Raw genomic sequence first — 144,179 nt, forward strand, 5'->3', positions numbered from 1 at the left:
CGGATCAACTTTATTTTCATCATAACTCGCTTAGGTTTGATACTAGGGAATTTTATAGAAAATTAAAATAAAGGTTTTTTCAAACTCAAAAAAGGTTCTATCAGTATTCCTTGAAAAATATGTTGGTTTTTGGTTATTTCACGTTCAAACTTTCAATTTTGGCGTTTGACGAATAAGAACCAATCTTCAACAAGCTATCACTCCGCTTGTATTGGGTCTACATACACCATAAATACACCATTCTTTTTGTTTTTTTATAAGCTACATTTTTTATAAGAATGATTTTTTTGATAAAATACTTACTTTTTGAATTATTCGCGAAAAACCGCCTGAAAAGTGTTTTTTTTTTTTTTGGTTAAAAAATTTACACTCACTCGCGAATAAATCGAAATGTATTGACTTTCAGAAAAAACTTTATGGAACAAAAGTTGCTTGAATGAAACATTTTTCATCCTCGAGAAGGGGTAGCATCCACCCCAGGTTAAAAACAACCCCCGGTACAAGGCCAACTTTTTAGTAGTGGGTAAATAGAACCTAAATCCAAATTATTATGAAAATCGGTGTTGTTTGGCAAAATTATACGGGAAAATGGTCATTGAGTGGACTATCTCTATAATCTGAATCACAAAATGTATCTATGTTGAATCAAATTAGCAGAAGTCAAAATAAATTAATTTAGTGTCCCAGATTTCAAAAAATGTATCGTGCAAAAAAGTACTAAGTACTGTAAATTTTGCAACCAAATTGTAAAATCCTTTGGGATTTAGGTTGGGATTTACTTTTTGCAAAATATACAGTACAGTAAATCCACCGTTATAAACTTTTTTCTTTGCTCACCGGAGTCGTACATTTCCTGGTACAATCCTTGAGTGATAATGATGTAAAAATATAGCAGAATAATATCTCAAATCCTCAAATATGGATCTAAATATTATTGCGTTTATTCATTACATTACTTTAAACAAGATGCCGCCGTTTGTTTAATAAACACCATTCCCATTTTATCTGTAACATACCGACAATAGCGATTGCAAGTATATCAATTATAACATATGCGATAGTACGATATACGCAAGAATACAAATAGTTACAGTAATTACGGTTTCATAACGTAGACTAAATCTTAAATGTCTAATGGATTGATCTCATTTACGGTAAATCGTGGGGCTGGTTATGTTGCAATTGGAGCCCGTAGCAAAAATTATGTAACAGCCATCACACTTCAATCGTGGTTCTCATTTGTTTAGCTGCACTCGTATAATTCCCCCTTCACTTTTCAGCTTGCAGCGTATCGATTTTCTCGTGGAATAGCAACAATTTCTGTCTCTCTTGCATGCTGGTCATGAAAGAGGGTGTCTAGCAAAATGCATTTGAGGGAGAATCTGCTGCATCGGCCTGTTACAGTGGTTATTTATATTATGGTTCACTTCAAAGGGATTTTAGTTTAGGTATTATACTTAATATTTTGCGTCCATATTTACTTACTCTTTTATCCTTTACATTAATGACAGTTGTGTATTTATTTGTGATCACATTTTATGGTTTTGAAGCTGTAGGAAATGCAGGGGGACTTGTGAGATTTTGAGGAATAATTTCAAAAGCGCTGTAGCCTTTCAATAAATTTTACAGATTACTTATATTGTACTTGGTAGTGAAATTTATAAATTTCTCATCATCTGCCAATTGCCACGTATTTGTCCATCTATCGCAATCTTATTTTTATTGATAGTTACAGGAATTACAAAACATGAATAGCTCGATTAATAGCAATAATAAAATAGAGAGGGGTATTATGGAATATCGTTGTTTCAGTGTTTGCTAATACCTATTTTAGAAACAAAGTAAAATTAATTTGTAAATAAATAATTCAAGTTTCACTCCTAAATCATTGAGAGACTAAAAACGAAATATACAAGTAATACAGAAGAATAGTTTAATAGTAGGAATATGAGGAAAAAGAGTAAAGCTGGGAATATTTTTTACAAGCAATAGGTATATAAGGTAAGGAGAAGTGTGCATGTTTTTTGTAAGTAGCGAATGATCTTCGAAAAAATAAGGCTTTTTTAATTAATGAATAATAAAATAATATAGGTACCTAATCTCGAAGCGAATGCATTTTTATCTATTTATTAAACGATAGGGTAATATAAGACAAAGAAACACCTACAGTCTTTTTTATTAAAATCAAGCAGGCAAGACCAAAAATTAAACTGCTTACCTAAATAGTTATTTACACCAAAAAGGAGGTAAGTATTATTTACCAGTCGAGGGCGATTTTGCGCCCGAGCGGAGCGAGGGCTGGCAATGGAGTCCGAGACTGGTAAATTATACTTAACTGCTGCGTGGTGTATAACATTTTATCTGCTCCCACAGATATTTATGGTTCATGAAATAAATATTAGGTTTTATTTTGTGACATTTCTTAATCAATTAATTTTGACATTATTCGAAATCTTGCAAAGTCGCCTTGGTTGTTTGGATGTTGTCGTTTTTAAGGTGTTTATCAACAAAGCTATGTTCTTACAAGAGAGCAAGTCAATGATTTTCTCGTTCAGGCACCCGCATATTTGCTAATGAAGGTAGTGAGGTAGTGACGTTCTTAGGCATTGCAGGACCATGCCGTTCTGATGAGTTATGCAAACTTACGTTGGACAACGTCAATTTCAAAAATTTCGATGACATTATTGTAGTTACAATTCCAGATTCTCACCTTGAAATTCTCAAAAAATATATCAAGATTAGATTGGAAATTCAATCGGCAAGAATACTCTTTCTATGATTCCTAATAAGATTGCACAGTTTTTGAAACTAGAACATCCTGAAACATACAGGCCATTCATTCCGAAGAACATCGGCAACGTTACTGGCTAATACCGGAATTGATGTATTGCCAATCAAGAGATATGGTGGGTGAAAATCAGCCACAAATCAGCCTCCAGGTTCTAGTAGTACGACGCATCATGCCGTTTTAATGAATCAGTCATATAATATTGAGCCTCCGGTGACTGAAATGGAGCGGTCAAATCATTTTGAGAAAAATGTGACAATTAGTAAACTCGAGGGGAATAATTATCCAGATTTTATAAATGTTACTAAAGATAGTAACTGTACAATTACTATAAATATTCATTTATAATAATTAATAAAATCTTCATTAAATATTTATATTTATTTGTTCATAAAATATGCATTTATCGCTTTTTTTCCTAGGGAGGTAAGTGATGTAACTTACCTCCCGTTGTCCGTAGCAGCTTCCACTTCTACGGTAAAATCCACTTACCTCCTTACTTACAATGTATTAATAGCCTATTTACTATAGTGGGAGCAGATAAAATTATTTATATTCCTTCTCAATTGGACGATTTTGAGAAAGTAGTAAGTAAGTAAGTAAGTAAGTAAGTAAGTAAGTAAGTAAGTAAGTAAGTAGTAGTTTTACTAACATTACAACCGATATAAAATATAATATTTTCCAACGATAGTCTCACTAGTTTTTTCTCGAAGGTCATATTCCACAAAACTCTACCGGTTCCATAATACCCTTCTCTGCCTAATCTGTTTACCTGGAGATCTTGTTTCTTGGTTTGCATATAATTTCGTCTTTTTTTCAAAACTTTGAAACTAGTATATCTACTTAGGAATTCCCTTTAGATTTGGAATATTCTTTTCACTATGTCATTTTATTATGTTGTATACCATAATTCAGTTTTTAAAATAATTTTACTTTGGTGAAGGTAAAATATGTATACAGGGTGAGTCATTAATAATGGTATATTGTTAACGTCAAAATATAGCGATTGAACCAAACATGCCTTAATCAATTATTACTCCTTTTCGTTCTACAGGGTGTTGAAGTTGAAAAAATATTTTCCTTTTTTATCTATATTTTAAGTATGTATGGACCGATTGTTCTGAAAATTTGTAGTTTTACATTTTTTGAGAAGGCAAATATGAATATGCAAACAGTGTTGGGGTCACGTCTAGAGGGCGCTAGTTATACTGTGCTATCAATGTAAAAATCTGTCTAACTTTTTGTATTTTACAATTTTGAATTTTTTAACTACAAATTATTAAACTACGTTCAATTCTAAATAAAAAAGGTGTACTAGTTACAAATCGATAAACTAAACCGTTTTCGAGATACAGACGTTTTAAGTTTTTGAGAATCGGCAGGAATTAAATTAGAAAATTAGCAGGTCTTAAGATATCAAGCCTGAATTAAGAATTAAGACAAACATTACAGCAATAAATATTTCATTATGCATATTTTAACAAATTATTAACTACCAGCAACTTCAATGCACTTTCTTAGCCTTTTATTAAGATATTATCTTCTCTAAAAAATAACGACAAGGAAAAAACTACTTCTTAATCAAATTGAGTAGAAAACAATATGGTATTGTAGTGACAGCCTACTACTACTTTGGAAAAAATAATTTTCTAATTTAATTCCAGTCGAATCTCAAAAACTTAAAATGTCTGTATCTCGAAAACAGTTGAGTTTATCGATTTGTAACAAGTTTACCTATTTTATTTAGAATTTAACGTAATTCAACAATTTCTAGTTAAAAAATTCAAAATTGTAAAATATAAAAAGTTAAGACATATTTTTACATTGACAGGACAGTACAACTAGCGCCCCCTAAACGTGACCCCAACACTAGTTGGATATTCGTATTTGCCACCTCAAAAAACGTAAAACTAGAAATTTTCAAAACAATCGGTCCATACATACATAAAATATAGATAAAAAAAGAAAATATTTTTTGAACTTTAACACCCTGTAGAACGAAAATGAGCAACATTTGATTAAGGCATGTTTGGCTCAATCGCTATATTTTGACGTTAACAATCTGTCATTAATAATGACTCACCCTGTATAGAATCTTTCTAAAATAGGACATAAAACTGAAACAGGTAATAGAAAATGAGATTTCATAAAAAAAGTGTTCAAAAACGGCCTAGTAAAAAAGTTCTTGCAGAAATATGTACATTTTTAGTTACAGCACAATGTTGATCAGATTCAAAACTCGCTACAATAAAAAATCCAAAGTTCCACGGAGTACTATCAAATTTTAGTGATACATAACACCAAATCAAATAAGAAATAACAAAAAATGTAAGAAAATATGTGGTGGTATCCTTTAATTTGCCTACTGCAACTTGAGTCCAAATTAAAAAAAAATGTAAGTTTAAAAATGGAAGTTCTTTCTTATTTTAATTGATATAATATATTAGTAAAATCTGGCACTATTAGAAGATTCATGCATTATAAAAACGAGCAGAGAAATGTTGAAGGAAAAATGAAATTTTGCAGATTTTCGAGATTGAATAATTTAATATTTTACTGAAAATGCCACGGAGAATTTTTCTATTAGACAAAAGGAAATGTCAGTTACCCCCTGCATCTCCAACTGTGATTGAGTAAAATATTAGTCTACGAAATTATTGCAATCGATAAATCTAGAGCTTGCCGATCATTTTGATCTGGTCAGCCATTTTAGAGTTATTTAAAATAGCACTTTTCTGGTGGTGCATCTTTATCGCCCTGTAATTTTTTTACTAAGCGTTTTCGGTCCCATTTTAACGAAAGGCCTTTTATTTAAAACGATCATTCCTATATCTGATTTCTGAATTGGCGTTATGTTTTGGAAACATTCTTTATACAGGGTGATTCATAAATGGGGACCAAAAATGAAAACTTGTATTCTTTGGTGAATTTTAAAGGGAGTCTTTCCCATAAAGTTTTTGTCTAGGACGCTTCGTTAAAATGGTACAGGGTGTTAAATAATTTGAAATTGGGCACCTCCATTTGCACGAACACAGGTACGACATCTGTTTAGTAACGAAAATGTAATTTGTTCGAAATTTAAAGTTTAATACCCTGTATATTTTTAACGAAGCGTCCTAGATAAAAACTTTATAGGAAAGACTTCCCTTAAAATTCACCAAAGAATATGAGGTTCCATTTTTGGTCACCATTTATGAATCACCCTGTATAGTAGATCTTGTAAAAAGCTTGTATCACAGGACATATATAAATTTCTACACATGTCATATAGAAAAATAAGAAACTGGGTTATACACCTAGGTACGTATATCTGAAGTGTTGAAACTAGACCAGTCTTACACAATGTAGTATTATTCGAGATACGACCACTTCGACATTACTGATAAAAAAATGTTTGTAGACACAGAGAAAGTCATGCTTTCATGATTTTAACTCCAAACGGTTGAAAATACAAAAATCAATAGTAAAGTTAATTTCCAACTAAATTATATTAAAATATGGTATAAATATTAGTTCGAGTAAATTCTGTTTGAGGAAATAACAGTTAGACGAATTGGACATAGATGTGTGGTCAGATATCCAATGTACTCAATGACATAGTAGTAGTATTACCTTTCAGCATATCCGCCACTGGCAGTAATATTTATGTATCCATTTGGGATTAGTTAACCTAATTAGTCAATCAAATTTCATTAATCCACATTAGATATGTTCGGAAATACTTACGGAAATCTTGTGGTGTGCAGGATACTGATATTGCCGGGAAATTATGATATTGAACAATAGTAGATATTTCCAGGTATTGCACATGTACTGTAATGTATTGTGACGGAATTGCTAGGCCTTACGAGTATTATAAGACATTTACATGTACAGTGCGCAGTATTAAAGTATTAAAAACAGTTTTGAGGAAAGTCATTAGATGTAATGCGGAAATTAGAGAATTGGACAAGTACATGTACTTCTCATATTTTCCTACTGTGACCTCATGTGTCATAAAAAATGTACGGTATAATGACTTGAAGTATAATTTTATATAGCGCTTTTTAAATTTTGTAATTTTAGGGTGCCTCTAATAATTTTCCTTATTCTACGTAAAAGATTGAGCAAGGGTTAAAAGCCCTTAGTGCATTCGTACGGCATGGTGAAATATCAAATAAAAATCTTACTTAAGATCAGGCACGCCGTACAGTTTTCTATAATTTTTACATTAGTGAAAATATTTGGAAAATGAAAATTTCTTATTCTTTCCAGAACTGTTATGTTTGTATGGCATAAGGTTTTTATGTCTTATTTTTCTAATATCTGTCTTGGGTCGAAATGCCGTCAATTTCTATTTAATTAATTTACCCGGCCCAAAATGGGAAAGTTTGATTTTCCGCTGAAAACCCATGTGCCACGGAAAATTGACTGCATAGTGCTCAAATGATTTCTTTTAGGTTGCAGTATTTAATTCACAGACTCTTGCACCCGTTGCACACATGCCGGAATCGGCTAGCCGGATCCGGTACCCGGTAGCAAGGTGTACAGAGTCTTATGGCAGCTTTCACACGTGACGGAAGGAGCCGGGTTGTAGCCGGTCACCACCACTGCCAGCCCGGCTGCCGTGTACCGGCTATCCGGCGACCGAAGTGGTAGTAGTGCATAGTTTTTCCGTCCGGTTTCATTGAAAAGAACAGGACGTGTCATTTATTTTTTTAAATATTTGTACGCAACTATGTCGAATGTTTGTTCGCTAGAAGCAGATATAGCATTCTTTATATCACTGCTTGAATCCAGACCTGTCCAGTGGGGCATTTTCTTAAATATTTGTACGCAACTATGTCGAATGTTTGTTCGCTAGAAGTAGATATAGCATTCTTTATATCACTGCTTGAATCCAGATCTATCCAGTGGGGCAAAACTTTCATATTTTTTGGAAATTTTTCATATTTTTTATTTTTTTTATTGCGACGACGTCGGCAGTAGCCAAGCCACATAATTGTAATGCGTCTACGATCCATCTCTTGTCGTGATAAAAATGCAACTGAGACTAATATCGACCAAACCGGTTTGAAAATTAATTTACGTGTGAAAGAGCCAGCCGGATCCGGTTAGCCGGTCCGGCCAGTGTGCAACGAGGCTTACGGTGCCTAAAATGATTAGGAAAATTTTCCTATCCGACTCTTAGACCTCTTTTATGCACGCGTTTTTCTCCTCTCAACGCGGAGTTGACAAAAACGCCGCGTTTCAAGATACCCTGAATAGAGTTACTACGTTTATGCATTTTACGCTCGTTTATTTGCTCTCGCATTTTCAATTCTGTCGCGATGGCTTTACAGAACGCTTGGCGACACGCGTTCCGAAAAAGCACGACAGTATATCGGCGTTTTTATGCAAAGCGCTCTTTGTCGCAAGTCCAGTGGCTCTGTCTGTCAAGAATAGTTTTAACACAGTTTATTTTAGTTTTAGTTTAGCTATTGATCAAGCGGGACATGGATGCAATGGACGCAATTGAATTCTATTTCTATTAATTGGATGTACTGCCCATCGCCTCTTACGTTTTCTATTACATATTTTTTTATAGCACAAATACAATATACACGGATCCATTTTCATGTACTTCACTGACTACTGTGTGGCATGAAACTGGCGACAACTGATAGAATACGCGTGCATAAAATGGAGCAGAAATATACCGCGTTTTTCTCAATTTCGCGTTGAGAGGAGAAAAACGCGTGCATAAAAGAAGTCTTAGTCTATAACATATGCGGTTACACCTCTGTTTGCTTGACAGAACTGACATGAATAACTAGTTAAATTGTATATTTAATATTAATATAATTAATTGAAATATAATTACATAAGTCAGTTACTACTGCATTTATAAGTGATAATAAAATACACTGAATAAATGAAATTATTAAAATGATAGATGGATAGAATTTTCAGTTGCACATCGTGAAGTTCCTAAATGGACTTATTTAGCAACTACTGACATTTTAATAAAATTATGTTGACTTAGCAAAAATGTTGAAATATTTAAAAGAATAAGTGTAATTTCGTTTAGGATGATATTAGCAATCCAAAACAGACTCATGCGCATTGAGACTAGAAAATATAATGCCTAGAAAATCCAATGCTTGGAATTAAATCATATTTCGCATAAGTACGCATCAAGATGTACACTCTCTAGGTATACAGGGTGTTTTTAAATGAAGTAGCAAAAATGGTACCAGTGAATGTAGAACCACAAATAAGAGGATTGAAGTAAAAATACCTTACATGAAAGTTGCACACCTGAGGCGATATACCATCTTAAAGAAGGGGATTGAAATTCACATTTTAATTTTTTTCTTTAACATGAGGAATGCTAGAGACACGAAACTTGGTATGAGCATCCTACTAATAAAGAGACAAGCTATACTGGAACATCTAGAACAAGACTATGGTACAAGCACAAGACAGGTGTCCAGGCAACTGCAAGTTTCTCAGTCTTGTGTGGAATGTAGTTCATGAAAATCTTTTATATCCTTTTCACCATCAACCCGTGCAAGAACTGAATGGCCCTGATTTACCTAACCGCGTGGATTTTTGTCAATGATACTTTAATATTTCCAGGCATGACTTAAATTTCCTAATGAATATACTTTTTACCACTGAAGCAAATTTTCCTAGAGTAGGTGCAGTAAACCTAATAATGTTCATTCATGGTCGGAAGAAAATACTCTTGAAATATTTGTTTCAAGATGACAACATAATTTCAGTTTATACGTTTGTATGGGAATTGTAGGAAATATTCTAGTAGGTCATTTTATTCTTCCACACAGGCTTGGAGTGGCCCAGTATCTTAGATTTTTGAACGAAAATCTTCCAACATTACTTGAGGATGTACCCCTCGCTACACGTTAGGTGATGTGGTATATGCACGATGGGGCGCCTGCACATAGTATACTTGCCGTTAGAGAATTGTTAAATTTAAATTACCCGAATCGCTGGATTGGTCGTTGTCGTGATGCCCCTGTTTGTTGGCCTGCACGTTCTCCTGACCTAACACCTACGGATTTCTTTTTGTGGGGACACAAAAAGTATTGTTTATGCAACTCCTGTTGCCTCCTTAGAAGAATTACGCTTAAGAATATTTCAGGCAGCAGATGACCTTCGCAATAACCAAGAACTGTTTGTGCGAGTGCGTTATAACTTCAACAGACGTATTAGGTGATGCTTGCAGCAAAATGGAAATTATTTCGAGAATATTCTTTAAATTTAATTTTGCATTTTTTGTTTTTCGTTTGTATTAAATTTTATTTCAGATAAATAACTTTACCTGATACATGTCCCATAGTCATAAGTTAACAAACATTTTTCATTAATTAATAGCAAATTATTCTTAACGTTATTATTAAATTACCGGCTTATTGACAGAAAGTGTCAATTTATTAATATAATAAATAACAATTTATTTGTTATGACATCCGCTTATTTTATTTTATACAGATATAACGAATGTATTAAGACGAGTAGGTAACTATTTTCGAGGACAATAGTTGTTAACCATAATTCAAACACCATTTAAGCATCAGTTCTTTCCCCGTTACCTTGATTTACAATACTACATTACCATTCATTTAAATATAATCATTAAGTAGTCGAGAATGAATTTAGTAACGTAATAAAAAATTAAACCTCGGTTAAAATCGAGTACCTCGCTGGCTCTTATTGTATGTAGGTCAAACTAGCCGACATTTCATGCGATTTTCATGATATAAATTGTTTTTTATTGTCACCCTCGCATTGATGATGTTTATCTTTGGATTGGAATTTTATTGCGAAGTAACAAATAACATTGTATTGGTTGTATTGGATCATTGTAAATTTGGTTCAATATTTAAATAAAATTTAATGTCGGTAGAAATATAGCAAATTGTTATTTATCGTTAATGCATATGTTTCTATTATTTAATAATATTTAAAATAACATAATTTTAACGATATTGCACAAAAGTTACAAGTGCTGGAGAAACTCGGTATTATAGTTACTACACTGTATTCAAGGCAAGAAATTATATCGGATTTTTTATGCGGTGACCTAGAGTCAACCCTGGGTTTGAAATAATGGTTATAACCCGTTCTAGATCCTGTTGCAGAAAATGTAGATGAGCATAAAAATTGTGTTACAGGTAGAAGACAATGCACACACCTGAAGGAACCCTAGAGAGGGGTCAGGCACCTCCACCTTATACCGCCCCTGTGCATACGAAGCCGCCCTGCGAGGAGGGTGATATTATTCTGCCACATTTGATGTCCCTGCCAAACAAGGACGAATGCGACAATTTTGCCAATAGGTATGGTTAATTTTATTAATACAAAGTTTATTGTCAAAACTAACGTAACAAACTTTTCGCGCTGAAATTTATTTTTTATTCTTCTTCAAATATGCTTAATTTTATTATCCTGGTGCGATAATTTGATATATCTATATAGGAATTTTTTAAATCGAGTGAGAACCCATGAGCCTCAACACTAAAGATATCAATTCGGTATTTAAAAATTAAAAAAAACAAAAATTTCTTATCTGAGGTTGATTAAACAACGGAAATAATCATGTAGCTTCACAATACTTTTCAACCTTAAACCTTAGGGTTCCTAAAGCAAAACCTCAAATTCATCAAATCTAACCTCAAAGTAATACATATTGACTCTTTTCTAAATCCATGGGTATAATTACTTGAAAACTATATTTTTGAGCTTATATTTCCTAACTCTAAAGCCATAAACCTACACCCATAAATACCTAACCTCAAACTCTTCAAAACCGAACTTCAAACCCTCAAAACCCAACTGGAAATTCTAAAAACTTGAGCTCGAAATTCATAGAATGTATATGATCCACACCAAAGAATAAAAGTCCTTGAAAACTATTTTCTGGAACTTACTATTTTTATTTTTGAACCCCCTAACTTCTGTTCTTAAATGTCTAACCTCAAATCCAAGAAATCTGAGCTAGAAAGTCAACGAAGGAACCAAAGAATGCGACTCCTTGAAAACTCTCTCAAACCCTTGAAACTTATTCTCAAATCCACAGAAAATAAGTGGATATTTAGATAAATAAAATTTCATTCGATAAATTATAAAAATTTTAACAATTTCAGCCAAAAACTCAAACTCAAAATCTATAATATTTATCGAAATTATTCGATGGATTGTATTTCGTTATCTTTATTTATAAATGACTTAAGCCTTTTTATCGCGTCAAGGTAACTGACGCGATAAAACTATAGACTATACTGACTATACTAGACTATACTGTCTTTAAAACAGTTGTTCTCCTGTTGTTTTATTTTTATTAATTTTTTTGTTTTTACTTTCTGTTTTTTTTTTGTTTTTGCTTGTTATTCTTCTTTGTGCTTCTATTTTTTTATTCAATGTTATAAAAATTTTCATTTTATTTTTAAATACCGAATCATTATCTTTGGCGTTGAGACTGATGAATTCTCACTCAATTTAAAAAATTCGTATATAGATATATCAAATTATGGCACAAAGATCATAAAATTAAGCATATTTGAAGAAGAATAAAAAATAAATTACCACTGTACGGTTAAAATAGCCGAGTGTATAGATTTTTTTACCATATTTCCCACTGTGCGCTAGTTACAATGACAATAACAACCATGCACTTTAAAGAGCATTATTGTAAGAGCAAATTTGAAGCTTTTTAAATAAAAAATTTAAAAGGCTGCTTTACTATACTAGGACTACTAGAAAATGAATTATTATCTGTCAAAGATAAAAAATCAAAATCGACTTTTCGTTGTAATTGAATGAAAATGGAGTATTATTCTATTATTTCATTCTTATTGTTAGAAGGTTTGAAAATAAAAACGTGAATCACCCTGTATAAATGTTGCACACATTTGGAGTCGATTGGGACAAAAAGAAACTAGTTAATATTATCGCTTTTTAACTAATTATTGATGAAAAACAAAAATATGTTCCATATTACCTCCTCTAATATAAAATGGATGCTGTAAAATTTCATAAAAATCTTAGCGTCCTTAAAATATATTTTAAGAACCGATATCCCAAAACCTTTTTTTATAGGTACATTGATTATTTTAAAGACGCATGTGTTACATTTTTTAAATAACAATATTAACAAAATGGAAAAGATAAACTAAAAATATTTCTTCTACCTTAATTCATAAAAAATAGCAAGCATCTGAGGGATGAGGTAAGTTCCATTTTCAATCGAAAGTATTATCTTTCGGATTAGAAACGATTAATGACGTCATCAATTATATTTTTTCCAGTGAGAAAGATCTCTTTTTTCTGATAAACTTTTATTAGAGAAATTTTTCTGTATTACTTCCCGTTTAAAAGTTATAAGCAATATCGTCCTAAAGAGTATCAAAAGAAATACCACCTAAAAGTCACATTAGGTGTGGAAGGATCAAGTAGTCGTTGGAAAATAATCTTCGCTGTTTAAAGTGCATAAATGTCATTAACAATAAGTAAAAAGATTAAACTCGATAATTCTTTAATACAGTTAAAACAAAAGGTGATGATAACAATAACCAAACTTAAAAAAATGAGGCAAACGCTTTCATACTACACACAAATTACAATCTATTCTCTATACGACCTCCTCTCATTTCAAGACACATTTCCAATCTTCGCCTGACTTTTTTGTGGGCTGCGTTTATTAACATTTCGCCGTTTAACTCATTACAAGCGTTTGTGATTTTTTCTTTCAAATGATTAATATCTCGCGAGGATGTTTTATAAAACTAATTTTTTAAAGCACCCCATAAAAAAAATCGTGGGGTGTTAGATTTGGTGACTTTCCGGGCCACTGAATAAATTTAGGTAACTCAAGCTGTTCAAGACTCAATTAAAACCTTACTGATGATGCCGCACCATACATTTACTCCAAAATGGCTTTTCTTTTGGACTGGATTTACAATCTGGATTTACAATGGACCAGTAGTGTTGTGCCTGTTTGGCAAACCATTACTGACTTTCTTCACTTTCGTCCGTCCAAAGAACGTGCCGAAAAGGTTCTGATCAACAGTTTCCACATTTACTACAATTTGAGCTATAAAATTAAGCCTGTTTTCAATGTGACGCTCAGGCAAATACTGCAAATTGTGAATTTTGTAATTATGATACCCATTGGTTTATAAAATTCGTTGAACGGCTGATTTATCCAAATTCAATTCCCGGCTAGTCTGCCGTATAGAATTTTGTGAATATTGTTCGAGATACCGTAACTCTAGCTGTATTAACATTGTTTCTTACCCTTCGGTCAATTATTTGATTTTTCCGAACAGAAAATGCATCTTCATTTCGTCGCAAGGGCGCCTCCAATCTTGTAAAGATTCTATACTCAGGAATGAGGCGCTCTGGATACCTTTCTCGATATAACTCTACAGCTCTTCTTGAATTTTTTTGTGAATCGCCGTAAATTAGCAACATATATCAAGTTTTTTGAATGAGAAAACATTTTGTAAGCACAAAAGTTATTTACGTTTGACGTTCGTATCTAGTAATCACAAGTATTTTGTGACATTTATGCACTTTAAACAACGAACATTCAATTATTTTCCAACCACTACTTGATCATTCCACCACGAATGTGATTTTTAGGTGGTATTTAGGTGGAGACTATTTAGAATGTTATTGCTTATAACGTTTAAACGGGAAGTAATAATGAAAAATATCGCTAACAAAAGTTTATTAGAAAAAATAGAGCTTTTTAACAGCAAAAAAATTTGGGAATGTTTCTGGAAAAAATATAATTGATGACGTCATTAGTCGTTTCTGTCTAATCCCAATGATAATACTTTCGATTGAAAATGGAGCTTACCTCACCCCATTTAACACCACGTGTCCCAAATTTTATTAAAATTTTTTGTATCGTCACAGTAGGCCCATACTATTGAGTTTGAGACACCGTTTTTTCTAAAAATTTAAATGCTTACTATTTTTTATGAATTAGGGTAGGTTGAAGAAATATTTTTAGTTTATCTTTTCCATTTTGTTAATAGGTATTGTTATTAAAAAAATTTAACACATGCGTCTTTAAAATAATAATAATTAATGTACCTATAAAAAAAGTCACCCTGTACATTCCACACATAAATTTTCCTAATTATTGGTGTATTATCAAAACAACAGTTTGCGTAGTTAAAAATTATTTAATTTAATACACTATGATGTACTAATTTTTGAACGACTTGAAAATCTTTATCCCAGTATTTGATTTTTAATTTGAAGCAAATCTCTCAAATGTTACAATTGCATGCATGCAGCTCCTCTTAGTCGTACTATGTTTTAGTAAAAGCATCTGAGAGTTATTAAATAATATATAATTATTAGCATCTGGTGGTTTGAGAAAGCACTCATTTTATGGAGTACTACCGCATTAAGTGGTGCACTAGTAGACACATTACATTGTGGACATCTCGGTATTTCCATCAGGCCATTTGTAATTTAATAATATTTAATTAATCACGAGAACGGGCTTTCCTTGTTAAAAATAGATACATAATTGGTAGTTTAAAAAATAAGCAGTCTGATGATAATGACGCAGGAAGTCAATACATGTTATTATCCTAGTTCAAAAACTTACTCACGATATGTTTTTTATGTCATATCGAGTTTCTCACAGGTTTTTCGAACAAAAACCACAATTACTGGGTAACAAATGTCAACACGGATATTGAATCAGATTTTGAGATTAATTTATTACCTGCATAGGTACTACTCAATCTGTAGTACTATTCGTAATGGACTTTTTACAATTAACAAAACGAGTGGTGGATATAGTCAACATTCAATACGTTTTGCAAGTTCTTCTACCTATCGACAACAGCTCATACTGTACGAGGTTTTTTTAAAAAAATAACCGCACTTTATTTTTTTCAACTTCATTATTAATTTTATACATTTATTGATCCTTCAAAGTACTCCCCTCTTCTATTCACACAATTTTCCCAGCGGTATTTCCATTTCGCGAATCAGTACTACATAGCTTCATTTTAAATGGCCTCTAAAGTCCGTGTTATCAATAGTCTGAAACGGCGTCCTTTCCGCACCGATTTTAATTTCGGAAATAAGAAAAAAACCGTAATGAGCCAGGTCTGGCGACTGAGGAAGGTGAGAGAGGACAGTAATCTGATTTTTGGCACAAAATTGACGAACTGACAAAGCTGAGAGTGCGAGCGCATTATCAAGGTGCAAGAACCATAAGTTGTCTCGTCATAACATCTGGTCTGGTAACCTTTGTAAAACGCCTTGATAGTACACACACACACATCCTTTGAATAAATGTTTCATTGCCATTGGATTGTTGAAGGAGTTGCCGACAAATGTCCACTTATTTCAAAAGTTAAAACGTTTCCGCGAAATTTTTTTCCATTTTCACGCAAAATTTACGTTGCATAGTTGTTCCAGAAAATTGCACATTTCAAAAATTGTCACTAACACTTAAACACGTTCCACTCAAATAACGATATCACGAGATATTAAACTAAATGAGATATTAACAATCCAAGAACATGCGGTTACAGATGAGGTTATGCGCAACGAAATCCTGCCAACCGCATACCACTAAATATCTCCAATAGCGCGTAATTCAAAAAGTTCGATAATTTTTTGAACAGACCTCGTAAAGGGCTTTCCTAAGTTGCCACCCAATTTTTTAGGAGATAGTTCAACAAAAAATAAAAATATCTCTTTATACAGGGTGTCCCTTTCCTCATGGAAAAATATTAGGGGTAGTATATGTAAAGTTTTTTCTTAAACGCCTGTTTTCGAGATACAGTGTGTTGAAGTTGTTACTTTCCAAATGGTTTTCCTTAATTATCTTTAAATCGGCTAAAGATAAAAATGTCAAAATTTGTACACGAGTAAACATCAACTGTGCGTTAAGAATAATTTGCAAACGGTTTCTTTCTGAAAAGCAGTGTCGTCGATACAGGTAATTGAAGAGGTACAATCGAAGAAAAAATATGTTAAAAGTCAAAATTTATTACATTTCTAAACGGTTCCGTAAACTCTGAAGCATACTACAAAAAAAAGTATACTTGTTGAAATTCGGAAGCATGTACTATTTTCGAGAAAAATGAAGTTGCACAGAAGAAAATAGGGGACAATTTCAGCATCTACTATAGTATTTTGAGTTTTGCTCATTTATTTAATTGTGCAGCTGATTTGTTCCGTATGTCTCCGAGTCTGTTTCCTAATATTTTTCTGTTCTTATCATTTTTTTAAGCATTCATGTCCATTAACAGTTCAGTTCATTCAACATTTGTTTATTTTAGTAATGGTAGTGTAGTATAGTTTACAAAATCTAAAATTAGTTATTAATAGATAATTAATTACCATAATCCGTTTATTTTTATTTACTTTTTTAAATGTTAGTTTTCAACAAGCTGAAACTTAAAATAAATTTTAATTATTTTTTTTAGTTAATAAAATGTTTTACAATTTAACTATTTCATGTGATACGTAAGAAATTAAAATTATAGTCTTAAATGCAAATACTGTTGGTAGCTAAATGTCTTCAGCTCATTCAATGGTAAAGTCCTCTTTCAATTTAATATTTTGTTAATGTACTTGTGCCGCTTTATGTAAGCAAAAACAATGTAACTTCATTTTTCTCGAAAATGGTACATGCTGTCGAATTTCGGCAATATATAATTTTTTTTGTAATATGTTTTAGAGTTTACAGAACCGTTTAGAAATGTAAAAAATTTTGACTTTTAACATTTTTTTTTCGATTGTACCCCTCCAATTACCTGTATGTAGCGACACTGCTTTTCAGAAAGAAACCATTTGCACATTATTCTTAACGCACAGTTGATGTTCATTCGTGTACAAATTTTGACATTTTTATCTTTAGCCGCTTAAGGAAAACCATTTGGAAAGTAACAACTTCAACACACTGTATCTCGAAAATAGGGCGTCTAAGAAACGTTACATGAACTACCCCTATTATTTTTCCATGAGGAACTTGCACACAACTTTTTTTTAAACATGAACGGGACACCCTGTATAAACTTTTTTCCGAAATAATTAATAAAGGAATGTGTGCTGACAATGGTACATGGTCGATCTGCCTGTACATGAGAGCGACAACGCAAAGTAAAGAAATCCGTGCGATAGACAAGGATGGCTATAGTGAAGACGTTTCATAATCTGAATAGTCACTTCCGCTTCTAAACGTCTTCAATACAGCCATCCTTGTCTATCGTACGGATTTCCATGACTTGCTTTGTCACTTTCACGTAAAGGCAGATGGACTATGTGGATTTTCCAGCCGTGTATGTCTTTAAGGGGGATGATGGACGTCATAATTTTTGGGATATCTTGAAAATCTTTCGAGATATTATCGAAAAAATATTTATGTAAATATATATTTCTATTTTTTATGCAGTACCGTTGCTGGAATTATTGGGAGACAACTGAGACTAGACTAGACTATAATTGAATGTATTCTAACAGAAAAAGTCGTAAGGTAATGTAAATGTGTATATTTAATGAACCCTACCCTTCCCAAAGTCAAATTGCACAGTGCTTAGTATCGATTCTTTTCTTTGTCTGTGTATCGTGTACCATTCGTTAACACAATCTAATTTTATATTCAAAGAGTACTTTGGAGACCACTTAGCTCTGCTTTCCCACACTATACCAATTATCCACCGGACGTACTGTGTAACCCGGTCTGTTTTTATAATCGCTTCAGTCAGGTTCGTTTCTTCAGGTGGAATATCTTTCGCACTTGGCTTGTTTCTATAGAAACTTGATTATTATTATTTATATTTATATCAATAAGTTTCTAAATTTATTATAATATGTACCTGGACAGGATATAATTAAATGTTAGATATAGATACAGATAAAAAAAACTCATGGAAGAAAAAATAATTGATGCAATAGGTATACCGAGCGAAACAGTTAAATATTTTTTATCTCAAATGTTTCTCCCAATTTCTTTCTCTTTTAATTCTCTTCATTCTGACTTACCAAATACCTACCCTTTAATTTACTTCAAATTGAAGTCCTTATTCTTGTTTGTATTCTTGTCAAGTGTGATTGTTTATTTGTATTGGTAAATGGTCTCATAAAATATATATGTCGTAAGACTGACTTGTTTTGTAGTAAAATTTCACATATGGTTTTTAAGTACAAAAAACAGCATTCACTAGTAACCGTATGACCTAGATCAGTTAACATTAATAAAAATCATAATAAACGACGGTACGTGCGATGTTTACGTGTTACAACACAAAATATATGGTAAATAAACTGCATCGACAAAATATCAATTCAATCACTACTTACCCTAACAAAAATTTAGTGCACGAACAACTGGTAATACTAATTTTATGGCAACTGTAATAGACACAAAGTTATCAGATCATGCCGGTATTCAATTTTTCTCGCTTCAGTGTCAGTAACAATCATAATAAACTACAGACCTATTACAGATCAGGGCTTAAGATTGTTATACAGGGTAGCCCATCGAAAACGTACCGCAAGGCATTACAGGGTAGTAATGAACTTTTAGGCAAAATCGAAAAACAGGTAAAGTTTGCTTCTGAGGGGGACAACTTTTGGCGCAAAAAGCATAGCAAAATCTTCAACCCCCTAAGTGGGGGTGCCATCCCCCAAATTTTTTTAAATGGGAATGGGGGTCAAGTGGGGGGTCATTAGAAAGGGCTTTTAATTCTCTATACATCGATTCTTACTTTTTGAAAATCGATCCATTATTTTAGAAAATATGCAGCTTTGAAAATACGAACAATATTTTTGACGAGAAATGCGAAAATCGATTTAATTTTACTTCAAAACTTACGGTATTAGCTTGGTAAATTCCTTCAAAAGAATTCGCTGTTTTTTTTTTTGATTTGCGAATTCTTTAGCCTGATTTTGGTGAGCAAAAAATTGTCCGCTTTTTGTTTCGTATTTAGATAGGCCACAAGAAGTTGCTAGATAACTGTCTTGTGACTTGTAGTTGAAGAGTACCAATACTGCCGAGTCTTTTAAATTGATTAATTATGGTGTACTCAATTCCAGAAAGAGTAGAAATTATTGAGCTTTTTTTCAAAAACAATGAATGCGGAAATCGGGTCGCCGAACTGTTCAACCAACGGCATCCTGAGAAACATGCGTCTGGAAAAATTGTTCGCGAATTGGTGGCCAAATTTCGCGAAACTGGCTCCGTTCATAACAAAAAGAGGCAGGTTGAAAATCCGGTACTAAATGAACCTACGGAAATAGCGGTATTGGGGCAAGTGGCAATGGATAGTACGCTGAGTACAATGCAATTGGCTACTGCGACAGGAGTGAGTCGTACAAGTGTCCAACGAATATTAAAAAAATACAAATTCCATCCTTATAAGATTCGGCTAGTGCAAGAGCTAAATGAAGACGATTTTGATCGTCGTTTGCAATTTTGCGAAATAATGACTGAACGAGCGATAAACGATAATTTCCTCTTTAATGTGTGTTTTTCGGACGAGTGTACGTTCTTCTTGAATGGTTTAGTGAATCGCCATAATTGTCGTTACTGGGCTGATACCAATCCAAGGATTTTCCATGAGACACACTCCCAACACCCCCAGAAGTTGAATGTATGGGCAGGTATTTTTGGAAATTCCATTGTAGGTCCTTTTTTCCTTCCTGGAAATTTGACAGGCGATATGTACTTGGATTTACTACAAAATGTCATCGACCCAGCTCTAACAAATATCATAGAGGACGACCCTGCTTACAATGAACACGAACTGATTTTCCAGCAAGACGGAGCTCCTCCACATTACTCGCTCAATGTGCGCAATTACCTAAATGAGACGTTTCCAGGACGCTGGATAGGACGAAGAGGTGCAATTGAGTGGCCCCCTCGGTCACCCGACTTAAATCCTTTAGATTTCTTTCTCTGGGGGCACATTAAAAGCAAAGTTTACAGCACTCCACCTGATACCTTGGAAGATCTGCGAGGACGAATCATTAATGTATGTCGCGAAGTAACACCGCAAGTGCTCCAGAATGTTCGACAACGGTTTGAAGACAACCTGTATCATTGTATGCAAGTTGGCGGACAACATTTTCAGCATTTACTTGACTAATACCGTAAGTTTTGAAGTAAAATTAAATCGATTTTCGCATTTCTCGTCAAAAATATTGTTCGTATTTTCAAAGCTGCATATTTTCTAAAATAATGAATCGATTTTCAAAAAGTAAGAATCGATGTATAGAGAATTAAAAGCCCTTTCTAATGACCCCCCACTTGACCCCCATTCCCATTTGAAAAAATTTAGGGGATAGCACCCCCACTTAGGGGGTTGAAGATTTTGGTATGCTTTTTGAGCCAAAAGTTGTCCCCCTCAGAAACAAATTTGACCTGTTTTTGGATTTTGCCGAGAAGTTCTTTACTACCCTGTAATGCCTTGCGGTACGTTTTCGATGGGCTACCCTGTATAATAAAGTTGAGGAAACCAATTGGAGTTTTGTTAGTGATACATGTATTGATATAGACATAAAGGTTGAACTTTTTCTTAAGGTGTTACTCGATGCAGTTGAGGTCTGTTTACCAATGAAAACTAAAACGCAACATAATTTCAAATCTAGTAATACTGCCTGGTTTACTCAAGAGTTTGTCACTATGAGAGAAAAATTAAATTTCTTAAGAGACGTTAATTGTCAGCATCCAACCCTCATGTCCAGGGAAACCTTCAATTCATATCGCAATAAGTATCGTCTTGAATGATCTAAAACCAAAAAAGCGCCAATGACAACTATATAAATACATCTACCAATAAACAAGCAGCAATGTGGAACCTCATAAAAAATAAAAATGACCGCAGTTCACTTGTAAGCGATTCATTAGACGCTAATGACTTTAATACTTATTTTTCCAATATTGCATAGCATCTTTTGAGTGAGCTCCCGCTTCCCAACAAGTTACCTTTCGAGTTTTTGACTGCCCCGAGATTATGATGACAAACAACTTTTACATTCAGAGAGTTGTCTTTTAATGAAGGAAGAACTATTTTAATTAACTTAAAAGTAAAAAAAGCAAAAATGCTTTGGATGTTCCATTCTTGGAAACTCTTAAAAACATTACAATTTTTCCACTATTTAAAATAATTATTATTCCTGTTTTTAAGAAAGGTGAAAAAGATGCCGTATCTAACTATCGACCAATATCTCTTGTTGTTCCCGTTCTGGCAAAGCTTTTCGAAACTGCAGAGTATTTTGAAAACAATCATTTATTGCATTCTAGTCAATACGGTTTTAGGAACAAAAGGTCAACAACTTTAGCTATTGACCAGTTGACTACGATTATTTTAAACAATTTCGAATCAAACAATGTTGTCAGTGGAAATTTTTACGATTTGACTAAGGCATTTGACTGTGTCTCACAGACTCCTCTTAAATAGACTAAAATTTTACAATTTTGGTGACAATAGCGTGTCCCTTATTGAGTCTTATCTGTCGAACAGAACTCAGTATGTTTTTTATAATTCTTGTTCTTCACACCTAACAAAAATAGTTCATGGAGTTCCCCAAGGCTCAGTATTGGGCCCTATTCTATTTCTTATTTATGTCAATGATTTCCCAAATTGTGATATAACTACTGACTTTATTTTATTTGTCGATGATACTACCGCTTTAAAGTCAAATAATACTTAATTAAACTCACAGAGGATTCAGTGGATATCTACGCTGCCGCTGATAAAGGACTGGTTTATTGCTAATAGATTGAACCTAAATGTTGACAAAACTCAATCTTTGCTTTTTACACTTCACCATATCAATACTTGTGATAACTCAAATAGCATTAAATTTCTTGGAGTTCACCTTGACACTAAATTGAGTTGGGAAAAACATGTCAATGATTTATCCGCATGTTTATCTAAGAATATTTTCCTACTGCGTAATTTGGATCGTGTAGTATCTAAGCCTGTACTCATATCTGCATATTATGGCACTTTTCATGCCACCATGGCTTATGCAATTTTGAACTGGGGTCATTCGTCTCACAGTGATAAAATATTTGGTTTACTACGTAAATGTATTAGAATTAAGGCTGGAATAAAATACAGAAATTATTGTCGGGAGCACTTCAAACTGCTAAATATTCTTATAATGCCGTCAGTTTACATACTTGAATGTCTCATTTATATAAAAAATAATCAGAATAGATTTGTTCGACATGAAAATTTTCATTTTCATCATACAAGAGAGCGACACAATATTAGACCAAAATTTCATAGTTTAGCGAAATCCAGAGATTGCACAAATTATTTTTTCATTAAATTCTTTAATAGACTTCCGTCTGATATTCGATCACTAAATTCAGTCTATTTTAAGGCCAGAACTAGAAAGTATCTTAAGAGAAAAGCTTTTTACAATTTTAATGAGTTCCTTGCTGACCAGTTTTTAGATATATAATGTATGTTCGTAATATTCACTTTTTTATGCTGTTTACGTTATATTTATCTGAATGTGTTTTTTAGCTTTAGTGTAGCATTGCTTATATGTTGTATCTTTCGTGTTTTTCTTTCTTTGACTTGTGTAAACATTTTAATGTATAGACACCAATAAATGATTTGATTTGATTTGGTATGTAAGCTGTTGACAACTTTTCGCTGATCGGCCTGTATTTGTACATTTTCATCTCAAAAGCTTAAAACTTAGAACCTGGTGTTTATGTAGAATAGAACACGTTCTGTTGTGGTTCCCAATTTACTTGATAACCCCTCGATAGCACTTTTAAGCTTTCGACTGTTTTGATTTTTTGCACTCTTTTTGTTTGATGCTTTTTTTTGTGTTCCTCGACTTTCCTAGATTTTGAGCTATTGAGCACTTGCGCGTCGACTTAGAATTGTAGTGAAGTCTTGGCGATTCTGACTACAGAAAAGTTTATTTGTGTATAATACTGGTTTGATTATGCACAATAGACTGTATACTACTAGATACATCGGCAGGCCAGGGCCAGGCATTTGGCCCTGATTAATGGTCTGCGGAAGAAGAGTCGACGTTCAGTCACCCATATTAATGGCTACGTCAGATTCTTGTTGTAGAATATCTGGCGCTCTCGGAAAGAAGATGTTACTGTCTTTTCAGTTGTATAGTGCCTTTGGTGGCCCTTAAACGGTTTCTGTGAGATCGGGCAGATTTCTTAAAAAATTCGAAACATCGGTGATTTTATTGGCGATTCCTGGAAGTTTTTGACTATAATTCTGCCCAAAACCATCATTGACTGCGGGTGTATTCTCCTTTGGTACCGTGTGGTTGGAGCGGTTTTGGGCCTGATGGCGCACTTGCCAGTAGTATTGGTTTGTATTTACTGACAAAGAGCGACCTTCTAATCTGCAGGTGATATAAAAACAAGGTGAACATTATACTTGGCGAAATAAATGTGGGAAACAACGACTCTGCGAGCTAAAATCCCAATTAACATTGGTAGAAATATCTGGTAAAGTAATGCTAAGATTGTTAGTCAGAAGTATCACCAAACATAAACCGGTTTCGAATTATTAGTTCTCATCAGTATGCCGTAGTTATGTATTGAACGTGGGTTGTCGACTTTGGTTGTGAAATAATAATAAGTTTTTCTTTTGAATACTAATTACATGAAAACAGCTTGGTACCGTGTCTAAATAAAGTTACAAAATATTAAAAAATATCTAAGTATGATGACACTCGGCTCTAGATGGGTAAAGAGTAGTGCCGCTGCCATAAGAATGCAATTATGTCGAAATAATTCCAAGAAAAGTCATGACAGGTTTCTATTAGAAAACGTAGAAATTCAAAGTAAATTCCTGCATGAAATACCACTAAGCCTAAAGTCTTTTTATTTATAGGTACAGGTTCATAGATGTACAGAGCATTAATACAATAAGTAAATAATAAATGAAGATACAATATTTTTATTAAATAGTCTCCGAGGACACTCATATTTGGAGACTATAAACATCATCAAAGTTACAATTTTTTTAACTGTACAAGCGAACAATTTCTCATTACAAATTCGGCATTATTGTTGGACACCTATAAATTAGGACACTCTGTAGTATAATTTTTTTATTGTTTTTTTATAAGGTGAATTTAATAATCTATTTATTTAATTCCTTTTTTTTGATATTAGTATACATACAAAAAAAAAACAAAATACTGTTTCAGCTATAGTCTGTTTAAAAATGAAATAGAGTAATAAAAGCTTATTATGTATGCAAATCGTAAATAAATGTAGTACTGGTGCTTATATTCAATATTTTTATATTATGTATTATCGGTATAGATGAGGTGTACTTTTAAAAAAACTTTGTGTGGCCGGGTTGTACTAAATTGTAGCAGGTAGTTAAAATTTAATCCCCGACAATCCGTCTTTGTCTATGCCGCTTCAATTTCTCGGTCCATTTCTCTTATAAGTAAACAATATAAAAACAGCATTTCAAAACATGAGGCTACTTTAACCATCATAACCGGGTTAAGAGGGTTTTTAGTAATTCAAATAAAATTATTCAATATTATTATCAAAATATTTATTTAAATTTAATGAATAGACTTTTATTCCACACAAAAATATATGTACAGTAAAGAAAATAAAAAAGTAGGTATATTAAAATTCATCCTCTGAATATTTTGATGAATTATCTTCGTCTCCTAGATTGATAACGATAGGTTCCACAGTAACGTCGTAAATTATCGAGTTCCCACTTTTCCACGATGTCGTCAACACTGTTGGTAGGATTTTGGTGTTTCAATGCATTAAATACATACATTTAATATAATAATCTTCTCATTCTGAGACAGCGCATATCTTTTCACGCGTTTAGCAGGTACGTAATCTGATAAGCTCGACATTTTACCAAAACAATATTATATCCACTGGCATAATAGTCACTAAACACAAGTCGAACTACTAGTCTACTGCACTAGCACGTCTTCGTATATTCAGCTCTAAGACTGGATTGATCTGTCACAATACACTGGCTCCTGCCATATGATGTATCCAGTAAAATATACTAATGTACACCCATTACCTGTTAGCATTAGTGTTACCCGATAATTACCTGAAACGAAATATTATCACGCCCATGGCCGGTTCTTATCTCGGGGTTTTATTACTCTCCTTCATTTCCAAACAGACTAATAGGTATTCTTATCGACCTCTGTACTTTAGGTGAGAAATAGGCTACTAGGTATATTTCATCTTAGGCTATTCCAAAACCATACTTCTACAGTTTCATTAAATTATATAAAAATTAGCAAAATATGTACTTATCTTTTTAAAATATTTTTGAATGTCTGTATTTAAAAAAACAAAATTGATCTGATTAGGTTTATTTCCATCCAAAGAAACTATGGCCATTCCGTATCAATTATATAGGGTGTTTCATAATGATGTGCAAATATTTTAAGGTGTTTATTAATTTTAGGGGGGTTGCTTCCAATAAATTTTTTCGATTTGAGCCTTTCCTGAGAAAATATTCAAATCTCAAAATGGCCGAAAAAATTAGCTATTTTTTAAATTAAATTTTTAGGTCATATTTGCTTAACTTTTCCTATTAATACAAAACAATTTTTGCAAAAAGCATGTCAAAAATGACAATCGTTTTTGGTAACTGTTATGCTAACTATGTATACCTAATCGGCATAGATAAATAATTAATTTTTTTGCTCGTAAACCATTAGGTAAGTATACGAAAAAATAGGAAGAGCAAAAAAGTAAAAAAGGTTTCTAAATGAAATGTAGTATTATAAGCGATTTTTCTTGTTGGAATTGACTAAAAGAGAGAGAGAGAAATAAAACCAAGGGGTGCTAGACTACCAAAAAAATACCATTCAACTAGTTATTAACGTGTACCAAAATTCAAATTTCTAAGTTTAACCGTTCTCCTGAAAAAAAAATAATGGCTAATTTTTTCGCCCATTTTGAGATTGGAATATTTTCTCAGGGAGGGCTGGAATCAAAAAAATATATTGTAAATATTATATACAACTAATGAACATTTAAATTGGATGAATAAATCCTAATTCCAGGCACCTTCGCCATTTTATTTTAAGATGTTCTGGAATCTGGAGTTGCTCTATAGTTGAAGATTTTAAACTTTGAGCTAAATCTCTTCCATTTTTTTTTTCAAAAAAGGAATTATTGAATGTCTCGTGAATAAATATTCACATATAGAATCATTTAAGCGATCGAACAGAACTATCTATGTTCTACAATATAGTAAATGCAAATTAATTTATAAATTTGTGGTGTAATTAATTTTCACATTTAAATTATTTTTAGTTTAATTAAGGAAGATAACATTACGAATGAACGTTTTCTTTTCAAAACTGAACCTGTGCAGTCGCAATCAGATACAGGATCAGTACAAAAATTCAGTAATAAATGTATAATTAATGTTTTATTCATGACTTGAATTACGTAAATAGTTACTACGTTCAACTGTGCTTCAATTAGATATTATAAAATGAGTTATACTCAATATACAGTTCCATTCTATTCCTAGAAAATAGTAAACGTAAGAAGCAGTATGTAGGCATCACTGTAAGTGCATACAAACATTGACATTGTTGGTTGTTGACTGGTGGGAACTTTTTCATGGCCCACCTAATATAATTTGAATTTGATGAAAACACTTTATTATTACCTTATCGTTATACCTAAGTTATGTAATTAAAGTGAGAGACGTAAAAACAACTGGCTATAATTTTTGTATTAAAAATTTGATGAATTCAATGATTTGCGTATTTCACGCATCATAACAGTTTTCTCACTATTATCCGAAAATTAGATGACGGTTCCAAGTATATACTGTGTTGTACCTAAGTGGTTGTATTAAGCAGTTTATGAATTGTAGTGTTGGTTCAACTTCAGCAATTGGTTTGTTAATGGAAAGAGTGTAATTTTTTATTAAACACTGGTGGTAGTTATATAAAAATATATAAAGGGTGTCTCAAAAAGTCTGGATAAAATTCCACCACAAATCTACAATTTTTTTAGTGTTTCTTCAATAATTTCATTATTAATTGTAGTAAATACATAAAAAAATGGCATGGAGAAATTTTGTGGCATGGCAAATTGAAATCTGGTCCCGATTTTGATGTACACCTTTGCAGTACCTTACTTACATTTAACTTTTATTCTCTCGCGTTTTTTTATAAAAAAAGGTATGCACCTACCTCGTAAATGTCGTTTTGAATGAGCATTTTTGGATATTTGGTTTTAAAGGCTTCGTTCCATAAATTCGTCATTACTTTCTAACTCTAATTAAGACTGGTCCAGACTAGTTCTAAAATTTTGAAGCGAGTTTAGAGGCCAATGAACCAACAAAATTAAAAAAAATAAAGATCAATGGACCAAAAACGACAGGTATGCAGAAGCCAATGGGCCAACAATAATAAAATTTAGAAAAATGTGAAGATAATAATCCGTCCTTAAAATATGGACAACATTTTGTATTTGTCCTCACAATTCTTCGTCTGTGTTTACAGATGTAGAGTATACCATGGATTTTAAAGTTCCCGTGGAAAATAATCTAACAGTGTTAGAAAAAATTGTTGTTCAAAACGACATTTATCAAGTATGCCTTTTTTAAATAATATTTGATAAAAAAATCAATACACCAGGGCATATAAAAGTTATAACCATTTAAATGGGTACAAAATACCTACTGTAGATGACGCCCTTTAACAATGTGCAGCAAATTCGAGACTAGATTTAATTTTTTAAGCCAGAAAACTTCCATTTTCTAAGTTTTATGTATTTATTACAATTCATAATCCTGTTATTGAAGGAAAACTAAAATAAAATTGTAGCTTCAACACCTTGTATCTCGGAAACATTAAATTTTTGACTAAGGTAACTTGGATTAGATCGTCATAGTTTGACCCCAAGAATATGTGGTAGAATTTTGTCCAGACCTTTTAGGACCAGTATATTATTCAGTATCGAAGGGTTCTTACATTATTTCGTTTTTTTTTAATATTTTTAGAACTGAAAAAATCAAGTAACAATTTTGTAATTTAATGCAATTAATGTTACTAAGCTAATACATATTTCCAATTTCGCGTACTGAATAAATTGTGACAAAATTGCGGACAAATTATTAATACATTTCTTTAAATTTAAATTATAAAAAAATAATCAATTGTAAATCGAAAATAAATATTACAATATAAATAGTTACACACCTATTGCGAGGAAAACATTCTCATTCATTTAAACCGGTAACCTTGGACATTTTCTACTAGGATCTTTCCAGACTCCCATGTAAATCAATTAATTTTTTGTGTGTATTGGTTCATGACTTTTAGAGATAGCTTCATTGGCTTAACCAGGGAATAAATCGATTTGGGTATACCTATGAATATAACAATATGCGTGGAAATATTTTAGTTAAGAAGACAAATGTTAGTAAAAATCATTGAAAAGTTAAAATATTACTTTAATTTTTGTATATGTAGGATGCAACTAAAATGCTTGGCAAACTTTAAAGGCGGATTTTATGTCAAAATTAACGAGAAAAGTGTTCACAAGATGTTAAAGTCTAAAAGAAATATGTTTTTAAATTATAGGAAAATGGCTAAAGGAATTTTATTCGTTACATATTTTTTCATGTATAAAAGCGTAGTTATGAGGTAGAAGTAATTTTCGTTTAGAATTTTTCTTTCCACCAATATACAGGGTGTCTCATAATTAGCGTCCAATAATTTGCCACTTGATTTTAATGCCTAAAATAAGAATATTTTTTCATATAAAATGGGGCCTCAAAAAATTAATTTTTTTTAAATTTTTCCGAAATGGGTTGAAGGGAAATTATGAATGTTGACATCGTGAACGCTCATTAAAAGTCGAAATAGATCATGTTAAAATTTTTCAAAAATTTAATTAAGAGGCTCGGTTAAAATTTTTTACATGTTACTATTTTCAAATTTAAACAGTAAAATTTGATAGATCTGATACTTCTATTAAAAATGGTAATGTAATCGAAAAAGTAATCCGTTTTCGAGAAAAATCAGTTTAAATATGTTGTAACACTTCCCAAAGTGTGCTTTTCTAAGCACTTAAATCCGTTTTTCTTGGAAATGGAGCATTTTATCGAAATAAAGAGTACCTTTTTTGTAGAGGAACTGAAGGTCTATCATATGTTGGCCTCTGAATTTGAAAATATCGACAAGCAAAAAAATTGGGGCAAATTTTAGCTGACGACCCCTCCAATTGAGATGCCCCTGATCAAAATTTTATGATGGTCTATTTCGACTTTTAATGAGCGTTCATGGTATCAAAATTCATAATTTTCCTTCAACCGATTTCAGAAATATTAAAAAAAAATGAATTTTTTGAGGCCGCATTTAGGGGAGCGTAGTTCCCTTAGGAAGTATTTCTCGATCTATGAAAAAATATTCTTATTTTTGGCAATAGAATCAACTGGTAAATTACTGGACACTAATTATGAGACACTCTGTATTTTAAAGTAGATATAGTATTGTGAAAGAGAATAACAGACTTTACAAAAATATAATATAATATTTGCTGGAAGTCGTTAGGATATATTATTTTTAAGATACATGGTAAAAATTAATTCTATGTGTACATAATTATTGGTAGAATTGTCATGACATTGTTATTTTTGATATTACATTACCTAATAATAGTTCAAATAATCTGTTTACAAATAAATTAGATAGGTACATGGTTTTCGAGATTTAATAACACTTTTCCATTAATTTTTAACAAAGCTGCATTATAAAAAGAAAGGATTACCGGGCACATATTTTTTATCAGAATTGTTCTTTTGATTTGTGGAGTAGATTCCGTCATTAAAATTTTACTATATCTTTATACCCTGGAGGTTTGTATAACTGTAACAGTGAAGAGATATTGTTTCTAACTTGGTTATATTTTCTAAAACGCTGGACAAAAAATTGCACATATAAACGCCCTTAACGAAAGAGGATCTATTAATTACAGATTTATATAAAAAACATAAGTAAATGTACTCTTTGCAAGAAGGTATTTTACTTTCTTTTGTGTGCCAGTTTGGATATTATTACTTAAGGTTAAAAAAAATTAAACTATAGTACTTCGACTTTTTATTTTTTCAAAAAGTTAAAAGAGCCAAAGAGGTATTAATAAATATCATATTACCTGAACTATCAGTTTATTTTAATTTTAACTTTTAAGATAAATTACGGGAATAATTTAAAATTCCACAAAGTGCATTACCTTCAGTAATCTTTTGTATACAGTGCCTTCAAACATGTCCTGATATGTTGATTTTACTTAAACAGTAATAAATTGTACATAAAAATACCTACTATAGACGATAATACAAGCAGATATTAAAACATCGTTACCGCAAGTGAATTTAAAATTAATTTTGTGACCTTTACACCAGCCTTCAAATTTGTATTACATTAATGTTTTTAAGGTTCGAATAGTATTTTAAACTATAAGGATTATTTATTGTTCTTTTGTGTATTTATCTCCTAACGACACAGTACGTTAAGACAATAAACTGATGTGGGAATTTTATTTTCAGCATGCAAATATCATCCGATGGTCTAGACTTAAAAATAAATTATGACTACTGTTTTGTGACGGAATAGTGCTTTGGTTATATGGAAGTGAATATATTATCTCTTATCTCTATTATAATTTCAGATTATAGCTAGACTAAAGTGAGAATTAGGCGGAGCTAGGGGGGTTGAGGATTTACATTTTTAATTATTATAAACAGTCGTGGGCAGTTTACGCCCGTCGAATACGTACATTAAATTTTAATTTTAGATTTGCATAATAGGAGGATTAGAAGGACTGATCAGATATGCCAATAATATAAGAATAATTAAAATATATTTTACCCCTGTATTTCTTTAAAGCTCGTCGCACAAAACTATAATAAAAATCGGAAGAAAAATGATAAGTTTAAAGATAAAGGATTATTTTTTTCATTATACAGGGTGATTCACAACTTATCCAAAAAAATTTGGGAATAGATGCAGCATGAGAAATGGAGTCAATATTGTAAAAAAAATTTTTGTAAAATCCTTATAGTTTCTGAGAAAAAAAATTATTTAAGTTATAGCACATTAAACCACTACATAGCTGGACAACTGTAGTCTCTAGCGTCATTCGCAATACGCGTGGAGAGCCATGTGACTTCTAATACTGAAATCTTTACCTGTTATCTGTGGTATTTACATCAGTTTTTTAGTAGTTAGTGTCCAAAATGGCTTGCGTGTATAGCAACTCAGAGTTGATGGATATAGTTTTAATTTATAGACAACATTTGTATTATGGTGAAGTATTTGTGTTATGGTGAAGCACGACATCATTTGTGTTAGTTCGTAGAATGTGAGTAAGATTGACCCAAATGTGTTTACACGTGAGTGGATAAAATTTTGAACAATTGCTGTTGCAGCATGGGTATGTCAAATGATTTTATTATTTAAAAACACAAATTAATTTTATTAATAATTAATAAAGGCAAAAGCATTTGAATTTGCCGATATAAAATAGGTGCGATAAAATTCTATTTACATATTTCTTTCCTTGCGAAAGTTTTTGTCCGTTTCTATCACGCCGCTATACCAGTCGCATTTTGCGATGTCAGGTTTTACAGTGGACCAGTTTCCAGTGCCGTGCAGAAGTGTATTTTTAAATCAATTTCGAACTGACCTTTTTGATTTTTTCTTTACAAAATTGTATTTATAAGGGTCCCCTGTACATCCAGAATTTTTTTTTTTTGATAAGTTCTGAATCAGTCTATAACAAATTTAAAGTTCAACTCTACCTGGGAATATTAATACTGTTTGTAAAAAATAGTATCCTACAGTTCGAATATTGAATAGTTTATTTTTTTTGTTTCAATTTTATGATTATAATTGATCTCACATAGCCTTTTGAGGCCTCTGTCTATCTGAGTTCAATGGATTATCATAACAAATTCCTGTTCAAACTTGCATATTTTTGTGGGCACATCAAATACTCGACTTGGTGATCATGCTTATATTAAGGTGAAGTTAATTTATAATATAAAGCGGATAAAAGAAGCTACAAAAGGTATGGGCTGTGGGAGGAAATCTTTTGAGCGTGTATAGCCATTGCAACACTTTAATATACGAATGTGTGCGCTCATTTTATAGATATTAAATTTATCGACAAAACAGGCATGTGGTGTTATATCAGTTTTTAACGTAAGAAAAAAAAATGGATTGTTAATTCCTCTGAAGGATAATCTTTGATATTTTATATATATTTCATAAATAAGGATTATATAGTCTAGTCGTACTGCCGTTTCCTCGTCACTACTGTTCCTCTCTCTGTCCTCCAAGAATATCTCCATCGCTGATTTAGTTACAGGCACCCCCGACCTACCCTTGTTGAACGACCTAGAGGATTCAATTTCTACGCCATATTTACTAGGAAGTTCACATAGTATACAGAGCTCTATACCCGCTTTTTATTTTCACTTAACTTGTCTGTCATCTTTTTGGATAGATTTCACCTCTGTTTTGAATCTAAGATTTTTTCGGGTTCGACTGCAGTAGTAAAATATTTCTTTAGTTTTATTGACCGATAATCTGTCAAGTGCACCCTCCTGACCTTTGGGGTGGTTTTGGGGAGTTGGTGGGGGTTGTAGGGTTCGGTGCCCATTGACAAGCCAAGTTATGGTATAGGTGTCTGTAGGTTCGACTACAGTAGTGAAATATTACGGTAAGCCAATTGACCTGTAATCTGTCAAGTTCATTGCTCTGATCTTTGGGGGTGGTTTTGGGGGGTTGTAAGGGGTTGGGCTTCGTGCCCATTGAGACTTTTGATCAGCACGACGAGGACTATCAAAATACGAAGTTTTTTTCGAAAAGTATAAGAGAGTAGTAATTTGTAGGAAAATGAAAGACGTATCCGAAAATGGTTGTTACCGTAAAGCAGTGGCGTACTATTTTATTTAGAACAATATGTCACCGACACCCTGTATCTCCACCACCAGAGAACCACCAAATTTTAGAAAAAGGCTTCAGATTTTGGACAATGTTTACATAAATACATGTGCCCAATTTCAAATTAAAAAATTAAAAATATCTTTTGAAATTTAACACCCTATACACCCTGTATAATAAGTATAAGAACTTTCACGCACGAACAGCGGCGCAGTGTGGAGGCGGGGGAAGCGATCATAATTAAACTGTACGATCCGCCAGTTCGCGAGGACATCCTGTACGTTTAAACAAATTTGTTATTGACTATCGTTATCGCTGTCTCTACGCTGTGACACTAGATAACGGAACTTATTCGGTGGAGTGCTGTCGCGGAGCTCGGACCGTTTGCGGATATCGTCGAGCAGTTTTATGTAAACTTTTGTGATGAAGTGGTGTTAAAAACAACGTGAATATGGTGAAAGTGAATCTTTTAACCAGTGTTAAGAACATGGTGCCTATATTTACCGTGGAAAACTATTTCAAAGAACACAGGTTAGAGAGGCGATTTAATATACCGTTTACTTGATCACCGTTCTTTATTAATTGATAATTTTCGAACAAACGGTGTTTTTTTAAGCTCCATCCGCATGTGCGATATAAATAGAGTTATGTTATATTCTTAGAACAGATAAGATAAAATAATTTTATTGTTATTACGTATGAAGTTCAAAATTTTCACGTTGGTTAATGATGTTGAAAATATTGACCGAATCAAGGGCGTCCGGATCCAAACAAATTGTTATTATTTGCCAAGGAAACTTTCCACGGCTTGGTACGAAGATTGTGCCTCAAATCTGAGAATCTAAGATCGTTAGCATTTATTTTTCGATACAAACATCGACTAAAATGAGACTTTGGAACTATACGGTATGATATATTTAATTTACGTGTATATATCGATAACGAACATGTGTACCTACAGCAGTTTTAGTACAAAGATTGGTCAAGGTGATCAAAAGAGTGGGGGTAATTTAGCAAGGTTGCAACCTTACTTCAGATCGTTCGTTCTACAGTGTGAAAAATACGCTGCGCTACTTATAATTTTCACAATTATTTATTTCTCGTATAAGTACGTTGGATGTTTGTAAACATGTTAAAAACTATTTGGATTTTATATTTTTCACTGTTGCTATAGGTACTAAATCATCATCTGTTGACAAACATTATACCGGATGTTGCAATATTCTACCGACAAAATTGTACAACTGCTCTGACCAAAAATAAAAAGAAATCATATAGTCCAGTCACTGAAGGCGAAAATAAGGTAAAAGCTGCCAATTTTTTCGGATAGCATGGATTTTCCTGAAAATTTGCATACAAGCTCATCGGACCCTCCACTTCAAAAGTTATATTGTCTAGATGTGTGCTTTTTTCTATTTGGGGGTGAAAACTGCCCTTGTACGAAAAAATGCGAAAATCGCAGATTTACGTATTTTAAAGATTCAATTCATGTTCAAATATGTTGGATAAAGTTCCTAAACTACCCTTCCACAGCCAAAAAAATAGAAAAAAAAGATTTTAACAGTTTAAAATATTATTTTGGTGCATTCACAATGTCATTTGCAATTGCATATCTTTTATTTATTCATTAGGAAGCTTACGACTCATTGCAAAGTTGCAACCCTTAAAAACCATCCCGTATAATAAAATAAACAAAAAAATATTATTGAAAGCTTGAGATGTTTTAATCGTATGTTTATGTTGAATTATAAACTTTTTATTGGTTTTCAAATGATCTATGATATATTGCAACTTTTCAGCCAAACAAAAAACCCTTATGGAAAACCTACCCCTCATAAAAAACTCTACCCCTTATAGAAAAATTTCCTAAAAATTATATGTGAGTATGATATAATTAATTTTTTTAAATTTTATTGAATTAATTTTTAATATCTTTTTATTAAATTAATATCAAATATTATTAAAATACTTATTCAAATCAGTTTACAAGAGCTCCAAAATACACAAATATGAAGGTAATTTACCCGCTCCGAAAATTTTACCGAAAAAATGGGATTAATTTTTTTACCATAACTTTTGTATTTTAAAGTTATAAATTTACCCAAAAATGCATTTTGTAGGGAATTTAAAGCACTTTAAGTTCTGTGATTTACAGTTTTTTCGAGACCACCGTTTTTTAGATTTGTAAGCTAAAAGGGCTCAGAAAAGGCAGTCTTGGAGCTTAGTTTGAGCTTCTAACTGTCAAATTTTATCCTACAAAAATTAAAAAAAAAAAAATCAAATTGTTCAGTAAGAAAAAACCTACAATTTCTTATTCTATCATTTTTTTATAACTGTTAGTTTTTGAAATATTTTGAAAAAAAGATTTTTTAAAAATTAAAAAATTTTATTCAAACGTGACGATTTTTTTTTAAATTTAGACTTCTAAAATTGTTCAAATTCCCAGAATCTAGTGTTAATACATAAATAAAGTAAATTGCAGAAGGAATACGTTTAATTCTTTTTTTTCCGTCATTAATTTTAATACCGATTTTTTTTCTCAAAAATCAAGACAATCATATTATTTTGATTGTAACTTCATTAAGCTTCGAAATTGACCAACTTCTGGGAGTCATAACTCGGGTTCTATACCATCTACAAAAATAAAAAAAATAAGCAATCTCTTTGCTATTTAATTACCTTCATTTTTACTAATGATAATTTTTTTTGATAAAACTTGTAGTTTTTGAGATATTCGCGAAAAATGGCTCAAAAACATACATTTTTGAGCTAAAAACGAACATGTTTAGAAGTGAATAACTCAAAAAGTATTTTCAATACAAAAAATTCTCGCTCTGTCGAATCGTTTTTTAATAAAAAAATTCCCACCCTCCAGATGAGGTGGCATCCACCCCTAGGGTAAAAGCATACATCGGCACTATATAACTTTTATTTCTTGGACTATTCCCTAGCTACAGTCCAAATTTCACGTCAATCCATTCCATCCGAAAAAATTGGGAGCCAAAATACTTCAATGACTGGACTAATAGAAATATAGGATTAATATCTATACCTTTCAGATATGTAATAGGTCATTGAAGTTTTATATTGAAAGTATGTTGTTATCTTTACTTAAATTTACCCAACATACCACAAAAAAAAGAAAGTGACCAAGTCACATTTTGTTTAAAATCACTCAAACACAGTTAAAGTGGTAAAGGAATAAAGGATAGGCTTTTTGTTTCAAAAGAGACAATTCATAGAGACAAGAGGACCATTGATCTAAAAAAGTATCATCCCGTCAGGGACGGATCCAGAGATGGATTTCAGGGGGGGTTGCATAGTTAATGTCTAAAAAAGAAGGTTGTGCAGAATATTGAGAACTGACTACTTTTTTAAGTTGTAGTTGGTTCTTTGTTGTTTTATTTGTACGGGCCGTTTGGTGGGGGGATTATCCATAGTATATTTTGTAATTTTGTATAGCAATACATTCCAAGAAAATTCTCTCAAAAAGCGTACAAATAAAGGAAAATGACTGGTGTTGATCATATTTAGTGATAAAAGTTAAACTTAAAAATTTTGTTAACGTTCGTAATTTTCCATTAAAATTTTCTATAAACAAACTACCACTGAAAATGTAATTAATTTTGATGAAAATGATGTTGAATGTGGTGACCAGGTGTATTATTATTGTCAGTTTTTAGCCTGAAATGTTACACTAAAAAGAAAAGTTACAATGAAACATTACAAAAATTTGCTATAGTAATCTTTTTACAGATTTGTTATTTTGAAATAATTTAAAAAGGCAGATCGAAAACTCAAGTAGATTGATATAAATCTTTTCCACTTAACCTTTTTAATATCTCTTATACTTTCGTAGATACCAATACGTATCCAAAATGGCTTACACGATATTCACAATAAAGAAAAGGGAAAAAGGACAAGAAGAGAATATTTTGAAAACTACAGCATTGTCCAGTTGCGGAATTGTATCACAATATTCAGTATTATGATGACAAATTAACGTGTGTTTGAACAAAATGTATGCATTCGGCAAACATTCGATATATTTACTATAGACAAACACCACGTTCCATATCGAAGCGGTAAATCAGCACATATCAAATTTAATGATCCAAAGTATCTAGCTATGTTCGCAAATAACTGATGTTTTATCCAATGGACATCAAAGGGCCCAAATAATCGTTTTAGATTTAGAAGAAAATAATTATTTTTCTAAAGAAAGACCACTTTAAAAGTATTTACAATTTCGACAAATTTTTTGTTTAAATAAAATTGCTGTCGTTTTCTGTAGGAACATTATCAACTTCTATTTGGCAAATAAAGTAAATATTAATAAAACTAACATTGTAGAAAGTAAACATAAAGATTACGCAGGTGAAAACAAAGGTCAATAGAAACAGCATTATTTATATATACACCAAAATTACAAAATAGGAATTGCTATGCAAGAAGTAAGAACGAAATACGTAACTAGTAATTCAGATACTGGAATTTGAAATGATCATCTTTGGAAAACGAGTTAGCTGAAAACAGTTTGACGTATGTTTATACGCTTTCGATTTACTTTGTGTTATTATGTAGTTGTTTTTAAAAGGAAATTCTTGTTTTGTTAACAATATTAATGTGTAGTCACTCAGTGAACACGAATCAAAACAACTGTACATTATCTGAATAGTTGAAGTAGATATGATGCGAGCATACTTAAGTCTCATATAAATACTTAAGTACTTGATGAAAGCTCTAAAGCCTATTTTTTGTGATAACCTAGATTTTCTTTTTAAAATCAGTTGATACGTATCTCAAAGTTAAATTGAATTAAACATTATTTACGAAAGATGTTAAATTATGTTAATATTAATATGTCTGATTTTTCCGTCTATCTGGTGGAAGTGTCGAACTTTTTGTTTTTAATTGAAATGGGGAAAATTATATTGATCAGTTCAATTTAAGGAAGCGTTACTAACCAACAGTATCTTAAATTGAACGACCTATTTTTTTAAATTCAACTGAATAACAATTGTACGATATCTGAAAATATTCCATCAGAACAAAATCTCATCGAGCCGATCACAATCTCCTCAGTTAAAAAACTTTTGATGCATGCTAAACGGCTGTTAAATATTCTTTTTGCTCAAGAAATTTGAAAATGGCAAACTAAACAGATTTTTTAATCTGGATCATATTTTCTGAAGTTTTGAAACTATAGCGTAGGAGGTGGCCAGATATGTATATCTACGTGATTTTGGAACGTTTTTTTAAACTGTCCATTAATCTACTGAAAATTTCGGTGAATCAGAATTTCAAAAATGATCTTGTTAAACAAACAAAAATCATTTTCAATGGCCATCTTTGAGCGGATATAGACCCTTTATAACATATTTTAGGAACGTACATTCTTTATAGGAAGAGAACACACTGTATCTTTATTACAAAATTGACTTAATAATTACTTCTTCCACTTGTAATTTCTTGCTTAGAAGGAAAACAACTTTTTATATGCAAATTACATTAGATAATTACAGTTTGCCTCTTCATTAAGTAGTTATACAGATTTCAAAGTTCGCACGCAGTCGCCTGTTTCTATTCTAATTAAACTTGATAAGTAAGTACAAATACAATATTTTCAATCTCCATTGTGTAATTATACATAAAGCTTCTACTTATTTCATCACTAATGTTGCTTATCGACAAACCCAATCCGGATATATTAAAATACGAATTAAACCCCGACTGTCTAAATTGTGTATTCTTTGACAAAAATGAATATAGCAAGTTTTGTCACGTTAGGTTAATATCCTTCAGATATTATTCGTAGACGCCGTAGAACAAGTCGATAAATAAAATGTGTTTTTGTTGTCGAATTAAAATGTATATAAATATTCAAGGGCAAACAAGGTTGTCAATAATACCATTTGTCTGTCACATTATAAGGAACGATTTACATAGTAATGAGAAGAGGTAAATTAAATATTAGGCATAGCCAATTCAATATCTTTGTGGATGGACAATATCAATCGTACTACATATCAAGTTGCTTTTTAATGCCAATATAAAGTGTTAAATCTGAGGCAAATCGAGGTAACAAAAGTGTTGATGTTTATCAAAGAAAATTAATATTTTTGTCACGTATTTGTAGAGGTATGGTGGCATTCCTTGTTTTATTGTCGCAGGATTTCAGCAATGGAATACAAAGTAAACAATAAAAATTCATATTAATACTTTCGAAACATTGTATTGAAGTTGTATGGTCGTTGAATTAAGAACAGTTTACTTACGCTTGGAATCTGTGCCATTATTTTAACTTATCTAACCAGCAATAAATACGTGTACATAATATGTCTAAAATATCTTACGTTATAGTAGCAAACAGTGATAAAACGTTATTATTCTCTCTATATAGGGTGGCCAAATGAAAACGGAACAGAGCCATTTTCAGAAACTACGTCAATATTGTAGAAAAACGCTCAGACCTGTCGATTTTAGATTAAAGGGGGACATTCTTTGCTGGTATTTTTGACTTCGCCACTTTCACCCCCAAGCAAGGGTAAGCATCACCCCAAAATATTTAAATGGCATTGGGGGTTGAGTAATATTTTTTCTGAAAGCTCTTACAATTCTCTTTACAACAGACTTTAAATTTTATAATTCCGTCTAATACTTATTAAGAATTTTGATTTTAAAGTTGAAACTTATGTACAAACAATTAGTAACGGTAAAAATGTCAGTCATTCAGATTTGTTATCTTGAAAAAGCCCTTTGTTTTATCTTTTTCCACCCTTGGCCGGGGGTTGAACAAAAAATTACTCTCACTTATTGTTATAATATACCTTAAACTAACTCATATCAAAAATTCAGCCAAGTTGACAAAATTTCGATTTAAAGGCTTAGTTAATTGGACTATTTAATCTAAAATCGACGGGTCTGAGCGTTTTTCTACAATCTTGACGCAGTTCCTGAAAATGGCTCTGTTTCGTATTCATTTGGCCACCCTGTATATTTGCCCGTCAAAAGTATGTCAAATTTATTAGAATTGCGTTAAGCTATGCAAAATACCAAATTTACTGTTAGTTCTACCTCTCGAAAAATACCTTATTTAAGGCAAAATATAAGTAGATATGAGTCAGAAAAAATAAATATAAATATACTCTTATCAATACTTTTGTCTTTACAATTAATATTTACCCGTACAGAAAATATACAGAGATGTATTTTTGTACCTTTCACAAAAATGTAATGATAAATCGAGTGATAAACGTAGTTACCCTGGATTTATTAGAGTAGGAAATAATTAAAGAAAGTTATTCTTTAAATATTTAAACTCGAGAATTTGCTTAAAATTAATCGAGTGCATTTTGTGTCGTGTTATCTGATGTTTATGTGTACAGCACGTATTTGTATCAACTGTTGCAATTTAATACAAAACAGTGTGGTATAATACATACAATACTTTAGGTGTTATATTAAGATAATCACATTCCGATTTTTTTCCTTAAAAACGTACGATTGCGGAAAATATTATTTTCTATAGTTACAGTGCTTGTATCTTAGAAACAATTGTAGGGTGAGAACATCTGGATGAAATTTAAAAAAGAATATCAGTAGTTCATATAATTTATGTCATATTTTCAGTATCTAAAACTTTAGAGTTACTACTGGTCAAAATCTAGAAATTAAGTAAAATGTTTGGATGGTTTTAAGGGAGATTCTGTCATAAATTCGCAAATATTAATATGCACGCATCAGATCTTTGACTTTGTAAACGTGGAAGTCGTAAGTTGCAGTCGAAGGCTTTCTTGGTCGAGGATCAACTCCAATTGACTGACGACTACTTTTACCAGAGCACCATCTCCGTAAGTTTGTTTAAATAACAGTTTAAATGTTTTCGTGAAAGTTTTCCTCAGTTCAAAATTAAGTTAAAACAAGAGAACAAATCGCATCCACAGGAAATATGCCATCATAGCGAAACACGAGGAATTAATTTTTTTTTGCATAGAGTTTATCAAATTGTTATGAATATTGTACATAGTAACCCAAAGAGGAGATATTCTAGCTTAGAGCGGATATACATATGCATAAAATAATGATAGCGAAACAATATTATCGCAAATTTCACGACCTTTTCTGATTATAAAGCCCAATTTTTGAAGTGTCGAAGGAACCTAATATTTAATGTGATCTGAAAAAGCCAAATTGCTATCAAAATAAAATATTAAATTATTTGAAGATGTCCGAGGACACAACTTTGCATTTGGAAATATTTTTAGTTTTGTTAACAAGGATAGAAAATAGAACAGGACCCACGTTGGTGCCCTTAGGTACTCCAGAAGTAATAGGAATACTAGAGTAAAATATAAGTGATATAATGTAAACGGCTCAATAAAACGTCAAATTTTTGCAAAAGTATATTGTGATCTATAAGGTTAAAGGCTTTCGAGGTACATATATCATCTTCCTGTTCGTGCTGATCAGGAAAAACATATTATATTGATCAGTTCAATTTAAGGAAGCGTTACTAACCAACAGTATCTTAAATTGAANTCCTTGTAATTAGAAAAATGCGATTATACAAGATCTCAATAATTGACGCAGAAACAAAAACCAGTATAAAATGAACTAGAACAGTAAATATTTAATAAGTAATTACATTTATCTTATTAAAACCAATATAAATTTATCAATTACGCTTAGTGACTACAGGCAAATACGGGGTATCAAATTCCTCGTGCTAATTATCTATTTTTATTATATCTCCAATATATAGACCAACCCAATGTACCGCTCTTCTATCTGAAACACGCGTAAATAATCTGCTTTTTACCATTAGCGTCGGTTATCTAATCAGTAATCACAATCGCTGTAACTGCTTCACCGTTTTAGGTCACGATCAAGAACAATTTTTATTCGTTACCTTGAGATACAACTTTCATCTGTCGCAGATTTGCCCAGTACTCTTTTTTGCGACTTTGCGTTAGCTGATAATATCAATATTAATCTAACTAAATAATTGTTTAGGAAATCTGTTTGCCGTAACGGTTTGTTTCCAAAGAGGCGAAATATGAGAATACCATAAATAAACAAACTCGTTGCGATTGTTTCATTATATAAGTAAAAAAAATAAATGCAAATAGTAATAAAACAAATTAACCAGTCGTACTTTGTGTATTTTTAAAGGAAGTTCCATACTTATCCAAGACTAACACAAAAGTTTCAAATGTACTAGGTGTTTTTTGGCTGTGTTCTGTTTTATAACAGTTAACTTGATGCATTTGCTAATATCTATTTTCGTAGACCAATATAGATTCGAGCAATGAATACTGCGCCCCCATTATCGAAAACTTGTATTTTCTTGATTTCGTGACTAAATAAAGTACCACAGATTCCAATTTATTAACGTATTGACAATAATTCGATAACCAATTTTTATAAAAAATTCACGAGGAAAATTCCTACCGATTTCGTTGTTACTGTGTTTTCTGTCTTCCAGCTTTGAATAAATCGTAAATTTCTTTAAATTTTGGCTGAAGTAATCAAAAAGTCGAATATTTTTTGATAAAGACTATCGCGTTCTACAGGCGCGTCAAATTTAAAATTAGAAAATTTGTTATTCCTCAACTATCCATGACGACAGAGGATACCTGACTGCTTGAGTCTTTAAAATATATTTTCAAGATTATTCGTTAAAGAAACTATAACTGTTAGACATAATGTTGCACATCACATATATTATTAGATTACACTACGCATTATTTTTATCAGATCAAATAAATTGGTACTGATTGAGTGTACGTAGAACCACAAATTAACTTGAATCCCCTAAAAAAATAATAAATACCTATAACGCGACATATTATCTTAATGATAATAGGATCTAATCTAAGAAATATTTGTGGAAAAATTATAAATCAGTGGATTATAATCTATCGCAATATAAGTTTTAAGTTGCATAAGCCACTACGTTTGTCCATATAAATTTTCTTTTATAGCTACTTATGTATACAGAGTGTCTCATGGTGATGGCCCATTAATATTATTTCAGAGGCTACTTCGATTTGAATTTTGAAAATTTGGGATACCGGGTTTTCGGGCATGCCCTTCTCAACTAAAATAATGGTGTCCACATACCACTTCGTGTTTATAAGAAATGGAAAACAATACATATTCAAATGCTAATATTTTAAATTTATTATTCATTCACGGATGTTGCAATAGGATTATAAGCAGAACATGTACAATATTTTACAGTTTTTAATGAGACATATCCAAAATTGACACAATGTGCAGAAAAAAGTTAAGAAAAATTTTAGCAAATCAACTAGAGTATGGTCGAATTTGTGAAGAAAGAATTTTATCGAAACCAATAACTTCAAATGAAGATAATGTAATAAATGTGCTAGCCTATTTTATGTTCATGCCTAAATCATACCGCAGAGTATGATTTAGGCATTTCACGAGCGTCCATTCACAGGATACTAAGAACTAATGATATGCATCCATACAAATTTAAGTTACTTTCTGCTCTTCATCCGGGTGACGCCGTGCAACTTGTACAATTTTGTGAAACGATGTTAGTGCGATACCAAGAAGATACACAATTTTTGCAACATATTATTTGGACAGACGAGTCAAAATTTACGGGAGAAGGTATTTTTAATAGACATAATACTCATTTGTGGTCATCTGAAAATCTTCATGTTATCCGGGAAAGAAACTTTCAAAATAAATTTAGCGTAAATGTTTTTTGTCTAATTAGAGATAACCAAATTTTTTACCATATCTGCATATCTATTTAAATGCCGACAGATATCTCAATATTTTGCAAACCGTTGTGGCAGATTTTCTAGATGATATAGGTACCTTTAGACCAACTAAGGAAGTGTTGGTATCAATTAGACGAGGCTCCACCTCACTGTCACAATCAAATCGATCAACAGCTGACTGAAATGTATAAAGATAGATAGATGAGACGCCTAGGATCGTGGAATTGGCCAGTGAGGTCTCCCGACCTCACTCCATTAGATTTTTATGTTTGGGGAGTAATACAGCAAAAAGTTTATTCTACACCCATTGCTTCAAAAGAGTATTTGATTGCTCGAATACGAAGAGCGTTCCATGAATTGCCTGCAGCTGAAATAATAAAAGCGGTGACTGGTGGTGTTATCTCTAGAATCCACAAGTGCTTAGCTGTTGATGGGGGTCATATTGAACACTTATGACTTGTTTAAATAATTTTATCTTAGTGCATTATTATTATCAATATACATAATTAAAATTGTGTATTACTATGTATGAAGTTGATTTTTTACAATTCTTCTTAACATTATTCTGCTCATTGGTGGAAAATTGGGATATGTCTCATTAAAATGTAAATGTTCTGCTTAGAATCCCATTGCAATGTCTGTGAATAAATAATAATAAATAACTGGTGACAGTTTAGCTGTTTGTTTTGAAGTGTTGCTAAAAATTCCACAGCTATCCTCGCAAGAAATACATGATTTTAGGTGATTACACAAAAAATAATATATAACTTAAAAACTAGTAGAGAAAGGTATAGGAACCGTGATACCGTTCGAAAGAGAATAAAATTGTGTATCAGAGTATAGAAAAACATATAGGGTGTTCCATTTAAAAAAACCGACTTATGAAGCTTTGAAGTTAACTAAACTCGGCGTTAAATTTCTAGCACCCTGTATGCAATTAAGCTACTTTGAAAGTATGGATGAGAAGCTTAGGGGTCTAGCTATCCCCCCTATAAATATTGTTGCTATATATTTCTTATTATAAAATACACATGGCTTGAAGGTAGTCACTGTTTCTCTCCATTTTTTTTTTAATTAAATATATCGAAAACGGTTAATTTTAGGAATAGGGAAACTTCATAAAAGTCCAACTAAAATAACACGTAGAATCCACAATTGCAATAATATATAGGGTGTTCCACTTAAAATAAGCAAGTTGATGGCGACTTCCGGTATAACCGGAAGTGGTACGTGGACGTCATTAGTTTAGTTAAAAATTAAAATCGAGTAGTCTCTGAAATAATTCTAATGAGACACCCTGTATTACATATATCTCGAAATTTTCTAAAAGCTAAAACTTAAATGTCACTCGTTTGTCCCGTCCCGTTGAGGATCATAATTTTGAGAAATTAACTCAACTCGCAACCTTTGCTATCTTTTTTTTTCGAAATAAATATTTATCTATTTCGAGAATTGATCTGTGGTGCTCCAACATGATGAAATAAATTTAACAATTTGATTAGATTAAATTACATTAGATATAATCAAAATTAGATAGAACAATATATTTTAAATTTATTTTTAAGACGGTTAAAAATTACTGTTGATAGTAGTTACCTAATTCAAAAATACAAGGAGCCATGCGCAAAGTAAAAAAACGCAATTAAGATCAATTGTTTTTCAATTCAATAAAAAAGTTGTACGCCCTGGGAAAAATATCTATTATTTTATAGCCTTGAAAAGATACAGCGCGTAAAATTCCCATTACAATTGTTGCATCCTTATCGGTGTTTATACTTATTTTAAATTAAAAATGCTGTATCCTTTGTTTAAGATTAGTTAAGAATGAAAATAAATTTTGCAAATGACTTTCTAATTGATCGCTCGTGTTTCATCTTCTACGTAGTAATGAAAAACCATTTCCAAAATAAATGAATGAAATCGAGGCCAAAATTTGTACTAAAACACTCATTTTCATAATTAATTATTAAAATATTGCTCAAATAATAGAGAGAAACTGGTGAGAAGGGATGATATCGCATACGCACACACATGTGACGTAAATAATTGTTTTAACTTTTCCCTTTTATAGACATCCTTTAGGTGTAAGTACTCTATAGTAATATCTATGTGTAATAAATTAATGTTTGTTTTACTGTTATTGTTACTAGATATAATTTAATACTTTGTCTATTCACTATCATCTACAGGTGTCCCAGTACTTGATACGAAAAGGTCGAGACAAATAGATGAGGTTAAAATAATATCAGTTGTTCATATACATTTTTTTCATACGAGCCCTCAAAGATGAACATTAAAAAGTTATTTTTATTTATAGTGTCTAAACTATTAACTTCAGCATGATGCAAATTTGGTGATCGATAACACATGCGTACAGCTTGTTTTTGATGTTGTAAGTGAAATTTCCTTATGACCAAAACGCCAGGAACGGACTATGCCCAATGGTTAACAAACCAGAATTTTTGCATAGATGACGATCGCAATCTGCCTGTATCAAAAATAAGTTCCCTGAACAATTTGCCAGTGATAATACCCTCTTGATTCAACTCGGTAAAATTAATAGTTTAGGAAATATTAGTGATTTTATGTCACAGAGCACATCGAGCGGCGCCTTCACCATTTTTTATTTTTTATTATCAATTGGACATAATTACTATGTTAGAACCGTACATATTTTTAAAATAAGAGCCTAGAAAATGTTACTGTCTGGTAATGTAATTTTCACTATTAAAATTTAACAAACACTTTATACTTAACACAAAATAGAAAAACAAAACAAGAATAAGTTAAAGTATGTTAAACAATAATTTAATAGAAAGAAAACTATCGAAATACATTTTCAATATCTTCCACCCCTACTCACTACCTGAGTCTACAAATGTTATTCGTTTGTACATGAAAAAGCATTTCTGGGGTAATAATTTAATAGGTCCATACGTTTTTGAGGAACGTCTGAATAGACATCGATATTTGGAGTTTTTGCAAAATAATTTGCAGTCACTATTAGACGATCTTCCATTAAACATCCAAAGAAACGATTCATGATCGATGGAGCTCCTCCCCATTTCAATATTGATGTACGAAATTATTTATCCATTATGTCTAATAATAAATGGATTGGGAGAGGAGGCCCAATAGTGTACGTAACCCCAGTACAGACAAGGGATGCATTGCTACAAAGAATTAATTTCCATTGTGATATTATTAGTCCAATCAATCTGTCAAGGCCTAATGTTAAATTTACAAAAAATACCACCTGGAAACAAAAAATATGGTGATATAGGAAAAAAATTGTAAGAAGGATAGTGTTTTCTTTCCTGTGGCGCATAAACGCATAAAAGTTAACCTAAAAAATTCATAAAAGTCAAAAAAACAGTTTTTCGCTAATAAAAAAAAACTTAAACCAATCGAAAAAAGTTAAATGAGAAAGTTGTAGCTACTAAAAACACCTATCGATTCGTATTTTTAAATAGGTATATGGATTGTTATATTACTTTCGAGATATATCGAAAATACCGTCAAAAAACGACTTTTCTTGTTTTTGTTGTATCTCTTGCAAATTAAGGTTTTGGAACTTGTTACTTGCTGCTTGGTGTAAATGTAAACCCTCGGCAAGCAAAAAAAGTGGCTTTTTTTTCAATAAAAAAAATATTAAAAATTTTTTGAATCATATTGATTTTTCGAAAAAAAGATCATCTCAAAAATCGGCTCTTCTTACTCGACGAATAGTCGTAGAGAAGCCAATCAGGGCTTATTTTTTGCCTTAAGAGTTGTTCTTTTATTATAAAAAAGAGTAATAACGATCTTATTCATTTCAAGTGTTCAAAAATGACTGAAAAAAAAGTAAAAATTTTTTAGTCGCGTTTTTCTTGAATATCTTTTTCGATTTTCATTTCTCGATAATGTCTATTAGATGAATCGATTGCTGGCATTTTTACGCGAATTAAAAAAAATGTTATTCTACGACCTTTTGGAGCAGAAATAATTTTTTTTTTTAATTCTACAGGCTACAGCTACAGGCTACAGCGTCCATTCTTAGAGAGATAGAAGTTGAAGACCTATATTTTCATTAAAAAAATACTGTGGTTCATTTTAGCCAATCCTACATTTTTAATTGTGGGTCAAATCGAAGCATTCGAGCGCGGCGCGAACTAACTAGCGGGCCACCCCCCGAGTGGGAGTAACGCTACTCTGCCGCTCAGAAAACTGAATTCGCGCGTTCAAAAGCGCTCTTTCAAAATCTTCATTATATCAACTTCTGGACTACGTACAAAAATCCTTTTGTACTTAATCTGGGATAGCTCGACGGGATAAACCAAAATATGACGTTTACGACGGCCTCAAAAGCATAATTATCTTTGAAAAATGTAATTTTCCTTTAGTCTAAAATTCTCTCACCTCTTAACATTGTGGAATTTTTGTAAAAAAAAAATATCGGCTCCAGAAGATCGCAGAGCAACGTTTTTTTTTTATATTCGCGTAAAAATGCCAGCAATCGATTCCTGTAATAGAAAATCGGAAAAGATATTCAAGAAAAATACGACCAAAACATTTTTACTTACTCATTCTTGGACACTTGAAATGAATAAAATCGTTATTACTCTTTTTTATCATGAATGTACAACTCTTAAGGGAAAAAATGAGCCCTGATTCGTTTCTCTATTCTCTCTGACTATTCGTCGAGCAGATTTTTGAGATGACCTTTTTTTTCGATAACTCGAAAATTTTTTAATATTTTTTAATTTGAAAAAAGGCACTTTTTTGCTTGCCGAGGACTACATTTACAGCAAGTAACAAGTTTCAAAACCTTAATTTGCAAGAGATACAGCAAAAAGAAAAAAGTCGATTTTTGACGGATTTTTCGATAAATCTCGAAAAGTAATCTGGCAATCGATATATGTATATAAAGATATGAATCGATAGGTTATTTTAATAGCTACAACTTTCTCATTAACGTTTTTCGATTGGAGTTTAAATTTTTTTCTTATTAGCAAAAAACCGTTTTTTTTTACTTTTTTGAATTTTTTAGGTTAACTTCGCCGTTTATGCGCCACAGGAAAAAAACACTATTTTTCTTAGATTTTTATTCCTATATCACCATATTTTTTGTTTCCAGGTGGTATTGGTTGGACTATATTAGACAGAAATGTTTTTTCGAGTACAAACAAATAACATTCGTAGACATAGGAAGTATGTGGATGTGGAAATGCATTTTAGTAGTTTTTTTCTTTTAAATTATTTTTTTAAATTACTTAATTTATTCCTGTTTTGTTTTTCTATTTTGTGTTACGTTTCGTCACTTTTTGACTGATCCTGAATACTTAATTTTCTTATTTTCTTTACTGTAATATATTTTAAAGAACCCTAAAACGTTTGTGTCTTATGATTTTTCGATAGCTATTTTACATTAGGGGACAATCGACTGTTTCGATACATATCAGCGACCCTGTTCCGTAAAACTTGAACTATATAGAACCAAATATGTATTTTGTTGCTTGGTTCACGTTTGCAAATAGCACTTTTATAACGCCTGGTAGCGCCCTAAGAAATGTGCAATATTGGGTATCGATTGGTTCTCCCACCGATAACCCCTCGTTTGAAAAAGGCAATCTAACGATTATGTAGGGTTGGCGCGTGCGAAGGGTGGCCTGTGGCCCCGCGTGCTTCCTTCTAGTCTGGGGTGCATATAATAATGTAATTAATGTGGAATTTACAACTCGACGGTAGGGTGACGCTTGCTATCGTGGATGTCATCAAGAAGGAGTCAGTCGCGTGTCGGTCTAGGTTTTTCGACGAACTAGGAAACTTATATCACCGGCTGACTAAGCTGAGCGCGAACAGTACATGCAATAAAAATATACGCACTGTAAAGATAAGATTGTTTAGGTATTGGTAACTAATATTTTTTTTAAGAAAAATAACTAACTCATGAACTGTTTGATGAAACACTTTCGAGAGTATGCAAACAAAAAATACGAATAATAGTACATTATACACCAAGGTAGAGAAGTATGATTTTTAGGTGCCGAAGCTATAAGGGCACTCTTCACTACCGTGGTTTATATAGTATTCTTTCCACTACTAGCACCTTAAATCGAGTTTCAATAATTGACATGCAGTTTCACGAAATTTGAATAAATACTCTAAAAACGCTCATGTACAAGAATCCAGTGGGTACTCTTTTGTTTGAAATCAAACTTTGTGACATTTCACACAAATAAATTTGCAATTAAATTGACATTTCGCACAAAGAATTTGCAATTAATTTAATTTAAAGCTATAAATCGTGGAAACTGAAAGTGAAAGTGAAATGGGCTGCTCACCCCCAGAAGTGAGGAAAATGGCAGAGAATGTTGATAACCAACTCCCGCTAGAAAAGTCCAAACATCTTTACGTAAAAGCATACACAGTTTTTAAAGATTGATGTCTTACAAGAAACGTCGTCAATACCTTAGAAAATGCCCTACTAGCATGCTTTAAAGAGCACGAGGATAATAAAAAGGCATCCAGTCTATAGTGTACTTTTTCAATGTTAAAGGCAACCCTAAAATTAAAAGAAAATATTGACGTCAGAAGATAATATAAATTAATTGCATACATGAAGCGAAAGAACACCTCTTACAGACTCAAGAAATCACCTGTGTTTTCAGAAGAGGATATTACTAGATTTCTCACTGAAGCACCTGATGCCGTTTTTCTGACAGCATAGGTAATTTTTTTAGTAAACTTCTAAAAACTCACTAATTCAGGTAATTATTGTCATTGGGATTGCAGGTGTCTGTAGAACTGATGAACTCTGCAAAATGTTGACGAGTGATGTGGATGTTCGAAGCGAGATAATTAGAATAAAAATACCTACCAGTAAGAATGGTTCAGCCAGAAAATTTGTCGTGATGATTGAGGTGGTAAAAAAGTACTTGGGGAAAAGGCCTACACTAGATTTACAAAGATTATTTATTGGCTTCCGAAATGGGGTGCCAACACGGCAAAATATGGGGCACAACACAATTAGCAATATGTCCAAGTTCTTGAAACTCCAAAATTATGAGAATTTCACCTGTCATACCCTTCGCAGAACTTCAGCTACCATATTGGCTGAAAATGGGGGCGATATATTGTCCTTAAAGCGTCACGGTGGGTGGCGATCTTCGGGGGTAGCAGAAGGATACATTGAAGAATCAATAGCCGATAAGAGACGAATTGCCGAAATGGTGAAAGGTGTTCAAACGTAGTCGTCATTCCTTGTCGCTCCTTCTGCCTCTGCAACTATACTAATGCCACTGTTGAGTGTGATGTTTCACCCAATTCGCCCACTCCGAATACAATTCCAAGCACTTCGTTTTCTCCCAGACACTCCGTGTCCGGAAGTCAAGCTGATAATGCTGCTGGTGCCACTACTACGTCGCTCAACATTGAAACATCAATATGACATGCCACAATTGCACAGTTAACTATTATTTCCGATAAGTTCGTGGTACTGATAATTATCTGTTGACATGTTCTGGATATTTTCTATCTGTTAAAACGTGTTTCATAACCTCCACGTTTTGCGTGCTGTGGTTCTGTACTTCTATAACTGTCAAGTGTCATTTTCATTATTTACCTTGGTTAATAAATCAAGGTCATCATTATTCACCCAGGTCAAAAAGATAGAAGTTTACGCGTCAAAGATAGGTCAATAATGGTGGGCTTTATAGGCTAGTAGTGGAAAAACGAATATTATATACCACTTGATATCCTTTACCAATATTTTGTAATTGACCACCTTTTATTATAAATTCTTAGTTATAAAGCTACCTTGCCATTTCGTAGTTATTGAAAGATAGATAATAGTAAATATTTACAGAGGGTGTTTCTTTAATATTTCGAAAAACTTTAAGGAGCAATTCCTTGCAAAGAGAAAGAAAGGGGCGTATTCTATATCAACTTATTTTCAAAAATTTAGTTGTATTTTATATCTATATCTGTTGGAGAAACATTGAAGAATTTGCAATTTGTGTTGTTACTTTAGCTTATTAATGGCTTCCCTACACCGACATTTAATCATCTGTGACCCTCGAAAGGGGTTGAAAACTGCTACCCTTAATGGGTATTTCTTTGTATCCTTTCACGGAATTGAAAATTTGCAATTCAAAATGTGTGTCTTAAAAAATCGGCTCACTTTAATAGAGGTGTAACTATCTCTTGCATTTTTCACTAAAACGTTCCGTTATAGGAAATAAAATAATTTCCTTTTTTTTATAATTTATTGAAAAAACATTTAGAAAAACTGTTGAACGCATTGACAGGCAAATACGTTTAAAAATGCCTCATATAAACCAATTGTTTGAAATGTCCCCAGAGAAAGAAACCTAAAAGGTATAAGTCTGGGGACCGTGTAGACCGAAGTTGTGCTCCTCTATTTATCCAACGGTTTGTATATGCAATATCTGAACACTGTCGGACAACCAAACTGAAACAACATAGGAACCTCTTCAAACATTGTTGGCAAATCCATTTCAATATATCTTGTATAAATTTCTCTTGTCAACCTACCCGAAAGAAAGCATGCGTCAATCAGAAATCCTCCGATAATTCCCATTCACACACAAGAAAAACGGAAACTTAATAATTTTTAATTCATTTCCGAATTTTTTTTATCTATAATGTTACTAAAAATTTTCGCTTTCAGCTACCATGGAATAGTACCTTTGTAAAGCTTATAATCTCTAAAATAAATAACAAGCCTTTATTTTCTTCAAAAGTTGTTACTATTTTTTACCAAATCGAAGTGCTTGACAGTTTATTTTAAAAGAAACTTCAACGAATTTCCATATTTCAAATGGGTTACGATCAGCGATGCCAGATTTTTTTTCGGGCAAAGCGGGATTTTGAAACTTTTTGAACAAAAAAGCAGGATTCTTTCGTCCAAAAACGGGACATGCTACGGGTTTGTATAATTGATGGCTAAAAAAATGGTCTCAGGATATATTGTCCTTAAAAAATGATCTTCTGTAGCTCTGTCATAATAGGGATACATAATATAACATAACTACACAAAAAAAATTGAAAGTCCAAACTCAAGAGAGAAAATTCGATGCATTGGACACAATCCTGTAGTCAAAACTCATGACTTCACGACAAATTTTGGAGAAAAGTGAAATTTTTTGGTTAAATTTGTCCAAATATGGATCTAAACTGATTTTTTTCCTAATTTTTGCACAAATATATCATTTTTGTAGTATTTTGAGGCACCGAACTCCATGCTATTAGTAAAATTTACCCATAACCTCAATATTTCTCAGAAAATCCACTATTTGGTTAAAAATTGGCCCAAATATGAGTCAAAACTGATTATTTCCTAATTTTTGTACAAATATATCATTTTCGTAGAATTTTGAGATGCTGAATATAATAAAATTGGTGACATTTACCTGTGACCTCGATATTTCTCAGAACATCCACTATTTAAGTGAAAACTGGCCCAAATATGGGTCAAAACTGATTTTTTCCTAATATCTAAACAACGTTCCTCATAAAGGTACCTGACTGCTGATGCGTTGCCATTAGCAAGACCACAAACAAGTGCATATCGCACTTTTCACTATTCGTGTAGTTTAAGTCATGAGATGTACACGAAAACCTGTTGCAGTAAATGACTGGAGATACGTTCAATGAACACTGTTAACAGCAATTTATTATTTTCGCAAATCCACGATAAACGATGAAAGAAAGAAAAGGGTGAGGTAAAAAAATATAACATTTGAAGTAAAAATATCGATGTATCCCTTTTAAGATTATGAAAACTTGGAAACAGCGCAGTTTCATGACTATCATCACCACAATATCTGCTCCCCAAACCAAATATCTATCTACTTGTAGTGTAGATACTTGGCTCTCTCCAAAACTGATTAAAATATCTTTTAACTTTCGTCTTTTCCTTTTTTTTTGTATGAAAGTGAAGATAAAGTAGTTCAAATTGTTATGTGAATAATTCCGCTCATACATGAAACTAATAGGCACGCACACAGCAAGAGATATTTTTGGGGGATCTGGTATACCACCGATCACGTTTTATGTTTTAATGTCGTCTGTGTATGAAGGAACAACACCTCGAGAGCAGTGTTTTTTTCATTTGAATTTCACTCATATAGGTGAAGTATATTAGGTCGTATAACCCAATTTTGGTCAGTAATTAAAGACCCGCTATAAAAATGAAAAACCGGGTGTATTTATGTAGACTCCCAAAATCTAGTCGTTTACAGACCAAATCGGCGGCCTGATATCTCAGACTTGTTTGGTCGACACCTTTAAAGTCAAGAACACGGTAATCTGCGTATAAAGCAGCGAGATAACTAATAATCAATTATGCGATAAATTTTTAATCTGTAAATAAAGAACAGACACGTAGGTAGGATATCCTTGAAAATAATTTTTCAAACGCGTAAATAGATTTTCGTTCTTTTGTCGTTTGGATAGTAAATATTTACTTTATATTTAAATGGCTCAAGTTATCTAAATTTTGTAAATATCTCGAAGCGTCACGCGATTTGGCAAAAGTACTTGCTGTAGAGATCATGACCGCCGTTTCATTGCCACTTTGAAGTTTTGTCGGTAATATTATCTAATGCATTCACGATAAATTTGTTGGAAATTTATCCCGAACAGGCGGAATATATAGATAAAGTAACATGAGATGAAATATTGCACAAATTTGATGTAAAGTTACACGAAAATATATAACTTTGTAATTATAATAATGTTGATTTGTTTCTATTCTCATGGCAAATTGAATCAGGAAATATAAACAATCTAGACAGAATATTTTAATTGCGAATAAAACTGATAGTGATAACTAAATAATATTCCCGCATATATTGTTTAGATAACCTCTGATGACATTCCCCACATATTTTAATTGCGCGAAATATCAGGACTGTTGATAAAAATGGGATTTTTTTAACGAGCATATACGCATTTAGCGGAAATTCTCTGCTGTCGCGAATAACTCTAAGTAAATTTTTCTTTATTATAAACATAAACATTTCTAAAATTGATAGATATATAATTTACCATCGTCCTTCTCTTTTACATCTTTATTAATAATTATTAAAAATACTTAGATTGAGACGTAGTATATACCCACAGAAAATTTTTGTAAATTTAACCACCCGATCATTGAATTTTTTTTAACTGACATACGCAGGTAGGTACTGTATATTTTTATATAGTAGTAACTTTAATCGTTAATGTCTTAGCTATGGATTAAGTACCATAAGGATTTAGTTTTAGAAATATATTTATATTTTTTATTTATGTTCATTTATAACTGCATTATATTGTGACTCTTCCTAGGTATAAGATGTGGATTTTCAACTTATAAAAATGTGATTAATACTGCGTCGGTGTTAATAACTGGTCTATATATTTCTCTTAAAATGTAACTCAGTTATAAATACCTACAGGATCAGTTTTTATAGTAAAATTTTACTTGATGAAAGACCCCTTTCTAGGGAAAAACACGTCTGTTTTCGTGACACAGTGTTGGAATTTAAAAAAAATACGTTTCACTTTTTAAAACAATGGTATTTGCAGCATCCTCATTGCCCTATTACCATCCGTATTACTTCCTTAATAGATTTCGATTAGACGAGCGTAAGAGATTTCAAGCTTTTGATCCTGAATAAATTAATTTTTTTATTGAAATTAGACACGGCAATCTTAGGATTTCTTTTTTCGATTTTGTTACTGTATGTGGGAACTATTTTACGAAATATTCGCAGTGTTCCATATTTTTTTACTATTTCCGCGTTAAAAAATTGATGTCACAAAATGAATTTTCAATGCCAAATCGGGTTGTGAAAATGATGTTTAAGCATCGACTGATGTTAAGTAAGTAATGTAGATACTAGAAAAATACTAGAATATGCAAATAAACTTTGTTTTTTAACATCCATAGTTATTTTGCAACGGTATAAAAATATGTACCAATAATAAAATAATAGCACGAAAGTACACAAAATAATTAAGAAAAAAAATGTATACCATTTTGCTAAACATATGGTTTACGAATACATTTCTCAAAAATAATGTGTCTGAAGTATGAAATATTGCTCTTTTCGACTTAACAATATTTTGTATTGCGGTAGGAGCAAAGAATAAATTTTACTTTTTATAAATCTCTGTATGAAAAAGTCAGATTTTGTTAGGTCGGGAAATCTACCTAGCATCATTTATGTGAAAAAGAAAACAGTACTATTATGTGGCTTCTATTCCAAACATATCGCAAAGTATACTAAGTACAACATTATTTAATAAAATTTAAAGGAATTAAATTTTGCATCTGCAGTGTCAAATTTAACACAGACAGTTACACAGAAATTTAACAAGAACAAAATATTTCGAATTTCCGAAGTTCGTAATTACTATTATTCTATTTGAAATTTATTCAACTAATGTAGAAGATAAGTGTTTCCATGCTCGAACAAATGGCAAAAATCACATCTTGTAATCATGTTTAGTTTAAAAAGCATTTAATATTTACAGAGATGTTGCATTTCTTTAACACAAATTAACTCTAAAACTGTATGATTTAGCTTCAATATATGTTTATGAAAGCAAGATTTAAATTCAACAAGAAATTTAAAAATGCAATAATATAGAGGGTGTTCCATTTGAGAAAGTTAAGTCAGATAACCCCCAGAAGAGTTAGCACACCTTCTAGAATAAAAAAATTGTTTTAATAGAAACTTTTGTTTCTGGAAAGAATCTATCTTAGGTGGGACATCCTATATGATTTCATAAAATTATAATTGTGCTTTTAACAAAATTTTGGGACAAATGTCGTTATCCATTCTTAATAAATTTAGTATAAGTATTCTTTTAGCCATAGCATTCCTCATTATTAGGACACTACATTCGTGAAAGAATGTTCTAAGTTTATAAATACGTGCGGGTTGTCTCATTTAAAATTCGTCCCTGAAATATTCGCGGTGCAAATTAAAAAATAAATTTCACAGTGGAAAAGTGCATATAAATTCATAGGATATTTCTTTTCCTTCATATAATTTTTTAGATATAAACATGAAAGCCCCAAAAATAATCTAAAATAGTGGGAGATATGCCTATATTAGATTTACATAATGTTTTGTAAAAAATGTTTTTTATTTTAAATATAAAAAATAAACTGAATGTCAGTCTAGCTTCTCCGGAATAACCTTGCAGTGACGTAGAAATTCCTGGTACTTATTTAAACAATATTATTTATACTGCGGGACTAATTATTGTATTTTGTATAATTACACCAAAACACCTTAAAAAAATAGGTGTCTATAATACAATAATTTTGTAACGCATATGGTGAATTTATTGATAGAATGTAGAGGATCAATTTGATGGTTAAGAATGGAAAGAACTACCGAATCTTCATTTTGAAATATATAATAGCTGTAGATAATCGATTTGTGAACAGATTTTTCATGGTATTTCTCCAGCAAAATCTTCGATTTTTCGTGGGAAATATTGTATGTAGCTGCTATTGTACATCAAATTTATTTTAACATTGTTTTTTAAATAGTGACGATGAATTTCACTGTGTTTGTCAAATAATTATGTTACATGAAACGAGAAGTTGTCATTCCTCCAATTTTAATTATGTGAATATTCTAATACTTATAAGAGGTGCCTCTTTAATGTGAATGACGCAAGAATTTTTATTTTTACAGTATCGAATTAAAATTGTAATTATTCTGTGAAGAGATAGATACAATCGATTTCAAATTTTCCATTCTAAAAGTCTTCAGCCACTTTTTATCAATAACTTCGACATTTTCGATTTGTGATAAAATGATATGCTCTAAAAATACTGTCAGTGTCATGTAGGTAACTTTTGTTAAAAATATAAGTACTTACATAGAAACATTTGCAGTTTTTTGTACAATTAACAGTGCATATTGGATAAATAAATAACTACTTTCAAACTAAATTAGTTTAAGAGTCTGTTCTCTGTACACTGCTAAGGTATCGCTGCGGGGTCGGGTGCACGGGCGTTACAGCTGGAGGCGGAGACTATCGCTCTCCCACTACGATGATTTTACAGTGGACGTATTTAGGTTGATTTAAACGTAAAACTAACGTTACAATTTTTACTTCAATAATTGTGTCAATTTAGAATTAATACAATTATTGTACCGCAATTGTACAAACAAATTTCATCGCAATACAAAATTGAATAACCGACATCCCGTGGACGTCAATTTAACGCTCCTTCTCTTTTTTGGTTTTATGAGAAAAAGTTATTCTTGATGAAGAGTTCTGCATGGCCTAAAATCCAAAATGAAATAATCAGATTTCAATTTTTTGCAGTCGTATACGAGGTTTGTCGAAAAATGTAAATTTTGCTCAAGAGTAAAGTACCTTTATTTTTTAAAATATCGACAATCGTTATTTAAAGTTGATCCAAATAGAAAACTACGGTCAGGTATCCAATATTATCCATTTACCATTAAAAAACAGATTTTGTTATTTTTACAAACTCTTCTCCGTATTAGCATTGATAATTTACGTCTAGAGATAGACATTAAATCTAACAGGTAAGGTAGTCGGATTTTTGTAATTTTTGATATTTATGGTATGTGTAGTTTGGACCTTGAATAACAATTTTTCGAAGTAGTTCTACGCTACGTTCATAATTTACCGAGATAATCGATTTTGAAGTTTTACCTGACAGCTAAATCCACTAGATGTGACACACTCCTCAACTGGGAGCGTGGCCTAATAGGTAGCGTTAGGAACTGACAGTCAGTATATCGCTAGTTCGAGTCCGTCGCGTGAAATTTTTTTTTTTTTCATAACGCACCATATGGTATTTTATTATTTTTTTTCATCTCGAAAATTATGAACAAACGAAATATTATAATAAATACTTATGTATATGTAGGAATATTCAAATATTTCATTAAAAAGCACAATTGGTTGATAAACAATATTTATTATGAACTAACAATAAGATTTCATTAAAAAAAACAAACGAGGTCAGGTAGGATGTTCTTTTATTTTATATTTATGTTACTATTTGACACGCAGTGTGGCACGAGCCAGAATAGTAGTTATCATAAAAAAAATGGGAAGCAGAAATTTTTTAAGCATCTAGCTTCCTTTCTTTTTTTTCTTATCTCGAAAATTATGAACAAACGAAATATTATGATAACTGTATGTAGGAATATTTTTCAAGTGTTTAATTAACATTTTGAGCTAGGTTGTGTGGGTCGTGATTAAAAAAACACACCTGCTCGGGCATAGAAAGTTTCTGCTTCCCATGTTTCTATGATAACTATCATTCTGGCTTATGCCACACTGCGTAAAATTTCAAATACTAAAATTAAAATAAAAAACCTACCTGACCTTGTTTGTTTTTTTTTAAAGAAACTTTATTGTTAATTCATAATAAATATTGTTTATCAACCAATTGTGCATTTTAATGAAATATTTGAAGAATATTTCTACATATACGTAAGTGTTTACTATAATATTTCGTTTGTTCATAATTTTCGAGATGAAAAAAATAATAAAAAACTATATGGTGCGTTTTGAAAAAAAAAATGTCACGCGACGGACTCGAACCAGCCATCTCGTGACTGTCAGTCCCGAACGCTACCAATTACGCCACGCTCCCAGTTGAGAAATGGGTCACATAATGCTAGTGGATTTAGCTGTCAGGTAAAACTTCAAAATTGATTATCTCGGTAATTTATGAACGTTGCGTCGAACTACTTCGAAAAATTCTTATTCAAGGTCCAAACTACACATACCATAAATATCAAAAATTACAAAAATCCGACTACCTTACCTTCTCCTGTAAGATGCACTGACAAACCAATGGAATTTTTGATAGCAAACGTCAAAACGCTAGTTACAATTTATAAAATACAAGAAATGGCAGCTCTGTTAACTTCTTAGGAGAAAATTTAAATAGTTTTGATTGTGGGAGATGATTATAAAACTCATCAAGAAGCGGCAGTCATTTTTAATAACAGGCATCCGAATAGAAATCTCGGAGAATAAGTTCAATATGACCAAAAATAATTAAAAATCGTCAATATTCATCAACGAGCACTCGATCATAATTGAGTTATTTCACTAGTATGACCAGGTGCATTTGGAAACAAAAAACGTATACTTTCTCAAGAAAAACGGCAAAAAACGAAAACGGGATTATTGTCGGCATTTCCTTTAATAAACATGGGCTGGGATGGAAACGCCGAAATGTTGTGCTGTACAAATTAAATATACTATTACTATTAAAAATTTAATTATTACCGCTGATAGTGCAGTAAAAACATTTATTAAAAAATACATTTTTTAGTTTTCCGCTAGAAATAACGTTGCCTGGCTGTGCCGTACAACTTTTAACTCAAGATAGTTTTTATATCAATCTCTGATATAATATCTAATTGGATGCAAAAACTTCTTCCAATGAAAATAAAAGAATCGAACCCCGCAAGATCGATTAATTCAATACTCTCAATTGAAAACGTATAGATTATCACTGACTAGATATTTCTTTGAACTCCGGTCCTGTCCGCAATTACCAATCTCTAAGCCCATCCCACTGAGTAAAACACACGTGGTTGCAGCATTTAAAATATATTCGTTTCTGAAGTTGTAGACGTTCGGGATTTAGCATAGAATTTTGAGTAATTTTTATCAAATCAATATAATTTTGGTATCATTGCAAAGCTAAAAGATAGACCCACTTCCCTCTTGTAAGCAATTTTTGATTTAAGCCTTTATTTTTACGTAAATAAATTGTAAATATGACGATTTCTTGCATAGTTTACTCTTTAAATTTAAACAATTAGAAACCAATTTTGAAAAAACTGTTACAAGACAGCAGTAGGAAAACACTTTGTCTTTCGATTGTTTTTTTATTTGGGCCGCTATGTTTATTCGTTTTCCAAATATGTGTTATGGGCCGAACCCTTAAAATGGGTTTATTTCAAGCGCGTGACGGACTCTTAAGTTTAAGTATTTACTTAAACATTTTACACTTGTTTTGTCTTTCTGTTTCAAGCAGTTGTGTTGTTTCAAATTGTAACATACAAATAAACATTATGATACTTATGAAAATTGTTTAAAGTTTCATTTACAGTTTTGCAACAAAGTAAATTTTATATAAGAACTGAATTTCGGTTATTCTACGTGCCAACTTTCACAAACATGTTTCTATCTTCAATAATAGTTAAAAGTATTCTTTGTTCTAAATAAACATGAGCGTCGTTGTTCAGTTTGGTTTATCCAATAATGCAATGTAACTTCAATTTATTTTGTTTTAGATCGGGTACGTAGGTAATATTGTTTTATAATAAATTAGGTTTATTTATTCCAGTAAGCTAAGCAGTTATTATTTAATAGGGTTATTAAAATTTGAAGCATTAATTTAGCTCTATACTACTTACATCATACCTGTAATTATTACATGTTTTAAACTTTTATTAAGTATAGGTGTTAATTTTCCATTGGAAATAATGCTACTACACAATTCTGTAAAAATAAATTTAGTTTCTCACAATTTTCCATTCCTTTTAGGTGAAGGTAATAAATGCAGTTGTTAATTGCTCCCGGATTTTTTCAATACAATTTTTTATGCCGAAAAATTATATTTTACGGTGTGGTGCACAGTTAATCTTTTATTTCATTGAATTTTTGAGTGGAGTGGCCTCAGAATTAGTTGTAAACACGTAAATATTACTTCCTTCATTCATAACTGTTGTTTAACATCACGTAAGCAACTATAAGACCTATGCTTCTACTTTTATTATGGTTCTATTCTATTATGAAAATATAACTTCCTTTCCGTTAATAATAACAATAACTCTTGTAGCATTGTTGTCAGCATTTTCGGAACGCATAACATCTGCCGAAGTTTGTGAATAATTTGCACAAGTTACGGATGTCTCTTTTTGTAAGGAACAGCTATATTTTCCTTGGATTTTCCTTGCAATATCAAGTATGTTAGATCTCCTCAACATAACTTTCTGCTACAAATGAGCTCTTCCATCCACCATGCCGTTTGATGGTTGTAAGATTAGCACCTTTATTGGCCAATAAAATTGTTGCAGTGCGCCTCATACAGTGGCCAGTATATGCTCCTTAGACAAGGCGAAATCGGCGGCTTCGTATGAAAAAATTAGTGGATTCGATTTTTTTGCATAATCACCTCCGTGAGATGTCCCTGAATGAGGGTCAAAATGTTACCGGCCGGTAACCTGGTCACAATTTTTTTAAACTAATTTTTTTTAAAACAAATTGCAAAAATAACTTGTCTAACTATAATCCCCTTTTTGTGTTCTATCAAATTAAAAAACTCTGACCATGTGAAAATAATTTCTAAGATTTCAGTAGCATTTCGTTAGTAAATGCAGGTTGTTCTAAAAAATTCGGCAATATCTAAGAAAGTCCTTATGATTTTTAATTTAAGATTGACAAAAAGAAACTATTATTAATGTACATGAAATATCACATTCACCAGACTAAAAATGTTATTATGTATATTGTTTGTTTTATATTTTATGATCTAAAATCACTGGATAATTGATTATGCTAATTTCAATTATTGGGCTATTGTGATATAAAATTGTTATTCGTAGAGTCCTGAAGACGTTGTAATGGAAGACTGACCTAAATCCAGATAAACTAACAATTCTGTAAGACTAATCACCAATCTACTGTCACATTTTTGTGTTTGGAAGGCAGGTGGCCTGTTTTGTCGCCCTAGGGATTGCTGGTTAATTACTCCCCACAAATTAAATAAATTGAGACAATTAAGCCTTACTTTTAATGTTGAATAACTTAAAGGATACGCCTGTAAAAAGATACTGACAAAGTAAAGTTGTTTTAGTGCTTTCAACTGGAAGCCATTAATGTTTTATGGGGGCAATACACAAATTTCCTTTCTTAACGCAATCCAGATATATCTCTTTAAACATTTTATTTCTGATTGTCAGTTACAGAATTAGAGAAGTTGTGAAAACGTAGATTCAAACGCATTTAAGATAATAAAGCAATCAATTTTATTATGGATATAAAGTGTTTAAAATTTAATTCAGTTTTACTTAATGTGGTATATCTTATTTATTATTTATTAGGAAATCCTATATCTTTAACAAAATAATTTAATATCTTATGTTTTATATGTATGTCGGGTACTTGGCGCAAGGTATGATTTTTTAGATGTACGTCTGACGTAAATGGTGCTCTTACGTCGTTTTATTATACGTAATTTGTTTTTTACGCTATTATATCATAATCTTTATTTTATATCAAAATAAGACGAGAATTAGTAAATTAATATGAAATTATACCTTATAGTCCTTCCAAGATTTCTTCTTGTTAATCACGGCATACTAAATAAGAAGTTATATACATATGGATTTAGAGGTAAACTTGGTGACTAGCTCAAATCCTATTTATCTGAGAGGAAGCAACTTACAGAGGTTAATAACTCAAAACCTGAGTCTATTACTTGCGGAGTTCCCCAGGGGACAGTTTTGGGGCCCTTATTATTTATAATATATGTCAATGATTTGGTGTGTAGTGTTAGCAATGGAAGTCTTGTACTTTTTGCTGATGATACTTCATATCTGGTGTCTGAATATGATTACATTATATTAACAGCTCAATCAAATGACCTTTGTAATTGGTGCAGAAAGAAACATCTTATTATGAACAAAGTTAAAACTGTTATTATGAATTTTACTCCTAGAGTCAACAGTACGAATTTTAGTCATCTGCTTAGAATCGATCAAAGATCCATAAAACAGGTACAAGAAACCAAATTTTTGGGTTTGTATTTAAACAACACTTTGAGTTGAGAATCTCATATAGATACTCTCTGTAAAAAGCTTGCAACTGTTTGTTTTGCATTGTATAGACTTAAATATATTGTTAATAAGTCGGTGCTGTTATCCCTCGTGTTATCCTATTATTCTGTGCATTGCTCTTCAAGGCTTAAATACGGGATAATTTTTTGGGGTTCATCTAGTTTTATTAACAGGGCTTTTATAATGCAAAAGAGAGCAATTAGAAATATTTTATTGCTAAACCCAAGGGAGTCTTGTAGATCTAAATTTAAAGATTTAAAGCTACTGCCGCTTCCATGTATTTATATTAAAGTAGTAAAATTTATGAAAATGGTTTTAATAAAAGTTGTCTGGAATCATGTGGGCCATGTAAAGAAAATATTTTTAGTTTTACAGGGTGTTCCCATTTCGCGTGGGCGCTACATAACTTTGTTATTTTAAATGGAATACCCTGTATATTATGGCATTTTTGGATTCCTTAGTTAATATTAGGTAGAGTTTATTAAATGTATATAGTGTTTAAAACTTACCGTTTTCGAGAAAATCAGTTGTTTTTGAAAAAAATAACGAATTGAGCCCTCTAAATGAGGCTAGATAGCATCTAAACCGTAAGAGCTAGAAACCTGCAGTTTCCGCAGTTCGTTTTGGCATAAATTACTCTATCTTGTCATCTGTGAGCAAAACGTGTACGTTATTCAGACTCGGAATACTAAATAAATACTAAATAAATACTAAATAATATTAAATACCGAGACCTTCATTTAATTGAAGAAAAAGTTGAGAAAAGTAGCTATGTAACAGCTTGCAATTGTATTAGTACAACGTCGATACATAGGATTTTACAAAAGCACAGCACACCACAGCACATCCTTATTGCATCCAATTACATCAAGAGTTACTAAAAGTAGACTTTCAGCGGAAACTGGAGTTTTGTCAGTGGGCACTTGATATGTTAAATCAAGATGTGGTTTTTTTAAACGAGTCATGTTCTCCGACGAGGTTACTTTTTATAAAAACGGTTTTGTTAATAGTCATAATTGCCATTATTACGACACAGCAAATCCTCACCAATTCCGGACAACTCATAGCCAACGATCGTCTTTGAACGTGTGGGGAGCAATTTTGGGAACCCAACCCATGTCATTGGCCCATTCTTTTTTGACCAGCATCTAACTGGAGTAGTGTATTTAAACTGTTTAACAAACACTCTAGAAGATTTGTTAGGCGACATACCTTTAGCTACCCTTCGAAGAATGTGGATGCAACATGATGGTGCTCCACCTCACAATACCGCTGTGGTTCGTCAGTTTTTACACGAAACTTTTCCCAAAAGATGGATGGGGGAACCAGTGAGTTGGCTTTCAAAGTGTCCAGATATGACAAGTTGCGACTTTTTTTATGGGGATTTATAAAAAGCAAAGTTTACGTTATACCACCACCAACTACCACGGAAGATATGTGGCAGCGCATAGATATTTTATTCTGTGAGACATATACAAAATATATAAGAAACGTCAGATCAAGATGTAAAAAACAGAAATTACATTTTAACAAATATTTAAACACACGTCATATATAAAAAAAACATAAAATATATAAAACATAATATAAAAAAGAGTAAATAAACGTTACAAGTAATGCTTGATTAGGTATAAAAGTCTGCGGTACTATACGATGGTGGTCTAAAGAGTTTCCGACCTCAACATGAAGATGACCGCACTCGTAAATAAAAGCTAGTGAATTTCGTTGTTCCTCTGTTGACAGTTACTCACCAAAGTTTCAGCCATTTTGGACGCGCAGTTGTTATGTAACAGTCGTTTGAGTGAGTTGTGTTTTTATGAAAATGGACAAAATCGAGTATCGAGCTGTCATTAAATATTTGTTTTTGAAAAGAAATACGCCTACGTAAATCAAAGATGAGTTGGATTCTGTGTATGGGGACTCTGAACCATCATTTACCACAGTGAAATTTTGGGCAGCTGAATTTAAACGTAGCCGTAAGAGCTTGGGAGACGATGAACGTTCGGGACGTCCAAAAACTGCAACTACCGAATCGCCAAAGTTCACCAAATGGTGCTAGACGACCGCCGAATTTAAGTGAGAGAGATAGCAGAGGTTATGAACATATCAAAAGAACGTGTTTGTCACAATCAACATTTAAACATGAGAAAGCTGTCCGCGCGTTGGGTGCCGCGTTTGCTCACGTTAGACCAAAAACGTGTTCGAATGAACATTTCCAACGCTCTGTTGGCGCAGTTTAGGCGCAATAAATCCGAGTTTTGGCGCCGATTAATTACTGCAGATGAAACTTGGATACACCACTATACGCCCGAAACAAAAATACAGTCCAAACAGTGGACTGCAAAGGGGGAACCGGCTCCAAAAAAAAAAAAACGAAAACTGTTTCTTCGGCTGGGAAAGTGATGGCGACTGTTTTTTAGGATAGTCATGGAGTTATTTTAATCGATTATCTTCAAAAAGGAAAAACCATTACAGGAGCATACTATGCATCATTACTTGACAAGCTGAAGGCAGAACTTGCGGAAAAACGGCCACATTTGCAGAAAAAGAAAATCCTGTTTCACCAAGACAACGCACCGTGTCACACCTCAGCGGTTGCCATGGCGAAAATCCACGAAATACGGTTTGAACTGCTTGACCATCCGCCTTACTCACCAGATCTAGCCCCAAGTGACTTCTTTTTGTTCCCTCATCTAAAAATTGCGCTCGGAGGACAGAGATTTTCATCAAATGAAGAGGCGATCACCTTCATGAACAATTATTTTGCAGAGAAAAACGCCGAGTACTATTTGGACGGGGGTTACAGAGATGGGAGCATCGCTGGGAGAAGTGTGTAGAGTTACAAGGAGATTATGTTGAAAAATAAAAAAAATCTGAAAAAATGTCTTGTATCTTTGTTAGGTCGGAAACTTTTCAGACCACCCTCGTATAAGCAATTTTCAACAAGATACAATTTTAGATTGAATTTAAAAGCATTTACACTTTAAATATTTTTTATATTTTCCGGAAGATTGTTGAATACTTTGGCTTGGAGCTTTAAAAGTAATATTTCTCTAGAATGAGGTATGCGCAAATCATTTTTTATTCTAGTGTTTATGTGTGTGAAAAAAAAGTTTTTCAGCTCGTAAGATTAAATGTAGGTCCTAGTATTTCCGGGCCTGAATAACGTACACGTTTTGCTCACAGATAATAAGATAGAGTAATTTATGCCAAAACGAACTGTGAAAACTGCAGGTTTCTAACTCTTACGATTTAGATCCTATCTAGCCTCGTTTAGAGAGCTGAAATTGTGATTTTTTTCAAAAACAACTGATTATCTCCAAAACGGTAAGTTTTAAACACCATGTACATTTAATAAACTCTACCTAATATTAACCAAGGAATTCAAAAATGCAATAATATACAGGGTGATTCATTTAAAATAACAAAGTTATGAAACGCTCACGCGAAATGGAACACCCTGAAAAGTTGAAAATATTTTCTTTACGTAGCCCACATGACTCCAGGAAACTTTTATTAAGTCCTTTTTTTATAAATCTTACAGTTACAGAGTTACAGAAGAATCCCTCTTAGGTGGAACACCTTGTATAAATTGAAAAATAAAACACATCACATTTTAATCAAATTCTGTTAACTATAACAAAGATATTATAGCACTGTCCATCATTTCAAAATTGGCTAATTAAGTAATTACTACACTTAGATCAACAAAATGGCAAACAGACGTTGTATCTAATATAATAGTTTATATATTCGCATTTATGTTTAAAAGGGAAAGGATGAAAAGTGCAATGCATAGTATTATTGAGAAATAATCAACTGTGTTTAATTTAAACATTATTTTAAAATAACCGTAATATCCACAAAAAAAATTATAAAAATTCCAATAAAATGAGATTTATATTAACGATTTTTTAAAACTAACAAGATTCGTGAAATTGATCACTGCTGTTATTAAAAAGTTCAGTAATTTCACCGTATTTTAAAAATAAACACCAAACTTTTGTTTTAAAAACGGTATATTATAAAGTTCCAAGAAATGCGTTTGATTCGAGCTAGCATCGTGAAATTACTTGTTTTATGTTATATAAGCGGTGTATCTTAATATCTGGAATTTGGGTTTTATAGATCTTTTGCAAAATAAAGCATTTTCAGGTCATACATTTTGAGCTAATAATCAGTCTTTACATTCTATACCTTTCAAATGATTTAATCATCGTCAGATTTTCCTTTAGGTTTGGTAGTAAATTGAGATAATATTAAAAACACAATTACGAGACAAACGTATATTTACGTACATAATATTTGTTTCCATGGTAGAACATTTTTCCAGGATGACTTAATGTTTACAGGAATGAGATTTGCGGTTTAAAATAGCGCTCGTAGTCGACATTTCATTCATATTTTATGCAATAACTAACTACCCACGAATATTTAACAATCCGAATTGAAATATTTTAATGGGGTCTTAGGATTCGGTGAACTTCGGTGACGCTTATAAAGAACGTGCCAGCCTGTGTTTACCTTTATTGATCACCCAGGAAATTCCACAGTGAGAAAGTCGCTTATTGATTGTTTTATAGCCCGGTCAAATGCGGAAATACTCTAGTTCTACGTACAACCCCACCCGGGTATTTTTGATTATTTACGTTTCATAATTATCGAACCTCTGAATAGTCGAGACTAGACAGCTATTCAGAGCAATGAAAATAAAAATAAAAATTTTATACTATCCATTAAGTTTTAAGATGTAACTCTGTCAACTGAACCAGTAACCTTGAAAAAGATAATAAATAATTATCGAAAGCTTGGTTTAAGTTAAATAAGAGTTTTCTTTCAACCACCAATTGACGACATCCCCAATATATAATTTTTTGGTCTCTATATATATATATATAAGAAAGAAAGAAAGAAAGAAAGAAACTTTAAACTTGATTATTTTGCCTTTTTTCATCAATTATTGCTATTTTGCAACATCGGTAATAAATTTAAAAATTTTTAACTTATGATATATTGTGCAAAATTCAATTCTAAAAATTTTTTTCCTCTAATATTTTTCCAAAATGCTTAGGTTCCAAGATATAAATAAAAAACTCAGATAAAATAGGTACTTTTTCCAATTTTTTAAACATTTCTCAATTTTGAAAATGTTTCGGACCTCGCCCTGATCTAGGAATCCACACTTTAATTATGTGAATTGTACTGAAGATAATCCAGAAAAAATTTGCTTGCTTCCTCTCACATCCACCTCAAAACAGATCCGCCCTGGTCTATAAACATTTTACGAGTATTCTACATTTAATATATTGTTTTTCTGATATCAATTTTTTTTAAATATAAATTTCAATATGTATTTTGAATTACTTAATTATTTTCAATCTATGATTATAATTCTTATAATTTCCACTTCAAACGGTAATACAATATGTGGGAATTCAAATACCTAATGAATCATACAATACAAGTATGTATTGTATTTAAAGTGTTTCTCAGAAAATAGAATTTATGCGTAGTAGTGTATACTTTATACTTGAGTTACATCAATTCATTAAAATCGTTTTTTAATTACTCTTCATACGAATTGTATGATGAACTCTTTTAGTTCTGAAAATTACAAAATTAGAAAAATACAGAAAGAAGGATAAGATGTTTGAATAAAAATAAAATGTAGAATTCATGATTTTTTTATTAGTATTTTATGTATTAAAAATACGTAATTATTTCCATTTTTTTGTCTAACAGCGATTATTTGTGACATCTTATTTTGGATATTTTGCGACCTAAAAATGTTGACATCAGTGAATTGGTCTTAATACGTTTGTTTAAATATTTTTTAAATTCTTTAAAATTTTTAGTAAACTTCTATATTCTATTTATCTCAATATATGCACAACTATTGTTTAAACACTATGTGTCTTGCATAGACTTAGAAAAAGACGAGGCACAATTTTTTTTTTCGGTAGTGACCATTATGAAAGTACCTTAATATTAGGCGAAAATAACAAAAATGTAAAGTTGATTTTTATTTTTGCAGTCTGGTTCGGATTCAGGACGAGATCGCCTTGCACAAAATAACAAATGAGACTGCAGTCAACATACCGGTGGCTTGCCAAGACAGCTCGCCAGACACACCTCAACCCGCTTACGACATCAAACAAGGGTGGATGAACGGCATCTTCGGTTGTCTTAGGCCGGTGCTATCCATTATTGGGAAAGGGGTCGTCGAAAATAGGAATACGCAAGGTAAGGATAACCGAGAGATTGAAACTGTTTAGAGTACGGTATTGATTGATCATTTTAACCATAAAAAATTGAGTGATTTGAAATGCGCTACGAGTAAATGCACATACGTATGTTTAGGAACAACAAGGGTTGAAGTTTTATGGTGTGAGTGTCAGTCATAAGTGCTTTGTTATCTCCAGTCGTTCACTTTATGAATTATGTATGAATTGTGGTACTAATATTTTTTTCAATTCCTCCAAAGGTATACTTTTATATTTACATACAGTTGTTTGAAAAAATCTCCATAAAATTTGAGATGAAGGGCAAATTGAGCAATAGTTGGATTTAATTTTGTTCGGCTTTACAAGTAAAAAGTAAAATGATCAATACATTTGCCGGATTCTATAACCTTAACGTCGACGCCAGATAATAGATTATTCGTTTTCGAGGTAATTAGTTATATTTTTTTGTTATTTAACGATAAGATATGATAGAAATACAATCAGTAGCGAAATGAAATAATGTGGCACGGACTGATAGATATAAGCACGTAGGATGATCGGTTATAAATCCCTCTTATTGCAATTAGAAATATTTCAAAAATATATATCACAAACATTTCAGTATATAAATTTCACAGCAATATTATTAGTACAGTCATTGAAGCTTTTCACCTCGGAATTCTTTGAAACTGAACCGATTGACTTGAAATTTGGCAGATAGTTTAGAGGTCAATGAACATTAGTGACATAGCGCCGATTGACTCTTCCATCCTGTTGAGGGTTTCAAAAATAACGATAGGGAATCAAATTTTAAGCAAAAAATAATCGAAAATTTTTTTCGAGAAATCAATAGTTTTTTAATTATGCACGATTGAAAACTTGGAATTTTGAGTGAAAAAAAAAAACACTTTCAAAGTATTTTTCGCGAATAACTATAATATCAGTGTCAAGATCTGGTAGTCTTAGCGGCCATTTCCTGTTTATAATCTGAAGATGTTCGTTATTCAAGTAATGAATTTAAAAGTTATTTAAATTGAAATGACGTTTTCTGAAATTAAATTGACCCATTAACTGGATTTGTAATTAATATTTGCTCTCTCTAGTAGTTAACTCCAAAACTTTAAAATGTATTAAGAATTTAAAAAAATGTCCAGAAAGTCCTATTTTTAATTAGTTTGCTTTATTAGATTCATATCACCGTTGCCATAATAATAGTATTGACAAATATGTATAATTTCAGATGACTGGGAAATACCGTTTGATCAAATAACAGACTTGACGTTTCTCGGCTGCGGGGGACAGGGCGCCGTCTTCTCCGGCATGCTAAACAGTACGCCTGTGGCAGTGAAAAAGGTTTCTGAACTGAAAGACACTGATATTAGAAATTTACGTAAATTAAATCACCCTAATATAGTTAAGTTTAAGGGAGTGTGTACGCAGGAACCGTCATGCTATTGTATTATTATGGAATTCTGTCCGTATGGACCTCTTTTTAATTTGCTCAAGAACCAGAAGAACGTAGTCACGATAAACAGGGTGGTGTCGTGGGCCAAACAAATTGCCAATGGGATGCATTATCTACACACGCATAAAATTATTCATCGAGATCTAAAAAGTCCAAAGTAAGTACACCTACATAACATATGTAAAATAATTTATTTACACACCTATTTAGTTTCTTGGAATTTTTTGAAATTTGGTGCTTTATCAATAACAATCCACGATTTTCTTATCTTGTTTACAGAATATATTCTATAAATACAGAAAATTTGACGCATTTTAATAGAAAAAAGTTGCCACAAATGTATGCCCACAACCTCAGAAATGGAGTAGTGAATAGTGTAATATTCTCTTCTTTTTTTATATATGGATTGTTGACGATGTCAATTACTACTATTAATTTGTTCTAAAGTTATTTGAATACAAAGAGAAAAAGAATTGCTACTCTCAAATTCGACAAGCTAAGGATATAGGGTTTATATTTATTTAAGAATTTCTTTGTTCTTTCAATCAAACCAGTTTTCCAACCAAATTTTAGAAACCAATTTTGAAAGGTATTAAAATAATTTTCCAAGGTAAACTATCCGATTTTACAATCAATTTGGTACTTTACCCAAGTAACAAATATCAGTATCAAAATACTTTGTTGATTTTATATTTTAATCAGTAGCGACTCGTGATATTGTGAATAGGTGAACTCCGTGGCTTTTTTACGTGAGCAAGAAAGCAAAAAAAGCGCCGCAGGAAAAATTTTTTAAATTTTCAGGGTCAAACGACTAAATGCATCTGGAAATTTTTAGTTGCATTTGCAATATTATAGAAAAACTGATGTTCAAGAGCAGAATTTTCGTTCAGATTTTGTAAAAAATAATTAATACGCAACTATTTGGATATTTTATTAATCCGCTCTCAAGTAATAAATAGGAATAAATTTCCACGTCATTTTTTATTATGGAGATCTTCGCCAATAGCCCTACTGTAACCATAAATTAAAAAATATATTAATAATAATATCGGAACATTTTATTTACAATAAAATTAAGTAAAAGAAAAAAAAACAAAGTGATATATTTACCTAATAATTAACAAAATTGTTCCTACTTGGTTTATGAATATTAAAAAAATATGAAAAATATAAAAACATATTTTCATGAGCTAGCCAGCCTTATCTATTTACATATAAAACAACGCTACCAGTTTTTCGGTTGTCTGCAAAACAATTTGTATGTTTCCGAAAATACCATTTTAAATTCCTTGTATAATATTTCTATAGTTTTTTGAACTTCTAAATTACGAAATTTTTCGTCTCTGTACAAAATATTAAGTTCGTTTTTCAACCTATCTATTTCAAAAACGTTTGGATACATTTTATAATAAACATTTAAATGATTTTTCTGGAAATTTGTTTGCATGTTCGGGAAATTCTTTGGAATAAAGCAAAAAAATTTAAATCATGTAAATTCCCAAAACGAGTAGGTACTTAATTAAAGGGAAATATATTTCGAAAATATTTCTAATTCGTCGCAACTTTTGCTCCGTTTACTTGGTAGTCCAGTAATATTTTTCGTATAATTAAAAATATTTTTAAATTTTTCTTTGTTTCTTAATAAATCAGAAATTCTTTGACTACTGATTTTAATTTGTTTAGAGCAGTAGTTTACGTCTTGAAAAAGGTGTTTCAAGAGATAAAACAATTTTGTGAGATAGATTCATTATTAGTTACCTATGTAAGTTTTTGATAATATAATAAGTATCTATTAAATTACGTTAAATTTAGTCTTCCTTTGTTTTGTTGTAAGGAAGTTGTTTTTTATTTACTTTAAATTAATACCTGCCTTGTCCTTAAAGCCTTTGTACTATCCTTCACACTGACATCAGACACTACCCACGTACTATGCGATGCGTACATTAACCGCGAATTAAAACTGTAAGTAGCTTTGAGCCGGCTTCAGTTCCCTCGTAAATCATGTTATTTTAACCGCCTCGGGTGGAGGGGGAACTGCAGTCAAGTGTGACGCGCTTACAAGCAAAGAAATTCTGGTCTCACTGTGGTGGGGACTAGTAGGAAGTAACAGTATCCAATGCCGCTCCGATGAAAACGGCGAGCGGCGGATATTCAATATTCAGACAATTATTTTATACTCATTTTCATTTTTGATAAATGTAATAGGTATTTGGAAATTAGTTTACCTAACTGTTTATTTATGTCAGTAGTAGAATAGTAGGTATTAAAATATGCGGTGTGAGAGCCAAATTTTACAGTGTTTCATATGACGAGTCGCCACTGATTTCAATCATGAGAGCATCAAATAAGTCACTTTAAATTTATCATATAGAGAAAGTAGCAACATAGCAAATACAACTTGCTTTTTTAACTCATTTAGAGTCATTTTTATCGGTATAATAAATATAGTGCTTTTGGACCATTTTAACGTTACCCATGCAGATGGCATTAAATTGGTATTGTAAAAAGAACGATATAAACTGTTGTTCTTGTCTTGACAACTTCTTAGATATCGCCAACCCTTTAATTTCAAGCACTGGCGAGATCCAAAAATGCTGCTGGACTTGCTACCAGAACACCTTTCCAATTTATTCTTTCATCTCCATTACAGTTTCAGGTTCGAACTGTTTCTCCTGCAATGTGTCTATATCTTTTATAGCATAGTTTATGAAATCAATACTGCAGGCACACTATCATACACTATATTGCACCTAGTGCAACCTGGTGTGGGTTCAAGAGAAATACTTCCTATAATATAGTTTGTCTTTAATAGTCACCCTGTATATGGTGATTTACAAATGATGACCAAAAATTAAATCTCGTATTCTTTGATGAATTTTGAGGGGTCCTTTGCATAAAATTTTTCTAGGACACTTCGTTAAAAAGATACAGGGCGTTAAACTTCAAAAAATATTTTTAATTGTTTTAAATAAGTTAAAAACTAGTGAGTGAAATAATTTGAACTTGAGCACGTATTTATGTAAACATTGTAGAAAATCTGAGACCTTTTTGTAAAATTTAGATGCTTCAGTGGCAGAGATATAGGGAATCGGGGGCATATTTATCTAAATAAAATAGTATGCCACTGCGTTATGGTAATAATCATGATATTTTCGGATTCATCCTTCAATTTTCTACAAATTACTACTCTCTTATGTTTTTCGAAAAAAGCCAGTAAAACTTAAAAAACGAATTGAAATCACCGAATCTCAACCCACTGGATTTCTTTTTGTGGAGTTCTATTAAATGGGTGATAAACAGTGATAAAATTATACACCTGAGCAGTTAGAAGAAAGAATAAATAATGCTTTTCATCAGATTCAAGCAACAATAAATTTCGAACAAATTACATTTTGGTTACTAAAAAGATATCGTGCCTGTGTTTGTGGAAATGAGATATTTTTGAGCATTTACTCAAATAAAATTATTAAAATAATGACTAATTTTATTAATTTCTTTATTCGATTAAATAATCGAGTGATTAGTGTTTATCATATCATTTAAGTAAAAGTGTTTTCAGTTCGATTTTTAAGTTTTACTCGAAAATCAAGCTTTTTTCGAAAAACATAAAGGGAATAGTAATTTGTAGAAAATTGAAAGAGGCATTCGAAAATATCATGATTGTTACCGAGAAGCAGTGGTGTACTATTTTATTTAGAAAAATATGCCACTGATACCCTGTATCTAAATTTTAGAAAAAGGCCCCAGATTTTGGACAATGTTTACATAAATATACAATGTACCCAATCATTTCACTTACTAGTTCTTAAATCATTTAAGAAAAATATTTTATTAAGTATCTTTTTAATGAAGCGTCCCATATAAAAACTTTATAGGAATGACCCCTCAAAATTCATCAAAGAATACGAGGTTACATTTTTGGTCACTATTTGTGAATCACCCTTTATATTAAATGTAACAAAAATATTATCTTAAGTAATTTGCGACGTCTAAGTAACATTTTCTTTTTAGTGTTTTAATTGGAGATGAAGAAGTGATTAAAATCAGCGATTTTGGTACATCTCGAACTTGGAACGGAGTCAGCAGCGAGAAGATGACGTTTGCAGGCACCGTGGCTTGGATGGCACCGGAGGCCATCCAAGAACAGGCCTGTAGCGAAAAGGTTGACATTTGGTCTTTCGGTGTTGTTTTGTGGGAGCTTCTCACCTGCGAAGTCCCATATGATGGCATGGAGCAAAGTGCAATAATGTATTCGGTAGGCTCTGGAAAGCTGAAGCCACCGATACCGACTACTTGCCCGGACGGTTTTAAACTGATAATGCAGATGTGCTGGAAGCTGAATCCTAGAGAGAGGCCGTCGTTCAAATTAATTTGTAACCATCTGGAAATAGCTTCGGTGGAGATACTGGCGAAATACGAGGATAAAGCATTCTTCAAGACGCAAGAGAGTTGGAAGCAGGAAATCAAATCGCAAATTACGCAGTTTTGTGAACAATTGCAAAAACACAAAATTGAGTATCAACTAAAGGAGGAGCAGCTGATAAAAAGGAGGGAAATGGAAATCAAACACATTAAGGACATAAGGGAACTATACGACAGAAGATTGGAAAAAGTAAATCAGTTATATATAGAATTGGCGGGTTTTCTGCAGCAAGTGGAGAGAGCCAGGCAGGGAGGGAGAAAAAGGAGATTATTGCCCCCTTTTATGAAGAAAATGGAGAGGCGACGGTCTAGTAATCAGAGCACCACCCCAACTAGTCCGGAATGCAGTCTCACAAGTCCAGACAGTCCTCACATTGTAAGTATTGCTCGTATTTTTATGTAGAATAGCTCTGATAAAGAACGGATTTTGTTATTTTTTTCTTTAAGATAAAAAATCTATCATACAGGGATGGCCAGAAGTACGGAATAAAATTCGTATCTTTTGAATGAGTTAATTTTTTTAAAACGCCGAAACACGTTAACGGATTTTGATTTTTTCCCAACTTTCGGTAATATAATAATTAATTTTTCTTCAACCCCCTAACCCCCAGCTACCCCTACTTTTATAGAAAACCGAATCCAGCCATACCAAATAAACAAGTTTTATTTTTTCAATAACAAGTTTTTTTTCATATAGAAATTGAAACAACTAGATAATTTACAAAAATAAACTCAATGTCGCAAATGCTGAAAATGTCCTCCATTCACTATTTGGCATCCTCCAAGACAATAGTAAAAGCTGTCCACAGCATTCTGAATGACTTCAGCTGGTAAATTATGCATCTCCGCCCTAATCTTGTTCTTTAAATTCTCAATATTATCCGGTCTGTCCTGGTACACTCTTTCTTTCAAATATCCCCAAAGAAAATAATCCAGGGGTGTTAAGTCGGAGGATCTTGGCGGCCATTCAACTGTACCCCGTCTACCAATCCAGCGATTTGGAAACATGTCATCTAAGTATCTTCAAACGTCAATACCAAAATGTAGGGGAGCGCCGTCTTGTTGGAACCAAATTCTTTCATTCGGTATATCTGGATCAATTTCATGAGGGAAAATCACAGCCAGAGCAGGAATCAGGTCAAATGTTAGGAAATCCAGGTAGCGTGCGGCAGTAAGATTTTCTTAAAAAAAAATGGGCCCAAGATTCTGTTGTTGATGATACCTGCCCATACATTAACTTTTTGTGGATGCTGCGTATGCGATTCGCATGTCCAGTGTGGATTTTCCTGGGACCAAAAGCGATAGTTGTGCCTGTTAACCACTCCATTTAAATAAAACGTAGCTTCATCCGAAAAAAGTACGTCTCGTTGAAAACCATTATTGTCATCACACCGTCTCATCATTTCTTCACAAAATTGTAATCGCCTATCATAATCGTCTTCCAAAAGCTCTTGGACAAGACATACCTTATAGGGGTGGTATTTCTCTTGTTTCAGAAACATTCGAATTGCAGTTCGAGAAGCATTGTGATTGCGGGCCAATGAAACAGTTGAAGTATGAGGATTTTTAACAAGTTCTAATGTAATGACTAATTTCTTTTCTTCATTCAAAGCACGTGCCCGTCCAGTTTTGGGCAAAGTCTGTACTGTACCGTGTTCCTCAAATTTGTGAAATATTTTGCTAACTGTCCCTGTTTTCGGGATATTTCACATTAAATAAATCGCGCACTTCAGCCTGACTTCTTATTTTGTCTCCACATCCAAGCAATATCAAGATTTCGATGCGTTGCCTTTCCGACAATACCATTGCAATTCAGTAAATAACTTGATTTTGACACAATAGTAACGTTTCGAATTCCAATTTGCAACTAAAACGAAAAATTAACCAGAAAGCCTGGCAAGTAAGTGGTGCCAAAAAAACGCAACATAAAAAATATATCTTTTTTGCGTTAGCAGTGATAGGTACAGTTTCAAATTTTTTATTTTATTGTGTGCAAATTCATGGAGGATAACACTGATGATAATTAATTAAATTGTTTTATACAACCCTAAAAACCTTGCTATTGAAAAAATAAAACTTGTTTATTTGATATGGCTGGATTCGGTTTTCTATAAGCTTTTCAACGAGCCCCCTCATGCCTTATGTTTCCATTTGAAAAAAAAGTAGGGGTAGCTGGTGGTTAGGGGGTTGAAGAAAAATTAATTACTATATAACCGAAAGATGGGAAAAGATCAAAATCAGTTAACGTGTTTCAGCGTTTTAAAAAAAATTAACTCATTCAAAAGATATGAATTTTATTCCGTACTTCTAGCCATCCCTGTATATTGATATCTAAAACAATAGCCTTTAACTTTACATAGATATTTTATTTTTAAATGATTTCATACATTGCATAGTTTTAGGATGATTCAGTTGTTGAGTTTTTAAACGGTTTGTTTATACTCTTTTTTTGGTATCAAATAAAATGATTTTAAACATTTTCACTCATAAAAATAAGTCATGTTAATTAGCTTTTTTGTCTTACTAGGTATCAATGATAAAAGGTACTTAACATTGTAAAAATGTAGAACTAACTGATTGTATGGTAAGTTTTATGTATGAAGAATAATTATGGCATCTAACAAACTAGTAGAGCATCTTTATAACTTCATTAGGTAAAAGAAATTTAAAATGTATTAGGTGTTTTACTAACTTGGGAATTGATTGTAATGTAAAGAGAATGGACAACACTAGGTACTTAAAAATTAAGCATCTGCAGATCTTTTTTTCTACTTCCATGCTCCCATTTTCAAACATTTGAAATAATTACATGCAATCATAGTTAGAATATTAGTGTAGGAATAATACTTGAATGCAGCCTCTTGCTAAAATCTTGACATATTCTCAATCCCACTTTATTAGAATCAAAGGCTGATTTAAAAAGCTGATGATCCAAATTTGCCGTTGATAAACAGAAATTATAGCTATTTTTCATTGTTGTTCTTTTTATTCACTCTTTCTATCTAGTTAATGGTCAGATTATTGATAAATGGATATGTTAGATATATTTTTTTTTTAAGCAAGGAGAACATCAATGTTTAAAAACCAGCTTTAATAACTTTAAGATGTTGTAAAGTTTTTTTTATGGTGGATTGTACAGTATTCATGAATAGGTACCTCAAACTCTCCATTATTTTTGCATTGGCACGATCACGTGGGAGCTGGTCCGCGTGGTGCTTTCGCAAGAGACGCTATGCCAGGGGGTTAACGCCAGGCAACCCTTGCCATAGAACCGCGTGGTCCTATGGCTTCCCCTATCCACCACCCAGGGACGTGCCTGGTATAGGTAGCTTAACCCAGCAGGAAAAATCTGTAGATATTTTATATAGATTGAGAAACTTTGGGCTAATGGCTTATCTAATTAAAGATAAAAAATTATTGAATTGGTATACAAATATGTTAACCCGTGGCGGACATAGCATGTGGCACAGTCAATGAAAACTCCCACATTTCTACATCATACAGCATTTTTTGAAATTTCTAAGGGAGCATCTGATTCTTAATGGTATGTCAAGAATGAAGATATCTGCCATTTTATTTGTAGAACGAGTTATTTTTTTTATTAAAAATAAGCTTATCAGAGACTTAAATTTAAGGTATTTCTAAAACTATTTGATTCACAAATCACAACCTTTAAACATTTAAAATTTTTAAGAAGTTGTTGAGGAATTAACTATTGTTTTGACGATTTTTCATTCTCATTGATTCCCAAGAAGTGTGAGACATCTGGGTACATATTGTTTTTATCACTGTTTTATAACTGCTTGGATTTTAACAGTTTTCAAATATGTGTGTGCCAAAAAGTAATAATTTCAAACGGTGTATAAATAATGTTAATTTTTGAAAAAAAGAATTGACTTTCCTTAAAATTTGTTCCTCTTATGAATGTATTTTTATTGAAAAAAGTAAAAACAAAAAATTGTCCATTATTTTCTTATTAACTTGCAGCATATCTTTTTTCATAGTAAACAATGTTAGAAAGAAAAATCCACATGTTCAACTATTTGGCAGACACTATAATCGTAGTCTATAGATTTATTGTAGACTTCCCTTGAAATTACAGGCCTCCAATAGAGCTCCCCTTTACGCCACACTTAATCCAGCGACTGATTCTGTAACCCAAACTACCACAACCCTCACTGCGACGGTTACATCCAGGAAAAGGCCTCATCGAACAAATTCCGGATCACCTCGTGGCTCAAGGTGCTCCCGTTCGTCAAGTTCAAGAACGTCGGTGGTGGATGCAGAAACTCAGACAGACTGTATGGATTTAAGCGAGAACGACTTGAGTCCTACTAGTTGTCCTACCACCAGTTGTTCGACTTCTACAAATTTCCCTCAGAGAGTTATTCTACAACAATTCGGAACTGGATCTGATGATGAGAGTGTCAACGGTAATTGTGTTCAGGTGCATTATATGGTTCAACACCCCCAACCACGTAAGTAGATGTACAGGGTGTTTTAAAAAGATGCCATAAATTCCAGAGCATAATATGATTTATGGATAGGTTTATTGTCTTTTGTTTTTGAGTTATATGTCAAGTGGGTGAATGGTGCAAATTGTAATTATTGTGAAACGGTGGTAGATTTACATTTTTATTATACAATGTTTTGTGCAGAATTATTTAAATTTACTGTTTTTATACAGAGTGTCTCAGTTTTATAATCAATGAGACTTCTAGAGCTCCCATTACCCTTTCCGTCTGGGAACAGTGTGTCAACTTTCACGCCCGTTTCTATAGCTCCTGTTATCCCTTCCGTCTGGATGTGTTGAGGATCCTAAAAACTAAAATTTTTATAATATACTTACTACTACTATATATTTTTATGTGAATATTTCTTTATATAATATTCCTTATAATATATTTTAGCTGTCCAAATATTCACCAGGGTGGATTCCAGAAGTACAAGCCCCATTATATTCGATTCCGAGGACAGCGTTAATAGAAACATTGGCCCTCCCAGAGCATCCAGTGAAGAAGACCACTTAGAAACAATCGGGAGAAAAGTCTCTGCGATCAAAATAGGGACAATATTTTCTCCAGAAAATGGAAATATATCTGATAATCTAGGTGAAATTATTCGACAGAGGACATGTTCTGAGACTAGAGATGAATTGGACAGTACTGAAGATGCCGCGAATGAAGACAGCTTCACGGATGAGGAGGGTGAAATCTATAATAACCACTTAAGGAGAAAGAGGTAAGCATACGATTTGAAATAATTTTTTTTTAAGAATCTCGTTCTTATGTTGCTCTATTTGAAATTTTAAGGAGTGGGAAGGAAAAAGTAATTAAAAAAATGTTGGTTACTCCAGAAACGTAAACATGTTTTATTAAAATATTATTGTTATTTTTACTATCTTTTGTGTACAGAGTTCCTTCAATTTTGACACTTTTGGGGATTCATTCTATTTCTCAAGGAGATAGACAGCAAGTAGCTAACATTTACATTTTAATAGCCTGATTAGTTTACGATACACATGGCATCTTTTTATAGTTTTTTGTGATTGAACAATTATTTATGATAATTTTTATTTCTTGTGATGAGGTTTTCAATTAAGATTTTTTGTAGAAAGTATGTGATTTTTCTATTTAGTAGTTTTTTCTATTTCTAAACTTACATTACCTATTTTAAATGGGATGCTCTATATCAGGAGTTGGCAAGTAATTTTAGGTGGGGTCCAGATACTTTTGAAAATTTTTAAGGAGGTCCAGAAAAAAAAATCATATTTCTTACTAATTTTTTTATTTTAATTTGCACTCAAATTTAATCTGCGTACTAACCATTAAGAACTCAAATCAGTCAATCAATCAAAATTTTTGGTAGTCCAGTATTTTACCTTCTACGGTCCGGACCTAGACCGCGGTCCGCCAGTTGCTGACCGCTGCTCTATATGTTTCAAAATCTATATCACACATAAATTATTTATATTTTGAATAATTCAGTATACTGTACAATTTTCTCTTCGATATGTCGTATACATTTAAAATTCAATTAATTGTATCATAAATCAGAATTAAAAAATGTAATTTTTTTGTTTATACCCTAAAATATTTTTTTTGTGTGGTTGTTTCTTACTCTTCTTTATTTTTCTAACATTAAAAATCTAAACATCAGTTAAATTTTTATAAACAATAAAATTAAGAAATAAGCCATAAATGAATATTTAATATCAGCTCTTCCAATGTGAACAGTTCCTATAACTCAAATAAGTCTGGTTCTATTTTGTTTTCAGCGTACTATCTATTTAAAAAAATGTTTATTTGGATTATAACTGAAAACTACAGAAAATTATAGAAAAATAAAGTGTCTGCCACATGCAAGAAATTGAATAATAAATCTGTTAAGGAATATATAAATTTTTTGTTAATAAAACGTTTATTTAACATCACTACTACATAAGTACCAAAATGAAAAACACCCTGTACCTTTTAAACGAATCAAAGATAATGTTTCTCCATTTAATTTTCCTGGAAATTCAGATCAAGATTTTTTATTTATCTTGTGATATTTAAGGAATCCCCTAAAATTGTCAAAATTGGTTTTTCTGTTTTATCAAATGATTAATACAAATATGCGATCTTACAAATTCCATAGAAGGTTTATCGACAAAACTTCAAACATTCCTAATAAATTTTTCACATTTCTGTTTTTTTTTTTAATAGATTTTGTAAAACAAGTACACAGTATGTTGTCTGACAAATAACGGAACTTTTTAAATTAAAAAAAAAATACAATTATGAAATTATTTTGCCAAAATTATTTCTTTTTATTCAAAATACATCCCTCCCACATCAATACCCCGCTGGGAACGTTCAACCAATGCTAGCATAGATTTTTTATGTCGCTTTTCGGCATCTCCTCAATGACCCTCATCACGGTTTCTTGGACTTGTGTAACATTGTCATAAAACATTCTTTTCATGGCCAGTTTGAGTTTCGGGAACAGGAAATAGTCACACGGAGATAAATCAGGAGAATACGTAATACGTTGAGGTATACAGACTTGTCTTTTCATCAAAAATTCACAAACGGCCACGGTCCTGTGTGATAGTGCATTATTGTGCAACAAAAACCAATTTCCTGGTGCTTGATATTCGGGCCTCACTTGAACGGTTTTCTTTCACAAACACTACGTAATTCTCAGATAATATTCGTTAGCGACATTTTGACCCTGTGGGATGAATTCCTGAAGTATAATACCTTTAAGGTCGTAAAAACAAATCCAACATTGTCTTCTCTCGTGATTTTTGGAATATTTTTTTGCCTTTGGAGAGCCTGGGGACTTTTATGTAGCACATTGGCGTTTTTTCATCATAGGGGATCATACTTGAAGCACCAAGTTTCATCACCAGTTACAATCGATTCCAAGAATATGCAGTTTCACCTGGCTTTTATTTTAATAAGGTCCTTGCAGTGTTCAACATGAGCAATTTCTTGTTTCTCCTTTAAGGCATGAAGAACAAATTCAGCACAGATTTTTCGTTTGTTTGCCAAAATTTCATGAATCATGCCTTTGGGCGTATTTAATTCCTCCACTATCCATCTCACAGTCGAATTCACATCATAGGTGATCATTTCATGCACTGTTTTTCACCAACTCATCCGCAAATTTTGTTTTTTGGCTGGCCTGGCATTGGGTGGTTTTCTAAAGCATCACATCTACCCTGGAATTGCTTATACCACTCAAACAGATCTGTATGGGACAAGCAATAATCACCATAAACTTTTTTCATCAATTCAAATGTTTCTGTAAAAGTTTTAATGAGTTTGAAACAAAATTTAATATTAGCTCTTTGCTCCATCGTGTTTTTGTGACGAGGTGACAAAAGAAGCTGTCACTTTAAGCGTTATAACTTGACAATCTGTTGATGGATCTAATGATAGTAGTCTCCTTTTGTAGAGGAGGTATACAGCTTTCCGATTATATATTGTTTCAATAGATGGTGTTAGTAGTTATACTTAAATTTAAAAAGTTCTGTTATTTTTCTGACATACTGTATACATTTCATAACGCTTCACCAATTCATTCATCAATTAAAGAAAGTAATTCCATTTTATTGACACAGATAATCACATACATATTTCTTAGCAAACCTGGAAAAGAAACGCCTAAACCAAGGTAACTCACTTGCTGTTTTCTTATAGCGCCGTCATTATTTGAGCTAAATTAGTATTTCTGTCGCTTACTATGATTGACAAATATGTAGGGGGTAATGTTAAATGTTGCAGTTTTGCCAGAAGGCCAATTTATCCAGGCAGAAGGTCCAATAGGTATAAAATAAGCTTGAGTCATTATCAGAGGGAACCCAACAATGCTTCAGATGAAGGCAACACGTCAGAATACTCAGTTTCCCCGTCCAGTAAATCGTCGACCCTAGAGTCTAACCCCGATCGGGTCAGGACTCTGTCCAATTTGGCGGTAAAAAGGCCAAACGAGAGCATAGATGGTTCTTCAGATAGTGAATCGGAGGAAAATTTAACAATTGTTACGCAGCTATCATTTAATATGAACAAAACAGAGAATGTAGTCTGATTTATGTAAAGCATGAATGTGATTTTTTTTTATAGTTTGTAGGTTTATTTTTGTATTCGATTTGGTGCAGAGAACGACGAATTAAATAAACACTAAAAATTTGATCGGGTGGAAAATTAAGTATTTTACGGGGGCAAACCATACTTAAAATGCTGTGAAAGAAAGCAATTTTTTTCATAAAAAGGAACTATGTGATTTGGGGACGGACAGACGGAACACGAGCAGGGGATACTTTTCTTTTTAATGCTAAAACTTTTTGTTTTCGCCAGTGTTTATTATATTTGTGCATTCTTGGTACAGTGGAGTGCAATTTAACTGTTAAAAATATTTCTCATTGCGAATTGTACTTAAAACAATTGGATATACGTTTTTGTGGTGTAATATGTAGCTCAAAAATGAAAATAATTTATGTTTTTACTCAAACGGATATATTAATTCTTAATGACGAAGAATAAATAATTTTTTTAAGAAAATTTGTTGATAATAAAAAGGCTTTACTTCCAAATAATTTGATAAAATATATGCCTATATTTTTATCACTATTATTTGAAATAATAATTAAGCTTACTGTGAAAAAAATTTAAAAGCGTAATTCCTTGGCACGAAAAATATAATATTAAGCTCAGAGATAAAGCTAAAGAGATAAATAAGAAATAATATTTGACTTGCCATAATTAGTTTATGTTCAAAATTGTCTTGTAATTAATTTTAACATAAAAATGCCGTCATATTCCACCATTTAAACTTCAGATCTATTAAATATTCTTGGGTAGTAGATACTTACTTATTTTACTGTTAACTATTTTTAACACCTAATCGTCTACCATAGTGATTAAAAATATTTCACATTTTACACATCACAAAATTTATTTGTTCTTGCTACTTTTGAAAGCGCTTGATTTAATATAGTTGACATCTACTTACATGAATTTAAACAACGAAAAAAAAACTAATCTGAAATAGTAGTGGCTGGTGAAAATTAGTAAAAGTCATCATATTTTGATAATGAAGTGTGGGACCCATACCATTTTCTATAAGATGATTTCTGAGTCCACATCGTCAAACATTCATGATGAAAAAATTTTGAACTCAAAATTTGCGAAATAAAGAGATTCTCAAATCTCGGAAAAGGTTGCACATATGCTGATACAAACAGGTGTTTTCTTATTTTTAATGAAATTTTCATTCTTCCTAAAGTTACAGCATTATGGAGTTTAAAAAAAGGAATATTAAGTATCAAATTAAACTTTAAAAGGTAAACTAAGGAAATTTAATTTTGTCAAAAACATAAAACAATTCCTGTTTGTATCCGTCAGTTGATCAGTTGAAAAAATGTTTTGTACATATCTGAAACCCTCTTCAAAACCTTAAAGGGTAACTCCACTCTAGAGGTTAGAAGAAAAGGTGATTTTCGGAAAATTTTCAAGGAAAAATCGATACAAGATATACTGTCAAGAGCAAAAAGGCTTTATTGTACATGTTTTCAGGTAGAATTGTCAATTTTTTCAAATAATTTGGATTCAAAATGTGACAGCACCTTTTTTTCAAAGGGCTTTATGGCTGGAACGGTTTCTTATTTAACAGGTGGTCTCGGAATAAAAAAAAAACAAACATGTTTTGATATTATAAACTAAAAGCTAGGGAACATCGTAGGGAAATTAAAAAATATTAATAATTGTCGATTTAGTGAAAATTCAAAAAAATATCAAAAAATGAAGAAAAATTTTCCATTGTATTGTTAATAACAATGAAAATTGTTAATCGATTGAAAAATCCCTACGATATTCCGTAAGTTATGTTATTGTGAAGCTCTGTACAAAATTTCAAGTCGATCCGTTGAAATCCGTTTTGAGTTATGTTTCTGGCTGGTTAAAAAAAATGGTTTCTCGAAAAACGCTCTTAAAATTTTTGTTGCCATTCAGCATAAGAAATTTGTTATATGTATACCTTCACCATATACGATTGTTGTCCCAGAAATAAAGCACAGTTGGGTCTAACTCGAAAAATATTTATTGAAGAAGATACAAGTGATTATAGAATCCCCTCCGTTATCAATGCATGCTTGCCAACGTCACGGAAATATTTGGATTCTGTTCAGCGTCCTGTTCTTATTGAGCATCCGAATCTGTCAGATCACTTCTCTTCGGAGCTCTTCCAGTGTACGAAAGGCACCCCCCGAAGGGGCTCCTTCAGCTTGGGAAAGAGATCGAAGTCATCAGGTGGGCTCAGATCGGGACTATAAGACGGGTGGCGGAGCTGTCCGCAGCCATATTTTTCGAGAAGTCCGATGATCAGTGCACTTATGTGCGGGCGCGCATTTTTTGTGCACTACTTTGCAACATTCCTGGATGCAGTTTATGGATATTTAGGCTCAAGACATTCTGAAGAAAGATTCACAGTAAACCTTATACATGCTTTTTTAACGCATCATGAATTTCGGGCACTTTTTTACCGCATACTGTTTCAATGTGAACATACGCACGTTTCTTTATAGCTGAATTCCGACCCGATGGACTGTTTTCGTTGTCTTTTCGAGTTTTTGACATTTTCCCTTTAAACGAATCCCACTACCATATGATACCAATGTGTTCTTACTTTTGGGACAACTTTCGTAATTGACCTTCTATGTTCATATCTTCTTCATTCTCTTCTTTTCGGCTTGATCTGACACTTACAATTAGTCTGGCCTCTATAATAGCTAACTATCTTGCACATTCGCACAAGTTAACAATAAACACTCCTGCAGCAAGCTAGTGGTTTTTCTCCCAACTAAAACTTTTTTCCTTTCTTCTTCACATAATAAAGCATTGTTTGAACAATTTATCCAGAAATCGATTTCTTCAAAATTCTAGTGGGTTTACCCCTTCAATAAAACTACTCCGATTTTCATTTTTTATTACCCATAAATTTTAGAAATTTTTTACTTTATGACAGTTGTGTGTTGTGATATGTGTCTCACCCTTCATTATTATCAAAATATGACCATTATAATTTTCATCAGCCGCAACAGATTCGAACAGTTTCAATCTTGATTTTTCTCCAAATCTAAGTATATCTTAACTGTTATAAAAAATGATGATATATCAAATCAAGTCACTATGTTACTTACGTGTTATTTGTTTTAATATATTGATTTAATTTGGTACTATACACTAAATTACTTGAAAAGCCGCCATATAAGGATTATTGTGTAAATCCACTTAATTAAAAGTCTCTGTTAGAGGCAAAAGTTTGCGAATCTCGAATGTAAATAAGCTCACGATCTTTGTGATTCTCAAACTTGTAGCTTTCTTGCAAGAACTGAAGTTTATCGCAACTGTAATAATTCACGAACTAACGAGTGTCAGGGCCTTTTGCCAGCTTTTCAATGGCGATCTTTTGTAATGAAGTATTTTTATAGAAAAATGGAACTAATATTTGTAGAGCTTTATATAAATTGGTGTAGAAGAGAACGTTTTGCAACCAGTTGCAGCTGTATATAATTATACTATTATTATTATATAATTTTATGTACATAATTATGTTTACGTAATTTGTGAACAAATTGAACTAAACGTGATGCACGATGATATTTTATATAATTTTTTATTTTCTCTTTTTGTTTACATGTTATTTATTGTGATTTTTTAATTCCATGGTAGCTAGTTTACAATACTTATTTTACTGTTGATGTTTTTTTTTTAGTTTTTTGTTGTAGAGGTACAATAAGTATTTATTAATGAACTACGAACAAATACATTCCGTCATAAATTTATAAATATCGATGTTAATAGTTAAGAAAAAGTATTTAGATTGTACAAAACATTAACTGACTATGTACAAATTGTTTATATTTGTTAGAATAGAAAATTGTAAGCTGATCTGTCAGTTTTATTTGGGGTCGGTCCGATGGGAACGTAAAGCCAATCGCTGAGCCAGTTTGCAGAATTCTGGGTAGCGCCAAATTTAGAGAACGTAAAAGAATACCATATTATTTGTTCTGTAAAATCGTCTGGTAATTTCTATTAAGAAATGGCCAGCGATTCCTTCCTCTCAAATACTATAACAGTAAGCTAATGTAAATAATAAAGTTACCTAGAGCACTTTAAATATCTGTTAGTGGTCATTGAGTGCCTTCTCGTCACTTTGTTTTCCATAAAACGCTATTCATATAAATTACAATTGCGAGGCATATCCACAAAGTAAGAGTACTCAATTTTTTAAAAGTCGAAACGGCAAATTTACGTATTCAGAATGGTACATCAAACACTATATTTTGACCTCACAGCTGGCAGGATTCGGAATAGTGGCGCTTATTTCAACACGCCGCTACAACAACAGTTCTCAACTGACTGAGGCAAATGAGCACACCTTTTGCTCCCAGCACCTTGGACTTGAAAACAATGTTGCCAACTTTGTCGAAAACAAAAACCACAGACCATCAGAGTCTAAGAACTCTTACTTTGTGGATACGCGCCATACTTACCTACGTGGGTACCTAAAAATCATTTCGTGCCTATAAAAATATATAGAGACACCCAAAACCGACCCTAATTTCATTGTAGAATCAGTCTTTCGTTATGTACATTCCATTTTATGAACTCGTACCTCTTACTATGTTTATATAAGATATTAAATTATATTTGGCTTTGGAATTGTCAAATAACTCAGAAATAAATATTGTACACATCACGTCTTCTCTTAACTAACGACTATAATCACCAGTAAAATGATTGGTTCCACAATTTAATTACACTTTTAAGTATGTTGATATTTTCAGGTAAATCGGTGATCGGGGCTGCTACAGCCGTCGTTTTTGAAGATTGTACCTCCTCGGGGTACTCCAGGTAACTCTTGTCAACCTCATGCCTCAATATGTCATGATAGGCCTGAAAAAGAAAACACAATTACAATTAAAAAATAGAACACGTATGCGTTGTGAACAGTTACTCTGATTTTCATAGTTCGAGTTTGCAAATCGCGTTGTGTCATTGTTTTCCATACCTATGAGTGTAGTCGAGAATGCTAGACGGTATTATGTGACGAAGAAATATAGTGTGTTATGTTTTAAACTCATCAGCCGGTATTTCAAAAATGAAAAAATATGTTCTTTAAAAAAAAATTAGTGGTGCTGTGTAAATAACTTAAGTCTTGAGTACAAGTAACAATTCTTTACTAGGTGGAACCAGTAGATGGCGCTGTAGAATAAAAGGTATTCGATGATTGTCACGGTCATGTAGTCGGTCGAGTGTGTGGTGGCAGCATTTCTCTGGCCAGACTTCTTATTCTGGTCCTGGTTCGATCCTTAGCGTTGGCACTGGCATTGTTGATGGATAATGGGTGTTTGTCCGTGTTTTTTCATGTGTAGCCCCCTTCCGCACAGCCTTTGGCTTTGGATTTGGGGGTTGTCTCAATTCTGTGGTGTGTTTTTATGTTTTTACAAGAACTTTGTCCACGAAAAAACAAAAATTAAACACTAACAAAAGTAAAGAATCATAGTAAATATTCAAAATTAAATCTCATTATTCTTCACAATTCTTGCTTAAAATAATTTATTGCTACTGAAATGTAGCTTGCTGAACGTGGGGTCTTGAAACAACATTTTTTAATTTTTAAGCAGATGAGTGGGAAACAAGTACTCTGCGGACTACAAGCCCTGTCCAGCATTAAATTATGCCTGCAATGACTAGTAAACAGCTAGAAGATCATTTAAGCTATAGACTTCCTATACATACATCTTTGTTTATTTGAATGCAATATGTGAGAAAATCTTGTTTTTTAAGGATTTAAGTCTCTTTGATCGAGTGGTGCCCCAACCATTCAGGGCGCCCAGTATTCCAGGTTCAAATATCTTTAGAACAGTGATTTTTCAAAAATTATTTACAAAAGTTGCTTTGAATTTAATAGTTTTTCAAATGCACTATTTTCTAATATCCCCGTCATTGAAAAATTTCTTTGGATCGTAGCAGCATCTATATTGCTACGAAGAGTAACGCTATATACACTCAAACAACTTTTTTTAAATTAGATATCTCTTTAAATTTTTTATATATCGAACTGAGGAGTTTTCATCAACGGAACGTTCTGAATACTGCAGCATTGTATTAAACTTTTATAGAACATTTATGGAGAATAAAATCAATTTTGCACAAAGGTAAGACTGTGAATAATTTTATCTAATAGCTATCTAGACTAGATACCTACACACTTCGGTAAGAATAAATAAATTATGCATAAAATAGTCTGTGTATGTCCACGATAGTCAAAATTTAGTTTAGGTAGGTACTTTTATCTATGGTAGGTAAGTAGTTATATAACATTACTGCAGAAGTAATTTTATTTTTTGTGGGTATACTTAGGTATATCTACATCTGCACATGTGACTATTAGGCAAATAAAGATTTTATATTCCAATTTCCAAAAACAGTCATAACCAAAAATGTATTCTATATTTTTGTTCATTTGTGTTCATCACCTGTTTAGCGTCTACTTTTTTCATGTACCTACTATTAGGTCAATAGGATTAATAATAAGTGATATATTTAATTCTGAATTTGTAAGACCCTTAAAAAGGTCAACACTGCGAGAGAACAGCTAATGACGTCACGATACCGGCCACTCGGCGATCAAGTCGCGAGCAGACGTAGAGATGTGTAGATATTTGCTATACTTTTACCTATATTATATACCTATATTTTTAAGTGCATAAATAGAGTGTATATGAGATATACATCAAGTCTTGTTGAAATGCATTTTTCACACAACATATTTATTATAAACATATAATGTCTTGGAATATCTAAATACATTTTCGGATTTTTCTCGATGACGTAAATGGTTCGCTTTTCTACATTTTCTGTTGCTTTCCATTTTTGTACAAATGTACCCAACGTACTAGACTCGGTACTTGTGGATGTATACGACGACGTGTATGTGCGAGCAACTCAGAACCACCCTGGTTTTTCTTTGGTTGCCCGTCTAGGGGGTTGTAAAATATTATTATTTAAATAAATTGCTTATAGGTGCCTCTCGCAACGTATTTCGAAATTTTTGTGGACGGGAACGTTTTGATGCGGTAGAATTTTTTTTTCGACATAAATTTGAAAATTCTGCCCTAAATGTTTAAATAATAATATTTATAACCCTTTAGACGGGCAACCAAAGAAAAACGAGGGTGGTTCTGAGTTGCTTATAGGTCCCTCTCGCCGACGTATTTCGAATATTTTGTGAACACGAACATTTAGATAGGGTAGAATTTTTTTTCCGGCATAAAATTGAAAATTGTGCTCTAAATGTTCAAATAATAATATTTTACATTAGACGTGCAACCAAAGAAAAACGAAGGTGGTATTGAGTTGCATACCGTGGCTGGGGAAACCGTGGATAACATCACACAAACTTTTCATTTTTCGGTAATGAAATAAATATTTTATTCGGAGTCGATCCTGAGGTACTTTTGCAGTCTGGAACTATTCAATATTTGTACAATCTTCGGTTTCGACCCATTTAGACATAAAAACAATGATTAACGAAACTGCCAAGCGAACCACACACCGTATGTATTAACACAGAATGGGATGAGAGCGAGCGGAGTGCACTGCCAGTCGCCCGTACCGGTATTATGACGTCAGCAATGGTTGCTCAACGTTTTTCCGCGCTCTGTTTTCATTAATTTATTTCACACATTTCTCGTTGAAACAAAAAATTGATTTTTGGCATACTAACTAATTAAAGGGTAAGCTTTTGAAATATGCAATAAAAAATTTTTTACTGAATGGGCCTATTGCCGTAGATATTAGATCTATAACAATTGAACACCATTTATATTTCCCATTTTGTTTATATTTTAAGGTGTATAAAACGTACAGAGCAAATATAATAAGATTTTATTACCTATATAAAAGTTCATGTCAGAACTTCAAGAAGTAGTTCTTAAATAATTTTTAATTGAAAAGTCTTAATGACGAAAGGGTCTGAGGAGACACAGGGTATTGAAATTTAAAAATATATCCCATTTAATCAAATTTTTGAAGACATTTGTGAAGATTGTTGAAACTTGGCCTAACGATTAATGAGGTAAAGGCAAACAATTCGCTGAATTAGTATACAAACCAAACGATACAAATTTGATAATCAATCATTGGCAGAGATATTGAGAGACACTAGTACACTAGTTGCTTTCCAATTGACAAGAAATGTACTTCGGAAGCACTTCAGGGACATTTCAGGTTAGCTTTTGCGTTCCAGTAAGCTGGAACGTTCAACGTTGTACTTTTATCGTGTTTCTCTTTGTTTTCTTCTACACGCACCACCTTTTGCTGATGAGTTTTGTACTCTCGAATTGTTTGGAGTTAGAATTTTTTAATGGTTAGTATTTGAAAATTATTTAAATACGTGTTCCTCTCGGGGGTGTTCCAGTGCTTTAAATTTGTAATATTTAAAGGGTAGAACAGTAGAAGAACACTTCAGAAGCAATTCCTGGCAATTGGAAAGCAGCTACTCTGTTACCCACACAGCACAATGACATTCGTAGGATGTACTGAGGATAACTTCTCAGGATGTATAGGATATCCTCGGATAGGTACACCATCACCTCAGGATGTACCAGGGATATCCAAATGGAACGTCCCGGGATTTGCTCGTAACGTCCTGAGGACATCCGCCTGACTATCTGCAGGAGATTATCAGGTTATCAGTGATCAAATGAGGACGTCCTAGGATTTACTGTGTATGTCCTCAAGACATCAGCCGGGCTATTATCAGGTTATCAGTGGATCAAATGAGGACAACGTAGGCTTTACTGTTGATGTCCTCAGGACATTAGCTGGGCTATATACAGCACATTTTTAGTACTTATTGGGCTAATAAAAAAAATTACAGGGTGGTATTAAATATTTCTATAGATCAAATACGTACCTAATTTCCAAAACATTTGCTTGCCATTTCCACTCCATCTATTTTTTATTAAAAAAAATATTGACAAAAAAATGAAAAGGGAAATCTGATTATTTATCTATTCGGTTATAATACGAGATTTGATTTCTTTGAATACCACTGGAATAAAAATTAACAATACAATATTTTGGATCTGTCGATTAGATTCGTCATAAATACGTAAAGGGTAGTTTTAAAATTCTCTTTTCATGAGATTTAAAGACATTTTACATTTTTCTGCAAGAAGTATTCCGTCGTTGATACACGTATGTATTTTTTAAACATTTTACTCACCCACTTACTAAAATCTGACGAGAAAATTCTGTAACAGCCACCGGCAGATATTTTTCTGTTTAAGACAACAACTACTACAGACAAGACTACATACAAGTTTTCAGAAACATCTCCAAATTATTTAGATATACACATCAATGGTTCATATTATTCATAAAACTGGTTTGAGGCATTTTTTTAAACTGGAACAAATAAGACCTAAAGTACTTCATGAGAATAAAATATAAACTTTAATAGCACTTATTTTTAAACTGAGTTCTTGAATAAAAAAATAAAATTGAACTGAATTTTTTTATTCATTGCACATTATAAATATAAACTTAAAAAGCAAATTTCACATGTACTTATATATATAATCAACTCTTTCTATGATACATATAACCAACTTTTTTATTACAGAATATAAACAAAGTTATATACACAACTAAGTTATTATTTGTATTATATGTATAACTATTCCTTATGTGCTGTTGATCTGGTCTCTTTTTATAGTCTCTCATTTGCATGCCGCGACATGTTTTAATGCCCTCCCCATTATCTTTTTCTGGGCAATTTTTTGTGCAATGTGCTTGTGAAATTCCAGCTGTAAATTTGTAGAAAAAGTATGTTAATAATACATTTACATTGTAGACGAGTGACAAAACAAAAATTTTCATTAAATACATTTAACGAGACTATTCTAATTTCATGAACTATGGATTATAATCTGTTGATATTAAATTTAATTCTAATATTCTAATAGATAATACGTAATTCTGCCTACGATTTATAATGTAATCCTTATAACTCATAATGTTGGTACAAATATTACAGACAGAGAACTATAATAAATTAATTAAATTTATGGGATACAATCCTTTGTCAGAACACCTATATACAACACATTCAAAACTAAAAATTATAGATTTGAACATATTATGTAGATTTGGTGATACCACTTATACACATCTATTACAAATAGTGATAAAAACTATTCTAATTTTTGAATGGTATTAGGCTCTATATAAAAAAATATTTGAAAACATGTTTTTTTAATGCGTTCTTTAGGCATTACATAATTATTGCATGATACAAACAGTAAGAACAAAATTAGTTAATACTATATACGATTCTAACCTATATGTTTATTCTATGATATTAATACCTTAATACCAAGGGTAATTTAAATACTTACTTCTGCCAGCAGGTGGTTGATGCACGTCACTTAACTATTTTAACTAGCTTTAAATTTCATTTTCCACTTTTCAAATTAATAAAAACGTCATTGAGTCACGCACTTATAAAACAAAGAAACACAGTAAATGGCGAGATACAGGTCATGTCGTCAATATGTCATACTGCGCATGCACCATGCACTGTGCAAAGCCAAGAACCATCCCAGGATGGGATCACTCTAGAAATTGGAGATTATTCGGCTTTTAATATCTTCATAGGATATTTCCAGGACATCCTGTTTGGATTTACCTGGGATATCCCCAATTAGGATATTGATAGGATCTACTTGTCTTATTTAAATATCATCAGGATATCCTGAAAAGTGAGATCCCCGATTAGGATATATAGGACTAAATGAGGATATCCCAGGGACGTCATGTGCTGTGTGGGTATATACTAAGAATTTCGATGTTTACAAGTATTTTGAAAATTAGAAATGAAAAAAGACGAATTTAATTCGAAAAACAAGCCACTTTCAAGTACCTAATTACATATATTTAAGTAGTTATAAGAATTCGTTCTGATTTAGTCGTATCTGGAATACTTATATGAGGCTTTTTTCGCGACTGAATATTGATGAATATATGATGATGATTATCTGACTTGTAGTTACTATTTCTATCTCTAGATCTTAGTTGTCATATGGTTGTTTATTAAATCTCTTCACTCACTCATACTGCTCATCACAAAATATCGGGGGATATTTTGTGCTACACATACTACAAAATACGACTTCACTCGCGAATAAAAACCCTATGGTATATCCTATTCCAGTGCAGTACTTACGTTTTCAAAAGTCGCGTGCTTTTACGTCTCGATAATCCAATTTTGTTGCAAATGGCCCAAATATTGTAAACAAGAGTAGGTATTATTTATTACATTAAATTTAAAACATTCAGCAGCTGCATTTCTTGTTAGATGCAATAAAAGCAAAGAAAAATGTTTGCCTTTTGTTAAGTATTTTCTATGGTTTGCGCCATCTGTTAGTGACGTTTATGCGTCACTCTCTACAAACAAAAGAAATAAAGTAGTAGAGGCCTTGTTTATATACGCAGGGAGTCCCCGAAAGGTCTGTAAAAAATTCTACCACAAATTCTGGAGGTGAAAATAGATCGATTTGCCTTAGTACAAAAGTTGATAATTAAGTATGGGCGTCAGTTAATAATAATTATTCAATTTTCTTCACTATTTATTGACAGAAACTTGACGTTATAAAACTTGGTACACAGGGTTTTTTTTTTAGGGTGAAAAATTCAAATATGTTAACAAATTGTATGTGTGATGTAGAGGGCGCCACATACAGCGTACAGAACATTTGCAAACCAACCTAACTTCTTTGCCGTTCACTATACATGATTTTGTGTGGCAATATTTGTTCGTCTACGTGTTACGTTTAAAAAAGGTATATCTCGTTTCGTTAATGTCGCTAGGAGCAACTGTTTGCCAGAAAAATGCAGTTGAAGGCCGATTTAACTCGATTTTCCTTAGTTCAAAATTGCTTTGTTAGGGCGCAATCAGACAAACTGCAATACAACTGAAAAACAAGCAATAAAACACGACTAAAAGTTTGTGAATTTTGCAAAAAATACTAAGTAAATGTTCAAAACCATTGTTTTTGAGTTTATATAAGATCTCCATCTAGTAGTTTTCTAAGTTTGAATAGTTATCAACTAGGTATGTTATTAGTATACATAAAGTAGAGGGTTTTTGCCCACGGATCAGGTTGTTCGGATTTAGATGGCGCCACTATCGAAGACCGTCGTAAGTATTAATTTAGTCTCCCTGCGCTAGAGGCCGACGTCTGAAGTTGGACAAAGAATACTTTTGTCGAATGAATTTCGATTTCTACTTACCATTACCTGCATGTAACTCAAGTTAGATATAACTACCAACTAGTAGATGGCTGTAGGACAACTTATTCTTAAGTAAAATATAATTTGAACTCTTAATAATTTAGTAAATTTAGGCAGTTTTTTTAATTTTAAAGTAAATCTTTATGGTTACATTAATAAAATATTGTAGATATTGTTTTAAAATATTTTATTTAATAGCATTCATGTAATACTAAAAACTACTACCTGGATATTTATTGACTTCTCAAATTTCCTAAAAAAACTTTTTTTGAGTAGTACAGTATTTAACTATTTTAGTAAGTTACAAGAGTTACTTAGGACTGGGAATTGTTTTGGAATATCAAATACAATATAATTCCCGGCAAGTTAAAAATTTTAAAAGAAAATTTGGTGTAAAATTCAAATTATTTCAGTGACATAAAAATTGAGATTTGAAACAGTCGAATAATAGAGTAATTCTTTAGTTGTAAATCTCATTACTAAATAGTGTGGTTTAATAATTTATTATTATACAGTCTCTATTACACAAAAAATATTTGTTCATTTTTGAGCAGCGAAAAATACTTATTTTTTTCTTTGCTCATAGATGTTAAAATGAGGATTTTCTCAGGGCTTAGTAGATATTTTTCTCTTATTAACATGAATATGTTGGTGGAAAATCTACGATTTTTTTATTTAAAAAATTAAGTCGCAGTACCACCTTGGAAATATTTTTTTTCATTTTTTCTATTGGTCTAAAAGGTCCCTAAAGTAGCCTAGAATGATATCTTCAAGATTATTTACGCAAGACAAAAAATTAATTAAACCAAAAGTAGAATTGGTAGGTAGTTGTTGCGTCGTTTTGTAGTAGATTTGGGTGCGGTGGGATGGTGCGATGTGGTGTTGACAATGTTAATATTCATGTTTAAACTTATTAATTTTCTAAATAAGGCCAGCTGATACTAGAAAAATCGTTAGTAGTCGCAATACACATTGTTTTGATTTAATAAAATGCCTTTTTCTCTCAAAACCATGTTTTCTGAACTTACAATTTTTCCCTATTGATGTGACCAAATTTCTCGGTATAGATACATTTAATCTAGAATTACCTCTGATCCTTCCTTTTTTGTGATAATAACTGCATCTAATCCGCATTTTGTAGATATTTTTTTGATAACTTCTTTGATGTTCGTCCTTGGACAAATTCTAAGAGTACACCTTTTCATTTCTGCGTCTATTAAAATCGATATAACACCCTTAATTTTTATTAACGAACGTTCCAAATTTTCTCGATTTTTCTGAAAGTAAATTTATAAATTGGGAAGAATATCAACGAGAATATCAATTTCAGATGTATTAACCTTATTGAAACTGTTATTACATTCATAACCAAAGTTAAGATGAAAAAAACAATATAATTGTTTCATATTTTATTCATGTTTGAATTTAATTGGCCCATATTTACTTTTTAATAAAGATCTCATAGTTTTCTTAACGGGTGGTTCAGAAATTCCGGGAAGTGTGGTTACAATAACATTCAGAATCATGTTTCTGCAATTTTGTCTATTTGGAATGACGCTATATTTTTAGGATAGTAAAAATCTGACAGCTTTAATAACAATTCTTGCTTAGTCATTGCAAAATTTAATGTGCAATTGTGCGAAGAAAAAATACAGACGTGTGTGATTGACAAATTAGCTTGGCTTGACATTTATACGTTTTTGAATCTGATTGTTTTTCGTTACCTCAGCCCAATTGTTAAATAATTAAATTATAATTAGATACCTCGTTTAGTTCTTCAATGAATAATAAAAATAACTGATGTCTTTTAAGAGGTTTATTTGCTCTCCCCCTGTTTCTTGTATTATAAGCGGGGGGAGCAGAATTTCTTAATATGTCTGTTATCTCAATAGCACGATTGTGAATGTCTTCATTTTTATTCCTAACCCTGCAAAAAATGGTTAATAAACACTTCTTTTTACTTTTACCAAAAGACCTCCCTTTCATTATTATTTTTTTAAAATTGAGGTCATTTTGTTAGGTTTTGGAACATTATTAAAAAGTTTGTATCAGACACATAATGTTGCCTACCTTATGGCCAGCGTTTCCAGTGCTTCATAAATACCAAAAGTAGAGACTAAAAATTCATGAGCTTCCTCATTTGCTATGAAATTCTCCAAAATGTCCAAACATAATCCCAATATGTTGACATTGTCACTTTCAAGTAGCGTTGCGGCATACAAAATTATTTTCTTTTCCTGAAAATCGATACGATCTTACAGTTATGTTAATTTTACAGAACAAATAAAGTCTTATCACCTTCAGTAAATCTTTATGGACCTTTTGGTTGGCACTGAGATCTCGAAATGTTTTCAAATTTTCTAATATTTCCGCTTCTCTTTTAGTCATTATTATGACAGCACTTACTACTCATAAAGCATAAACTATTTAATGTTTAACGTGTTGCTAAGAAATATTATTCATTTTTTTTTTAATGAGCAATAGCTAAGTATGTAGAAATTAATATCTGATTAAATTGTTTGATAATAAAGAAACAAAACATTACAATACCCACACAAGGACAATATAAGCATGATTTGACACATTTTGGTTTTTGCAAAAATGTCCTCTGTCAATTACAATTACAATAATCTGCTTAACAGCGTACTAGTCTTAAATCTGCTTAACTGCATTCAATAATGTATATGAATAATTTGTTAACCGATTGTGTTTCTTATCTTCAAAATGTAATATAAGTCAACAAAGATTTACAAATGAACCAAAGCAGAAAACGAAACGTTACAATTGATATTCTTTTAGATTTACTGAAATATGGGCCACGGAAAATAACTGTTTTTAATAGATTAGAACAGAGACTTAATGTCGTGATGAATATAGTTAGAATTAGATTTACTTAGAATTACAATAAAACTTAGAGAATAGAATTATAATAAAATAGCTTAATACCTATGTATAATTAAACCTGACATAATTAAAACTTATCCCCACCACTTCATCCAAAAGCACCTACATACTTTTAATAGGAAATTTTGAAAAATATAAAGGTTAACTGGTCCGAGATCCGACGTCTCGTTTCGAAGCGGAAATTTCAGCCGGTAGATTCAAATCTCTGATTCTACCTTTAAATGACCTCCAGATAATCTCCGGAGGTCACTTTCACCAACAGGTCAAGACGTATTTGGACGTAAAATTTCTCGTTGTTCCGGAATCAAAAAAGTTATATTATTCAAAAAACAGATTTGACCTTCATTTAACCTTGATCCAGACGTGCTGGGGTTATACGAATACTGGGATCGTGGTCAGCGACCTCAAAAACATAGAGGTCAACTAGCTTGAGAGAATTTCATTTTGTGGCCTTGTGATAATATAATTTAATGAAGATTTTGATTATTAAAAATTGAAGCCAGTTTTTCGGGTAACTATACTAAACAAGATTCGAAAATTATTCTCCATATTTTTTTATAGAGTTATGTTGATGATAGTTGTTCAAATTGAAATAAACAATTGATTCCACCACGCTAATTAAAATAGTACGATATCCTCGACGATATCTGTTGTACCGAAAGGGGTAAATTATAAAGGCTGTTGATTTTTTTAATATTTTTTATGAATAACTAAGTGCATAAATATAACATTCGATTGAGTTTTAAAATATCCGTTGATGTAGAAAAACTCGGCAAGTTGGAAAGTTTGCATACTGGGTACGTCTTGATAATTGGGATCCTGATATGAGATCCCACAAACTTATAACAAATAGTTCAACAAATAGGTAGAGGGCAAACTGTTAACAGCAGACATTTAAACTTTAACTAAGTAACTAGTTTTTTTACTGTAAAGGGTCGAGGTTCGAGGTACATAATATTCGAACAATTTTGATAAACGAGACTTCAAATTGTTGATAAGAGTGCTTTCTAAAATTTAGGGTGTATACTCTAATTTGGTTTTCAAAAACACCATGTGTCAATTTTCGAGCAAACATTTCCACAAACGCTAAGTACATACCTTTATTCATAGATCAAATGCCTGGGCGTTGAGTAGCAGCGACGATTTATAGATGTAGCACTTTGTTATTACGAGATCTCACTTATACTCAATCTGTGTCAGTTAAAATACCAAAATTAGCTGATTAATTCGTTATTTGGCATATTGATGAGAATTAATAAATATATGTTCTACTGATGAATGATATTAACTGTTTATTAGACATATGTATTATTCAATGCTGGTCGGGGCATTGGTCTGTAGAGTAGTCGTTTCCCGCTATATCATTCGTGGTCGAAGTTATGGTTTAATAGAATATTAATTCAATTTATTTATAATCATATAAACCTTATTTACGGTTTCATTATTAAAGTGACCTGTGAATGGTATCGTATTTCTACTGTGGTAAATCAAGCATTGTTTGGGACAATGTACCTAAATACAAAAATGCAATTGCGACAAATTTAAAAAATAAGTTCACATGACAGATTTTCATAAAATGTAATCTTTAGGACGTTCGTTCGTTCGTTTTAGGATTTCTATAGAAGCAAATTATGGAAAATTATTTATTTTCTGGGATATTGGTCAAAATAAACACTTAGTTTATAAAACTATTTTTCGTCCATAAATTGTTTATTGTTTGTTACGATCGTTTCGGGTTTTATCCCATCTTAAAATAACAGCATCAAAAACACGAATTATACAAATTTTCTTATACAATTGTTATTATATCGGTCAAAAATATTGTTTAAAATTTTTAAACATATTATGCATAGTTTTATATTATATTGTTTAAGAGTCTATATAAATTAACAAAGTCAGATGCGAAATGATTCTTATATTCATTTCTTCCAATTTTAAAAAGATAATTGTGATTCATTGCCCAGTATTAGAAAGACTTTTACAACAAAGACTTTTAACATACCTACCTTTACCTCATTATATTTTAGTTGTAACACCTATAACTATTTTCAGAGTGAAGTATTTTGCAAAAGTGCAATATAAAAAGTATTGCTATTTAGTATTTAGTATTTAACAGTTTTTGATTGATTCCTATTTTAATAATTATGTTAGTTTGTAGACTATTATATTTCTTGTAGCTTAAATGTTTTGTACTTCCCACCCTGTATTGGTCATTGTACTGTTGTAATGGTGTAATTCTAAAATGAAAACAAAATAATAAAAATAATTTCCACATATATTAGCAAGCACATTATATCCAGGTGCTAGAGGATTTTCTGTTTTCTATACTGTGGTAGAATGTTGTCGGGTTACGACGTAGTTTTTATGTGTGCAAGATTTTGCCGATTGCAAAGAAAATTCTCTTGCGTAGATAGTTTATAGAGTAAAATTTAAAAATAAGTCTAAATGGTTATAAAAGTGTGAAAATAAGTATTTTTAGTATTGATCATTGTTTATTATGACAACAAGTATCTCTAAAAAATTGTGTGCCCTTTTGAAACCTTAATTTAAATCCACGGTACGCGATAAACTTTTTGAAATTTTCATAATTAACTGTCCTGTCAATCGAAAACCACGCTATCGATCGTTGCAAAATTTTTAGTGTAGAATTATGTTTTACTATTTGTTCACAAAGTTTCATCACTGTTTATAAATATTTACTTATTTTAAAATTTGAACAAAAAACGAATATTTTTTTTGTATCTCTTATGAAAATATGTTAGTTTATCATGTTTTAAGAGCCCCCTCAAAAAATGAGCTCAAAAAAATTTTTTAGAGGTCGCTCAAGATTTTTAAAAATTTTCAAAATCGTCAAAAATAATTTTTTTTTGTTTTATTTTTTTTTCTCGTTATTTTATCATTTTCTAGATTAAAAAAATCTCGGTTCTGAAAATTTCAAATCGATATTTTAATTTCTAAAGGTCACTCATAATTATTTTAACTTTCAAAGTAGTGTACCTATGTTTTCGAGCGACCTCTAAACATAAATATCAACGAACTAATATATTTTTTTTATTGAATTTGATGAACAAAAGAATAGAAATAAATCACGAGACACTTAAATTTTAAAAAATTAAAAAATTATAAATATTTAATACTCATAGTGCGGTGGTTTTGCCTCGAGAAATTTTTTAAGTGTCTCGTGATTTATTTCTATTCTTTTGTTCATCAAATTCAATAAAAAATCCTTAGTTCGTTGATATTTATTTTTAGAGGTCGTTCGAAAACATTTTAAGCAGGTAGGTACACTACTTTTAAAGCTCATTTTAAAGTTACAATAATTATGAGTGACCTTTAGAAATTAAAATATCGATTTGAAATTTTCAAAATCGAGATTTTTTTCAACCTAGAAAATGATAAAATAACGAGAAAAAAATTTAATTTTAGACGATTTTGGAAATTTTTAAAAATCTCGAGCGACCTCTAAAAAAATTTTTTTTAAGCTGATTTTTTGAGGGGGCTCTTAAAACATGATAAAATAACATATTTTCACAAGAGACACGAAAAAATATATTCGTTTTTTTGGGCCACACTATAATACAATACGATTTCTACAATTTTTCGCCCATTGTCAATGCAAAATTCAACTTTTTTGATTCGCAGTTATTGTAACTGTATAGAAAATTGTCAAATAAACAAAAAATAAAGAATAACTTTTTTTGATTTAGGGCTTACTTTCAATGTTACAAGGCACATATGTAAAAAACGGGTCATTTTTCGTTCTTTTGGTATGTTTGTTGTTCCCCTGAATTTAACAATGATTTTTTGGAATATTCAAACTCGGATTCTTATTCTACATTATATTTGGAATTTTTCTGTACAACAAAATAGATGACTTCAAATGCAAACGCCTCGAATGCTCTAGCGCCTGGACTATTAAGGTTTTTCCTTCGCTTCTAATTAAAAGATTCATTTGTATATTTTCATTATTTTGGGGAACGTGAAATAAGCTACTGCAAAAATACTTACGACTATTTTACATTGGTTACGTAAACTTTTGCGTTATCGATCAACATTAAATTCAGACTTACTTCAAATTGTAACAAATAATTGAGTTGACACACAAAGCACCTAGCGGACATTTGTGTGAAATTATGTGGGGCGAATTTTGAATCTATCGGACATTAATCCGTGATTTACAAATTGACCGTCTCCTTTAGTACAACAGCCATTTAAGCCAGGATTATCGCAGAATTTATTAGGTGTCGAAACCGAACCTCTATTCAAATGACTGCATTTAATCACAGCGCCTCTCCCGTTGTACAGGTGCAACAAAAAGTCGCCTCTTTGGACACAGCTCTTTTGGGATTCCTACCGCGGCCATTTGTAAACTTTAACTAGTTTATTATTAAAACATTCGGAATTCGTTTTCATGAATAAAAAAATGTAAATCGTAAGCGCTTCAAGCGCCGTGAATATTGCCTTCGGATTTGAATATATCAACGGTTTGTTATTATGTATTTAAATTGTGTATATTCAAAGTCTTCCGAAATGCTTGTATCGGGGAGTCATTAGTTTGGTGTTCACTTTTCGGAAACCGTTTAGTGAATTATAAACAAAATCTAGAAATATTAAATGTCTGATAAACTGTGTTTCATTTAAACAAAAATTGAATTATTATTACTTTAGCTTCAAATCGACAGCCTTTTCGATTTCTAACAACCTTCGTGCATGTGTATGTTGGGAGTAATAAATGTTTTATCAAAAATAAAAATTTACACTCTCAAATAAATTTTCCAAAAAAGTGATCCTGTGTAAATTTATTCTTTTAATTTTTCACAATTGACTGAAGGTGGCCATATCCCTGGCCGAGAAATACAGCGTGGTAAAAAAGTTCTGCATAAAATTCATATTTTCGTTAAACAATTTTTTTTTCGAAAAACGGTGAGACCCGTCGATTTTTATTTGATCCAGGGCACCTTGTTATGTGGAAAAATTATTTTTTTCGATAATCCGCTTACGGCAGCGATGACATAATTTTTTTTTAAATGACAACGCATATTTTTTTCGTTCGAAATTGATGACAGTGATAATTATCTAAACAACGGTGTGAAAATTTCGATGTCTTACATAACAATTTTTTTTAGAAAAATGCACCTTAAGTTCTTATAAGTGATAATTGTCTACTTACACTATTAATGGCTCCGAAAAGGACAAAGTTGACAAAATTACATTTCAAACGAGTAAAATTACACTAATGTTTGTGTAAGTCTAGCGAAATTGTTCGAATTGCCCACCCTGTACCATTTGGCATTGTCCTAAGCGTGTGTAAACGCCGTCTACACTTCGTTCAAGCATTCCCGGGTCGATTTGATTTATTTCAAAACGAATACGGTTTTTAAGTTCTTCCAAATCACCTGGTCTGTTTGTGTACACACGCGATTTCAAATAGCCCCACAAAAAAAAGTCTAGAGGTGTTAAATCAGGCGAACGCGGAGGCCACTCGATTGTTCCGCGTCGCCCGATCCACCGGCCAGTAAACGTGTTATTCAAGTACTCCCGTACTTGCACTCCATAATGGGGCGGTGCACCATCCTGCTGAAACCAAATTCTTTCCTCAGGAATATCAGGATCCTCGTTGTTCGGGAATAACTCTGCTAAGCTTGGGACCAAATCGAACCGCAGGAAATCCAAATAGCGAGCAGCAGTTAAATTTTCCTCGAAAAAATACGGGCCTAAAATACGACGCCCTATTATTCCCGCCCAAACGTTCACCTTTCGGGGGTGCTGATGATCTACTTCTTGCACCCAGTGCGGGTTTTCCTGAGACCAATACCGGCAGTTATGTCGATGCACCGATCCATTAAGATAAAAAGTAGCCTCGTCAGAAAAAATTATGTTCTTGAGGAAGTCGGGGTCTCCGTTACATCGATGCATTAAATCTTCACAAAAGTGGAGACGGCGGTCTGGGTCGTCCTCAGTCAATGCATGTATCAAGTGACCCTTATAGGGGTGAAATTTCTCTTTTTTGAGAAAGTTCACCACAGTTACATGTGAAATATCATTGTTCAATGCAATCGACCTTGTACTAGAATGAGGGTTGTCCTGGAGCTCCACCAGGATATTCAATCTAGTTTCATCATCTACTCTAGGACGACCCGCACGAGGAGCATCTTTCACACTACCAGTTTCCTCAAACCTTGCCAGTACCCTACTAACCGTAGATTGCGTAATTGGTGGTCTGTCAGGGTACGTTGCATTAAATAATTGGCAAGCTTCTTGATGGGTTCGTAACTTATCGCCGAAACCAATCATCCTCAAAATATCAATTCTTTCGCGTTCACTAAGTTTTGCCATTTCGAATTAAACGATTTCACCAAAGAATGTTAAATCGGTACTGATTTTTAGTCTTCAATATTTCAGGTAATCTACTCCTTTCAAGTAAACATTTCTTTGGATCTTTTTTTTTTAGGAATTTATCGGCAAACTCGAAGACAAAAAGTCGACCTTAATTTGCTACATACTATTTGGATTTTGTGCGGTTGAACTTGGTTCTAAATTTTGCAGTTTAATCAGGATCCTGACAATATCTGATGAATAATTCCGCAAATATTACATAACACCAGTTGCAACTTAAGTTATCTGAAATGCTTTCTGCCGAATAATTTTTTTTTCTAAGGCATTTGATCCGTAAACAGCAAATTATTGCATTCAAGAACTTAAGGTGCATTTTTCTAAAAAAAATTGTTATGTAAGACATCGAAATTTTCACACCGTTGTTTAGATAATTATCACTGTCATCAATTTCGTGCGAAAAAAATATGCGTTGTCATTTAAAAAAAATTATGTCATCACTGCCGTAAGTGGATTATCGAAAAAAAATTTTTTCCACATAACAAGGTGCCCTGGATAAAAAAAAAATCGACGGGTCTCACCGTTTTTCGAAAAAAAATTGTTTAATGAAAATATGAATTTTATGCAGAACTTTTTTACCACGTTGTAGTTAAATTTCTGGCGTTCTTGAAAATTGAAACGTGTAGAATAAAAGTAAGCACAAAAATAAAATCCTTGTCGTTTTATTTGTTCATTGTTACTATTTAAGTTTACTCAAATAAAATAATAACTAAAAAACAGCGTTTGTAAAACATGCGTTTGCTGTTATCCTAACCCCACATTTTAAGAATTATATTCACGTACTTATAAATAAAAGTAAACAATTTTATATGTAGGACTAAGCAAGTAAATGTTATAAGAATATTTACATGTGGAGTTATACCTATACAAAAAAGTAAGTATTTTCGTAGATTTCAGTACCTAAAACCTTGATGGTTTGATCGTTTTTTGCACCTGTTTATTCGTTTTACTGCGCCGTCTTTGAAAATACTCAGTTGGCACGACGTAACATTCCTATTATTTGATAAGCTTTAGATTATACATTTATTAAATGTTTGAAATTATTTGTCTCTGTGGAAAACGCTATTTAAAGAATACGGCGCCCTTAAAATGTAAAATTTACAAAATACCCTTCTGGTTTCTCTACTCTCTGTATTCATATCGCTTATCGGCTTCTTCGAATTGACTAGTCCGTGAAAATTTCATCGTTTCAAAAAAATAGTTACATTAGAAAAATTACTTTTTCGAAAACTGTCGTTAAAAGTTGATTTTTACATGATATTTATTAGTTAGAACGTAAAAGTCTTTTACATCCAGGATATTTATTATTAAGCAATTAATAAATAAAATTAATGAAATTATACACTGAAAGAAATGCGTTTTATTCTTTATTAGAATTCTATATACCATTATAAGACCATTGTATACTATATGTGACAGTTAAACAGGTGAATATTGGATATAAAACGTGTATTGCTAGCACAGTTGTATAGTGACCTATAAACCTTATTCTTTATTAAATTATTGTATAACTAGTATACAACGTTTTTTATACCCTTTACGAAATAATAGCAATAACTGTTATTAAAGTGTTCCATATCGTTATTAGAACATCTAGTACTGGTTATAAGTTTTATAATAATAAATGTATTAAACTGTTGTATACTCTGTATGAGTTAAAAACATATGTCATTAAGTTTTCAGAAATTTAAAAATAAGGTTCTAATGTAAACATACATAAAACATACTTTTAAGCACTAAAAATGATGACAAATCGCTCCCAAAACTGTCCAGTTTATTTTCTTAGCAACGATGCACCCGTATTTTCTTGTATTACATGATAATTTGCACTATAACTCTTCCACCATAAGAATGAAGCATCCCCAGAAAGGTTGAGCTTCTTTCCATATAATTTTATTTCCTCTGGTTGATTGACTTTATACCCATGCTCTTCTTTGTCACCATTAGTTAACCATCTGTTCCTCCATCTTATGTAAAACTAACATCAGCGATTTCTAATAGGACCTACAAAATAATAATTTTTAAGATTTAGACAAGATTTACATTTGAAAAAACAAAACAATTACAAGCTATAAAACAGTTAAATACTTACATAATAATTTTCCACTTCACACAACGCGATATGATCATGTATCCCACAAAACATGTGCATATACTGTCCATTTTCATCAAACTAGACGTGTGTAAGTCGATGCACAGCGGACTGTCGGAAATTTTACGATTGTTGTATTTTCTCTTCTTGAGTAAAGATAATAAAGACGTTGTGGTTTTGTGTGTTTATTTTGACAATGATTGAACATGTATGGACAATAAAAGTGGACTGTATAAGATAGTTGAGCACCCTTCTGCTTCATGGATAGCATGCTACTGAAATCTTAGAAGGGATGAGCTCGTGCGGCGAACCCTAAATCAGCGGCTGGAATGGCCAGGTTTCTTATTGAGTCGGCGCACTTCGCTCTCGGGTCTGACATATGATTATTATTACAAGACTATGAATCCCTTAACAACGATCATAACCGATTATGCACCGAGAGGTGACGATCACTTAACCATTATAAGATGCGTTTTACACGTTAAAAACGGAAACATATTCAGTATAAGAACGAATAATTCTGTTAATACAATTGTTATATACAAATTCGGATACTGGTCTTTATACAACAAATCTTCCTTACTATACAACTGGAATATAAAGTCTATAACACCTAATAATAAGTAATTCATTATAACCTTTATTTCATAGATGCATAAGGTGTATTAAGCACCTTCTAGTTAAACTGATTGAATAATGAGTATGGTGATGATTGCTTTTAATAAAAGTTGTATATTGGTTATAAAAGTTTTAATATGCGCTATACACATTATTCTAGATAAACAGTTTAATAAGCCCATTTCTTTCAGTGTAGATGATAGAATCAGTTCACCAGTATTTATTATTATCAACAAAATCATAAATTGTAACAAAAATTAATAATCAATTAATTAATTAATTATCTGTCAATTTAACGGGTAATCAAAAAATGTGAAGTAAATTGAAAATAAATTAATTTTAAATGTGGAATTTTTTCCTCACATTTTTAATAATTTTTGAACTGTGAAATGCATTTTCGAAAAAATTTTTGGTACGCGATTGCGAAATTCTTTTGCATTCTCGAGTGATTTCATTCTTGAATGCAAAAAATTTCGTAATCTAGCATTAAAAATAACTATTTGCAATTGCACCTTTTAAGTCCTATGCAAAACGGCGGATTTAAGAGTTTAGGTTTATGAGAACTTTTTGTCATAATTTTTTATGTACTATCGCCACACAAATTTTGTAATACATTTTATGAGTTATCCTGTATATATTGTGCACCGGTAGCATGATAGTGGCGTCCGATGAGTATTAGACTTTATACTAAAAACTACATAGAAATATTAAAATTAATTTATATTTTGATTGCAAAAATAAATATTGTTTTATTTTTGAACATTTTAATCTGATGTTAATAAATTTTTTATTTGATTTCCTAAATTCTCGATGTTTTATGCAATGTGTTTTTTCAGACAATTAATACTTCAGACTTTTTTTTGAAAGACGTGCCCAAGTGATGTTCAAATTCAAACAATTGCATTTATGGTATATACCATGTAGTTGTATATACATTATGTTGGTTAAACCCCACGATAATCTAAGAGGCATAGCTCTTAGATTACACGAAAACAAACAGAAAAAAGCTATGTGCATCCTTTAGTTTTATAATCCGGTATTATACAGGGTATCCCACTAAGGTGGACGAGGTACGATATTAGAGAAAGTATAGTCCCTAGAGTTTCGGGAAAAAAATTTTGATGATTAAATCGACCAAGAGAAATCGCTGGAAATAGTATCCAAGTTCGTAGCTCGGTGGCTAGGGGGCGCAATCTACATACCAAAACATATAGTTGAGATTTGAATTTTTCTCAGAAATGTTTCTTGTTCAGGTAATAGTGGATAGACGAATTCATTGCGCATAACTTTTGTTATTGACGTTTTGTTCTATCTCTCGACAGAAAGGGTGGGGAAACCTCTAATGTCTGATCAGAAAAATGCATTTTTTTAAGAATTGGCTCATCAAAAGCCCATAGTGTTATACCTCGTTGGAAAGGTATTTTCATGCTTTATCTCGTGGTGGAGCGTAATGTCATATGGAAACCTATAGATGGCGTTATTTCAAAAGAATGCCGTTTTATGGGTTTTCCTCAAAAATTTAAAATGCAATGTTATAGTTTTCTTTACATAAATGAATTCGTCACAAAAAATTGATGACTATAGTTAGTGTAAGTTTAAAATTTCTAACGAAAGTGTTGTTTATTTATTGGCGTTATTTATTAAGTTTAGGTTGTTTTACGTTTCCTTAAAAAAGTGAAATAGCAGGATAAAACTTTTTATGTGTTAGTTTGAAGAGCACAAAAATAGCTTCATTTTGACGCCAAAAAGGATACGATATATTTTTTTGTTATTAAGTTATCGTAAATTATTGAGCAAAAAATGAATAATGATAATGAATTGAGGAACACAACGCTAACGAAAAGACATTTAATTACCAAAACAAAATGCGTTTATAAAAGAACTTACCTAAATACGCAGCGAAGGTTAAATTCCTGCACTAAAAATAATGGTATGCATTTCGAGCATTTATAAACATCTTTACTTTTGTTAAAATTTAATTGTTCTTTCTCTACATAATATCAATATCTGTTTGTTATTGTTTTTGTTATTATTTTCAAGATTGGTTTTGACACTCATTTGCGTGGGTTTAGGTAGGTTATTTTATAAACGCATTTTGTTTTGGTAATTAAATGTATTTTCGTTAGCGTCGTGTTTCTCAATTCATTGCCATTATTTATTTTTTGCTCACTAATTTGCGAATAACCCTTTTTGGCGTCAAAATGTAGCTATTTTTATGCTCTTCAAACTAACCTACAAAAAGTTTTATCCTGCTATTTCACTAAACATGAAAACTTGGATAAATAGCGCCAATAAATAAACAACACTTTTGCTAGAAAGGACCCCGCACAAACCTTATGGAAATGGATCCCCGGTGGATCTCAATTACCTTAAGCCTTCGCTGAAGAGGATTCAGTAAACTGAAGAAAGAACACCATCGTTCTTCAGTGGTATGTACATATCGCATGTGAATTACGTAACACAATGTTCTTTCTTCAGTTTTTGAAGTTTCTTCAGTTACTAGTTGAAGACTTAAGATAATTAAAGCATATTTGACCCCAGAATCTTCCTCAGCGTGCAAAGAGCAAAAATGATGACGTATTTGTGTTCAGCGCTCAAAAATACACCGGAAACCATATATTGCATGTGTTGGTCTGATACTATTTTTGGTGGTGTGGTATAATGAGCCCCTGACCTTTGGGGGTGATTTTGGGGGGTTGGGAGCGGTTTCCGGGCTTTGTGCCCATGAGAACCTTTGATCAGGATGCTCTGAAGAGTTCATTCCCAAAATTTGAGAGAGATCCACCGGGGATCCATTTCCATAAGGTTTGTGTGGGTTCCTTTCAAGCTACATATACTATATTCATCAATTTTTTGTGCCGAATTCATTTATGTAAAAAAAACTATAGCATTGCATTTAAAATTTTTGAGAATAATCCATAAAACGACATTCTTTTGAAATAACGCCATATATTAGGTTTCGATATTGAGGTAAATGACATTACGCATTCACCACGAGATAAAGCATGAAAAGCATGAAAAGGGCTACTATGGGCTTTTGATGAGCAAATCCTTAAAAAAATGCATTTTTTTGATGAGACATTAGGGGTTTCTCCACCCTTTCTGTCGAGAGATAGGACAAAACGTCAATAACAAAAAGTTATGCGCAATTAATCCGGCTATCCATATTTGTACTATTTAATATACCTGAATAGGAAATATTTCTGAGAAAAATTCAACTATATGTTTTGGTATGTAGATTGCCCTCCCTAGCGACCGAGCTACGAACTTGAAAACTATTTCCAGCGATTTCTCTTGGTCGATTTATTCGTCGATTTTTTTTTCCCGAAGTTTTAAGGGGTATACTTTCCCAAATATCGTACCACCTTAGTGAGACACTCTGTACAGTATTGTGTCCTTTGTACAACATAAAATATATTACACATTCTCAACCCTGGTAGCTAGTGACTAAGTGTTTGTGGGACCTTCCGAAATACTTGTCTTTATTAACCTGCCAAATTCTCCGTTTCACAGTTCACAGTTACTGTTAAAATTGATCGTCGGCATTAGTAGCGAAAGCCTCTTACGGGATTTTAGTTTTTGATAAAGCACACCCGGAAGTTTTAACGCGACCTTTTACGAATATAACAACATTGTCTACCGCACGACCATGAATTTAATCTACCATGCATGACATGTTCTCTTCTGCTGATAAATGTTAAGTGCTCAAATAATTGATTTCAGGCAAGCAGTAGTAGTTGGCGGCAATTAAAGTAGTATTCTAATTGCACTGATTTATGTACGGTTTAGCCCGGGGCCGCCGCCATTTATTTGGTACACCGTATTTATATATGCAATAAAAGTTCAGCAGTCCACTCGTCGATTTCTTGCCATTAATATGATTTACAGTATCTAGTACTTCACTAAATTGTGTACGCCTACATGAATCAGCGACTATATATATATATGCCAGAGACCACACGTCTAGTAAGCAAGTGCTTTTTGTTAAATTGTTTAAAATACTGAAAAGCAGAAGCCCTGAAATAGTGGTCATATCTCTAAAAGTCATTGTTTATTCACATCTACTAGTATATGTATCTACTAACGCAAAGTGACCTACTAATACGATAATAATACGCAAAATTTTTGATAGGTCATCCGGAAGTATTGAAAAAATTTTGCATCATCCTGTATTCAATTTTCAAATAGACTATGAAATTCCCCTCTTCACATACTAGTCCAGTCGACAGAGGCCGAAAAGTTACTGTTGGTGACATTTTCGTGATAACTCGGAAATAACTACTCAGGAATACTTTAAATGATGTGTACAATAACAGGCTAATTTGCTGACAAAGTATTTTATCAGGAAAAAAAGTTATTAACAATTTAATCGTGAAACACATTTTATTTAGTAGTTTTCTTTAAATAACTCAGCGGGATGACTTTGTACGACAAAATGCTAAGGACATGATTTTGTTCGTAATAAAAATAGCTACAAAATGGCGGTGGTCCGATTACGAAATTTGCAATAACAAAGCCGTGATATTGAAAAAACGGTATAAAACGTCAATTTTTTAAAGCTGCTGTAAAAATGTCAATTATAAACAAAAAGTGATAAAACTTTCGAAAACTATAGTTCAATATATATACAATAATGACGCTAAAGCCGAAAATCAGGAGAGCAAAACTTTTTGTTCTATAAGATGTTATACATCCATCGGCATTTGCAAAAGCAATTTGCAAAATTCAATTATTTTCATTTTTGCAGCTTTGGTAATGTTTTATACGTCAAACTAGTTATACTACTATAACACCTTATAGAACAAAAAGTTTTGCTCTCCTGATTTTCGGCTTTAGCGTCATTATTGTGTATATATATATATTGAACTATAGTTTTCGATAGTGTTCGAAAGTTTTCAGAAGAAATTATAAACTTTTTGTTTATAATTGACATTTTTACAGCAATTTTAAAAAATTGACGTTTTATACCGTTTTTCAATCTCACGGCTTTGTTATTGCAAATTTCGTAATCGGACCACCGCCATTTTGTAGCTATTTTTATTACGAACAAAATCAGGTCCTAAGCATTTTTTCGTACAAAGTCATCTGTGAGTTATTTAAAGAAAACTACTAAAAAAAATTTTTTTCACTATTAAATTGTTAATAACTTTTTTTTCTGATACAATACTTTGTCAGCAAATTAGCCTGTTATTGTACTCATCATTTGGTGTGTAGTTATTTCCGGGTTATCAAGGTTTGACACAAGCCGAACCTCTACCAACTGGACTATACCGTGAGCGGCAAAAGTATGGAATATATTTATTTAAAAATCAGATGTTCGTTATTTGAAAAATCGCTCATACCCGTCGAATTATATTTTTAGTTGCGCATTTTCTGAAGCAATTTTCATTTATACAGGGTGGCCCAAAAAAAAGTTATGAAATCAAGGCCAACTTGTTTAAATGAATACCCCACTTTTTTATATTTTTATTCAATTCTCCATGGAATTCTGAACATTTTTTATGTAGCATAACCTATACCTATATTTAACCAATAATGGCGTTTGAATATAGAATATAGAAAATTTTCAAAAATTACCCTGAGATTTACCCTGCTGGTTTTAAAATAAAACCACGTTTACTTTTCCATCTTAGATTTGTGTGGTTCACAGAAAGTTGCTTCAAATCAGAAAATTCCATAAGAAATAAGTGGTTCGGTGATTTATTTTGATCATTAGGACGCAATGACTTGAATGTAAAAAATATGAGTGAAGTATTTAGGTATAATTTAATTAAAAACGCATAATTTTATTGTATAAAATATGATTTTGTTAAATGTCAATATTTAAATTACGAGCCAGGTTATTATGCAAATTTTTAGTACCGTTTCATGGTTTTTTGTAAAGAACAAAAAACTTAAAAAACTCTTCAGAAAAACACGCATTGTAGCCGTCGTCAAGCAACTAAATATTAAATAGGTAACGTCAAAGTCAGTTGAAACTGATGTACCTTGTTCACTACTACTATTTTTTACTATTTAGGATAGTGCACTTGCTTAACTAGATGGCGCATCTAACAGAAACGCAGCGGATAGAAATTCTTATTTATTTGGAACACGGTGACTAAGTCAGAACACAACAAGAAGTATATTTAATAATTCAATAACAAGTATCCAGATCATCCAATCAATCAAGCCACTGTAAGCAAAATTGCCAAGAAATTTCCAGATTTTGGTCACATAAAAGACCAAAACAGAAAATAGACGAGGACATTAAGTTAAATATCTTATTGCAGTTGCAAGAAAATCCTCATAGCACGAGCAGAGATATTGCTGGGGAAATGCAATTTCCCAAAGATCAGTTTTGCGTATTTTGAAGAAAGAGAAATATCACCCGTACGAAATTCATTTAGTCACAAGAACTCAACGAAGATGATCCTGATCGCCGCATCCAATTTTGTGAAGCCATTTCAACATTATCCGACCGCAACCCACAGTTTCATCGGCAAATCCTTTTCTCAGACGAGGCAACTTTCTGTTTGAATGGTATTGTTAACAGCCAAAACTGCAGGTATTGGAATCAAAACAATCCTCATTGGATGACTGAGGCACATACTCAGTACCCACAGAAATTGAATGTGTGGGCAGGCATAATTAATGATCAGGTTCTTGGCCCTTTTTTCTTCGAAGAAAACCTCACGGGAGAAAGATATTTGGCCTTCCTTCAGTTTGATCTAATTCCCGCCCTCATTCAAATTTTTCCAAACGCAAATGAACCTGACATACCAAGCGACAGGATGGCGCGCCACCTCATTTTGCTCGGCAAGTCCGAGGTTATTTAGACGAATGTTTTCCTGGGCGTTGGATTGGAAGACGGGGACCAATAGAGTGGCCTCCGAGATCACCCGATCTCACTCCTTTGGATTACTTCTTATGGGGTTATTTAAAATCAAAAGTTTATGTAAATCCATCGCAAAACATCGAGAACTTAAAAACCCGAATCAGACAAGAAATTAGGAATATCGACAGAAACGTACTAAATAATGTTCAAGATGAGTTTGTACATAGGCTTGGGTATTGTCAAGAAAACAATGGATGGCTATTTGAACATTTCATTTAACTCTGTTTGTTTCAATTAGTTATAATCCTGAATTTTTTGCAAATTTTTCTTACAGTAGGTAATGACGAATATCTCTTCATTTGAACTTTTCATTTTGACAACAGAAATAACACTGAATTAGCCAATTCGTTAGGCAAATCCGATTGTAGCGTGCGATATTGATAAAAATAACACCATTCGTTCAATGCGTCCCCTACATCCGATGCGTACAAATTTGCGTTTACCTCAACCTTGAAATTGAAAAATGTTCTTATGAGTTAAGCAAATAGGTCAGTTTGATGTTTCTTCCCTTGACATTAGTTTATATGTTGTTTACTGTATCAAATGTTCCATGTTTTTTATATTTATATGCTAATTATATTAAGTTTTTTAACGTTTGGTTGGAAATTCGTGAAATTTAAAACGTCACGTTTTCAATCTACCTTATTTTAACGATTTTTAAACCACCTGGACTTCCACAGAACTGTATCATTTATGGATCTGTAGTTCCCATAAGAAACATTGTCTTATTATAACTTTTCTCTTTGAACATAGAATCTAGAGACGAAGCTTATTCTATTTGGTTATATTTTCGTGAGAGCGTGGGACTATAGAACTTTTCAGATCGATTTTACTGGAAAACAGCCACCTTAATTTTAATAAGAGGACTTTTGTAAAAAGTTTTTAAATCGTGATTAAATTACCCACAAAAAGGTTATGGGAATTTTTATCGCTATTACGTTTTACGTGCCAGTTTTCGTAAGGATCATAGGAAGAAATATTCCCTTCTACTGTTTTTTTGTTTGCCCTGACGAGAGGAATCAGTCCATAAAGCTTTGTCGTAATAGTAGCTTAATAAACAGTTGTAAGTAATACTAAATTACTTCTAAATATTTGACATTCCTTAAAAAAACATGGGAAACTTTATTTTGTTGAAACTTGATTTGTTTCTATATAATTATCTGGTTTAGTAATTTAAAATTTGTCTGTCAGAAAGCTTAAATAGTCTGTGTGTCTAGTACAAACAAACAAAATGTTAATTTGTTGTAGAATCACAACTGTGCTGATAAAACCATATGGCGTGATTCTTTTTTATTAATGCAGGTAGACCAAAAATTGGGAATACAAATATTGATTTTCCTACAATTATAGTTATGTTTTTAAAAATTTAGTTGGTACACATATCATATATATTTCGTATTCGTGATACAACTTCTATATTTGTATTTTTTCGTAGAATTACTTTCAATATATTTGTTTACATTATCGATGTTTCTGGGAAAAGGAATTATATACTCAGACATTATATCAGGATATACCGATAAAATAGATAAACTCATCATACTGAAGTTGTGGTATTAACCTAGATATATTATTTTGCATATAATTTTATTATTTTTGTGTAAATAACATACCGTCCTCAGTTACGCTTTTCTTGAATGAAAATGACCAACAAACTGAAAAACTGACAAAAGGAAAAGTCCTTACATTGTAATTGAGTTTTTTCGACAGAAAAAATGGTCAATGTATCAAAGATCATGTGAAATAACACTGGTGGTGGTGCATTTATACACACTGATGACTGCAAAAAAATATTTTTCCCAGATGTGGTAAAAAGTTAAAACCTTTATTGCAATGTTAAGAGACAATTGATGCGTATTTTTCTCAAACTCTGCGTGTACAGTTTGAAGTACATATTTATCATTTTCCGTGGTAACCAATTACTCTATAAATAATATACTACAGGTTTGTTTTTTGTTTGCCAAAGAAATAAGGAATAGTACAGACTACATTCTTTTACAAAAAACGAGAGTAACTGTAAGTTTACAATGTTAGGTTGGTCACTTGTTTATATTTTTCTTCTCGAAACATAAATGATAGTTCAATTAAATGGGCCTTTAAATCTCAATTTTGGTCAACTTGCCTGAATTTTTGATATAAGTTAATTTGAGGTACATAATAACAATAAGTGACAGTAATTGTTTTCAACCCCCGGCCAGGGGTGAGAAAAAGATAAAAGGGTTTTTCAAGATAACTCAAAAGGGGTATAAGAGCTAGATTTTTTTTTTCTTATAAAAGTTATAGAGTATAAAATTCTACATAAAAATGATCTATTGACTTTTTCTTGTACTATTAAAATTAACTTTTTTATTAAAAATTTAAAAATATATTTCTCTGAAAATAAAGTTTACATTTTTAGAGTAGATTGAAAAAAATATATATATATAAAATTCATTCACTTTCCTGCTTACGATTTTATTAAATTTCTGAAATCATCCCTAACTTCTAGTGTCCCTAAGTCTGTTAATTTTAATAGTACAACAAAAAGTCAATATACCAGTTTTATCTAGAATTTTATGCTCTACAACTTTTATAATAAACTTCTTTTTCTAGCTCCTACTCGTGTTATCTTGAAAAAACCCCTTTATTTTATCTTTTTTACTCCTGGACAGGGGTTGAAAAAAAATTACTGTCACTTATTGTTATTATACATATACCTCAAACTACCTTATGTAAAAAATTCAGGCAAGTTGACCAAAATTGCGATTTAAAGGCCCATTTAATTGGAGTATGAATTATTGCATAACATAAATTACAAATTTAAGTTACAATTATAAATTAATAGCTGAATATTACAAACAAGAAATTCAGGAAAATCGTACTTTGTGTAGAGGAAATTATCTCACTTTGGGGGGGTTACCTTGGCGGTTTGGTGAGGTTACTTTGGTGGTTTGGTGATTGTAGAATTATCTACTCGCGCGATGATTTCAATAAAATACAAAACTTGGAATGGTGAAACATTCATAAATACTGTTTTTATATGAGAACTGGGATTATAGATTCCAAGCCATATTATTACCAAACGTAGCGGCAGAAATATTTCATAGCAGGATCGAAATGGAACCCTCCATTACGACTATTATCCCGTCATTAAAAGTACACCTTAATTTTAAGCAATTATGAGGTTATAAGGGGATTTGTTCTCCCACATCACCAATTAAAGCATTCAGACGGCAAATAATGGCTACAAATCTTTAATTGGTGGTTTTGCGTTTTTTTGACGACCCAAATGTGCGGCTAAAATTTTATAATTGTTTGCCTTTAGCGTAGGTCTAGACTTATAGCCTAAGTCCGCATAGTTAACAGCCCCCGCTTGCCTTTACTTCTCAAAGGATGGTATTTTGTCGGCGTCACGTTATTATCAAATCATCATTTTCTTTGTAATCTTATACATGGAAATTGTATTATTCGCATTATATCTATTCGTATGTAAAATTATTCTCTAACCCTTATTATAGCTTTAGTTATAGGTGCATAGATCATAAAGGTGGTTCTTTTGTTTGAATATTTTGTCTAACTTTTAGATTGTTTCACGGTCATGGTATTACATGGTAAATATCAATTTCTAAGCTTGTAAATAAATAAAACGTGGGCATGAGTTTAACGTAGATATTCAAAAAGTATATTGAAAAGTTTATTTCTAGCGTATTTTTTTAATTAATAATACTGGCACACAAAAAAGGTCCAAACAAAATAGACCCCACACATATCCGAAGGAATTCGATGCCCAGAACACGATCCTGTAGTCAAAACTCATGACGCCGATGAAATTTGGAGAAAAGTGAAATTTTTAGGCGAAAACGCTCTAAACTGATTTTTTCCTAAATATATTACTTTCGTCATCGCCATGGTAGTCAGTCGAGAGTGCGGTAGCAAGCATTTCTCGGCCAGGCTTCCTATTCTGGTCCGGGTTCGATCCCTGGTGTCAGCACTGGCAATGTCGATGGATAATGGGTGTTTGTCCGCATTTTTTCGAGTGTAGCTCCCTTCCGCAGAGCCTTTGACTTTGGATTTGGGGGTTATCTTATTTCTGTGGTGTGATTTATGTTTATGTTTATGTTTCATAGTATTTTGAGGCATCTAACACGATGCCATTAGTAAAATTTACCAATGACCTCGATATTTCTCAGAAAATCCACTATTTTGGTGAAAACTGCCCCAAATATGAGTCGAGACTTCGTCTTTAGATTTTTCATTTCCATTTCATTTTTCCAAATCCCTGAAAAATTCTGATCTTCTGAACTATTGAAGAGAAATTCAAAATACGAGATTGATTTGCAGTCATTATTCACACTTTGAACAATTTTCCTAAAGATACTTTATGGTATAAAAAAATGTATGTACATGACACCTAAACAAACAGCTAGGTAAATTAATTTTCAATTACCTATTACATTTATCAAAAACCAAAATAACAGTATAAAATAATTGTTTGAATATGGAATATTTTGCTGCTCGCCATTTCCATTGGCGCGGCATTGGATACTGTTACTCCCCACTAGTCCCCACCACAGTGAGGCCGAATATTCTTTGCTTGTAGGTGCGTCACAATTGCCTATAATGTGCTACAGTTACCCCTCCGCACGAGGTGGTTGAAATAAAATAATTTAGGAGGGAACTGAGGCCGGCTCAAATCTGCTTATAGTTAGTGTTACAGTTCGTGATCGCGGTTAATGTACGCATCGCATAGTACGCGGGTAGTGTCTGATGTCAGTATGAGGGACAGTACAATTGCTTTAAGGATAAGGACAATGCAGGTCTTAATTTAAAGTAAATAACAACTTCCTTACAACAAAACAAAGTAAGATTAAATTTAACGCAATTTAATAGATTACGTTGTCAAAACCTACATAGGCAGCTAATAATGAAACTCACAATATTGTTTTATCTCTTGAAACACCTTTTTCAAGACATGATAACGTAAACCACTATAAACAAATTAAAAAGTTAAAGATCTTCTGAATTACGAAAAACAAACTTAATATTTTGTACAGAGACGCACAATTTCATAATTTAGATGTTCAAAAATCGATAGAAATATTATATAAGGAATTTAAAATGGTATTTTCGGAGACATACAAATTGTTTTCCCCAGTTTTAACAATTCCTGTAACAAGTGTCTCGGTAGAAAGAAACTTTTTGTATCTTAAGCGCATTAAGACTCTTAAGAAATACAATGACACAAGAGCGCTTGAACAACTTATCCGTGATGGCGATAGAAAAAGGACTATTGCAAAGTCTTAGTGCTTTAGTCTAATCCTAATTTTATGAAGTAAATTTACAAATTTAAAAGATGGACGAATAAACCTGTTCTATAAAAACTATGTTTTTAAAATATTTTGTTAAAAGTGGAGGCAAACGATAAGTTGGCTGGCTACCTTTGAAAATTTGTTTTTATATTTTTTAATATTCATAAACTAAGTAGGAAGGAATTTTGTTAATGATTAGGTAAATATATCACTTTGTTTTTTTTCTGTTACTTAATTTTATTGCAAATACAATTTTTAAAGTTCTGATATTATTATTAATAATATATTTTTTTAATTTACAGTTACAGTAGGGCTATTGAAGATCTCCATAATAAAAAATGACATGGAAATTTATTCCTATTTATTATTTGAGAGAGGATCAATAAAATATCCAAGTAGTTGATACTATTTTTTATAAAATCTGAATATAAATTCTATTCGTGAACATCAGTTTTTCTATAATATGGTAAATGCAACAAAAAATTTCCAGATGCGTTTAGTCGTTTGGCCTTGAAAATTTAAAAATTTTTGACTGCCGTTTTTTTGTCTTTCTTGCCCACCTAGTAAAAAAAAAACACCAAAAAAATGTTTGGGATTGGAATGATGAACTTCTTGTTGCTTGCACTAGTTTATTTACCTTGTGGACTGTATTCTTAGACTGATTGAAGTGCTTACTTTGATCATTTATTTTCTAACTGTTTCTGAATATTTTGATATTCTTCAAAATCTGCCTGTATATATTTTAACCTCATTGTTAGTTGCGCAATCTTATCTAGATTTTCTGGTACGTCTAAAAATGCTTCGAACCGTGTTAATTTTGCCTTAATTACTCCGCGTTTATGATGTAATTGTTTTAGTTGTGCCTTTGTTTGAGTGTCCATTCTATGTGCTTTTGGAACAATGTCTACATCGAAGGAACGAGGAAAGGAAATTAAATGGCTAGACTTACTTTGTTTTGTGCTTGCTTTCTTCGGTGGTTGCTATCTTCGTGGTGATGTTTCTTCGTGGGCTTCTGGCTTTAACTTATCTTATCTTTCTCCTTTAGGCTGTTACTTATCATTCTCGAATGGACCAAATGTACATATTACATGATAATGTGTTACATTTTGTTAAAAAAATTTAATTGGAATTGTTCTTCGAAAATTTGATATTTCAAAACATTTCCTACCATTGCTATGAAGTTTTATACGGATGCATGCTCATCCGAATTCCTCTAAAATTTTTCAATTTATCGCGAATAAACAAAACTACTTTTGGCTTGGTTTGTAGGCTTCCCGGGTACTTGTCAATGGTTGAATAATTTCCGGGCTGTTACGTCGGTTTAGGCATGTTGACGTTTCTAGAGACATATCGGTCTCTTCTTCAGAAGAATCTTTGAAACTGGAGATTAAGTCCTCTGGCTGGTATTTAATTTACTGTGAGTATTGGTCCACGACTTCGGTGCATGGCCTTGTAATCATTGGCCCTTGTAGTATGGTCTTTGATTTTTGAGAATGAGTCGTTTCTAAATTTCAGGTAGTTCTAACCTGATCTGCGCGGAAAAACATTTTCATTGTCAAAATTCACAGTTATTTTTTAAATGGGAACAGGCATAAATTGTGTGAAAGTTCGACGTTTACGTTTTGATTATTTTTTTCAATTGTGAAATTATTGCCAAGAAATTGTAGATTTTCTGAAGGATATTGTATGAAAGTTTGATACAATTTGTGCATCACTGTCGTTTTAGGAACAACTGTGAATTCCTTTTTAAAGGGATATACTTTCTCTTATATGTCAATTTATTTTGCGTCTCTAAATATTTCATCGACTCAGTTATTTTACGTTCGCTTTTACTTCGCGATTGTTATTCACTCTATCAGATTATAGCCGACGTGAAATAACTGAATCTATGAGAAGTATGTGCAGTCCATTTTCATCCGGATCTGGGTCTTAAAAATGCATTTTGTAGTGAAGTAGATTGAACATTTTTCTTCACATCTCGTCCGTAAAGCCAGATTTATCATTATAGAATTATTTTGTATAATTGTTACATAAATAGCTATTAATATTAAAATGTAACACTGAAAAAAGCAAAAAAAAAACAGGAAAAACGCTTTAAATCGTACTTGGTATAGCGTAATTACCTCATTATAATTTGAATAAAAAACAATCAGTATCGTCGGAATTAATAACAGCTTGAGGGGATTCAACTCCCAACTTCAGCTGAATGTCAAAGATGTCAGGGAGAAACTTTTGCAGCTTTAGATAGACCACTTTCAATCAAAACTTGTGTCCCCAGTGATTTTTTTCTTTAAATACGCCATTCACAGTTAAAAGTTTTAAGAACCATGTCAATCTTAAGAGTAGCGGCGGAGCAAAGGTGAAAATCAATACGATTTTGCACAAATTCACACTTATTTGAATAATATAGACTGCTAGAGGCATAACAGACTATAGAATACATTAAAATAAATAAAAAAACCTTATATGACATGGATCCTAAACTCAACCATTTCCGTGAAAAAAAAATTATCAAAATCTCCAACTTGATGTACAAATGTTCGATTAATTAAGGCATACTGACATAACTGCGTGCATAGAATACCACAAAATACAATGTTTATCACTTTTTTGAACTTCTTTATGCTTAATTCTAAAAAATAATTAGCGTAATAAATTTAAAATTCGACAAAATTCATATCGAGCAATGTGACAACGGCGCGGCGGTTTATTAACACGAGATACTAAGGTGTCCAGCAACCACCAATACGCAATTCAGTTGGTATCTGGATTCGACCGTGTCCGAGTGTTTTTTGCGTACCACTATTTCCTTAAGGTGTCATGGGTGCATCGAAAATGCTGGTGAACATTTTGAGCATATGTTGTAGTTTGTTTTGTACTTGTGCGTTTAAAAATTAGTGAATTTTGCTTTTTGATAAATACCCAAATTAGTTTTAATACGTACGATTATTTGGACGACATGAATCTTTGGGTACTTTAATTACATATTTTTCAAATACGTAATTTTTAAGTTCCTGTCTTAAGAGATTCATAATTACTAAAATTTAAGCTAAAATTTAAGAACAACAGTATCTTCGTACTATAAAATCGATATTTTATTTATATAAAAACTGGAAAACAATTGTCTTGAAATTTACTATATGTTTCACAATAATAGCTGTTTACATTTCTTCCGTAGGACAAATCTGCCGCGTGTACACGTGGTTTGCATCAGCAGGTTAAGCGCTGTTGTCAGGTTGTGATGAAACTCCCCAATTTTAATACGAGTTTATCTGCAAAATTTATTTAACGGCTACCTATATTTGAGTACTCAGATTTAGTTCAAATATTATAAAAGAGTAAAATTATTAAAATACTCAATATGTATTGAATGAAATTGTGCTCAATAATTTCACTCAATTTATTCACTGCGTATATTTGTTGCTTTCACTCACACTGATTTTTTTACAATAGCCCGATAGCTCTGGAGTAGTTGATAAAAAAACCTTTCAAGGATTTTAGAGACCTTAGGAACTATTTTAGGAAAAGTTTTTACTTTTATATTTATTAAATGTGTGGTAACGTTGCTGTTATACCTTTGGTTTGACTGTATTTCTCACTAAAACGTAATGTCGCATTGAGCAACAAACATAGCGCGGAATGGTGTAATTTTAATAGGAAGGTGCAGCTGTATTTCATTTTCCAATAGTTAATCAGGTCGTCCGAACAGCGATTTAATTTGGAATGACTGGTACCAAAGAAACGCCGATCGTTATTTATTTCGCATAACAAGGAAACGTGGCGTTCACTCCAAATTTTTAATGAGAGATTAAGTTTTCCTCCTCCCACACCTGTCAAAATAGAAAACAGACCGGCACCATTAACATTCTTGGCGTCAATCAGGGAAAGGTGACTGACTGACAGGTTGACATCGCCCACTACAGTTGTTACCAAAAATACCGAACCGATCCGACGATCTAATTATTAGGAACGATTCGTTATAATTAAAGATTGTGAAAAAAATAAAAAGGTAATTAATAAAAATGAGTCTCGATTTTAAGTCGAGATAAATTTGCCTGGATTGACGCTAGGCCAATTAATTTATGAAAAAAAAAAACTATTAGGCTGGTAATACTGTCGGTTAAACGATTCTAATTAAGTATGCGTACTTTTTAAAGTTACGGAAGTTTTGGAAGTTTAATGGGCATCGAAATTTAGTTTGACTTAGATGAGACAAAACGTTATAATTTGATACCTGTCTTTGAATGTTTCAATATCCCGTGTTACAATTTTACATTAGATCAGTACAGTTAGTTTCATTATTGTAAAAAAAGGTTCATTATACCCAGCCTGTTTTTAAATAAAATATAAAACTTTTAAAAACATTATTTCTAATTTACAGAAATGTCAGTATTTGCTTCAAATTTTATTAGTAAGTCTCTCTATTAGCAACCACAGGTTCCTCAGGCAAAAACGATTGAATACTCCAAAAATGCTTCTTTAACTATTTATTTACAAAAAATCAGTACTTCCTCTAATTTTATCAGTAAGCCATTTCCTTCAGTCCTTGTGTTTGTCTGTCAGCAGCCACAGCTTGCTTCGATAAAAACAGTCTTTAGTCCAAAAATGCTTCGCTTCAAAATAAGGTCTTTAAATTTTACTTTTAAAATGATCTTTCATTAATATCCGAGAATTGACATAAGATATCTAATCAAATTTGATCCACGTTATAGAGCATGTGCATAAAAATCCTCCTCAAAAAAAAAAACACTAAATTTTTGAATAGGGGATATTCAATCTGTTGTTCTGAAAAAAGATGGAAGCTTAAAATATTAACTGACTTTATCTGAAAAATGTAATATTTTGTAACAATTGTTGCTATATGACCGTTGTTTTCTAGGTCACCATGCCAAAAGTCTAATATACCTTTTAATCTCGAGTACCAAATTTGTTACAGTCCCCCAATATGTTTAAAAAGAACTTTGCTGTTTTGCTATTTTTTGGTACTCTAAATTTGGTTCAGTACCTTTGTTCCATGTTAGCAAAATAGGCACGCTATAGTTCATAGGAAAAATTATTTGGAGAATTGAATTTCCCATCGAAATGGCTTTATTTAAAAAATTTATAATACAAATTTTGTGCAAAAAAAAACAATTTTAAAAAAAGCAAGAAATAAGATTTTTTGATTTTTTTTTACTTTTTTGACTCTTAAGTTGCCAAAATCTTTATTTATTATTAACAAATAAAACATTTGAAATAATTTTTTACTAAGTAAATAACCAATTTGTTGTCAAAATAATAAGAATTATAATCATTATGTTAAAAACGACGAAAATCTAAAAAATTTTTAAGTTTGACCGGTTATAACTGTCAATATTAGTCCAAAAACTTTTCAAAACGCATCATTTTGAAGGGAATCTCATCTAGTTTTTTTGTACATCAATTTTCTTTGCCTGCTTCTACTAAAAAAATTAGAGTCAAAAAAATAAAAAAAATCAAAAAATCGGATTTTTTTTTCTTTTTAAAATTGTTTATTAACGATTTTTTGAATAAATTTTTTCTTTTAAATTTATTAAATAAGCCATTTCGATGGGAAATTCAATTCTCTACAAACTTTTCCTATAAACTATACCGAAATTTTGCGTCGTTTTCGTGCTATATTTAAAAAACTGCAAAAGTGCATTTTCACCCCTATCCTCAATTTCAACCCTCTAATTTAATAGAACCCCGCGTTTTTTTCACTTTTAATGACCCTTCGAACAAGTCATGTGATAAAAATCCTGGAACGTCTTTGCAAAAAATGAGAATTAAAATGTATAAGGGTAAACGCGACGAAAATAGAAAAATTGGTTAATTGTAAGTTTGAGCGGCCATATATCAGTCAATTTTCATCCAAAAATACTTTATAACTTCTTATTTTGACGGAAATGTTATCTACTTTTTTTTTCTATGAAGCAATGCCTATCTTATCTAAAAAAAAACAGCCAAAAAAGTAAAAAAAATGCTTTTTTTCAAATTGTTTACTAACGATTTTTTGCATAAAATTTTTGTTTTAGATTTTTTAAATAAGCCATTTCGATGGGAAAATCAAGTCTCTAAATAATTTTTCCTATGAACTACAGCCAAATTTTGCTTCGTTTTCGAGCTACAATTAAAAAAACTGAAAGGGTTGCATTTTCATTCATTCATGCAATAAAATTGCTGGAACGTAATTTTCACCCTGTTTCTTTGGATATTACCAATAGCCTAAAAGTGGCGCTGGAATTAAGAGAGATTTGATGGATTTTTACTTAAAAAGAAGTTATTTGATAACCCAAATAATCTTCTTTTTCATTTTAAGTAGACCAATTAAAGCTTTTGTGCCTCTACATTTTTTCGTAGAAAACGTGATTGATAGATAAAAGTTTAAACTACGACAACATTCACCAGAGCACCATCATAAATAATAGCTAAATATTTTCCTCTCACATCTCGACAATTAGAGTATGTAATGGAATAGTAGATTTCTATCCGTCTGATTTTCAGTTAAGTGTTCAGTAATTTGTGCAAAAATTCGTTTTTAAACCGCAAGGGTTGGAAATGATGTATCCACATTTGTAAAAGAAGATACTTTTTGCGAAAGTTGAATCTTAGAGATTCTAATTTCGAACCCACTGGTAATATATTCAAATTACATGTAGGTAACTTTTAAGGGCTGTAGATTTCTTGGAGATCGGTTTAAAAATATACGTCTTTTGTTAGTCTATTTTGATGAAATATTATTGCAATATTATTGATAACATAATGTCAAATTTGGATCCTGGATACTGCTAATGGAAACAGCAGATTGATGCTTGAATTATATTATTGAAACACAATTTATATCTCACTTGTGAATATTCTTTCGTTTTAGTATTTAAGTAGTTCGTGAAAAAGAAAAGTAAATTTAATTCCTAAGACATTTTATTTCTTGAAAATACATGTCAACTGAACAACAACAATTTATTTGACAATAATTATAGCATTACAAAGCATTTTGATTACAAGGATTTTAACACACAATCAAACGGCGTATTTAATATACAGGTTCGGAAAGTCCCCATGGTACATCGGCCGTTACGTGAGAGCGATAAAGTAAGTCATAGAAATCCGTGCGATAGACAAGGATGGTTACATTGAAGACGTTTCATAATCTTTATAGTCACTCCCACTTCTAACCCGAAACGGGCGGTGACTATTCAGATTATGAAACGACTTCATTATAGCCATCCTTGTCTATCGCACGGATTTCTTTACTTTACTTTACTTTGTCGCTCTCATATAAAGGCAGATGGACCATGTGGTTTTTCCAGCCCTGTATAGCACTCAATATAACTAAAAGCATTCTGTTTTTCTCATGTCTTATAGGTGTTATTTGCGAAAATTGATGTTTTCAAATTTTAATGTCAACATTCAGCTTTTGGGTGCTCCACCCCTTAAACGCGGTTTAAATTTAGAACAAAAATATATTTAGAAAATGGTTTTGTGCGAAACAAACACGAAACGTAATTAAGTGTTGACAAATATTTTTAGAACCGTGTAAAAAAAGATGTAATAACTCATCAAGACAAAATACGTGTGCCGAGACAAGACAAGATAAACATATTACCTTGCCAAAATTGTTTGCAATAGGCTGAATGTAATTTAACACTCGTCTACATTTACTTAGTCTCAATATTCGGGATCAAGAAATAAAATAATTTGTATCCTTATATATTTACTTTTGTAACGTTTTGGTGTAGTAGATTTTTTTTAAACATAAGTATATTCACTCACTATTATATTGAAGAAGGGTGTTAAGTCCATAATTTTAAAAAATGATATTTCTGTAGATATACACATAAGTTTAGAAATGTACTATTTTCGTGTGCCTCATACCACACTTGTACATGTCATTTATCCCGTTCTTGCACCCCATACTTTTTGTTTTTTGCACTTAGTATTTGTTCTAGTAGACAGTTGTTTGTCTTAAATATTATTATTTTTGTAAGTAACAAGTATATATTTAATAACATTGTATACCGAAAAACGTTTTGAACATTTCTTCCATCTGATGCAAATTTAAAAATAAAAAATAAATAACAATGCAATATCATATTTCATATCTGCACTATTAATGATTTTTTCGACACATTTATATGAAATTTCTCTCTGACCTAGATGTAAATCTGATATTTAGTCAAATCTTATGACAACGGAAAATATTAACTAAAAAAAATGTAGTTTGCCTCACCTAACAATTTACATATTATTATGAATTCTGATACTGGAAAAATGAATCTGTGCTGATATTTTCTATATTAGTACATAATAATGTCTTTGGTATCAACATTTGAATATACAGAATGCCCGAAAAGGTTATGTCAAAAATGTAGGGGTATACAGGGGAGGTCAAAATAGTTGTAGTACTTTACAAAAAAAATTTTCCTATCGGGCTTCGTTTCAAGTTTAAACTGATATTCAATATGCCTGGATTATACAGGAGCAGACGAAATTATCCATTTAATTGACAGCGTAGGAAAATTTGGCATTTTTCTTTCATAGTTCGATTCCTCTCTCACTTTGCACAACGAAGCCCGATAGGAATGTTTTTTTTATGAAGTACTACAACTATTTTCTTCAGTTTTGACATGACCTTTCCGGACACCCTGTATATAAAGTTTTGGTAAAACTATGTATTTAGGATTCTTTGTTTTCTGTAATTCTACAATTGGCTTTTTTATCCATCTTCAACGTGATTGTTTCGAATTGTTGAAATGATATTGAAGATAAACCATTATCTCCATTATTAGCAACAGATTTTGAATATTTTTTTTATTATTATATAATAATAATAATATCTTTACTCCTCATTCTAATTACGAGAATTAGCCCATAAGTCGGAGACTTGGGCGGGAGAAGAGGCGGCATATTATTATTAGGCAGGCCGCATTTGCGCCCAGGAACGACTTATGTTGGTAGGCCCTAACCACCATTCAGTGCAGGAATGAGGGAAACCTGGAAAACCTGATTAATTAGGGGGGAGGTCAAATGCCAACCGGTGTCAATCTCTCACATTGACCCAAGCCAACATTCTTCCACCCTACCATACCTGCACAGAGGGTGCCAATCCTCCGTACAAGCATAGCTAATCTACGGTCTACCGGCCGCGGGAATCGAACCCGGGCAGAAATTTGCACACGATTTAAGGACTGACGCCTTAAACCGTGCGGCTATCCACCGATGTAAAGATAGATAAAGTATTTTCATATTTTTCCCTTGGTTTTGTTCTTTTAATAATTTGTTCTACATCATACTTTTAAATATCTAAGAATATTGAAACGTAATTATATGTACATAATTCAAATATGAAAATGGGATTCTCTGTGGAAAAACGTATCCCAGGGCAAATGTTTATAAAAGAAAATATTTTTATATTTGAACCACGAATATGCTTCTTTATTTTTGACATGCCTCTGCGAACTTCAAAATTATTGTTGTTCATGGGAAATATTTTTTTAGATTTAAATTGGCTGGGACAGTTTTGCAAGTATAATTAATAGTATATAAATTATTTCAGAAGTAGAAATTAAATGATAATAAAAGTTATGATGTACGTATGATAGTGTAAGTATGTAATTCTGAAGGTAGATCCTCCTCTGTATAGATAGTAGATAGTACCTACCTTTTTTACAGCTATAATTATTTCCCTTTGAACCGGAGGAGACGCCATTCGTTCCACCCACCCAGACTTGCTTGGGGCTCGAAGTATGCCAATCATGACATGACACATCAAAATTATCAGACCCTGTGTACATTTGCCGAATTATAGTTGTTTGGTGCCTACGTTAATTTGATGATGAAATATTGATATGAAATAGTTACATTTCCGCTAGTTACACTTACAATTAGCAATGGAATTACTTTCAAATTGTTGTCTGAATGAAGAATATTCGTATGGTTTCTATTAATTCAAAGGCAGACACATACATACATATTTACCAAGAGTATTCTGTCACGAGTGTCACAGATTATAGCTGGTACTTTTTTATAACGTGTCATAAATTTCACTGCTTATGATTATTGGGTAATTACCTTTAGGGCTGTTCGACTAAGGTGGACATTGTTGGGTTATTTATGGTAGTTGGTGGGTTGCTAATCGGTAATCAATTGGCATTCCATCAGGGCATATTGAATCATAATCTTTGTTGATTTCTAAAGAGTATAAAAAATGCTTTCGTGATGCAATCGAATAACGCACATATCGATTGCCTATTAAATGCATCCTTCAATGAACGATTACTATTTATGTCTAAAATCGCGTGGCTGTGGCACTCAGATCTTATAAATTCTATTGCATTGAAAGATACATAGTTAATTAATCCATTTTAACTGGAAATTTAAATTAAACTAAAAATTTTACACTGAATAAAACATTTTCCATAATCTCCAAAGATGAGGATTATTTGAAGAATACTAAGATGGCTAAATACAGTGTTTTTTGTTGAAGGTCCAGCCACCTTCATAACTTTTTTTTTTATTTATTGACCTATTTTAAAGCGCACATTTTGTTGATATAAATATGTTGATAGATAGAAAGAAGCACATTCACTTTACGGTTTTTTGTATAATCATAGCCAGTTTAAATAAATTTTAAAAAATCTATAAAATCTTATCAAATAACAATCAAAAGGCAATGGGTTACATGCTTCTAGCACTGGCATGGAATTACACTAGTAATACCCTGTAATCAGCTAGTAATGTTATCCAAAGTAAAAATGATATGTCTAAATATAATTAATACAAAAACGTATACCTGATATGTATGAATTAAAAATATGTGAGAAAAAAAATGGAAAAGACAGAACACGGTATTAAAAACAATAAAATTTTTATTGACAAGTTTAAAGGAATTCAACTAGATCCAGGTGATATCCGTGGTGATAAACGTATTTCTTTATTCACAAAAATGTCAATTAAAGAAGCCTTGGGATAACTGCATCAAAGGCTCTGTCTAAGTAGATTTGACAAAGGTTTTAGTTTTTTTACGAACAAATTGGAGCAGCTACGGCTTCAATCTTTTCTTCAGTTTTGGTAAATATCTATATGGAAGCCTTTGAGTGTCATTAGAAGACTCTGGTGTCATCAACTGTAAAGTCATTGTCATCGTATATATTTTTTTGTACATCATCCATTATATCAAATTGTTCATTTAGGGATAGTCCATGCGATTCCAATTTATAGAATTACGGAACTGGGGGTTCTGTAGTTTGTTTAATGGAATATTGCTTGAAAGAAAGGCATCTGTAAGTTCATAGAAAAATACAGTCTTCAGATCTGGACGAGGCATGGTTCTTCAAATGTCTTGTCACTTTAGTTTTGTAACAAGAATTTATAATGCGTTCACACACAGTACAAAACAGGTCATTTTCTTTAATATGTATATGTCCCTGTAACCTTCTGGATCACTGTCAAACCACATTTGAAATAATTTCTGTCTATTTCTTTTCTCTTTTCGCATTTTACTTCACTTTCCCCCCAACTAATAGTTGTTAATGTAAATTGTGTTACTATTTATAAATAGTTATATAAATACACACGACGAATACGATTTACAGTAGACGTAAAAAAGAAAAGTATCGACGCGACACTAACTACTACAAATAACTGAACAGTTCAAAACGCGAGTCAGCTCCGATCCTCGCGCCCGCTCTGTTAGATTCTGCACGTGTACTAAGCTTAGATATAACAATGTAGAAGGATTCCCAAATTACATCCGCTGTCTATCTATCTACAACATTTCTAGGAAGTTAGAAACGGTGTTTCCAGGATCTCAGGAGCTACAGGAACTGTCTTCTCCAATGCTTCGTTTCTAAGGTCATGGTGTACAGTTACAGCATTCCGAGTATATGCGGAAAAACATATTTTGGATAAAAGAGATGATATGTCAGTAAGAAGTTAAAGAAGCACAAATGTTACTAGAAGAATGATAGCACAGAAAAATCAGCAGTTGCGGAACACTCGATAGACCTAACTAATACCAGAATTTCTTGTGCGAGAGAAAGAAGATTTTGGCCAAAACTTTACAGAGAGGCGACAGATATCCAGAAGAATGAAAATAATTCCAATTGGGACGAGAACTACCTGAAACTTGGAAATGACTCATCCGCAGAAATCAAGGACCAGAACTATGCAGGCCAGTGTTTACAAGTCGCCATAGACCATACCAGCCAAAAAACTTCTTCTGCAGAACATCGATGTGCCTAAACCGATGATGTGGCTACCAGCCCGGAAATTATGCAACCACAAAATTTCAACGTAGATTTTTGCTTTTCAGTTTTAATTTTCTGTACCTTGGAAGTAATTCTGATTTTAATACGTATTTATTCAATAAAATTTGAATATTTCTTCTGTATTGTATCCCAAAATTGTGAAAATAAAATCCACAGAAATGGCTGCTGTATTGATATTTGGAAAGAATTCATTCAGTATGTATGTACGCTTTAATTTTTTTCATACAGAATTTCTCTTTGAATTGAATAGTAGCTCCAGTGGTGGTGGTTTATTTGAACATGCAGTGATTTGAAAAGTGAAAATATTAAGATACTGATACATTAATTATGGCTATTTCGCAACGTCTGAAAGTTTAATAGTTCGGGCGTGTTTAGGAAATCCATTCGAACTAGTAAGATATAATTTTGTAAATGTTATGTAAATATTTCTGCGATATTCATATAAATTACAAGCGATGTGACTATTAATTAAATTCGAGTTACACCTTAGAATTCTGATAGACGAATAAGGAAAGGGAAAGGCAACAAAAGGTGTGTTCTTTGTGTCGGTATTTATACAATACGTAAATTAGATTTTTTACAACGCATAGGAAATCATTACCACTGCCCTGGTCTATAGCGGACATGTCTCATTAATTTTATTATTTTTACCGTTTAATTCCAATAATAATTTTATGACCGTTAAAGCTGTATCTGCATATTAAAGTTGGTTCATGTAGTCTTTCGTATTGCAACTTGAATTACAGTGAAAAATCTTTCTGCAGGAGTCATAGAGGTCTAGTAAATATAAGATTAGCAAAATGATATTCATAAATTTAAACATTGGCAGGTCAACATACGTTTAATTCACAATCTGTCAAGCTAAAGTTATCATAATCTTCCCATTTACAGATAGTAGGCATTCAAATAAGTTTGTTTCTGAGATAGCTCTATCCACTGGACACGACAAGTCCCAAATCGCCGCACCTATATCTTATTCCTTCTAGCCGAATGCGATTTTTCTCAATTTCGCGCAGCTTTGCCTGAGTCATAAACGCAAACTTACTTGTGTCTGTTTGTTTGACCTCGTTCGGAATAGACAAGTTATACAGTGTATCCCAAAATGCTGGTACAAAATTCATATTTTCTTTCCAGTTTCAAAATCGCTGAAACAAGTCAATTAGTAAATAGAAATTGTCACTTTTCTGCTATATTTTCTATTTTTTTTTGAGCCATGTTTGACAGACCCATAACATTACCGATATTTTTTTAATATGACGCTTTATATTTTAAAGTATAAATAAATAACCCTAGTAAAGCAGTGTTGCCAGGTCTTAAAATAGCAAAGCGTGAGAAAATCCTGCAAAAAACATGAGATTTATAAAAAAAGCATGTGATGGCGCAAATGCCTCGCAAGGTGTATATTTGGTTGCATAATACAACATAAAAAATCTAAATATGTAATATATTTTTTTCAAAATATATCAAGTTTTCTTAAATTCAATATAGAGGGGCTGGATTACATTTTATAATATGAGTTGTACAAAAATAACAATACAATAGTATTTTAAATGCAAGTTTAATAAAATAACAAAATTAACTTTACTTATTCGCATACTCGGATCACAGGGGGAATTGCGCTATACCATTTTGTTCATCTATTACTAGAAAGCAGCACTACTAAACTCGAGAATTATATGGTAACTGTATGCGTATAGGTTCCTATTTTGTTTCACTATGTTTACACTTACCCGTATATGTAATAAATTTTCAAATATTATTTTACTGAAGTCTAAAAAGCATGAGATTTTGCAAATAAAACATGATAACATGAGATTGATTCGCAAAACATGAGATCTCATGCAGAAGCATGAGACCTGGCATCACTGTAGTAAAGACGAATTTAGCGATATAAGGTTATACATACTTTTTGTCATAAAATGTCAAAAATGGAGGAATTAAATGAAAGCAGTAATTTAGAATTTATTTTATTACAGCAAATGTTCAAAGTAGCACAATGCCTAATTCGGTGTTCAATTTTATCAATTACATTGTGAATAACATTTGGTGTTATGTTTCGAACTTCTTCTCTGATACGATTTTTCAATCCTTCGATAGTGTCTGATCTGTTCACATATACTTTGCTTTTTACATAACCATACAAAAAATATCTAGTAGGGTTAAGTCAGGGGAGTGTGGTGGCCAATGGCCATTCAAGCCTCTTCTGCCTATCCATCGATTTGGAAAAACTTCTTTAAGGTAATTGCTCTTACATCGAGGCGAAAATGTGGAGGGGCACCAGACATCATCAGCAGGGGCATATCGTGCTCATTAGGGTTAGAAAAAATTTATTCCAGGACTGGAATCAGCCGAAAGCGAAAAAAATCCAAATTTGTAGCTCAATACTGGGCTTTAAAACCTAGTATTTTGCCTCCGTTTAAGCAAAAAGTTTCTTCGTCAGTGAAAATTATGTTATTTGTTAAGTTGGGTTGTCTTTCAAATAAATTTCTAATTTCCTCGCAAAAGTGTAATCTTCTGTCTATGTCATCTGCTCATAGTTCTTGTAAGATGTTAACTTTGCAAGGATGCCACTTTTGAGACTGCAGATTTTTGTGATCTAAGCACTTCGAAAAATTGAAATTGGCTGAGATAGGTCTAATAGATTAATGAGGATTTTCAGTAACGGTAAGCATTATATTTTGACGATTTTCGCTTACCTTTCCTTGCCTTCCTGATCCAGGTAAATCTTTTATACTTCCGGCTTCTTCAAACTTTTTGGATATTTTATTTATTGTAGCTCGACGAATTCTCTGGTCTGAATACTTATGGTCAAATAAGTCACATACCTCCTGTTGACTACGGATTTTATCTCCGCATCTAATCATAATTAAAATGTTAATTCTCTGTTTTTCGCTTAAACGGGTAACCATTTTTCAAAATAATTTAACAACGAATGAACTGGAACTGAAACAATTCAATTCAATTCAATTCAATTTATTCAATTTATTACAAACATAGGACACATACAGTGTCCCCCTAAAGTCGTGCACGAATTCATTATTAGGTAAACAAAAGAAATTATTAAAAATTCCCGAAACAGGTCGATTTTTAAATTTAATTTAGTATTTTTTCAAATAATAATTTAATATACAGGGTAACCTATGTTCGAGTAATGACGTCATCACAATTTTTTTTAAATTGAACACCCCACTTTTTTCCAAATTTCGGATTGCCCTAACTGAGCTGATTCCAAAAATATACCACAAGTTGCTTCTAATTGTTACAGGGAGGACAACAATACCCAAATTATTTACAAATACTAAATTTATTTACAAATAAATAAACGTACTAAAAATTGAATCAAATCACCACATATCATTTTAAAATGTCATTATTTTTTGCTATAATTTCTTTGATGCTTTTTTAATTTTATCTGCCTGATAGAACGTGCTCGTGTATTTCTTGCAGGCAATCATTTTTAAATAGTTTGTTAAGATTGTACAAGTAAATCCATTTTGAATGATTCTTCCTTAAAATATTGAGTATTTTTGAATTAATTAAAAAACATGATTCTAAGTGAAACCGAACGGATTGAAATTCTTATGATGATCGGATATGGTGATAGAATTCGAACTCATGAGGAAGTTTGTGTTTTGTTTAATGAAATTCATCCCAATCGTCCACCAATAAATCGATCCACGGTTAGCCGAACTGAAGCAAAGTTTCGAAATCATGGTCATGTTAAAGATATGCCCAGATCTGGCCGACCGACTGTAGATGAAGAAGTGCAGTTACAAGCCCTTTTGACCATTCATGAAAACCCGCAATCCAGTCTGAGAGTCGTAGCAGATAATTTAGGAATGAGTGAAAGTACATTGAGTAGACTTCTTCACAGAAACAAGTATCATCCCTACAAAGTCCACTTAGTACAAGAATTATGTGACGATGATTTCGACAGACGCACAGAATTTTGCGAAATGATGATGGAAGAATGTCAGGCAGATCCGGATTTTGTGAAACGCATAATTTTCTCCGACGAGGCGTCTTTTTATTTGAATGGCACCGTCAATAAACAGAATTGTCGGTACTGGTCAGATCGCAATCCACATTGGATGATGGAAGCACACACTCAGCATCCCCAAAAGGTCAATGTTTGGGCCGGAATTGTTGGTAATCGAATTTTGGGGCCGTATTTCTTTGAAGGAAATTTAGATGGTGCAAGATATTTGGAATTTCTTCAGTTCCATTTAGTTCCTTCCTTGAGTGTTCTATTTCCAAATGAAGAAGATCCAGATTTGCCCAATGAAACCATTTGGTTTCAGCAAGATGGTGCACCACCGCACTATGCCAGCGCTGTTCGCCGCTATTTAGATGACGTGTTTCCTCATCGGTGGATTGGCAGAAGAGGACCTAAGGAATGGCCCGCCAGATCACCAGATTTAACACCGCTCGACTTTTTTCTTTGGGGTTATGTAAAAAGCAAAATATACGTCAATAAACCAAACAGTATTAACGATCTGAAGGAACGAATTCGGCAAGAAGTTCGAGCGATCCCGCCTGAAGTCATTGGGAATGTACAGCAAGAATTTACTTCCCGTCTGGCCCATTGTTTGGCAGTAAATGGTCAACAATTTGAACATTTAATTTAGGTGTTTCTGGTGATTTGATTCAATTTTTAGTACGTTTATTTATTTGTAAATAAATTTAGTATTTGTAAATAATTTGGGTATTGTTGTCCTCCCTGTAACAATTAGAAGCAACTTGTGGTATATTTTTGGAATCAGCTCAGTTAGGGCAATCCGAAAATTGGAAAAAGTGGGGTGTTCCATATAAAAAAATTATGATGACGTCATTACTCGAACTTAGGTCACCCTGTATATTAAATTATTATTTGAAAAAATAGTAAATTAAATTCAAAAATCGACCTGTTTCGGGAATTTTTAATAACTTCTTTTGTTTACCTAATAATGAATTTGTGCACGACTTTAGGGGGACACTGTATAATAATACAATGTACATGTATATAACCTAAACCTAACAAATAATCAATCAACTGTGTAGTAATATCTCATATTGAGATGTGTCACCTAAGCTTAGCTTGTTCTGTGGATACATCTCAAATATGTATAAAATAACCCTCTACAATATAATATGAGAGCAGTAATGAGAGATTAACAAATTATTTTTAGTAGCTAGTAAGTAATCTATTTTGTTATTTATATATCATAAACCACTTTAAGTTTATCGTATTTTTTTTATATATTCTTTTAGTTTTTTTTTACTGGTTTAATATTTGATGTATTTTTTACTTCTTTAGGTAATAGATTGAACAATTTAGGGCCGAAATATGAAAAAAATCTTTGTGTATGTGATATTCTACATAGTGGCACTTGCATATTATCATTATTTAATGTCCTGGTGTTATATCCACGATTTATGAAGGTTACTGGTGTTGACATAATTTTTAACAAACATTGGTAAGTATATAACTGTCTAATTTCAAACAAGCCACTTTCCATATCAATAATTCCGTAGAATACCGACTTTCTTTTTTGAATAATATTTTTACTAATGTATTCTGTGTTACTTGTAGCATCTGCAAATGACATTCATACAAACCACCCACACAGTAATACAGTATCTAACAACAGATTCAGCTAAAGCATCATAGACTATCAATATGATTTTATTTAAAATACTTCTTATCTGATAGAATTTATATATTAAGCCTCTTAATCGCCTTACAATATATGCCATATGTTCTTTCCATTTTAAACATTCATCAACCATAACACCTAAGTATTTTCACGATTCACGTTATACCTAAAGTACTGTGGCAACACAGACAAAATAGCTATCACCAAAGCTATATTGTCTGTGGTGGCAATGTGTTTTTTTTGAGAAAAAAAGCTTCAAAGGAAGTAGAAAAATATTAATTAAAAATAGGTAGGTTTTTTAAAGTACAGAGGAGACTATGATTGTTTGAAATAGTCGTCAGTACGGCATAAATGACAATTTTTTACATTTTTTTGACAACTATGACAAAAAAAGTTGGTATAACCTTATAACGTCGAATTCGTCTTTAGAAGTTGTGAAGTTCCTAGTAACAATAAATCAATTTTCTTAGAACCTTTTGTGGAGGAAGAAATTATGTCCTTATTAAAAAATAAATTAAAACATAAAAATTCTTCTGGATCAGATCAAATACCTATGTTTTTAATTAGAGAGGTTATTGATTACATTATCTATCCTATTACCTATCTTGTTAATTTATCTTTCTCACATGGAGTTTTTCCAAGTATATTGAAAGTAGGGAAAGTCATTCCAATGTATAAAAAACACGATCGACGACTTATGGAAAATTATAGACCTGTAACTATCCCACCCGCGTTTTCCAGAATTTTTGAACATTGTTATATGCAGCGACTTTTGAAATTTATTGAAAAATTTAATATTTTTTCATTACATCAACATGGTTTCCAGTTTAATAAGTCTACAAGTACTGCCTTATTATCATTCTATTATAAAATTATCGAATATATTGAAGCAGGAGAGTGTCCTATTGGCATATTCTGTGATATCAGTAGAGCATCTGATTGCGTTAATCATAACAAGTTGCTTTCAAAACTGTCCTCGTATGGTGTACGGGGCGTAGCAAACGAGTGGGTCACATCTATTTTGGAAAACGTAATCATTATGTTAGTCTGACGTACACGGACGAGAATATTTCATCGAATATAAATTCTGATCCTCTGGATGTCAGTATAGGGGTTCCTCAGGGATCCATACTAGGCCCAATTCTATTTTTACTGTATACCAACGAATTTAGCAACGTAGTTTCTGATACCTCCTTTGTCATGTATGCCCATGATACATCCTTGTTAGTGTCTGATAACATAGCCAATTCTCTACAAACAAAAACTAATGCTTTATTAAAATCAGTGGGTACGTGGTATAGGTCCAACCATCTCTATCTCAATCCTGAAAAAACCCAAGTAATTAGGTTCCATAACAGACAAAAATATTGTGCCAAATTACGTTTAACTTTAAATGAATCTGATATTTTACGCTATAAAATGAAATAAAATTTTTGGGGGTAACAATTGACGAATGCCTCAGCTGGAAATCTCATTGTACTAAGTTAATATCGAAATTAAACTCGGCATGTTATTTGATAAGAAATCTGGAACCCGTTTTAACTTCTCTACATAAAATTAATAACCGTTTAATAAGCGTATGTGAGTTCCAGACTGAGATATGGTGTTGTTCTTTTGGGGAAATTCCTCTCTTGCATCAGACGATTTGATTTCACAAAAACGTATTTTAAGACACATGGCTGGAATATCTTGGGACCACTCATGTAGACAAATTTTAAAATTTTTTAATATTTTAACGGTTGTGTTTTTATTTATCTTCTAATTGTCCTTGTACGTTTTTAGAAATAAGTCTACTTTTAAATAAATTAAACTATTCATAATACAAACACTAGGCAAAATAAGAAATCTCACATTGCTTTTTGTAAATACAACATATCTTGTGAAAAGTAACAATTTCTATTTACTAATTGACCTCTCAGCGATTTTTTAAAATCCGAACTGGAAAAAATATGAATTTTATTCCATCATTTTGGGACACACTGTATAAATACCACAGTCAAGTTGGTGACTCTTTTTTACTACGAAATGCATATTTATTTTATGTTTCACATTTCTGTATCTAATCGCCAAAAAAAAAACTATCAATTACTGTTCTACTGTAGTGCCATGCCGTTTAAAATATGTATATTAATGTATACAGCGTGTCCCAGACTCAGCGTACAAAAATTTACCAGGGGGTAGACCAGACCAAAATAAGATTAAAATTCTTATAAAATATTTTTCTGCGATGCACTGTCACTGAGGTACAGGGTGTTGTTTAGAAAAAAATAATAACAACTTTCCGCAATAACTCAAAAACCCTTTCAAGGATTAAAGTAATTTTTGGAAGAAGTGTACATCTATTTAAGGTCATTAAAACTACATGGTGCTTATTGCGATCTGACGCCAGGGGCGGCCTAGGCCAACATGTCCTCAAGGTTATGTCTTCATAACTTTTGCATATCCTAGTTTATGTAATTTGATTACGTTTTCCTGAACCTGTAATCGATTCTGAACAAAAAATGTGCTCTTGTTTCATAGCTCAAAAATGAACCATTTTCGAGTAAATCGGGTCTAAAGCATCGCCTGCATTAATTCATAGAAAAATGCATGTAAAGATTGTATTTGTTGTTATCTAGTAGGTACCTGTCATGATAAAAAACAAAGTTGTTTACAAGCGTACATGTCAAAATTAATTACAGTACTTGAAGTTACGATAAATTAAGTTTACAAAACAGCAAGATATTAAGTATTATGGAATTTTCTAACAACGAATATGCTGATATGATATTTGTCTACGGTTTCTGTGATGGAAATTCATTGATGGCGTCACGAGAGTATCTACACAGGTTTCCAAACAGAAGGCAACCTTCACAGCACGTACTTCAACGAGTTTTCCAAAGAGTCCGTGAGATTGGGAGTGTTAAAATTGGAAATACTAGAATAAGAGGTAATTTGGAAGAAAATGTACCATATAAATGTACCTAATTGTTGATGATCCTTCCACCAGTGTCCGAAGAATATCAGCGTAAGTAGGTACTCCACGAAGCAGAGTCTGGAGAATTTTAAACCGAGAAGAAATGCACCCATACCATCAACATAAAGTACAAAATTTGCATCCTGATGATTCCGAAAAAAGGATACAATTTTTGCAGATGGTTGTTAGAAAATATCTATAATGACGAAATTTCCATCAAAAGATATTGTGGAGCCATGAAACTATCTTTACGAGAAATGCTATAAATAATTTAAAAAATTTTCATGTCTGATCCATTGAAAATCCGCATGTGATATGACCCTCCGCGTTTCAGAGAAGGTTCTTCATAAATGTCAGAGGAGGAATCTTCAACGGAGTCATTTTGCCTCTTCAAATTATTGTAGACCGTTTGAGTTGAGCACCTACTCGTAACGGAAGACAGGTATCTGCGTGGCTCGATTTACATTTTCCAAAATGCTGGACTGGAAAAAATGGACCTATTATGTGGCCTCCCAGGTTCCCTGACTTCAACCCGCTTGATTTTTTTTACTGGGGTCATATGAAGCTACTGGTATATGCCAAACCCAATAACATGGGAGACGATTTACTTCAAAAAATTAATGTAGCCGCCGAGCAAATTCAAGTAACCGTTGGTTTGCGAAGGGTTTACATTCCTTGGTCAAACGATGTCGGGCATACATTGAAGTAAATGGACAGCATTTCGAGCATTTATTGAAATAATTGTTTTCTATTTTTATTTTTAATATTACATAATTTTCAATTTTATTTTTAGTTCCCCTACAGGTAACCAAATATTAAATAATTCGTAGAAAACTTGTTTAGTTTCTTCATATTCATTGAGCTGCAGCTACATTGGAAACTGTACCTCAACGGCAAACAACTTTGTTTTTTATCATGACAGGTACCTTCTAGATAACAACAAATACAATCTTTACATGCATCTTTCTACGAACTAATGCAGTCGATACTTTAAATCCAATTTAATCGAAAATGGCTAATTTTTGAGCTATGAAACAAGAGCACATTTTTTGTTCAGAATCGATTACAGGTTCAGGAAAACGTAATCAAATTACAGAAAACTAGGATATGCAAAAGTTATGAAGACATAACCTTGCGGACAAGTTGGCCTAGGCCGCCCCTGGCGTCAGATCGAAATACCCGCCATGTAGTTTTAATGACCTTAAATAGATGTACACTTCATTACTTAAATCCTTGAAAGGGTTTTTGAGTTATTGCGGAAAGTTGTTATTATTTTTTTCTAAACAACACCCTGTAACTCAGTGAAAGTGCATCGCAGAAAAATATTTTATAAGAATTTAAATCTTATTTTGGTCTGGTCTACCCCCTGGTAAATTTTTGTACGCTGAGTCTGGGACACCCTGTATATTTAAAATTCACCCGGTACATTAGTAATATAATTAAATATATATTTTTTTGGTACATATTTTGGATTTCTTTCCATTCGTTGACCTCTACTCAAAAGGACGTCGGTCATAAATAATTCTCGCCGTAACCTACTTAACGCGACACTTCCTTTTAAAAAATGGACCTACAAAAATGTTTGTATTCATGCTCCGAGAAAGTACTATAAATTCAGCGGGTTTTTCGTGAATCGAGAAAAAAGCGGGCCATAAATGGACATCGCCTTTGTCGGTAACAACGGTAGCGTTGTTGGTGCCGTCCAATCAAGTAAGTTTTAATCCATTATTCACACGGCCACTCCCTGCAGCTCCGTAATCAAGCTCTCCTTGGTATTTATTGTTATCATTAATGCCACTGTTACCAAATATTAATTATTTGA

At 32.1% G+C, this 144,179-nt stretch overlaps 1 protein-coding gene and 1 long non-coding RNA gene across 3 annotated transcripts; one reads left to right on the top strand and one right to left on the bottom strand.

Moving 5' to 3' along the window:
* Window positions 1–10,987: 10,987 nt before the first annotated feature.
* On the top strand, window positions 10,988–89,720 carry LOC108908710 (mitogen-activated protein kinase kinase kinase 13). 2 transcript variants are annotated; one of them, XM_018712828.1, is made up of 7 exons: window positions 10,988–11,112; window positions 70,396–70,604; window positions 71,826–72,207; window positions 76,062–76,848; window positions 80,575–80,950; window positions 81,383–81,713; window positions 84,746–89,720. In XM_018712828.1, exons 1-7 carry the CDS (start codon window positions 11,069–11,071, stop codon window positions 85,047–85,049), a joined length of 2,433 nt encoding a protein of 810 aa, XP_018568344.1. In that variant the 5' UTR covers window positions 10,988–11,068; the 3' UTR covers window positions 85,050–89,720. The 2 variants fall into 2 exon arrangements, with proteins under 2 accessions (XP_018568344.1, XP_018568343.1); XM_018712827.2 differs by lacking the exon at window positions 10,988–11,112 and adding an exon at window positions 34,112–34,273.
* A 4,813-nt stretch (window positions 89,721–94,533) lies between these two features.
* LOC108908709 lies at window positions 94,534–95,547 on the bottom strand. Its single transcript, XR_001964378.1, has 2 exons — window positions 95,431–95,547; window positions 94,534–94,839 (listed from the first exon to the last, which is right to left on the bottom strand). It is a non-coding gene; the product is annotated as an uncharacterized LOC108908709 (long non-coding RNA).
* Between the last annotated feature and the right edge of the window lie 48,632 nt (window positions 95,548–144,179).

Source organism: Anoplophora glabripennis, unplaced genomic scaffold (assembly GCF_000390285.2).
Source record: "Anoplophora glabripennis isolate ALB-LARVAE unplaced genomic scaffold, Agla_2.0 scaffold161, whole genome shotgun sequence".
NCBI classification, from domain to species: Eukaryota; Metazoa; Arthropoda; class Insecta; order Coleoptera; family Cerambycidae; genus Anoplophora; species Anoplophora glabripennis.

Bases quoted from the DNA above. Each gene is read 5' to 3' on its own strand.
- LOC108908710 (XM_018712827.2), top strand. From the start codon at position 34,194: ATGGTGAAAGTGAATCTTTTAACCAGTGTTAAGAACATGGTGCCTATA. The intron at 70,605-71,825 runs GTAAGGATAACC...GTATAATTTCAG, and splicing joins CGAAAATAGGAATACGCAAG to ATGACTGGGAAATACCGTTT. The intron at 81,714-84,745 runs GTAAGCATACGA...TAAATGTTGCAG, and splicing joins AACCACTTAAGGAGAAAGAG to TTTTGCCAGAAGGCCAATTT.